The sequence below is a fragment of the Haliotis rufescens genome, unplaced genomic scaffold (genome assembly GCF_023055435.1).
Source record: "Haliotis rufescens isolate VD_foot unplaced genomic scaffold, xgHalRufe1.0.p SCAF_9, whole genome shotgun sequence".
NCBI classification, from domain to species: Eukaryota; Metazoa; Mollusca; class Gastropoda; order Lepetellida; family Haliotidae; genus Haliotis; species Haliotis rufescens.
The window spans coordinates 20825361-20963017 of record NW_025964383.1 but is presented as its reverse complement, the minus strand read 5'-3'; the positions used below and the strand labels follow the sequence as shown (position 1 = coordinate 20963017).

Below are 137657 nucleotides of genomic sequence, written 5' to 3'. Positions count from 1 at the left end.
TAAAGAAGTTGTTATCCATAAAATTGTGTCTACCTTGTCATCCGTCAACTTCTAAATAATGAATATCAAACAGGGCATGAATTATACATATATATGTTGATGCTCGTGAAACAGGGATTTTTTAGTGGTATACGACTTTTACAAGATTTTAGCGTGATTACGATAAGCAATCATGGTTTATCTTAGCATAAGCAGTTTTTATGAACATTTTACGTTGATCTTTTACGACAAAATGTGACGTTTTAGTGCAGGCTAACACATCATCTTATGCAGCAAAACGTCACCGATTTTATCTTACGAAAACGGCTACTGAATGTCAAGCGAAAACGGCACCTTATGTTTATTTTAGGTTTATTGCGATTCATGTAGAGGTATTTATGCTTTATTAATGAGTAACATTAATTCTGCTTTTATGACCATTCTAGCTTGCACATAACACTATAAATACCATAATCATCTGGTACCGTATTCGACGTGATAAGCGCTAAGGGCGCTCTCAAAATTAGAAATGAGAGGCTCTTATTAGAATATTATTTTGGTGGAAAAAACTGAGTTGAAAGATAAATTTCGTGGTTTATACTGACGGCCTAAACTGTTTATATACGACAGATATATTTTCCAGAATTTAATTGCCCATACTTAAGGGTGCACATAACACACGAGTGTGTATTATACATGAATAAATGTCTTGCGTACATTGATCAATCGGAAGGGGTGCTCATTGGAATTGTTCACTGGCCAATATATTAGCAAATATCGTCGTGGGCGCTTATTAGAGCGGGGCGCTTATTACGTCGAATACGGTAATTCCCTTTTCTCCCTTTATGAATTCCTTCATCCCTAATTCTACAAAATTATGGAATACTCTATCTATTAAATCAATTGGCTCATATTCACAATTTAGAAATGTATCCTCATGCAATTACAATAACAAAAACTTCTTCTGCACAAACTTTAATTTGCAACCTGATTCTGTCAAATTACCCACCGCCGCCCCAGGCCCGGATGTAATGACCTAATCGGATTAAATTCGACAGATTTATAACTAACAGCCTAAGTTGTCCCTTTGGTCACTAATATAAAAACCCGAAACACTACTTCTTTGTTTGTTGCAATTATGATCAAATTAGAAGCAATTTATTATATTACATAAAGGAATATGATATTAATACTGTACTCTGCGGATGTGAAGGCCTATCATCTAAATTAATCAAGACATTCTTTTATCTGTCCATACTTTAAACCCACATTTTGGTAGATTTTAGCTTAACTAATACTCTAAACACTCACATATATACAATACACGTATCTTGTGCATATGGTGTAAAAACTAATATAACGTATGATCCAATCATTCTATCAAAATCGGTGACCACCAAGGGATTATCTTGCGTAATTATAATGTACACGTCTTACTCCGATTTGTACAATGGCAGAGGTTTTGAAATAAACGATGTCTTTTTTACCGATCACAATTTTCAGTCAAAATATAAAAATGTGTTCATTTTTTAAATATATTTTTGTCACTCTGTTTCCACCATATTTCAACACATCGTCCAGCATTCGTCACATAATACGGCATGTTATTTTTTGCTGAGGTGCCGTTTTAGCTATAAGTTTTTTTTAAGTTGTTGTCCGCCAAACAGTATACACCCCATCAGGACCATCAGTGAGTGAGTGAGTTGGGTTTAACGCAGCTTTGAGCATCATTCGAGTTCTATCACGGCGAGTTAGCTTCATGTGGGAGGAAAGCCCGAAGTGATGCAGGTCTCAGACGTTTACCACTTCGTTGAAACCCACAAGCACGGGTATGGTGCTGACAAACCTAGTAACATAGTCGGGGCGAGACAGGATTCGAACCCACAATCACAGGTTTCTGGCGTGCCAAAAGGACGCAACTCTGCACAGCGAATCGCGCGGCCTTAGACGACTGGGCCACCAGTGCCCCCTCAGGACCCTTAGATTCGAATGCCCCACTTTAAGTTTCAGTGGAAGTGGGAGTATATGAAATAGGTGAGACCCAAGAGCGATAACAACATAAAATGGAGAATGCACACTAGACTACGAAACATAATATTGTGAAGGCAGTTCACGCCATGCAGTCCTCGGTCTAAATAATCTCATTAAAATCAGACCTCAGTTCTCGCTAACGCTAAACAAAGATCTGAGGACATCCCTAAAGGGTTACGTCAGAACGACCTTTCATCCGACCAAACAGAGCATCGCTTACCAGATTGTGAAAGTGACAGTCGGAATGTGATGTCTAATCATGCAACCTCGAAAACTTTAACTCCGAACGATAGTTACGGGTTTAACGACTGAATCCATACAATCTAGACCATCTATTAGCCTTCCCAGAATGTTCTTTTGTTCAGGTTTCAAATTTGTGAACACACAATAAATATTTCAAAATTAAACGTATTTTTAACAGGCTATTTTCAGTCATGTCCTTATATGGCTGAAATAATGCCGATGCGGAGATAAATTTTAATTCGCTCACTATTTTCAGTAATAGAAAACTCAGTTCTCGACGGGCGAAACCCGCGAATCTTTTTACCAATCAGAAAAACGTTGTCGATGTCGATTCGCTATTGTATGGAATCGTATTAAAGCCACCGAAAATAAACCAGCGTCAAGTATATTGCTATGTCTTGTTCGGCGAAACAAGCTGCATCTGCTCTGTACTCTTTTGAGGGTCCGTAGACTAATTACGATTCCATTAAGATTTACTAGGCACATCAAAATTTCTAAATTTGACAATCCAAGTCTAAATAAAATCGAACTGCATCTTTATATGACTTTTTGTTGAAGAATTGGTTGTCAAGGAGATTTGAGAGACTTTAAACAGTACTTCAATCTCATTAAAATCAGACCTTATATTAGTTCTCGCTACCGCTGAACAAAGATCTGAAGACATCCCATAAGGGGTCGCGTCAGAACGACCTTTCATCCGACCAATCAGAGCGTCGCTTACCAGATTATGAAAGTGACAGTCGGAATGTGATTTCTACCTCGAAATGCATAACACGGGGTATTCCGAACGATAGTTACTGGTTTAACGACTGAATCCATACAATCTAGAGCCATTCCAGAATGTTCTTTTGTTCAGTTTTCATATTTGTAATTGAGAATTTGTCAAAATATGTTTCGAAGCATAGTCGCCAATTTGAAATTAGTGCCATAAAGCACAAGAAAGCTGCCTTCTGATTGGTCAATCCATTGGTCGGTCAAAGTTCGCGTAAGGTCGGTCTGACGTGACCCGTAAAGGGATGTCCTCAGATCTTTGTTTAGCGGTAGAGAGAACTAAGACCTGATTTTAATGAGATTGAACAGTACTTTATCTTCAACGTAGCTGATAGCATCATCTACATAGATTTTTTTATATAGAATGTGGCACTAATACGCTTCCATACATTTGCGAAGTTGAACTTCCTGTAAAATGTCACGTCCCTCAAATCGTTTCGGAAACGAAGCAAAGCGATTTGCATTGTGCAGAAGTTCGAAATGTTGGGATTAATCGTTTGGAGAAGGAAACGTGTCATTTGTTTCCAAACACAAACGCGTGTTATCTAAAGAGCGCACTTTCCCGTCACGAACTGTGTTAATTCGATACAAATGATTCCATGGCCACTCTACCCGACTGATGAGCGACACGAACAGGAACTTGGTGACATATGACGGAGGAGATAACAGTGTTATTTTATGGTGCCGATCTCGCTCTTGATTAACTGGCTCCAGAAATACACCCAATTCATCTTTAATTGGTGATGTGATTTTTTCTTCAAAACGTTGACTCAAAATAGCGGCATTATCGAGAGAGAAAAAAGACAAATAACACTATTTAATTATTCAAAGACTTTGGAGTATCATTAGGCAATGTTCAAAATCATGGCGTCACTTAACAAGCGGATGTTTTTACCAAGGTACCGTCGGAGTGAGGGAAAGGGAATTTTTATCGATGAGTGTTGATGTGTACTCTCCCTTAAAGTAACGAATAGGTGCATTGTTGCATCTTTAATCAACTGTGATCAAAGTAGGATAACCAATTTAATACAATGTGACGTGCAGCCAAATTACACAATAAGAAACTCGGAATGTTAGTTATCATAAAAAAAAAGTCAATAAAAATTGAATTGGTGATGACGTCAGTTCACAGGTGGGCGTTGTTCTTCGTACCTAATGTGTCCACGTGTGCCTCCAAAACGCTTCTGCATCTTCTCGGCGTGAACTGAAGAAGTCTTTGGACCAGAGCTTTTGGCTCTGAAAGTGCTGGAAATTGATCAGTTGAAAGAAGAAGTAAACAGCCAAGATGAAGACTCAAACTATGTGAGCTCTGGGTTTGATGAATTGAGAGACTATGAAGCTCAAACGGAGAAAGTCATCAAGTCATTTAAAGATTCAGTCTCACGCCCACCTTATTAACAAACTGTAGCAAGAAAATCCACATCCCAAGGAAGATTTTGAAGCAAATCATTCTAAATATAAGTGAGTGAGTTGGGTTTAACGCCGATTTTAACAGTATTCCAGTTAGATCACGGCGTGTCAGCTTAATGTGGGAGGAAAGCCTGAAGTGGTGCAGGTCTCAGACGTTTACCAGTTCGGTGAAACCCACGAGCACGGGTATGGTGCTGACAAACCTAGAAACATAATCGGGGCGAACCGGGATTCGAACCCACAATCATAGGTTTCTGGCGTGCCCAAGGGACGGGTAAGATCAGTAGCAAATGGCTATGAACCGTTTTGGAATACACTACCACAAGCTTCAGAATAAAAGTGACAAAACCCTTTCCATATTTATAAGAAACGTCTGCCGAGATTGTCGATTTCCAATTCCGACTAAATCCGCCTTTATGAATCACTATCAAATAGTGATGATACCAGGTGTTTGAGAAAAGGGGATCGTATCCTGTCCCACCGGTGGTACCTGACAAACACACGCAAAGGCAAGTCAATTGTTCACCTGAAAGAAACACGGGAACATATGGTTCAAGTCAAAATGGTGAATTGCATCGGACATTATGTTTGTCACTGATGCGTCAAATTTGGAAATGTCCTCCACATGTCTACCATAAAACATTTTAAAAGATTTACTGAGGCCATGAATGTTGTGACTTTGATGAAACAACCTTTGAGCAAGAGTCGTATGGCGCTCTTTGAAGTCATGCAAAGAGTTTCTGAGATGCAGTTGAAGTCTGAGATGGTTGCAAGGTGTAAATGGTATAGTCGATTTGTTGTTGTTTTGTTGTTGTTTTTTTAACGCCGCACTCAGCAATATTCCAGCTATATGACGGTGCTCTGTAAATTCAGACCAGACAATCCAGTGATTGATATCATGAGCATCGATCCACGCAATTAGGATACGATTTGTACACCACTTTGCAATGGCGACTGTGATCGCATTTAATTGTCACTAGCCAACCAAAATATTAGTTGAGCACAGCATATTTCAATAATTACAAATGTTAACTGTTCGATTGGCATTCTAGAAGTTGGCAAATAAGTAAAAAAACGAACAACTTTATTGATAACAACACCTGTTTTATTGCATAACACCCAAGGTTGCGGTGTAAGAATCTACATCGAAACGTTGCCAAATGCAATAAACAAGGGGTGAACCTGGGATTTTATTCGAAGACTAGATATTGTTTTTAGCTGGATCTGCAAAACCAGTTTTTTTTAAATGAAAACTATCAGCCTGAATGTGTTTTACAAAAAACACTTTGAAACAATGTACTTTTTTGTGGAAGACAATCCATTTTTTCGGCAATCTGTAGCATAATTATTGTTTTTCATACGAAAGCCTAATAGTGCCACTTTGGTAGTATATTTATATTTTCAGTCGAAATTCTCGTTATTTCGATTATATTTTCGTAATTTCAATTATTTTCTCTTTACTTCTATTATTTTCTCGTTGTTTCGATAATTTTGTCGTTATTTTAAGTTTATTTATCGTTACTTCTAATAACGTAAAAAACTCGTTATTTCGAGAAAGTAATTGAAATGACGGGGAAATAATCTAAGTAACGAGAAAAAACTCGAAGTAACGAGTAAAAGTTCTTATAAATCAATTTGTTCAATAGTGGCGGGAAAATATTTTATCAAGTTAAAAAGGTTTCTATTAACAACACTTTAAAGAATTGCCAACATTTGAAAATGTTCCATTAATTTCCCAAAATCTCAGATTTATTCTACATTTTAATATATTATTGCGCACAAGTGTCTAAATCACTTAAGTAAGTTGCCATCTTGATCTGTTATGAATAAATATTGTATGGTGTATATACATTTTCGGAGAAATAAACTATACTGTCAGAGAGATAAGTGATGACATCTGCTTGTGAGTCATGGTAACCGATGACGTCACATGGTCTACAAGCATTGTGATGTAATTTCATTAAAGATGTATCCCAAAGGAGCTCACTAAAGCGATATCTCCTGCGGGCGCTAGTTTTGTAACCAAAATTGCTCTTTCCTCCTGCTATCAAACTGCTGACGAAGCAGATTCACATAAACATAGGCTAATCGCATATTCTCATAAATATTTACTATACGGGGCACGGGTGGCCCAGTCGTTGCGATTCGCTGTGCAGAGTTGCGTCCCTTGAGCATGCCAGAAACCTATGATTGTGTGTTCGATTCCCGGTTCTCCCCGATTATGTTTCTAGGTTTGTCAGCACCATACCCGTGCACATGGGTTTCGAAGTGGTAAACGTCTGAGACCTGCATCACTTCGGGCTTTCCTCCCACATTAAGCTGACACGCCGTGATATAACTGGAATAATGTTAAAAGCGGCGTTAAACCCAACTCACTCACCCGTATTTATGAGATGTCAACATTATTTATAGCCTTTGAAGGATGTTAATAAGATTTACAAGTTTTAAAAGAATTTACCCGTATTTAAATAACGATGATTCTCTGAGTACAGCCCGTTCTCGGCAATGTCGGACAAGTCCAGTTTATGAACAGGGGGTCAAGTTTAGTATTTCCTGAATAGTTCTCACAAGCATCAAAACAATTGACTGTCATCATCTGTATCTTTGTACCCATTACAGATTGCCTTATCTTTCCCATTTTTGGATGTGGTCGTTTGGTCATTGTGTTTTTTTGCGTTGTCCCGATACATCTAAGGGAGAAAACACTACCCTTTCAAAAATAGTGACCTCCAATTTATGGTGTCATCAGGTTGCGAATCTGAAGAAATGATGTCACGATAGAACAATGATTAAACCACGCCTCGTTCTTCATTTTTCTTTGCTACCTTATAAATTGGTTAATGACACATTTTCAGAATTACAGACATGTTTCATAAGATCGATGGAAAATCAATAGCCCAACCAGCAAAGATGCAAAAACGTGTTGAATACAATATTGTTATTGTAAGAAATGATTTCTACAAAGTAGATGAAATTCGTCGTGAACAGAGTGTTAATCTTTAATTTAGGAAGCTGGCGTTCAAAGCCGGGACTTGGAAAACCACTGGGAGGTAAATGAGAAGTTGAGCGCTCCCCTCAAACCCAGCCATCGAACTGTATAGCTGGCCACTCAAGCGTGAAAGTCAGGTCGATTTAACTCATCATTCCGCTGTGCGCTCATGCATACCAGATACAATTTTTACTACTTCTTTTTCTTTTCTTTTGTTTTGCAACGCTTGTCACAACACAGATCGCGCGCCATGACCCAATGGAACACGGGGGCGCATTGTTCAGGTTTTTTATGGAAACGCCAAACATGGTTCTAACAATAATCTGGTTTTATGTCTTTGTATTGATGGGGGGTTATTGAACATTATTTTGGTTCCATTGTTGTATGTGGAAGCAGGGTTATGTTGTTATTCGGTAATCAGCCAAGTGGGGGAAGCCACAGAACAGTAATAGGACAGAGAAAATGTAGGCTGGGATTCCGCATTTTGAAGAATTTTCCATTCTGAAGGTGTCCTTTTTGATGTTACTAGTCACGACAACCGCAATTGCTTTCGATACTATTAAAAACAATGAAGAAGTGATATCTACTCGTTTATATCATTGCTTTCATTAAGTAGAATTGTGAATAAAGGTTGGAATAAAAGCAAAATATATATTCGACCCTGAATATCGATCGTTTTATTCTGGGGTGTAGTCGAGGTGTCATTATTGGGATGTAGTCGAGGTGTCATTTATTGGGGGTTAGTCGAGGCGTCCTTCTGGGGTGTATATCTTGTCGTATCTTGGTGTGTTGTCGAGGTGTCTATCGTGCCGTGTAGTCGAGGTGTCTGTTGTGTGGTGTAGTCGAGGTGTCATATTGTGTGGTGTAGTCGAGGTGTCATATCGTGGGGTATTGTCGAGATGTCATATCTTGGCCTGAAGTCCATGTGTCACATCGTGGCGTGTAGTCATGGTGTCATATGGTGGGGTGTAGTCGAGGTGTCATATGGTGGGGTGTAGTCGAGGTGTCATATCTTGGCGTGAAGCCGAGGTGTCATATCGTGGGGTGTAATCGAGGTGTCATATTGGGGTTGTAGTCGAGGTGTCATATTGGGGGTGTCGTCGAGGTGTCATATTGTGGGGTGTAGTCGAGGTGTCTAACTTGACGTATAGTCGAGGTGTCATATATGGTGGGGTGTAGTCGAGGTGTCATATTGTGGGATGTAATCGAGGTGTCATATTGGGGTTGTAGTCGAGGTGTCATATTGGGGGTGTCGTCGAGGTGTCATATTGTGGGGTGTAGTCGAGGTGTCTAACTTGACGTATAGTCGAGATGTCATATATGGTGGGGTGTAGTCGAGGTGTCATATCGTGGGATGTAATCGAGGTGTCATATTGGGGTTGTAGTCGAGGTGTCATATTGGGGGTGTCGTCGAGGTGTCATATTGTGGGGTGTAGTCGAGGTGTCATATTGTGGGGTGTAGTCGAAGTGTCTATATTGGCGTGAAGTCGCGGTGTTATGTGTTAGCATGATTTTGTATTTGTTTTTCCTTCAGTTTTTCCTTCAGCTCTAAACTGTATAATGGTTTATCTTGCAGCTCAACTATTTTGTGCCTTAAGCATGTTAAGTGTATATTTTGAAACGATTGTATTTCAGTTATTTTTTCTTTTTCTAAAAAATATAAGTAAATAAACTCGAAGCCCAGTGGTGAATTTATGCTGACAATTCGCTGTGCAGAGTTACACCCCTTAGCTATGCCAAGATTCGCTCCAGTGAAGAGTCGTGTTCTGTCGGCTCATTGGTTACGTCCTGCGTCACTTCAGGCTTTCTTCCATCACGAAGACCTGGTTAGAATTGTTTTCAGCAACAAACCATGTTTGACATAAGAATTTGTTTGTTTGTTGTTTAACGCCGCACTCAAGAATATTCCAGCTATATGACGGCGGTCTGAAAATAATCGAGTCTGGACCAGACAATCCATTATTGGCATGAGCATCGATCCACCCAATTGGGATACGATGATATGCATCAACCAAATTTACATTGTATCCAAATTTCGTAGATCGATGCTCATGATGTCAATCACAAGATGGCCAAGATTCGATTATTTACAGACCGCGGTCAAAGTTGGAATATTGCAGAGTCTGGCACAAAGCAACATACATCAGGCTTTTCTTCTTTCCTTTAAGTACAAGTCTCATGGATATATATATAACTGTGCAGAATTGGATAGCTCCTAACATCGATAATGCAAAAATCGTTTTCAAAACATCGAAAGCGGCGCGTAAATAAGGTTTATTTGCACGTTTGTCGTGTCAACCGATTTAATAGGCTTAAACGATAATACAGCGGAGGCGGAGCCTTTATACATAGATGCTCCATATATGGTCTTGTCGAAGGAGATGTCCTCCACATTTATAAGCTTGATTGCACAAGTCCTCATCTCCGTTCACATCCTTGCAAGCAAACTTCCGTTCACAGACATGTCCGGTTGTATACATTTTCGGAAAAGCAAGCCTTTTCGTCACTTTTTTTAACCACTAGATATTTCCCTATCCACAATTGAATACGACCATATATACACTGCACTCGCTTTCCTTCGTATGACTGGGTTAAAGGAATAAACTATACTCATCTTACTTTCAACAGTGGAAATGTGACAACGGCCATTTATATCACAAATTGTGTTCACTCTTCGGTGAGAAAACACTGCGCGAAACATGCTATTTCTTCAATTGTGTCTATTCACGTTTCGGTACTTTCATTTATTTTGTTGTGATCGTACTTTCTTCGTTCCTGTTTGTGGTCCAACTTTGACACTGACATCATGGACCCGTGAAGATCCGGGGTAGAATAGGTCTTCAGCAACCCATGCTTGCCGTAAAAGGCGACTATGCTTGTCGTAGGAGGCGACTAACGGGATCGGGTGGTCAGGCTCGCTGACTTGGTTTATGCATGTCATCGTATCCCAATTGCGTGGATCGATGCTCTGATATCAATCACTGGATTGTCTGGTCCCGACTCGATTATTAACAGACCGCCGTCATATAGCTGGAATATTGCTCAGTGTGGCGGTAAACAACAAACAAACAAACAAAACTGACATCATGCTATCATGGAAAGTGACGGTTTCTCATGAGATGAATTGGTGATTTCTGAGAAAGAATTCCAATTGATACCCGACGCCGTGATATTGCTGGAATATTGCTAAAAGCGTCGTAAAACCTCACTGACTGACCCTGTGACCGACAATAGTGGCGAAAATATTCAGGATGGTCCCCATTGAAAAAGGAAACATTTTACGATGTGAAAATTAAATAATTGATTTTAAATCAAGATTACTTGACACGCTCCACTAGCAATACTTGTCAAACATTGAATCCATACCGGTTACATCTATACAACACACAAGTAATGAAATCGCGCACCTTCTCTGCCCGGCTGGTCGTAGCCTGCAACCTCGGGGTATCGCGGTACTTGTCATGTACGCTAAACGGAACAAAATGCACTCACTAACCTTTATGTTTATTCGTGTTCTCTGTATCAGATATCATTAATGTTATTTAACAATGCATATTTTACTGATAAAAGTTCATTATTTACATTAGTAGCTCCGAGTAAAAGCCGGGCCTCGCGCTCTGTTTGACAAGGGAGAGAACTCCATCGTATCGCGGTACAGAGAAAAGTTGTGTATGGAGGTCCGAATTGGACAAAAAGAGGACATAATTCTACCAACCACTTGGTATGATCATGCCAGACATCAGTGATTTGTCCAGACAAGTGCAAAGACAGCACAAGTAAAATTCTAAATGTGTTATCAGTAATAGGTATTCAATGCATATTTACCGAAAAGTAAGAGAAACATATTTTTATAAGTCAACATCAAAATATCAGAAATGATATTTTAAGATTGTTTAAAAAAAATTGGATGACAATAATTTGTCACAAAATGTTAAAATGTTAAAAGTCAACAATAAATATATAAAAAGCACTCCTAGTATGCCCAAAGTATGTATTTATCTTTTGGTTACTAGTGAAGAAAGTATTTCTAAGTTTGGCATTATGGCCCTTATGATCTCCCAATAGTTTCTGGGCACAGAGCGGGAAAAATTGTGCGGACTACGTAACTTCCGTTACCTCATTAGTCGCCATGAATATGCAGATGATCTAGTTCAGGTCGATAGAGAAAGTTTACTTGGGGAACTGCGGGTTATATCGTTGGCCATTGATAGATAGGGGTAAGGCAATATTACAACAGATGCCAGAAATATGTATCAACGGATTAATAACTCCTTACTTACAGCAGACGGAACATTCCGAGGAAATTGAAATTGTTTACGAAGTCAGCAGTTCCTGGTTACTGATTTGCATTAATAGACAGCTGCTAAGAGGCGTGTCCCGCGTGAACTACCGGAAATCACAAATGCCGCGATACGATGAATGCCGCGGTACCATGGGGTCCGAGTATAATACCCAATCAGTTTGCAGGCCTAGAATAAACCCACACCTCCTCCTTAGCGCCTTCATGATTCGTGTAGGTTGTAACAAATACAGACCTCAAAATACTTTTGATTACTTTCAGTTACGAGCAACAGCGCACAGTTCACATTTTCACGCTGTTATGAAGTACATTATACTGGCTGCATAATGATGTAAGAAAACTATATTAATATTGTTCATGATAAATGCACTTTAAGCTGTTTTTGCGATAGAGTTCATTTTGGCGTGAAGGCTTCGCATACTCTGTCAGCCTAAACGCCTAAAAGCAACACTCGTTAGTATAAGTAACACCGTGTTCTGTCTTTGTACGACTCTACGTCAGCGTTATGGTATGACTATATATGGCACTTGAACAACAGTCGTGTTCTGTCGTCATGACCGCAATCGTTCTTCGGTCATTAGACACCAACGTGACCCCTCTCCGATGTTTTCAAAACAACATCGTCATCTACCTCTGTTGATCTCAAACAACATCGTCATCTCACTCCGAGGTTCTCAAACAACATCGTGACCTCACTCCGAGGTTCTCAAACAACATCGTCATCTACCTATGTTGATCTCAACCAACATCGTCATTTCACTATGTTGATCTTAACCAACATCGTCATCCAACTATGTTGATCTCAACCAACATCGTCATCTAACTATGTTGATCTCAACCAACATCGTCATTTCACTATGTTGATCTTAACCAACATCGTCATCCAACTATGTTGATCTCAACCAACATCGTCATCCAACTATGTTGATCTCAAACAACATCGTCATCTCACTATGTTGATCTCAACCAACATCGTCATCTCACTATGTTGATCTCAACCAACATCGTCATCTCACTATAGCTAAGTTGATCTCAAACAACATCGTCATCTACCTATGTTGATCTCAACCAACATCGTCATTTCACTATGTTGATCTCAACCAACATCGTCATCTCACTATAGCTAAGTTGATCTCAAACAACATCGTCATCTCACTATAGCTATGTTGATCTAAAAAAACATCGTCATCTCACTATGTTGATCTCAACCAACATCGTCATCTCACTATGTTGATCTAAAGCAACATCGTCATCTCACTATGTTGATCTCAAACAACATCGTCATCTCACTATGTTGATCTCAACCAACATCGTCATCTCACTATGTTGATCTCAAACAACATCGTCATCTCACTATGTTGATCTCAAACAACATCGTCATCCAACTATGTTGATCTCAAATAACATCGTTATGTCACTATGTTGATCTCAAACAACATCGTCATCCAACTATGTTGATCTCAAACAACATCGTCATCTCACTATGTTGATCTAAAAAAACATCGTCATCTCACTATGTTGATCTCAAACAACATCGTCATCTCACTATGTTGATCTCAAACAACATCGTCATCTCACTATATTGATCTCAAACAACATCGTCATCTCACTATGTTGATCTCAAACAACATCGTCATCTCACTATGTTGATCTCAACCAACATCGTCATCTCACTATAGCTATGTTGATCTCAAACAACATCGTCGTCTCACTATGTTGATCTCAAACAAAGTAGCACAGCTACCTGTATATCACCCTCGAACATCATTGTCATCAAAACCCAATGCTCTGAAACAAGAACACAGAATACACTACCTCACTATATGGATCTGAAACAAGGTTGCAATATAACTTCATCTGGATCTATAGCATTACAGTACGTCGTGGATAGAAGGGAAATTAATATGGTTTAGGGACTAGGAGACAGACCCTGTGGAACCCAACATGCGTGGAGTAGACAGAATGATTGCATTGACCCGGAAAGTCTTGCACAAGAAATAAATGTTATTTTCTCTTCCACACAGCTGAACGATAGAGAATAAAATATTAGATAAGTGATGAGGATCGTTTGGCGACTGTGGCGTTGTTTATTCTTAATGAGTTGGATCTGCCACGGAACTATATAACCTACAACCCCCCGCCCCCATTTCGATTCGATGCAGTCAATTGCCCACTCGTAAATGACACAAGTGACAACAGATGTGAGTGCAAGAATGAAATCAATGCCAGTCCATTTGGGTTTCGTACAATGTAAACTATTGTCTCTCGTGTTAATTAGGACTGGGTGTACATAACCTAGTTTATTGAATTCTTTGAAAGTAGTTTGAATACTTAATGCGTGCAAACTCGCTCTGCAACGGCGGCGCTGTCAGAAAGGAGTTTTAACTTTACCCTTGTATGACGCGGGATGTTCGCCCACATTTCGTTTGATGAACTTTTAAATTCACATCGCATGCGACACACTTATTAATGATTTTATCAACTTTGTGACTGCGGTTTTGTGGAATTGCGAAGTATGAAATAGTTATACATGTACGTATACCAATATGTATCGTTGACTTTCTCAACTGAACCGATGTTTATCCGAATACGTTGGTTAAATTTTCTGGTCTGGTGGACTCGACTTCGAAACGTCGCTATATGCAATAAACAAGAAGTTGTTATGTATAAAGTTGTGCGTTGTATTATTTACTCACCATCATCTAGAATGACAATTAAACAGAAATTATTATTGTTGACGTATTTATTTAAAAGAAATGACTTAACGTAACAACGGATATCAATGTGCACTCTTTGCTACGCGGATGTATAGAGTGTGCGGATTTATACAGTGTGCACACCGGTTTTACGTTTACAACTCCATTAACGAAAATAAATATTGAATTTTTAACAAATACCATGACCACTCTTACCGTTGAAGACGTCACAGACGTTTTATGTACGTCAGAGGATATCATTCTTGACTAGGCCGTATATAATGGCTGAAATATAACCCACGCAAAACACAAATGCGGTGACGTTGCAGTTCCCAAAATTATACGTGGTATGAAACAGGAACTTTTTTTTGTCTTCACAGTGTAAGCAAACTTGCAAAATTTATTTTTTATTCATTGTCCTCCAACAGTAATCGAAATCCAACACGTCCACAAAGGACATACTCTACACTTGGTGAAAGTACTGGTATTCGAAGTCAGCTATATTTGTCTACCCTAATGTAAGCGCCCTTGTTTGAAATCTACATGTTTTATAATTCATATTACTGGAAAGACATATGACATCTATGCCAAAGTATACATTGATTGATAATTGTGCTTGAGTTTAACTCAGTCAAACAGTATTTTATACAGAATGTCATTCTGCAGAGTGGGTGTGCCGTCTCCAGCGCATTGCTATAGCGCAATGACAAACAGTTGATAAGAATTTGTAATGCTTGCCAAACCTCTATTCTCTTATTCTGAGAGTTTAGGGTTCGAATCCCGGTTGATACTCCACCCCCTGACACACAGCTTGATAGAAGTAGACCACCTGACAAAGACTGATAGGACTGGACCACCCGAAACACAACTTCATAGAACTTGAGCGCTCGACAGAGGACTTGGTATGACTGGACCACCTGACACACAGCTTGACAGAACTTGAGCGCTCGACAGAGGACTTGGTATGACTGGACCACCTGACACACAGCTTGACAGAACTGGAGTGATCGACAGATGGCTTGATATGACTTGACCACACGACACATGGCTTAATGACTGGGCCACCAGGCACACAGCTTGATGGGACTGGACCACCTGACACACTGCTTAATGGGACAGGACCACCTGACACACAACTTGATATTAGTGGTCCACCCGATATACAGAATGATAGGACTGGACCACCAGACAGATTCTTTGATGGGGGCAGGTTTACCCGACACATAGGTTTATGGGACGGGCACATGGCTTGATTAGGCTGGTCCAGCCGACATATAACTTAATACGCTGGTCCAGCCGACATATAGCTTAATGGGGCTGGTCCAGCCGACATATAACTTAATGGGGCTGGTCCAGCCGACATATAACTTAACGGGGCTGATCCAGCCGACATATAGCTTAACGGGGCTGATCCAGCCGACATATAACTTAACGGGGCTGGTCCAGCCGACATATAACTTAACGGGGCTGGTCAAGCCGACATATAACTTAACGGGGCTGGTCCAGCCGACATATAACTTAACGGGGCTGGTCCAGCCGACATATAGCTTAACGGGGCTGGTCCAGCCGACATATAACTTAACGGGGCTGGTCCAGCCGACATATAACTTAATGGGGCTGGTCCAGCCGACATATAACTTAATGGGGCTGGTCCAGCCGACATATAACTTAACGGGGCTGGTCCAGCCGACATATAACTTAACGGGGCTGATCCAGCCGACATATAACTTAATGGGGCTGATCCAGCCGACATATAACTTAATGGGGCTGGTCTAGCCGACATATAACTTAATGGGGCTGGTCTAGCCGACATATAACTTAATGGGGCTGGTCCAGCCGACATATAACTTAATGGGGCTGGTCCAGCCGACATATAACTTAATGGGGCTGGTCCAGCCGACATATAACTTAATGGGGCTGGTCCAGCCGACATATAACTTAATGGGGCTGGTCCAGCCGACATTAGCTTGACGTGGGTTGGTCCAGCCGACATTAGCTTGACGTGGGTTGGTCCAGCCGACATTAGCTTGACGTGGGTTGGTCCACCCGACATTAGCTTGACAGGGGTTGGTCCACATAGTTTGATAGGACGGACACGTTGGCACACGGTTTGATGGGTCTGGCCCACCCAAATCATGACTAGAATTCACTGGACCGAGTTTGTCTATTAGTATTACAATATAAAATCATTTTTGATCCTTTATTCATAACTGTTACTATAACACACAGTTGCATGTGTGCTGTTTGAAAGACGATTAGCCCTGGCTTTGGGTAATACATTCATGGTCGACGCTCAAGCCTGGCCTGGCCGGCGTCATGTCACAACACACGCCTTTAAAACCCATATCAACCTCACCACTAGATGGAGGCCAGGGAGAACTTCTGTTGTAGACATTGATTGACCTTCAAAAGCTTCGATTTATCCTTGCTTGTGGACACGGTGAGACGTGGACGCCTAACATCAACACACCGGTACTCGCATTGGTAAAGGATCTACCGTCAATTAAACGTCACGAAAGAAAAAATCATTATGAATATTCAACAGCTAACCGTACGCTGTAGCTTGCTAATCGATATGACCATTAAATCAGGTCACGAGCGTATGTATATCAGACCACCAAACATTGTGCATATTAAGTAATTGCGAGGTTTGAGGCGACTGTTCATTAAGACACAACACGTGGTGGTAAGACAGACAAATCATACCCGTCTTGGTGACCACGAGACGGTGGAACGTCAAGCTGATCTCCGGAATAAGCAGCTGAAGGGGGTGGGGTGGGGTGGGGTGGGGTGGGGTCACTTCATGTGCATGGCAACATGTTCGTGGATGAGGGACTTGTCATCTATTATAGGGGAGAGAGGCGATGGGATTGGTTTAGAACTGTATCATATTATGCCGCTCCACCACATACTGTAACATTTTTTCATACTCCCTACCACAGGACATGAATCATTGTTTCATGACACCTCCAATCCCCATTTGACAGACCAGTCCCTTTTTAATGTACACATTTAGAAAACAGTGCGAAAAAATAGAACTTAAACTTTCTTTTATGGTCCCCACCCCGACCCCCACCCCCACCCCCACGCCACCCAATCCATATATTGAGATAAATTTTAGCGATTCCCCTCTTTTACTGTCATTTGAGTATGGTTTTACGCCGCTTTTAGCAATATTCCAGCAATATCACGGCGGGGGATACCAAAAATGGGCTTCACACATTGTACCCATGTCGGGAATCGAACCGGGTCTTCGGCGTGATGTAACCACTAGGCTACCCCACCGCCCCTCATTTGTTCACGACTGACACCCCTAAATCTCACCTCCATATATATATATATATATATATATATATATATATATATATATATATATATATATATATATATATATATATATAAATTGCCAGATGCAAACTACAATTGAGATGACATAATAGAATAATTTATTTTTAACAACTTCAGTCTTTATTTGACTGTAAAGACGAATTCTCGGTATAGATCCTTATACCGTTGTCAAGCGGTTCCATTGTCCCCTTTCCTTGACAACGCTATCAGGATCTAAACCGAAAAGTCGATGTACAGTGAAATAAAGGAGCTGTTATCCATAAACTGTGTCTACTTTGTCATCCGTCAACTTCTAAGCAATGCCTATCGAACAATACAATGAACATGGATTGCTCCAAAACAAAACATAATAGAAACATGGTAATAGAAACATGATAGAACAAATCTCTATTTTCAACATTGCCTAAGATGCCTCAGATATTCAAGCATACAATGTCATGCAATATGGATCAAGCTATATATCGAGCATCTTCCCGAGGCAAGTGAGTTAACTGACTATAAAAGTCCAGTTTCCACCCTTGCCGAACTAGGCTGGTATTATGGAATTACATTTTGGCTGGACTAACGAGTCTATGCATAGTCCAATCAAAATCGCGCAACGAAATCGAAATCCGGTTCGTAAACTGTAATGCAGATTTCGGTCGATTGCAGGATTTGCAAAACATGTGCACAGCCAACTCGTTGTCAACAGATATTTCCAAATCGTTTCATGTTTGTAATCAAAGTGCTCACGTGATTTGATGCACTTCGCGATGTAAGACCCGTTTGGCATAATATAGATCTTGATTATCGATCAGATCGTCTTGACTGGGCGCCGCCATTCTGTTTGAAGCAAATGCAAGTGATACGAGAAGTGGAATCTGATTGGTCCATAGGAGAGGCTTAGAAGGGACGTAACTCGTAATAGCCGCTGGTGGCGCTATGATCGAGCCAAGGAATTGTAGCCTAGTTCGGCAAGGGTGGAAACTGGAATTATAAAGTAAGTTAACTCTCTTGCTTCGGGAAGATGAATGTATGGCGGACCCATTGAGATATCTGTCGGGTGGGCCAACCCTACCAAGCCGTGTGCCAATATAGACCGTATGCATCGATGGTTCGATGCCCGTTCGCGTCATGCCAAAATGACTTATTGTTAACCTGCCTGCCATTAACGGGATTAAGCAAGGATCGTTATAGTATGCCGTCTCTAGGTGGAGTATCCATGTTAAATTGCGGCATGGTATCTCCGTGGGCTAGCAGTAGAAACCCAGCATTAGTCCCGACCAGAACAAGCAGCCACACAACACACACACACGTGCATCAGACATTAAACACCATTTCTCCTCCTACGATATGGCACTCGTGAAGAGCCGGGGTAGAATAGGTCTTCAGCAACCCATGCTTGCCGTAAAAGGCGACCATGCTTGTTGTGAGAGGCGGCTACCGGGATCGGGTGGTCAGGCTCGCTGACTTGGTTGATGCATGTCATCGATCCCAATTGCGTGGATCGATGCTCATGATGTCAATCACTGGATGGTCTGGTCCAGACTCGATTATTTACCGACCGCCGTCATATAGCTTGAATATTGCTGAGTGCGGCGTTAACAAACAACAAACAATAACAACAAACAAACAAACCTACAAAATGTTTTATTTATTCATACGTCACCTGCCAAAGAAAAACACATCACACGCGTCATAACATGTGACATCTTCTGGCATCGCTCGCGTCGCTTCGCATCGCGTGGCATCGCGTGGCCACAAATCACAAATACCACAAGACCACACGTGCGCTGAAGAACGAAACCCAGCATATCATATTACTCCCACACTGTGTCATACCGAGTTGATACGTTCCCATATAAACTTATTATGTAAACATACACCCGTGCAATGTGCAGTACTGGCCACACGGTCGATATTTCAGGGAAACAGACACAGTTCGACATCAATTGTAAACTATTGACTTTGTTTTGACATCCGTGTGCATTATTCACAACACTTAAGTGACGATGACATCCTGTTAATTGGGTACTTTTCATGAAATGATTTGAACTGGTAAATCAATGTTTTGACTGTTATACACAGTTCACCGAGTTTATGTGATTACTGAGTTACGCATGAATTAGCAACATCAGCTGGTAGGTACAGGGATATGCCATTAGATCGAGAGGCGGTTTGTCGGGCATATTGGCCGGGCGTCCACAGTGTGCTGCCGGTCTTTGATTGCCTTTGTACCTACTGGATGTTGTAGCATCACATATGCTCTATCTATCTTTCACAAACGCCAAGCCACACGCCATACAGCGCCACGTGAAATGCCACGCCACACGCCATACAACGCCACGCCGCACGCTATTCAGGGCCACGCCACGCCACGCCACGCCACGCCACGCCACGCCACGCCACGCCACACACCATACAACGCCACGTGAAACGCAACGCCACACGCCATACAGCGCCACGTGAAACGCCACGCCACGCCACGCCACGCCACGCCACGCCACGCCGCACACCGCTCCTCCTCCTACTACTACTGCTACTACTCCACGCCACGCCACGCCACGCCACGCCACGCCACGCCACGCCACGTCACGCCACGCCACGCCACACACCATACAGCTCCACGTGAAACGCCACGCCACACGCCATACAGGGCTACGTGAAATGCCACGCCACACACCATACAGCGCCACGTGAAACGCCACGCCACACGCCATACAGCGCCACGTGAAATGCCACGCCACGTGAAATGCAACGCCACGCCAAGCCACGCCACGCCACGCCACGCCGCTCCTCCTACTACGAATACTGCTACTACTCATACTACTACTACTACTGCTACTACTACTATTCCTCCTCCCCCTTCTCCTCCTCCTCCTCCTACTACTACTTCTACTACAGCCACTACTACTACTACTACTACTACTACTACTACTACTACTACTACTACTACTACGCCACGCCACGCCACACACCATACAGCGCCACGTGAAACGCCACGCCACGCCATACAGGGCTACGTGAAACGCCACGCTACGCTACGCCACGCCACGCCACGTCACGCCACGCCACGCCACACATCATACAGCGCCACGTGAAACGCCACCCCACACGCCATACAGCGCCACGTGAAACGCCACGCTACGCTACGCCACGCCACGTCACGCCACGCCACGCCACACACCATACAGCGCAACGTGAAACGCCACGCCACACGCCATACAGCGCCACGTGAAACGCCACGCCACGCCACGCCACGCCACACACCGCTCCTCCTACTACTACTACTACTGCTACTACTCCTACTACTACTACTACTTCCACTACTGCCACTACCCCTAATACTACTACTACTACTACTACTACTACTACTACTACTACTATTCCTCCTCCTCCTTCCCCTCCTACTACTACTTCTACTGCCACTACGCCTACTACTACTACTCCTACTACTACTTCTACTACTGCCACTACCCCGGCTGCTACTACTTTTCCTCCTCCTCCTTCTCCTCCTCCTCATCCTCCTACTACTACTAATAATATTCCTCCTCCTCCTCCTCCTCCGCCTACTACTACTACTACTACGACCACTAGCCCTACTACTACTACTCCCTCTACCCCTACTACTACTACTACTATTCCTCATCCTACTACTACCACTACTACTACTATTGCAACTACTACTACTACTACTACTACTACTACTACTACTACTACTACTACAGTGAAACGCATTCAACAAAATCACTAAGCCCGGTCACCGTTATATTCAGCTGCCTCCTTGAACGAGGAACAGAATGCTAGAGACTGTTGGCCTCTTATATAAACATTGATCACTTCAATGAAACCCACTAGCACGGGTATGGTGCTGACAAATTAAATCTAGTAAAATAATCGGGGCGGGCCGGGATTCGAACCCACAGTCATGGGTTTCTGGCGGACACAAGGGGCGTAATATTTCACCGGGTGATGCGGCGCCTTAGACCACTTGGCCACCTGTGCCTTCGTTGTACTAATGTTAATCTTCGATTTACTAGGTATTTTTAAATATATTTTCTCAGATCAAATGACTATTGGTGGTAGCATAATGTTGTGTTAAAGGCTGCACCGTATTTACAATAACATTCACACTGTGTACTTTCGTACGTCAATTCGTACATGGAGTGTTTAACCATGACCAATAGAAGCATCGTCAGAATTCTTTTGTGAAAATATTTACATTCAAAGACATCTATCCTCGGCAAAATCTTCCCGTGCTCTTACCCATGTTCTGAATATTGGAGAAATATGTACTGATCACAATCTCCCGCATCTGTACATGTATTTCTTCCGTTTTGGGCCCAATACAGTGATCTGTGTAAACACACCGTAGTCTAATGCAGTCGGTCATCATCGTCAAGGTGAGACAATGGGAAGGTCTTCGACAAACAAAGCAGAACGTATGGAATCAATGGTTGTTCAGAGCACAATGAGCTCTTCGACAAACGTCGGCTGTTTTCTATCTCGTCCCTCGTCTGCCTATGGCACCGAACACACATGGAGACAATGGATTTGTGACAATCAACATCATCGCGATGTTTCTAGGGTCACGGTGTATCGATCCGGAATAGTATATTTCTTTCTTGCTTATTCAACATTGGAAACCAAACAAATAAGACATACACCAACCAGATGGAGTTGTGGGGTGGGGAGGAGAGTGGGTTGGGGGTTGGGGTGGGGGTGGAGGGGCATCATTGTCGGACTGTCTTCTCCGATCCATACTTCGACTTGAAGACATATACAGTAACTCTTCTTGAAAGCCTAACCTTTCAAATGTAACCACTCACGTACATTTGTAGTTAGCTATTATAATACCTCTGTCCGGCATCCTTTTTATATGACGATGTATTGGTTTGTAGTGCGTCAGTTATATATGTTAATCAGCCGTGTTTGCTGATATCCATTGACTTTATTTGGTGTGGAATGGATGTTCACACAGAACAGTACATGATCTGACCTTATTTTAATCTATCTATTGTGGCCGCGTACAAAAGCCCGTCCACATCACTCTATAATGATATGCACGTTAACATCAGTCAATACACTCTAACCACTCATCTACCCTTTAACGTCAGTCAATGCATTCAAACCACCCATTCACCCTTTAACATCAGTCAATGCATTCAAACCACCCATTCACCCCTTTACATCAGTCAATGTATTCTATACACCCATCCATCCCTCAACATCAGTCAATACATTCTAACCTACCATCCACCCTTTAACATCAGTCAATACATTTTAACCACCCATCCACCCTTTAACATCAATCAATACATTTTAAACACCCATCCAGCCTTTAACATCAGTCAATTCATTCTAACCATCCATCCACCCGTCAACATCAGTCAATACATTCTCACCACCCATCCACCCTTTAACATCAGTCAATACATTCTCACCACCCATCCACCCTTTAACATCAGTCAATACATTCTCACCACCCATCCACTCTTTAACATCAGTCAATACATTCTCACCACCCATCCACCCTTTAACATCAGTCAATACATTCTAACCACCCATCCATCCCTTAACACCAGTCAATATATTCTATACATCATCCACCCCTTAACATCAGTAAATACATTCTAACCACCCATCCACCCTTTAACACCCGTCAATATATGCTATACACCCATCCACCCCTTATCATCAGTCAATATATTCTATATACCCATCCAACCCTTAACACCAGTCAATATATTCAATACACCAATCCACCCCTTAACATCAGTCAATGTATTCTATATACCCATCCAACCCTTAACACCAGTCAATATATTCAATACACCAATCCACCCCTTAACATCAGTCAATGTATTCTATATACCCATGCTCCCCTTAACACCAGTCAATATATTCTAGACACCCATCCACACGTTAACATAAGCCTATATATTGCAGACACCCAACCACACGTTGACATCAGACAATATACTCCATACACCCATCCAACCCTTAACACCAGTCAATAACATCTATGCACCCATCCACCCCTTAAAATCAGTCAATATATTCTATACACACATCCACCCCTTAACATTAGTCAATATATTCTATACACCCTTACACCCCTTAACATCAGTCAATATATTGTAGACATCCATCCACACGTTGACATCAGACAATATATTCTATACACCCATCCAACCCTTAACACCAGTCAATATATCCAAAACACCCATCAACACGTTGACATCAGTAAATATATTGTAGACACCCATCCACACGTTAACATCAGTCAATATATTGTAGACATCCATCCACACGTTGACATCAGTAAATATATTCTAGACACCCATCCACACGTTGACATCAGTAAATATATTGTAGACATCCATCCACACGTTGACATCAGTAAATATATTCTAGACACCCATCCACACGTTGACATCAGTAAATATATTGTAGACACCCATCCACACGTTGACATCAGTAAAAATATTCTATACGCCCATCTACCCCTTAACGCTAGTCAATATATCCAAAACACCCATCCACACGTTGACATCAGTAAATATATTGTAGACATCCATCCACCCCTTAACATCAGTCAATTACATTCTAACCACCCATCCACCCGTTAACATCAATCAATATATTGTATCCACCCGTCCACCCATCCACCCTTTAACATCAGTCAATACATTCTAACCACCCATCCACCCGTTAACATCAATCAATATATTGTATCCACCCATCCACCCTTTAACATTAGTCAATACATTCTAACCACCCATCCACCCGTTAACATCAATCAATATATTGTAGCCACCTGTTGACATCAGTCTCTGTAGTCTGGTTATCCCACGTCTTACACTGTTCTATGTTTTCAAAACTGTCCGGAGCACAATGGACAGAGAGAAGACGGACACAGTGTGGCCAATCTCATTAGGTTCTTGCTGCCGCTAATCAAAGATCTGAGGACATCCCATTACGGGTCACGTCAGAACGACCTTTCATCCGACCAATCAAAGCATCGCTTACCAGATCATGAAAGTGACAGTCGGAATGTGTTTTCTAATCATGCCCGTACGACTGGTTCCGTCAAAATAATCGATAATTTCAAAATTATCGTCGATCTCTCGCTTCCGCGGGATAAACATTTGAACGGAGGAGGCGTTGCACAGTCCGTGGGAAGCACTGCTACACAGTCCCAATCATATATTAGGTTTCCGGAAAGTTCGTTTGTTCAGTATTTCAAATTTTAATCGAGAACTGTCAACGTATTTTTCAAGCGTAGTCAAAAATGGAAGGCGCCAGGTTGAAACGAGTGTCGTAAAGCTCGAGAAAGCTGCTTTCTAATTGGCTGATGTCGACTTCTTGTTAGTCATTTCAGTGGTCGGTCAAAGTTCGACGTGTCCGTAATGGGATGTCCTCAGATCTTTGTTAAGCGGCAGCGAGAACTAAGTTCTGATTTTAATGAGATTGCAGTGTGGCCAGCCAACACTTCTTTACTCAACGAACTGTTACCGGAAACGTCAGTGCGCATGTCCCCTGGCACATCCTATTAGTCCTACAACTAGTTACAAGTACTGCACCCATCCACCCGGTAACATCGGCTCATCTAATCTATATACCATTTATATTCTTTCTATATATCCATCCATCGACCATTTCTAATTCCATCTATCATAGGACCCGTGAAGATCCGGGGAAGAATAGGTTTTCAGCAACCAATGCTTGTCGTAAGAGGCGACTAACGGGATCGGGTGGTCAGGCTCGCTGACTTGGTTGATGCATGTCATCGATCCAAATTGCTTTCATCGATGCTCATGATTGTAATCACTGGCTGGTCTGGTCCAGACTCGATTATTTACAGACCGCCGTCATATAGCTGGAATATTGCTGAGTGCGGCGTTAAACAACAAACCAAACCAAACCATCTATCATGGTATCAGCTAGCCATGCAGGGGTCTTTTGTGCCATCGTGTCCATAATCCATGCTTATAATCAGCTACCCATCCATCATTACTTCGGAATAGTAAAATACATAATATGTTAAGTGAAACATTAATTTAGTAAGGGTATAAAAGGAATGACGTCAATTCCATCCATCCATAGATAGACTCCTTCCATTCCTGACATTGATGCACACTTTAATTCCACCCACACTTTAACATATAGGTCAATATATTCTAGACACATATCCACACGTTAAAATCAGTCAATATCTTCCACCCACCCACTCACACGTTAACATCAGTTAATATAATCTAACCACCCATTCACCCGTTAATCCCAGTCTATACATATAGACCCCCCCCCCCCCCCCCCCTCACTCCTCACCCCCATCTAGCTGACACGCCATGACATAACTATAATACTGTTGAAACCGGCGTTAAAACCCAACTCACTCACCCCCTGATCAGAAACGTCTTAAAGTTCACCAGATTTTCACATCTTTCCCGAGATCACGATTGAACAGGAATCTGATATGGAAGATCAAAGGACATAATGTATTCCCAAGTTTGTGCCCTACGGCTGAATAATTTACCATAATGTACACATAGTGAAATCACCCTGCATAACGCAAGTTGTAATCGATTTCGGTGTTTTTAAGTACAAATCGATCCCGGCTGTATGGACGTTTGAACAATGCACTACTATTTTTTTAAAATGTTTATACACTATAAATATCATTGGTCAATTGTTTTTATAAGTCGCTCGTAGATATTTATATACTATACATGTGCACTTCACAGCAAGCCTTGAACAAATAACTACGTTCTTACTATGGACACGTTGTTGTCAACACAGACAATCGAAACACCATGTTTTTATTTTGTACAGATCTTGTATGTCGTTGGCTTGTTACTGGGGATTATATTTTCATTGTAAGTCAGTTGTAACGCCGATTGAACAGTATTTCAGTTAAACCGCAACGTGTCATCTTAATGTGGGAGAAAAAAAACGGGGTCCATTCGCACAAAGCGATATTAGCGGAAGAACAATCGTAGCTCCCATACTCTAACATAGGCTTAGTTGTTGCGCTAAGATCGCTTTGTTCAAGTGGGACTTTGGGCATAATGGCAAAATTATCGTGAGTATGGGAACAACGATAATCATGGTATTGAGATCGCTTTGTGCAAGAGGTCCAAGAAGGAAATATCAAAACAAGCAGGAATTTACAAAATAAACAAAAGCGCGACTTCGCGACCTATTTGCCCAATTATGTTTTTTAACCAAAGACCGTCTAAGTGTGTCACAAAAAAATAATGATATATATGATGGCAATCACTGGATTGTCTGGTCCAGACTCGATTATTTACAGACCGCCATCATATAGCTGGAATATTGCTGAGTGCGGCGATAAGGAACAAACAAACAAGTAAACAAACAAATACTACACAGTGCGTAAAATGCACATGCTATGTTGATATGCACGTGCATGCTCTTGTAACCCATGGAAACTGACACATCGTAGGTTGAATGAGCGAAACTAGAGTGAGTGAGAATGCTTTTACGCCACTTTTTGCAATATTCCAGCAATATCACGGCGGGAGACACCAGAAATGTGCTTCACACATTGTAAGCATGTGGGGAATCGAACCCGGTCTTCGGTGTGACGAGCGAACGCTTTAGCCACTAGGCTACCCCACCGCCCCTAGAGGTAAAGAGCTTCCACACTTAAATATCCCTCCCGCGTCAGAAAATATCGATCGTCAGAACCCTATGTGTATTGTAAGGTCACACAATGGGGATCGGTGGTCAAGACCAGTGACTGGTTGCGTTGCATCGTTCCCAAATGGTATACATTTAATGACTTCGGACAGGGGCGAGAAACTCGTGAGTCTCAAGCATTAAGCAAGAGAGTTTGCAGGCTTATAAGTACATCGACCGCCGTATCTGATAAATGGATCACGCCTGCATGTAAGTTTGTACGCCTGTTAAACTTCTAATGCATATTTTGTTGAGCGGTGAAGAAATGTGGTCGATGGGAACAAATCTACACACACGTTGCCTGACAATAGAAGGTTATTCCGTAATCGATCAAATCAGTTAGCCATAGAAATCAAGAAACGAATCTTAAGTATTATTGTATGATATCAACTCGATGAGGCCATCAATGTCATGCACTGAACGCATGACGAATATAACCGCTTTACAGAAAATTGTTATTCAGTACGCATCGCAGATTTCTCAGTGAGTTAGTTCAGTTTATCGCCTCCTTAAACAGTATGTCATTCCATCACGGCTAATCTAATAAATGTGGGAGAAAAGCAAGAGAAATATGCTTGCTGTAAGACGACGAGTCATAATTAGGTCGAATCTGAGATTGGTATCGATGATCAGGGCACTGATATAGGTTAGCGACGCAACTTGACCACATGTGTCCTCTTCCAAAAACTCAAACCCAACCTCATGTCTCATCCTCCATCCTCATCCATATCCCTTATCCTATAACCCAAATCCCTCATCCTTCAACTAAAATTCCTCATCCTCCGAGGATGTGGGTTTTGGATTGGAGGATGATGGATTTGGGTTGGAGGATGGGGGATTTGGGTTGCAGTATATGGGAATAGAGTTGCAGGATGAGGGATTTGGGTTGCAGGATATGGGATTTGGGTTTGAGGATGAGGGATTTGGATTTGAGGATGAGGGATTAAGATTGGAGGATGAGGGATTTTGGTTGGAGGATGAGGGATTTGGGTTGGAGGATGGGGGATTTGGGTTGGAGGATGAGGGATTTGGTTTGGGTTGCATGATGAGGGATTTGGGTTACAGGATAAGGGATTTGGATTGGAAGATGAGGGATTTGTCATCATCCTGTAACCCAAATCCCACATCCTCCAATCCAAATCCCATATCCTGCAACCCAAATCCCTCATCCTGCAACCCAAATCCCACATCCTCCAACCCCCATCCCTCATCCTCCAACCCAAATCCATCATCCTGCAAGCCCTTCATCCTGCAATCCAAATCCCACATCCTCCTACCAAAATCCCCATCCTCCAACCAAAATCCCTCCTCCCACATCTATCATCCTTTAACCGAAATCCATCATCCTTCAACTGAAATCCCAAGTCCTCCAACCCAAATCCCACATCCCTTAACCGATATCCCCCATCCTCCAACCCATTCCTGCCCATCACCCACCAAACCACCACTCCCTCTACCCGGACCCCTCATCCCTACTCCAATCCATCACCCCCATCCCCTCCCACCCCCACCCAAATATCACCCTCTACGCTCGTCAACCACCCCACTTCATCCAACCCTGCCCTTATCCACCGCCTTCTTCCCAACCCAACCCAAACATATTCAACAACTGCCACCCCCCCCACCCCCCCCCCCCCCCCCCCCCACACACACACACCACAATCCCACCCCGACCACACCACTCACGCGATCTGAAGCACCCTCCAGTCTGACTGGTGCCTGCTGTTATCTATATGTATATCGCTCGGTGTTGTGGGTTCATGCCTCACACAATGAACACCACTCACTAAGCAAGCCACTCGTGCATACCTGATCATGTCTGTAACATATTAAGTGACACTTGTCAACCACATGATCTCCTTCTCATCAACCAGTGAGGATAATATCCTGTCATTGGCACCACGACATATTTAGCCTATTGTTTAGCGACGTCCGCAATTACCTTTTAACAACTTTCTGGTCCTCGACACAAGGCAAGTGGTTTGCTGACTCTGTCGGTGGATATTGACCCATCATAGACTGTTGCCCATTGTTTAGGTTGCCATGATACATGAGACTCAACACAAAAAACCAAGACCGTGGATCATTACCGTCTTTTTTGGAGAATGAGGATTGAAAGGAATATTTCTACCCAGATGTTAAGACGCAACGTTATCCCTTTTCAGGATGGCCAAGACTTTCAAAGAGTATTGCAGCACTTTGTGTATTTAATAAAATAATCACACGTACGAAATTACCAGCATAATATATGTGAGCTATCGGGTCAATGCACTTAAAGCGAATGTTTACAATAAGGCCCGATTAATATCAATAATCTAAACCTTGGGGTATTTGTTTGTTTTATTGAATAAAACAACACTGCCTTGTGTATCCGAGTAACGAATGATTGCATTTGTCACGTCATCAGGAGGTTCGCAATCCTCTTATGTCAATTATCCGGTCTTAGAAGAGTTAGTTGAAATGAATATAATTCAAATTATAAATCTAGATTGACCGATTGTGATTGACTGATTGCTAACTTTGACAAAGAAGGTGTAATACATCCACATCTGTTGAAATGAAATGAAAATATGATTTACAATGAAACCCTGTATTTACGGACCCTGTTTATCCGAACGCCCTGCCTGCAGTTGAGAAACTATGAAGTACATTACACCAGATTCGTTAATCCAGACATTTATAAATCCGGACGATTTACATTGGAACGCTATTGTTTGGATTAACGGGGCTTCACTTATTAACATATTGCCAAAAGATTAAAATGTACACTTAAAGCGAAAATTATCGTAGGAATGTCACGAACCATGTCAGATGTCAAATGCGGGAACATGTTGACGAGGAAAACGGCGTTATGAAGTCACAGTGGTTCTAAATGATCTAATCTCGAATCATGGCGCCTGTCGATGATATTTGCCTGTCGATGATATTTGTTCGTGTGATGTTTTGAAAGAACTGCAGTTTCAGCCCGACTTTGATGCCTCTTGTGTTGCCGTGAACTGAATAAACAGAATATCAAGTAATGGAATCGATTTGATCTCATAAATTATGCCCTGATCAATCCAGCTGTGCCAATGGCGTTATTGCACCCATGAGATTCCTGGATTCCAGAAGCAATACCTGGCAGCTGTCTCAAATGTCGTCTTTGTCAAAACATTAATGGTGATATCCTGGATGGTCCAGTGTATACTACGTCCATTTTTTGTGAGCTCCAGTACCTTGGACCCGTTTGCCATCTTAGCGTCGTACCGGAAGTGACGTCACTGCCTCATTTGTTCCTAAACCGCCGGGCAAAAGACTATACACCCATGTTTCATGGTGGCTAAAAATGAAACCAGCAAAAAAGGGCTATTCGATCGAGACGTATGTGAGTGGCACAGTCCTGATACTTGTGGTTTGTGGTTTCCTTAGGTTAGCAGTGTTTCGGCGACTCGTCTCGAAACCGTTTTGATAACGTTTGAAAGTTTTTGGAGAAATCCAATTACCAAGGAATACCTCCTCTACCCCGGTAGTTTATGTCTAAGTTTCTCTCGTTAACTGGAGTTAAATGCTATTCGTATATAGCTTCGTTCCATTCAAATCGGGATCAAAACAAAGCCATGGGCATTTATCGTAATAGAAATGAGATATTATATTCTTGAAAACAGATGATGATATTGTAACAGGGATATTGTAAGATGGTCCGGCGCAAAGTGTACATGCCAAGGGACCTGAACTCTGGTCTTCGGCGTGACTTGTGAAATTACTGAGTACTCAGCTGCACTGATGACGCATGGATTGAAATCAAATTATCAGATATCAGATTGTTTTATAAATACCGTACTGATAAAGCTGTTGTACGTCTGTGTTGAAGTATTGATATACGTATTTGTAGAGCTAGGACAACTTTGATGAACGAGGCCCTCACTACGATCACCCTGCCTTCATATTTACATCAGTGAGTGAGTTAAGGGTAACGCCTCTTTGAGCAGTTTTATCATGGCGTCAGCTTAATGTGGGAGGAAAGCCCGAGGTGATGTAGATCTCAGATGTTTACCACTTTGGTGAAACCCGCGGATCTAGAATCATAATCGGGGCGAACCGGGTTTCGAACCCATAATAATTTGCCAGTAGGGAATTGCGGCGCCATAGATGGACCCGGACCACCCATGCCTCCTATTGTGTACGAAATTTGATTATGTTCTGAATCCTTACCCAAAGACGTTAAAATGATACATTTCTCAACATAACCCCTTTCTACATTGGTACACTAGTCAACGATGTTTGTGGGATTTTATCCCAGGTTTGTTGAAGGCCTTCCTTTGTCCGTCCAAAAGTTCTCCATAGCTGTCATGACGTCATCGCACAAGTTGAAATGGGTTCCGGATAGACCTTCATCATGTTTAGGAACAGATGGAACTCTGACGGAGCCAGTTCAGGAGAATAACGTTGCTGAAGAAGTTCAAAGCCACACTCGTGCATTAATGTAGCAATGGCAATGACTCATTTGTGCACTGGCGCATTGTCTTGACAGACGAGCACACCTTTTCGCAGCTTGCGAAATGTAGTAATTAGTCCCAGTCTTAATTTCATCTTGTAATTGCCCTAAAAGTGCAGCATAATAAGCATTTTTATGAGATGAGTTCATCATGATGACAACCTCAGCATCAACAGTCTTACTGTTGTCAAATGTCAAATGCATCCACTGATTTGGTTATTGTTTGGACCTAGGTTTCATCCGTAGTCACAAATCGTTGCAAGAACCTTTCTGGATCAGCTTCAAACAGAACTAGATTATCACGAGGCATGTGGTGCTTGGTGTATTTTTAATCAGATGTCAGAAGCCTTGGAACCCAAGAAGAGGGTATTTTCTGCATTGCCAAAGCTGTAATAATGGATTGTACTCTCTCCTGGGAAATGTCGAATAAACTAGCAATCACCCTATAGTGTATTCTCTGGATCATTTTGTGTGCTGCTCACGATACAGACATTCAAGGACTGGGGTTGTCTTCAAGCTTCTCCCTGCCATGCTTAAATTCTGCTGCCGACCCCTTTACGGCGACATATGAAGGGACATCCTTCCCTAGTGTTGTTCTCCTACCTTTATGGGAGGCTTTTTGGTGTCAATGCCTTTTTCGGCCGGTACTTGATCACTGCACATTCCTCAAGTTTGTCTATTTTCAAAGGTCAAGGGTCTTTTGCGTATTTTACTGATTTGTCACAGTGAAACAATTTGCTCAGTTGCCTCACGTTCGTGTAGATATATGACATCATGTAATGTCCACAGAAAAAGAATTCACCCTTGGGAAAACTTGGCAGTGGTACTTTTCAGGGATGACAAAGCTCACGAAAATGCAGTACGAACGTATCTCATGATAAAATTGTAATTATCAAGGGATATAGTAGCACCTAAGTTAAGTTCCACAACGATGCTGCTATTAATGTCAAACAAGGGCGCTAGACCCCCCCCAAGTGTATACAGTGTTTCACAGATAGACCTGCACGAAGAGGAACTGTATGAAGTGTGTCAAAGATATACATGCACGAAGAGGAATATATAAAGTGTGTTTAAGATAGAACAACAAGAAGAGGGACCATTTAAAGTATGTCGAAGATAGACGGACAAGAAGGTGAACTGTATACAGTGTGCCGAAGATAGACCCACAAGGAGACGAACTATACAAAGTGTGTCAAGATAGACCTGCACGTAGAGGAACTATATAAAGTGTGTCAAGATGGACCTCCAGGAAGAGGAACTATACAAAGTGTGTCACGATAGACCTGCAGAAAGAGGAACTATATAAAGTGTGTCAAGATAGACCTGCAGGAAGAGGAACTATATAAAATGTGTCAAGATAGACCTGCAGGAAGAGGAACTATACAAAGTGTGTCAAGATAGACCTGGAGAAAGGGGAACTATACAAAGTGTGTCAAGATAGACCTGCAGGGAGAGGAACTATACAAAGTGTGACAAAGATGGATCCACAAGAAGAGGAACTGCATAAAGTGTTACGCGTCGATTCCCAACTTGAAACAATAACCCAGAAATCTGTACTTAAAATAACCTTGTTGGAAACCAACAAACAACCAACAAATGGTATACAATTATTTAATTATTACAAAAATTCACTAGGTTTACAAACTAATACAAATTACTATATATAATATAAAACGTGATGGCAGTGGTCAGTATGAAATACCAAAAATACAGTGGTGATAGCAAAAGTATACTCACCCAGCGGCGACAATGGTCAAGCTTCCGAGAAGGGTTAGGAAGGGAATCAGGTATGATGAGCAGTTCTTGCATGAAAGCTGGTTCCGAGGCGATGAAAAGCGTGAGAAACTAAATGCATGAGAGATCCCTAAACACGCTTTTCTCCTACTATATATACAGCCTAAGAAGCTACTGAAAATGTCTATACCGTGCCCTCACCACATAGAACATGACAGAAATGTCGGTAACATACTGTCATCGTCCGCGGTACACCGAAAGTGTTTACAAGATGAGCAAAGAAGAAGGGGATCCATATTCAGTGCGTCAAAGATAGACCCACAAAAAGAGGAACTTTATTTAAAAAGGAACTGTATTAAGTGCGTCACAGATAGACCCACAAAAACAGGAACTGTATAAAGTGTGTTAAAGATGGACCCACAAGAGGACGAATTGTATAAAGTGTGTCAAGGATAAAACCACAAAAACAGGAACTGTATAAAGTGTGTCAAAGATGGACCCACAAGAGGACGAATTGTATAACGTGTGTCAAGGATGGACCCACAAGAGGACGAATTGTATAAAGTGTATCAAAGATGGACCCACAAGAGGACGAATTGCATAAAGTGTGTCAAGGATAAAACCACAAAAACAGGAATTGTATAAGGTGTGTCACAGATGGACCTACAAAAAGAGGAACTATATAAAGTGAGTCAAAAACGGACCCACAAGAAAGAGACCTGTATAAAGTGTGTCAAAGATGGACCCACAAGAAGGGGAGCTGTATAACGTGTGAAAGATAGATCTGCAAGAAGGGGAACTGTATAAAGTGTTACGCGTCGAGTCCCAAAATGAAACAATATGTTAAAGTAGAAATCTGTACGTAAATTAACCTTGTGTGAAACCAACAAACAACAAATACAAATAGTATACAATTAATAAATGTATTACAGAAATTCACTAGGTTTACAAACCAATACAAATCACTGCACAGTAATTACAATGACAGTACACAACAGAATGGTAGTGCAATATTCAATGGCAATTAAAACGTGATTGCAGTGGTCAGCATGAAATACCAAAAACCCATTGGTGATAGCAAAAGTCAGTGATAATAGTATACTCACCCAGCGGTGACAGTGGACAAGCTTCCGAGATGGGTAAGGCAGGGACTCAGGGATGATGAGCGATCCTCGCAAGAAAACTGGTTCCGAAGCGATGAAAAGCGTGAGACGAAATGTTTGAGAGATCAACAAGCCTAACAAGCTACTGGAACTGTCTATACCGTGCCCTCACGACAGAGAACGTTACAGAAATTTTGGTAACACACTATCATGGTCCGCGGTACACCGTACCGGACGTTTACACACCACACTAGCATCTAAATATAGTAACTTCAGACGACTGTCCGGGGGGCACGGGTGGCCCAGTCGTCTAAGGCGCCGCAAATCGCTGTGCAGAGTTGCGTCCCTTGGGCACGCCAGAAACCTATGATTGATTCAGCCCAATTATGTTTCTTGGTTTGTCAGCACCATACCCGTGCCGAAGTGGTAAACGTCTGTGACCTGCATCACTTCGGGCTTTACTCCCACATTAAGCTGACACGCCGTGATATAACTGGAATACTGTTCAAAGCGGCGTTAAACCCAACTCACTCACCCACTTACGACTGTCAAAACACAATGCAATGAGCATTTACCGAATTTCAAGAGAAACAATGTAACACAGTTACAATCATTGTAAAACGAAAGTGTGTCAAAGATACTCCTCCAAGAAGTGGATCTGTATTAAACGTGTCAAGATAGACACACAAGAAAGGGAACCGAACAAAGTGTGTCAGAGATGGACCCATAAGAAAGAGACCTGTACAAAGTGAGTCAGAGATTGACCAACAAGAAAGAGACCTGTACAAAGTGTGTCAGAGATGGACCCACAAGAAAGAGACCGGTACAAAGTGTGTCAGAGATGGACCAACAAGAAAGAGACCGGTACAAAGTGTGTCAGAGATGGACCAACAAGAAAGAGACCTGTACACAGTGAGTCAGAGATAGACCAGCAAGAAAGAGACCTGTACAAAGTGTGTCAGAGATGGACCCAAAAGAAAGAGACCTGTACAAAGTGAGTCAAAGATGGACCAACAAGAAAGAGACCTGTACAAAGTGTGTCAGAGATGGACCCACAAGAAAGATACCTGTACAAAGTGTGTCAAAGATGGACCAGCAAGAAAGAGACCTGTACAAAGTGTGTCAGAGATGGACCCACAAGAAAGATACCTGTACAAAGTGTGTCAGAGATGGACCCACAAGAAAGAGACCTGTACAAAGTGAGTCTGAGATGGACCCACAAGAAAGAGACCTGTACAAAGTGAGTCAGAGATGGACCAACAAGAAAGAGACCTGTACAAAGTGAGTCAGAGATGGACCAGCAAGAAAGAGACCTGTACAAAGTGAGTCAGAGATGGACCAGCAAGAAAGGGACCGGAACAAAGTGTGTCAGAGTTGGACCAACAAGAAAGAGACCTGTACAAAGTGAGTCAGAGATGGACCAACACGAAAGAGACCTGTACAAAGTGAGACAGAGATGGACCAGCAAGAAAGAGACCTGTACAAAGTGAGTCAGAGATGGACCAACAAGAAAGAGACCTGTACAAAGTGTGTCAGAGATGGACCAACACGACAGAGACCGGTACAAAGTGAGTCAGAGATGGACCAGCAAGAAAGAGACCTGTAAAAAGTGAGTCAGAGATGGACCCACAAGAAAGAGACCGGTACAAAGTGAGTCAGAGATGGACCCACAAGAAAGAGACCGGTACAAAGTGAGTCAGAGATGGACCAGCAAGAAAGAGACCTGTACAAAGTGTGTCAGAGATGGACGAACGAGAAAGAGACCTGTACAAAGTGAGTCAGAGATGGACCCACAAGAAAGAGACCTGTACAAAGTGTGTCAGAGATGGACCAACAAGAAGGAGACCGGTACAAAGTGAGTCAGAGATCCACAAGAAACCCTGGAACGGCGGTAACACCTTTCAACAATTACCATTGTTCCCTTTTATTCAGCCAAGTCAAAGAGTCTGACTACCAGACCCCCCATCTATGGATAGAGCGTCTTCCCGAAAAGCGGACGGTCGGTGGTTCAATCCCCTGGCTGCGCCATAGCAAGAGACGTTAAACGGTGGTACTTTTTGTTATCCTGGTTGGTTCTCGGCATTAAGGGGCTTAAACAGGGAATGGTCGGCTTTGAGTCAGTATACTGTGTACGGGTAGGGTATCAATGTTGACCTGCGGCAATGTAACTCAATGAGGTACTACTATTAAAACAGCATAAGTCTGGAGTAGTTGGACCGCCTCCGTGGTCTAATGGTAGAGCGTCCGCCCGGAGAGCGGAAGGTCCGGGGTTCGATCCCCGGCCGCATCATACCAAAAGACGTTAAAAGATGGTACTTGTTGTTACCCTGTCTGGCGCTCGGCATTAAGGGACTAAAACAGATAATTATATCGATTGCCGATTAAAACCAGATAAGTGCCTATTTTAAATAGTTTTACTGAGGTAACGAGTAGTCTGTCAATACATTTACAAAATGTCATCTATTTCGACACTTATCAATCACAAGACCAGATGATCTGAATCCAATGAGTGGGCGCTCTGTTGTGTTTGGCATATACCATATATTTAGTTTCCAGTGCAACCACTTTCTGCACTTAGACAACACTGAACACATCCTTGAATGACATTACTGAAGTTTTTATCAACGGTGCCCAGCAACGATTGACAATACCACTATCCAGCATCGACTATCTAGGTTCCATTCCAAATAGACAGTGGCCACCCGTGCTTTACCCTAACAGTCAACAATCTGGATCAAATGTAGGCAAATACACTTCTGCTAGAATATTTGCGAATAGTTCCCCTTTCTTCGTCAATATTCAGTGACTATAGCCAGACACCTGACTGCTACCACTGTTTACCGCTGTCATTGCGGGTCGATGTCTTGGAATCGGGTACTAGACACTGAAATCGTTAGACCACTTACCCACATTACACAGCGCTTACCTCCCCTTGTTTACATTCTGTAAACCGTGTTAGACCCATTTACGGGTGGTTCGCGCTTATGTTACTGAGGCTTCAAAACTGTCCCAACATGTTTCGAATGAATCGATATACCGTGTGCGTTAGAATTGACTAGCGCAGTGTCACCATCCGCCGAGCCTGGACTCGAAGATCTCGCGGAGGACGGAGCAGACGACAGATAAACGGGCAGACGACAACTGAACGACAGGCCACAAGCAGGCTGAGTGATCCGTTTCGAGGAGACAGTGTACAGACAATTGCGTTGGGCATACATCCTATTTGTTGGTGACTTTTGGTGGCAATTCACCAAGAAATTCAAGGGATATATATAGAGCCAGTTTACTGAACATACAGTCATGTGTGCTATGTTCTTCAGGTTGAAGAAGCCTGGGAAAGACGAGAAGATCGTCACAAGGTGAGACTTTTTGTCACCTGTCACTATAATTTGTTGTCGTGGTTTTCATATCCTAATATGTTATCATACGGTATGTTTTCATTGAAAGTTTATGTTCGAATCATGTGTGTGTGGGCTGGTAACGACAGCCGAACAACTTGCCTGTAGTCAAAGGGTCTCTATTCGTAATTACAACGAAGCTATTTTGTATTTATGATTCAACTGTTTTTTTAAGCAGGACGTGCCGTATGAATTAGCATGTAGAGCGTGTAATTGGTTTGCTAACGTTACTGCAGCAATGTTTGGTGGTATACAAGAAAATGAAAGGTATTATCGTGTTGCCATGGTATGAGTTTGGTACAAAGATACTGCTCCGCCCCTTTTTTCTCACAACAAACACAAGACACACGCGCATCATTGATGTGTACGTAGGGCAGGTATGGGATTAAAGATCATGAACAACTTTGAAATGAGGCAGTTTTTTCGACGAGAGTTTTCAGTTGTCAGACTGCTGATCTCAAGGCATGGTTGACGTTTGAATAAATGATTAAATACGAGTATCGATATCTTTAACCAAAGTCAAGTTATCACTTAACTGAAGTGTATATACAATTAGACTGATAAAAAAGAGTAGTGAGGTAGTGAGTGAGTGTGGTTTTACGCCGCTTTTAGCAACATTCCAGCAATATCACGGCGGGGGACACCAGAAATGGGCTTCACACATTGTACCCATGTCGGAATACCCTTGAATGTGAGTTGTCAACAGTCATCATACAGTGTTTTGTTTTGTTTGTTTTGTTTGTTGTTTAACGCCGCACTCGAACTATACGACGGCAGTCTGTAAATAATCAATCCTGGACCAGACAATCCAGTGATTAACATCATAAGCATCGATCCACGCAATTTGGATACTATGACATGCTTCAACCAAGTCAGCGAGCCTGACCACCCTATCCCATTCGTCTCCTCCTCCGACAAGCCATGTCGCCTCTTACGGCAAGCATGGGTTGCGGGAGACTTATTCTAACCCGGATCTTCAAGGTTACCGTGCCACGGTGGCACGGCATCATGTGATGCAGGTCGTTGACCATCACCACGGGTTCGGTGCTTGGTATGGAGCAGAAAGACCACGTTATAATCGGCCCAACTTGGGATTCGAACCGCTCACAGCGCATCCTACTCCACAAACGTTCAGGGGATTACCTGTGCCCTTTACGATAAATGAGCACATCTGTATAAAAAGAAGGGGGGAAAGAACAAATGCCATCGATGCTATTTAGCTCTTTATACTGGTTTGGACATGAAGGGGCATGTTGTCCTGTTAAACCAGTTCAGTTATTGTTGGTAGGAATGCATGTTTTGTGAAAGGAAACACGATCGGGAACCACGAGGTGGTTTCTGAAGAGACGGGTCCTCAGCTGTGCCAGGATCCGCTCCTCGTTGGTTCGAACCCAGATTCGATCGATTGTGATCATTGGTCTGGGACCATGTCCCTGCACGGGTGTTTCATCAAAGTAATAGTCTTCAACTTGCGTCACTTCGGAGTTTCCTCCCACATAAAGCTGACCTGATGTTACAACTGATATAGTGTCGGATCGGATTTGAAACCAATGAAACGCGATGAAAAGGGAATTAATTCATACCATCAATATATTTTCTCTACATATTCAAAATCTGTACTTACAACTTTTTCTCAGCGTTATTTTCTGTTTTATTTTTCTCAGTCTTACGGGGATACACGTGCATAATGACAGATGTGTGTGCTGTGACGAGTATGTTCGATTAAGGGTGTAGAGCGTGCAGTTTATTCTTAGTGTCTCACCGTGATAATACCAAGACGGACGTAGAACAACTCACTCACTCCAAGTTGTTAGTTCACGTATGCCATTCATGTCTGCAACGGGGGGCACGGGGGGCACGGGGGGCCCAGTCGTCTAAGGCGCCGCGATTCGCTGTGCAGAGTTGCGTCCCCTTGACACGCCAGAAACCTATGATTGTGGGTTCGAATCCCGGTTCGCCCCGATTATGTTTCTAGGTTTGTCAGCACCATACCCGTGCACGTGGGTTTCACCGAAGTGGTAAACGCCTGAGACCTGCATCACTTCGGGCTTTCCTCCCACATTAAGCTGACACGCCGCGATATAACTGGAATATTGCTAAAAGCGGCGTTAAACCCAACTCACTCACTCATGTCTGCAACCACTACAGTGTGCTCGTGGATACAGCGCTTGGACGGAGAACGATGGTTCGATACCAAAAGACGACACACTCGAAACACACCCACGAAACAAGAATACGTACATACACCCGAATCACAAGTGTCAAAACGTGTGGTTGCACACTGGGCAAGCGACTTAGTTCAAATGTGCCTCTGTTCACCCAGCAGGGAATGGGTACCCGATATGTGAGGTGGGTGTAAAAAAACATCTAGCGCCCGTAGACAGCTTGGGTTGTATACTCCCTAGGAAGTTGAGAATGATAACTGGACTGCAAACGGAACCACTGGCCGGGGGATGAAATAAAACTGCATTTGAGCAGATACTAGTACCTTGATACCTGTGATATTTAAATGTATAATATAACAATAAACACACACACACACACACACACACACACACACACACACACACACACACACACACACACACACACACACACACACACACACACACACACACACACACACAATAAACACACACACAAACACACACACACAAAATAAACACACACACACACACACACACACACACACACACACAATAAAAAAAACCACACACACACAATACACACACACACACACACACACACACACACACACACACACACACACACACACACACACACACACAGGACCCGTTAATCCGGATCCCAATTAACAGACGATTCATGTTAGAACGTCTAATTACATTGAAATGACTTTGCTTCGTAAATGAATTGATCCAGTGATCCGGAAATTGGTTGATCCGTGTGGTTTCACTAGGATCCGGACCGTCCACTCTAACTGGATTTCACTGTACACAGTACATTCCTTGTGGCAGGTTAACACTGTCGTACCCACTCAGGCGTGAAGAGATCATCATGACATATCATATGCAACCAATTGATTTCAAATCTAATTGAGTCACGTCAATGTGTTGGCGCGAGACGTGAAACTCGCTGAACACTTACTTTTAATAACACTCGTCGCCTAACGATATTGCTTTTCTCACGTCAATAGCAACATCTATCGATCTACAGAATGTATGTACCTGTACATGTTAATATAATTCGTACAGTGACAGGTAGCATTATCGTGGTTTGTTGAATTCTAATATTCAAAAAACGCAGTTGCAATTGCGTTTGGTTGCGTGTGACATACTAACCTTTGCGCTCGGTTGTACTGACTGTGCAAGGGCGGAATTTCCAGCCGACAACCTTGGTCGTTGCGTGAACTGTAACTTCACTGTAAAGTGGATGAAAGAATATGGTTTTATGCTGCTTTCAGCAATATTCCAGCAAAATCACGGCCCGGGGACACCAGAAGTGGTCGGCGCGAAGAGCGACGCTTTAACCACAAGCCGTGTTCGGTTACACTAGGGGTTACACTGGTGTTAGTGTGCACAGGAGCTGAATGGCTTTACTGTACACAGGAGCTGACTGGCCTTAGTGTACACAGGAGCTGACTGGTGTTAGTGTGCACAGGAGCTGAATGGTGTTAGTGTACACGGGAGCTGACTGGCTTTACTGTACACGGGAGCTGACTGGCCTTAGTGTACACAGGAGCTGACTGGCTTTACTGTACACGGGAGCTGACTGGTGTTAGTGTACACGGGAGCTGAATGGCCTTCGTGTACACAGGAGCTGACTGGTGTTAGTGTGCACAGGAGCTGAATGGTGTTAGTGTACACGGGAGCTGACTGGCTTTACTGTACACGGGAGCTGACTGGCCTTAGTGTACACAGGAGCTGACTGGCTTTACTGTACACGGGAGCTGACTGGTGTTAGTGTACACGGGACCTGAATGGCCTTAGTGTACACAGGAGCTGACTGGTGTTAGTGTGCACAGGAGCTGAATGGCTTTACTGTACACAGGAGCTGACTGGCCTTAGTGTACACAGGAGCTGACTGGTGTTAGTGTACACAGGAGCTGACTGGTGTTAGTGTGCACAGGAGCTGAATGGCTTTACTGTACACAGGAGCTGAATGGCTTTAGTGTACACAGGAGCTGACTGGTGTTAGTGTGCACAGGAGCTGAATGGCTTTACTGTGCACAGGAGCTGACTGGTGTTAGTGTACACAGGAGCTGACTGGTGTTAGTGTACACAGGAGCTGACTGGCCTTAGTGTACACAGGAGCTGACTGGCCTTACTGTACACATGAGCTGACAGGCCTTAGTGTACACAGGAGCTGACTGGCCTTAGTGTACACAGGAGCTGAATGGCCTTACTGTACACAAGAGCTGACTGGCCTTAGTGTACACAGAAGCTGACTGGTGTTAGTGTACACAGGAGCTGACTGGTGTTAGTGTACACAGGAGCTGACTGGTGTTAGTGTGCACAGGAGCTGAATGGCCTTAGTGTACACAGGAGCTGACTGGTGTTAGTGTACACAGGAGCTGACTGGTGTTAGTGTACACAGAAGCTGACTGGTGTTAGTGTACACAGGAGCTGACTGGTGTTAGTGTGCACAGGAGCTGAATGGCTTTACTGTACACAGGAGCTGACTGGTGTTAGTGTACACGGGAGCTGACTGGTGTTAGTGTGCACAGGAGCTGAATGGCTTTACTGTACACGGGAGCTGACTGGTGTTAGTGTGCACAGGAGCTGAATGGCTTTACTGTACACAGGAGCTGACTGGTGTTAGTGTACACGGGAGCTGACTGGTGTTAGTGTGCACAGGAGCTGAATGGCTTTACTGTACACGGGAGCTGACTGGTGTTAGTGTGCACAGGAGCTGAATGGCTTTACTGTACACAGGAGCTGACTGGTGTTAGTGTACACGGGAGCTGACTGGTGTTAGTGTGCACAGGAGCTGAATGGCTTTACTGTACACGGGAGCTGACTGGTGTTAGTGTACACAGGAGCTGACTGGTGTTAGTGTGCACAGGAGCTGAATGGCTTTACTGTACACGGGAGCTGACTGGTGGTAGTGTGCACAGGAGCTGAATGGCTTTACTGTACACAGGAGCTGACTGGTGTTAGTGTACACGGGAGCTGACTGGTGTTAGTGTACACAGGAGCTGACTGGTGTTAGTGTACACGGGAGCTGACTGGTGTTAGTGAACACAGGAGCTGACTGGTGTTAGTGTACACGGGAGCTGACTGGTGTTAGTGTACACAGGAGCTGACTGGTGTTAGTGTACACGGGAGCTGACTGGTGTTAGTGTACACGGGAGCTGTCTGGTGTTAGTGTACACGGGAGCTGACTGGTGTTAGTGTACACGGGAGCTGACTGGTGTTAGTGTACACAGGAGCTGACTGGTGTTAGTGTACACGGGAGCTGACTGGTGTTAGTGTACACAGAAGCTGACTGGTGTTAGTGTACACAGGAGCTGACTGGTGTTAGTGTGCACAGGAGCTGAATGGCTTTACTGTACACAGGAGCTGACTGGTGTTAGTGTACACAGGAGCTGACTGGTGTTAGTGTGCACAGGAGCTGAATGGCTTTACTGTACACGGGAGCTGTCTGGTGTTAGTGTACACGGGAGCTGACTGGTGTTAGTGTACACGGGAGCTGACTGGTGTTAGTGTACACAGGAGCTGACTGGTGTTAGTGTACACGGGAGCTGACTGGTGTTAGTGTACACAGAAGCTGACTGGTGTTAGTGTACACAGGAGCTGACTGGTGTTAGTGTGCACAGGAGCTGAATGGCTTTACTGTACACAGGAGCTGACTGGTGTTAGTGTACACAGGAGCTGACTGGCCTTACTGTACACATGAGCTGACAAGCCTTAGTGTACACAGGAGCTGACTGGCCTTAGTGTACACAGGAGCTGAATGGCCTTACTGTACACAGGAGCTGACTGGCCTTAGTGTACACAGAAGCTGACTGGTGTTAGTGTACATAGGAGCTCACTGGTGTTAGTGTACACAGGAGCTGACTGGTGTTAGTGTGCACAGGAGCTGAATGGCTTTACTGTACACAGGAGCTGAATGGTGTTAGTGTGCACAGGAGCTGAATGGCTTTACTGTACACAGGAGCTGACTGGTGTTAGTGTACACGGGAGCTGACTGGTGTTAGTGTACACAGGAGCTGACTGGTGTTAGTGTGCACAGGAGCTGAATGGCTTTACTGTACACAGGAGCTGACTGGCTTTACTGTACACAGGAGCTGACTGGTGTTAGTGTACACGGGAGCTGACTGGTGTTAGTGTACACAGAAGCTGACTGGTGTTAGTGTACACAGGAGCTGACTGGTGTTAGTGTGCACAGGAGCTGAATGGCTTTACTGTACACAGGAGCTGACTGGTGTTAGTGTGCACAGGAGCTGACTGGCCTTACTGTACACAGGAGCTGACTGGTGTTAGTGTACACGGGAGCTGACTGGTGTTAGTGTACACAGGAGCTGACTGGTGTTAGTGTACACAGGAGCTGAATGGCTTTACTGTACACAGGAGATGACTGGCTTTACTGCACACGGGAGCTGACTGGTGTTAGTGTACACGGGAGCTGACTGGTGTTAGTGTACATGGGAGCTGACTGGTGTTAGTGTACACAGGAGCTGACTGGTGTTAGTGTGCACAGGAGCTGACTGGTGTTAGTGTGCACAGGAGCTGACTGGTGTTAGTGTACACGGGAGCTGACTGGTGTTAGTGTGCACAGGAGCTGACTGGTGTTAGTGTACACGGGAGCTGACTGGTGTTAGTGTACACAGGAGCTGACTGGTGTTAGTGTACACGGGAGCTGACTGGCCTTACTGTACACGGGAGCTGACTGGTGTTAGTGTACACAGGAGCTGACTGGCCTTACTATACACAGGAGCTGAATGGCCTTACTGTACACGGGAGCTGAATGGTGTTAGTGTACACAGAAGCGTGAAGAATATTGTTAGTGTCACGCTCCGTGGTAAAACCAAAATGAACGCAGAACAACTCACTCACTCACTCACTCCAGCAGTTAGTTTGTTTTTCATGTCTGCAACCACCTCCCACTGTAAAGAACACACTGGGCCTTGGTGGAGCTTTCAAAGTGTTTCATGGCGCATCGGTGGCAGAAAGTGTTTTGGCTTGTGTTGCGTGTTCACGTGTTTTATCGGGCATCATTTTATGGACACCACGAGAGAGAGAGAGTCAGCTCGTGTGTACATTAACACCAGTCAGCTCGTGCGTACACTAACACCAGTCAGCTCCTGTGTACAGTAAGGCCATTCAGCTCCTGTGTACACTAACACCAGTCAGCTCCTGTGTACAGTAAGGCCATTCAGCTCCTGTGTACACTAACACCAGTCAGCTCCTGTGTACAGTAAGGCCATTCAGCTCCTGTGTACACTAACATCAGTCAGCTCCCGTGTACAGTAAGGCCTGTCAGCTCCTGTGCACACTAAGGCCAGTCAGCTACTGTGTATACTAAGGCCAGTCAGCTCCTGTGCACACTAAGGCCATTCAGCTCCCGTGTACAGTAAGGCCAGTCAGCTCCTGTGCACACTGAGGCCTGTCAGCTCCTGTGCACACTAAGGCCATTCAGCTCCTGTGTATACTAAGGCCAGTCAGCTCCTGTGCACACTAAGGCCAGTCAGCTCCCGTGTACAGTAAGGCCAGTCAGCTCCCGTGTACAGTAAGGCCAGTCAGCTCCTGTGTACACTAAGGCCAGTAAGCTCCTGTGTACAGTAAGGCCAGTAAGCTCCTATGTACACTAAGGCCAGTAAGCTCCTGTGTACAGTAAGGCCAGTAAGCTCCTGTGTACACTAAGGCCAGTAAGCTCCTGTGTACACTAACACCAGTCAGCTCCTGTGTACACTAACACCAGTCAGCTCCTGTGTACACTAAGGCCAGTCAGCTCCTGTGTACAGTAAGGCCAGTAAGCTCCTGTGTACACTAAGGCCAGTCAGCTCCTGTGTACACTAACACCAGTGAGCTCCTGTGTACACTAACACCAGTCAGCTCCTGTGTACACTAAGGCCAGTAAGCTCCTGTGTACACTAAGGCCAGTCAGCTCCTGGGTACAGTAAAGCCATTCAGCTCCTGTGTACACTAAGGCCAGTCAGCTCCTGTACCGGAGCCATATGCCATAGTCTACATGTGTCATGTACAGTATACCCTAGAAATCAATATATTGATTTCGTGTATCACGCTCGGGACTGAAACATGCATTCCGCTATGTTCATACCTGTGGTTGTCTCATTGTGCATGTAATGTTGATATGGGAATGGTTTAGATACAACAATACAGGTAACTACATAGTTATCTCCCCTTCTTGTCCCGATAAATAAACAATGCATTCTCACACAGAAACTACTTAGTGACAAGAGTCAAATGCATATTCTAGAGGAACTTTAGTTTCCAAGGGTGTATTTGCAAATATCAAGTGTCATTAAAGTTCAGGAACAATGTAAATACGTCACCGCCATGCTGTAACTGACATAACAGCTGACTGAATGGCTAAAGAGCTTTAATAGTGCTCATCCTTTCTCTGCTTCACTCGTCATGGAATGACGCTCTCGCACACATGAGGAGAAAAGCAAGGGGAAGGCAAGCGGGAAGCACATCTCAGTCATGCTATTGTTTCCATTCGTTTATTTGTTTATTTAACGCCGCATCCAGCAATATGAAGGCGGTCTGTACATAATCGAGTCTGGATCAGACAATCAAGTGATTGACATCATGAGCATCGATCTACGCAATAGGGATACGATTACATGCATCAACCAAGTCAGCGAGCCTGACAACACGATCCCATTATTAGTCGCGTCTTACGACAAGCATAGTCTCTCTTACAGCAAGCATGGGTTTCTGAGGAACCATTCTACCCCGGATTGTCACGGGTACTGCATCCATGTGACAGTTCAAACATTCCATGTCGAAAAGAAATCTGTCGTAATTCCACAACTTTGGTAACGGTAAAAACAGGAAACGGTCCCTGGTTCCAATATGAATTAAAAAAAACTGCAATAAAACAATGGTATTGGTTTCAAACATTATCCTACAAAATGTACAAGTATCTTTGGAACAATGTATACATTGTATAATTATATAATGGAGACTTGCCAGTTTAGAGGGGCTGTTTAAAAGGGGGTCATTTCATCCTTCCAACGAAATCAACGTTTAAGGAAATTTTAAGCTCATTCAGTAAATAACAACCTCAAGTCGTCATATGTGGACGCTGAAATGAAACGCATGTCCATGAAAGGTATGAAACGAGTCGAGTGTAATGTTATAAACCAGTTAAGTTGACATACCCGAACCCACCGCCGCATCACCAGCTGATGAATCGTTGCGATTTGCTTGACAAAAGACTTATTATTTTGTGATGTGAATATATTTCACAACAAAGGTTTTTGAGGGGTAGCTCTCAAATCTTGGGGAACAATATGTACAACATAAGAATAACTACCACGACGACAATTAGTTCTAGTACAACAAAAACTACTGCTTCTACTGTAATTGCCCTCCTCCTCCTCCTACTACTACAGCAACGACTACACTACTACTACTACTTCTACACTATTTCACTACTACTACTACTACTACTAATTTGATTGCTCCTTCTCCTAATACTACAGCAACTACTACACTGCTACTACTACTACTACTGTAGTTGCTCCTCCTCCTACGATTACTACAACAACTACTTCTACTACTACTTCTTCTACTTCTACTACTATTACTATTATTACTACTACTGTTTCTACTACAACGACTACTTCTACTTCTGCTATTACTACTACTTCTTCTACGACGACTACACTTACTACTTCTTACTACTACTACTACTACTACTACTACTACTACTACTACTACCACTACTACTACCACTACTACTACCACTACCACAACCACTACTACTATCACTACTACTACCACTACCACTACTACACCAACAATAAAAACTATTACTTCAACTACTACCACCACGGAACAACTACTGAACAACAATACTTTGTTTTCTTCATCAACCAAACACACACACCGTTATGTTACACCCTCCGAACGTTGACAGATTAAATACATTAATCAAGGGATCAAAACGTGAAAAACGCGACTGACACTATTCGTGCATGGACATCTAACACGCTAAATACTTTCAAAGTCGACTAGCGCACGAAACTTCCGTAACCTGATCATGTCGCAAACTGAAGCCTCGTCAATCGATAGTTCGGCTCAAACAAACGAAAAGACAAATTGCTGATTAGATTCTACCCCGTGAAGGCGCTCCCGTGAAATAACCTCCATGAAGATCCGGTTTAGAGATGGTCTTTAGCAACCCATGCTCAACAAGACGCGACATACGGGATCGGGTTGTAGGGCTCGATGACTAGGTTGATGCATGTCGTCGTATCCCAAATACATAGAACGATGTTCATGATGTCAATCACTGGATTGTCTGGTCCAGACTCGATTATATACAGACCGCCTTCGTGTATCTGGAATGCTGAGTGCGGCGTTAAACAACAATCAAACTGTTCAGATTCTTTACGGGTAACATAGCTTCTGTTATGTCATCCATGACATTTTCTGATCTGCTTTAACTAATCTTTCGGTTAAATGAATGTATTTGTCAGCAGGGCTAGCATGGCGTGTAGATATTAAAACAAACAAGATAACGAATAATACAAACTAGATAACGAATAATACACACTGGATAATGAATAAGACAAACTAGATAACGAGTAAAACATACAGATAATGAATAAAACAACTATGTAATGAATAAAACAAACTAGATAACGAGTAAAACATCTAGATAACAAATAAAATAAACTAGATAACGAATAAAACAAAATAACTAGATAAGGAATAAAACAAACTAAATAACGAGTAAAACATCCAGATAACGAATAAAACAACTATGGAATGAATAAAACAAACTAGATAACGAGTAAAACCATCTAGATAAGGAAAAAAATAAACTAGATAACGAATAAAACAAATTAAGTAGATAAGGAATAAAACAAACTAGATAACGAGCAAAACACCCAGATAACAAATAAAACAACTAGATAAAGAATAAAACAAACTAGATAACGAGAAAAACAATCTAGATAACGAATAAAACAAACTAGAATGAATTAAAAAAATAGATAACGATTAAACAAACTAGATAACGAATACAACAAATAAGATAACAATTTAAGCCAGCTAGATAACAAGTAAAACGAACTCACAACAACGAGGTACGGGTAGCCCAGTGGTTAAAGGCCCCGCCAGTCGACGTGCAGAGTTCTATATAGGACCATCTGGTTGTCTATCAAGTCCACCAAGTCTAACAAGTCCGTATTCGTTCTCTTTGGGTCACCAAAGTGGTACAACATCTGAGATCTGTATCACTTGGGTCTTTCCACCAACAATAAGTTGACACGCCGTCATAAAAGTAGAATACTGTTAAAAGCGGCGTCAATCTCACTCACTCACTCACTCGCTCAGTTGGGACCACTACAGCGGTAAACATCTACGTGACTTTGGGGTTTCCTCCAGCATTGATACGACACATCGGAACATAACCAAAACAAACTATATTGAGGGGCAAAAGAAACTATACCTCTCGGTTGATTTTATCATGAGTTTGATTTTCAATTGAAAATATCTTAAGTTTCAACTACATGGCAGAGGTCGTGTGATTGCATATCCAATCCTTACCCCAGTTTTCATTAAACCAATTTATATTTACATAAACTTACCTAGTCATAGATTGCATTGTACAAACTGTTGCAGGAATGACCAAAGGTTAAATCGACATAATCAAATTTAACAAGAGCGCTTTCATTTTCTAATTACACAAAAAACGCCTTCGGTATAATACATGCCTCAGTCCCAATCTCCGCGTCGCAATGCTCGAAAAATATTTTGTTTGACAGATGAGTTATATCATTCTGGTCACTTCCTTGTACGGTTGTGGCGCTGGGCAGCCTAGTGGGTGACGCCTTGCTTCGTCACGTCGAAGGTCTAGGTTCGACTCCCAATGTGGGTACAATGTGCGCAGGCTATTTTGGTATTTGACATGGACCTGAATAATTAATCACACGAAATGTTCTATTAAGTTCTGACATGTCCCCAAGATAATTATTCACACAAATTGTTTTCTTTTGATTTTGACATGTCTCCTAGATAATTATTCACACAAACTGTTCTATTATGACTTTTACATGAACCTGGATGATTATCACACAAATTGTTCTATTATATTTTGACATGTCCCCTAGATAATTATACACACAAATTGTTCTCTTTAGTTTTGACATGTCCCCTTAATAATTATTCACGCAAACTGTTCTATTATGATTTTTACATGAACCTGGATAATTATTCACATAAATTGTTCTATTTTATTTTGACATGACCCCAAGATAATTATTCACACAAATTGTTTTATTTTGATTTTGACACCAGATTATTCTTCTTCAGTTGGTGGTGTTTGGTTTGTAAATAATACCCATATTTTTCATTTAGCGCATGTGGTTAGAAATGTCAATGTGAAACATCATATTGTACGGCATGAACAACTGAGCTGGACAGCGATTTATACATGAATCACACTAACACGTCTCATCAATAACAGCATGTTGATATAAGAATTCAACCTCTTAACATTGGGGTGATGTGAATAGACTTCGGCACAAAAACCCATTAGTACAAGTTAGTAAATGGGCACTTTAAGGTTACAAAGTGACCTGGTTGATCCAGCATCCTCAATGTTGTCATATTGTGTTACCATGGATACTTTATACACTGCTGATGCTGTATGTAGCCATTTTAGTAATGCCATCAATTTTATTGAAATCAGATCTTAGTTCTCGCTACCGCTAAACAAAGATCTAAGGACATCCCGTTACGGGTGACGTGAGATCTGCCTTTCATCCAACCAATCAGAGTGTCGCTTACCAGATCGGAAAAGTGACAGTCGAAATGGTTTCGTAATCATGCAACCTCGAATTGGCTAACGCGGGCTATTCCGAACGACAAATACAGGCTGTACGACTGATTCCGTTCAACTCGTCGTCTATGTGTTGATTCCGTTGGATAAACATTAAAAACGGAAGATTCTTTCCACAGCCCGTTGAAATAGTGTCATATTATTTCGGTCATGTATTGGATGATTCGGTCATCTATTCCAGATCTTTTGTTTGTTCTGAATTCAAATGTTGAATCGATGTCTTTCAAGGTTAGCCTGGAATGGAAGTCGCCAGTTTGAAACTAGTGCCGTTCCACTCGAGAAAGTTGCTTTCTGATGTTTGCTAATGTCGACTTCTTGTTAATCACTTCATTTGTCGGTCCACGTTTGTGAAAGGTCGTTATGACGTGACCTGGAATTGGATGTCCTCAGTGACAATAGCGAGAACAAAGATCTAAGTTTTATGAGATTGGGGATGCCATATTAATTATGCAAATTACCCACTAGACACCTAACTGATGTGACATTTGTTGAACACGACATTCCCACGTAACACTTGCCTGTTTCTATATTGATTTTAAAAACATAACCGCCCCTGTTCCATCCCTCTCACGTTCCTGTAAACTGCCTGTCCTAATAACCTCCCTGTCACGTTCCTGTAACCTATATCCAAGTAACCTCCCTGTCACGTTCCTGCAACCTGTCTGTCCCAGTAACCTCCCTGTCACGTTCCTGTTACTCCTTTGTCCCAGTAACCTCCCTGTCACGTTCCTGCAACCTGCCTGTCCCAGTAACCTCCCTGTGACCTCTGTCCCAGTAACCCCCCTGTCACGTTCCTGTAACCTCCCTGTCCCAGTAACCTCCCTGTCACGTTCCTGCAACCTGCCTGTCCCAGTAACCTCACTGTCACGTTCCTGTAACCTCCATGTCCCAGTAACCTCCTTGTCACGTTCCTGTTACTCCTTTGTCCAAGTAACCTCCCTGTCACGTTCCTGCAACATGTCTGTCCCAGTAACCTCCCTGTCACGTTCCTGTTACTCCTTTGTCCCAGTAACCTCCCTGTCACGTTCCTGCAACCTGCCTGTCCCAGTAACCTCCCTGTGACCTCTGTCCCAGTAACCCCCCTGCCACGTTCCTGTAACCTCCCTGTCCCAGTAACCTCCCTGTCACGTTCCTGTGACATCTGTCCCATTAACCCCCCTGTCACGTTCCTGCAACCTGCCTGTCCCAGTAAACTCACTGTCACATTCCTGTAACCTCTCTGTCACGTTCCTGTTACTCCTTTGTCCCAGTAACCCCCCTGTCACGTTCCTGCAACCTGCCTGTCCCAGTAACCTCCCTGTCACGTTCCTGTGACCTCTGTCCCAGTAACCCCCCTGTCACGTTCCTGCAACCTGCCTGTCCCAGTAACCCCCCTGTCACGTTACTGCAACCTGCCTGTCCCAGTAACCTCCCTGTCACGTTCCTGTGACCTCTGTCCCAGTAACCCCCCTGTCACGTTCCTGTAACCTCCCTGTCACGTTCCTGCAACCTGTCTGTCCAAGTAACCCCCCTGTCACGTTCCTGTAACCTATGTCCCAGTAACCTCCCTGTCACGTTCCTGTAACCTCCCTGTCCCAGTAACCACCATAATGTTCCTGTAGCCTGTGTCCAAGTAACCTCCCTTTCACGTTCCTGTTACGTGTGTCACAGTAACGTCGCTGTGCCTTTCTGTCTATGTCCTCCCATGTCACGTCCCTGTGCATATGACCCCTCCAGATCCGTCCCCGTGATCACCCTGTCCCTCTGACTTCTCTATCTCTGTCACACAGACCTCCCTGTCACAATCGATGTAGTTACAGGTTTCCATGTGGTGAGCACAGTGTGATTTACAAACATAACCTGTTCCTGGTGGAGGGTCTAATAAGGCAATACAGCAGCGGGGGCTCTAGCTCAATAGGGCACAATAAACCTTAAAATATCCATCATTCGCTCTATATCTAGTCACCGACCTTTCAAAACCGTTTAAGAGTTAGTGTAGGTATGTGCGTAGTAGTCCCGACTAATGCCGATTCTATAGTGCCAGCCTATCGCAGATTAAAATGGATACCACACTCAGACACAGTATACACTCGGTCCTTCTTTTATACCCTTAATGCAGAGCGCCAGGCAGGGTAACAGCAAGCACCATTTTGTGGTATGAGGAGGCCAGGGGATCGATTAAAATTATACAGTATAAAGTTATTGACACAATTATCCACAATTGCCATCCCAAGCCTCCCTCTGAAAGATATTTGGATCTCAGGTAGATATTTTGAAAGTGAAATGTTTTTGTTTTTTTAATTTTGTAAAATCAAAAGCAAACCTGAGGCAAAATAAGTCCCATCTACTGTCCCAGAATATCAAACGCTCGGTCCTCAAATTTTGTTGAACGCGGTGGTACATCCAACTCATTCATTAGTAACTTCAAAAAATTGATTCAGAAGGAATGAAACACCTGAGGATAAGCGGCCTACACTAGATAACGCCATCCTTATGGTAGGCCTCATCGATATTGGGATGTTTTATTATGGTGATAAAAAAGTACCCTTTGTAGAAAAAATATTATCTAACTTGATTTTCCCAAGAAGACCTTTATTTGGAAAAGGAGATACTTTTTTTGTCATATCTTCTTAATATTTCTCCCTATTACGGAATAACGAGCGTTCCTTTATGTTAAATGTGCCTTTGGTTGAATCAAACAACATACAGTAAACTACGGTTATAACGAACACGCTTATAACGAACTAACGGATATAACGAACTAACTTTTTAGTCCCGACTATATGCTGTAGTTATGCTGTATATATGCTTATAACGAATTACGGTTATAACGAACTAAAATTACTAGTCCCTTTGAGTTCGTTATAACCGTAGTTTACTGTAATGTCAATGATACTTTCTCAGAAACTCAACTACGTATTGATCATAGCGTTATCGATACGTAACGAGATCTCGGAAGGAACACATGGTGTTTGTATTAATATAATAATTTATGTATGAAACAGCATAAAGGCATAAAAATGATATCATGCTTACATTGCACCACGGGAGGCTTTGCGTTGGCATTCCATTATTGTTATCTGACTGACATACCTCGTCTACAACCGGATGTCTCCTCGGTATGAGATTGTCTCAGCAAAACAAATCTAGACACGCCAGTGATGACACGCCATCAACCTAGTCACCGAGCCAGACCACCTGATCGATGTGGCCACCACCGAGTGAGTGAGTGAGTGGGTGAGTGGGTGGGTGGGTGAGTGAGTGAGTGAGTGAGTGAGTGAGTTTGGTTTAACGCCACTTTTAACAGTACTACAGTTATATCACGACGTGTCAACTTGATGTAGGAGGAAAGCCTGAAGTCATGCAGGTCTTAGACGTTTACCTCTTCGGTGAAACCACGAGCACGGGTATGGTGCTGACAAACCTAGAAACATAATCGGGGCGAACCGGAATTCGAACCCATGATCAGAGGTTCCTGGTGTGCCAAAGGGACGCAACTCTGCACAACGCATTTCGGCGCCTAAAAAGACTGGGCAAACCGTGCCCCGACATACGCATTGGGTTTTACTGCAAAAAGAATCTGTCAGTTTGTCACATAAAGCGTCCTCGTGGGGATTCCGGGTTAGAACTGGTACCCAGGGACATAACCGAGTGAGTGAGTGAGTGAGTGAGTGAGTGAGTTTTACGCCGCTTTTTACCAGCGAGTAAAGCGACAAAGTGTCTGAATGTGGACATTGACAATAACATATACAAGTGGGTAAAGTGACAGGGTGTCTTAATGTAGACACTGACAGTAACATATACAAGAGGGTAAAGTGACAAGTGTCTGAATGTAGACATTGACAGTAACATATACAAGCGAGTAAAGCGACAAAGTGTCTGAATGTAGATATTGACAGTAGAAATATACACGCGAGTAAAGTGACAAGTGTCTGAATGTAGACATTGACAGTAACATATACACGCGAGTAAAGTGACAAGTGTCTGAATGTAGATATTGACCGTAACATATACACGCGAGTAAAGTGACAAGTGTCTGAATGTAGACATTGACAGTAACATAGACAAGCTGGTAGAGTGACAAAGTGTCTGAATGTAGACACTGACAGTAACATATACAAGAGGGTAAAGTGACAAGTGTCTGAATGTAGACATTGACAGTAACATAGACAAGCGGGTAAAGTGACAAAGTGTCTGAATGTAGACATTGACAGTAACATATACAAGCGAGTAAAGCGACGAAGTGTCTGAATGTAGATATTGACCGTAACATATACACGCGAGTAAAGTGACAAGTGTCTGAATGTAGACATTGACAGTAACATAGACAAGCTGGTAGAGTGACAAAGTGTCTGAATGTAGACATTGACAGTAACATAGACAAGCGGGTAAAGTGACAAAGTGTCTGAATGTAGACACTGACAGTAACATATACACGCGAGTAAAGTGACAAGTTCTGAATGTAGACACTGACAGTAACATAGACAAGTCTGACGGACGGGTGTTTTATCTGACCAGCACGCGCATTTTTTTAATGGGTCATTGTCAATTTTATCAGTGTTCCAAATATAGGCGGCGGTCGTGTAGCCAGACTCGATTCCCGCCATGGGTACGATGTGTGAAGCCCATTTCTGGTGTTCCCCGCCGTGATATGTTTGGAATAGTGCTAAAGGCAGTGTAAAACCTCACTCACTCACGCAAATATTGCCCATTGCAAGAAAACATTTAGTTTACTGAAGACCCTAGCTTCTCTTTTATAAATGACTGGCACCTTTAAAGTGTATCCCTTGGTCCCTTGCACCAATACATAACTAACAATTGTACTGAATAATTTTTATAAAAATTATATCATTTTCACCATGATACGGATCACTATTTGCAAAAATAATGTCAATGCGACGTTAAATTTTAAGTCACTCACTGTGATACGTAATAATACAACGAAATGCAGCCGTGTTTCTTCAGGTAAGTTGTTCGTTGTTCTTGACCCTGGACATAAATCTAGTACACTCAGGTACGTTCCCAAGCTTATGGTCGTGTCAACAAACACAGCGGCCTTGGAGACATCAAGTCAAAGGCGAACTGATGGGGTACTGGTATTGGATTTTGTAATGAACCATTCCTTAACAAACAACGTTTCAACGGAAATCGATGTCATCGACTTTACAACACTATTAAGTGGATACCTGCTTTAAATTGTACATGAGGGATGTGGGGCGTTTGGCTTCAGCTGTTGGTGAAACAGATTATGGAGGTAAATATTTAATCTATGAACAGAAGTCGATACATCTGTGCTTTAGGCAGAATCGAGGAGATCCAGCTTGGAGACTGTCCTCTAGACACGCACCGCTAAACAAGTGCGTTGCGCGAACATCCGTCTTCCATTGCCTTCCATTGTAACGTCTAACATAACCAGGCTTATGAATAGCTACCCATTGATGTCCGAACACGTTAAGGTAGCGAATGTCAGAGGGATTGTATGTACACGTGTTGTTCCAAGGTTGTCGCATGCTGGACGCGCACATCCCTTGGGAGAGACTACTTTTTCATTGGCATTAAAGTAATCTTGAAATTGCCTCTATTATTTAGTGTATATCAATCGTTATAATCGGTTTTCCTCATTGAATTTGTCCACCTGATGTCAGCGTGATGTTAACCCGTGTCGATCCGGGTTAGAACTGGTATTCAGCAACCAATGCTTGTCTTGACCCGTAAAGATTTTGGTTGGAATTGGTCTTCAGCAACTCATGCTTGTCTCGACCCGTGAAGATTCGGGTTGGAATTGGTCTTCAGCAACCCATGGTTGTCTCGACCCGTGAAGATTCGGGTGAGAATTGGTCTTCAGCAACCCATGCTTGTCTCGACCCGTGAAGATTCGGGTGCGAATTGGTCTTCAGCAACTCATGCTTGTCTCCACTCGTGGCGAGCCGGGTTAAAATAACACGAGTTGGTCACGAATGGACAACGGAGTACGACGACCGCCGGACTTTGCCGAATGGTGACTGAAGCCAGACAATTGAGGGAGCGGGAAGCGGCATGGTCACCAGGCCGTGGCTGGTCTGGTTTTACGACCCGGTGACAGCGTAGATCGATGTTCATTCACTGGATTTTCTGACTCGGTTATTTACATGTACTTACCCCCGTCAAGTAGAGGATATTTTTCTGAGTGTACTAGCGTTAAAGAAAATACACTATATAACCCTGTTACATGGAGATCGTAGCAAGCATCGTGACTGCAAAATTTGAAAATTAATTTCATTGAAGCAAATCGAACGTGAGGCGGGACTCCATTATCCCCATAAACACTGATGCGGTAGGGGAGTCTCAGTCACTCTTTAGAATCATATGTTATATAATTAAGTGTTTTGTCCGCCTCTAAGTCAGTGATCTGTATCATCAGCATGACATCACGCCATAACAGTTAAAGAAGCACAAGAGCACACCCAGTGGCTGTAAATGTGCAATGTTCAGTGACAAAAGGTCACACAGAAAACTGCGTGATCAGATTGATATCGCGGTAATCAACACTGAATAGCCACGTTTTTCAATATTGAGGTGTTGATCGTGTCTGATTTATGACACATTTGTGGAATATTATCCAGAATTAATGCTGCCCCAAGAGCTAAGCATGAATGCCGAGATTGTATTCGATGTCATCAGCCAGATGAACGTCATGATCATTGCGGTATTACACTACTGAAGATCAGTTGCATCGGTTGACTGTTTAAATTGGATGCGTTTAAATGTGGTTGGTTTTCCATCCTTTCAGTAATCGAAAGGTTAATCGTAAAGAAATCCCCGTGGGTATTCCGGGTCAGAGAAGGTCCACAGCAGCCGATGGTGGTCGTAAGGTGAGACTAAATGGATCGAGTGGTCACGCTCGGTGACTTTGTTGATAGCCAGTCCAATTAAAATCAGATCTAAGTTCTCGCTGCCGCTAAACAAAGACCTGAGGACATCCCATTACGGGTCAAGTCAGAACGACCTTTCACGAACGTTGACTAACAAGAAGTCGACATCAACGAATTTTCAAGCAGCTTTCTCGAGCTACACGACACTCGTTTCAACCTGGCAACTTCCATTTCAGACTACGCTTGAAAATATGTTGACACACTTCTCGATTAAAAGTTTGAAAACTGAACAAACGAACATTCCGCAATGTCTAATATATGGTTGCGATTGTATGGCAGTGCTTCCAAAGTACTGTGCAAAGGTTCCTCCGTTCAAATGTTTATCCCACGGAAGTGATAGATAGACGATAATTAGTCGTAGGGGCCTAACTGTCGTTCGGAAAAACCCGTGTTAACGTTTTCGGGGTTGCATGGCACATTCCGAATGTCACTTTCATGATCTGGTAAGCAACGCTTTGATTGGTCGGATGAAAGGTCGTTCCGTAATAGGATGTCCTCAGATCTTTGTTTAGCGCTATCGAGAACAAAGATCTGATTTTAATGAGATTGCACCAAACGGCATAGGTTGCTGAGGATGAATTCTAGCAAGGAATCCCTACGATCTCAACCACCTTGTGTTTTTTGTGAAGGATTATCACAGATCTGTGTTAACAGTATCTTCATAACTTATCACACTCACAGAAACATTCCGAGGCTTCAGGTGTTTTGTATAACATTACCGCACTGGATAGATGTGCTGGTAAGTTGTACTGCCTTTCTAACCGCACTGTAATAAAAGCGAGAAAACCCTTTCATTAATTATGTTTGTTTGTTGTTGAACGCCGCACCCTGCATTATTCCAACTATATGACGGCGGTCTATAAATAATCGAGTCTGGACCAGACAATTCAGTGATTGATATCATGAGCATCGATATACGCAATTGGGAAACGATGACATCATCAACCAAGTCAGCGACCCTGACCACCGATCCCGTTATTCGCCTCTTACGACAAGCATAGTCGCCTTTTACGGCAAGCATGGGTTGCTGAAGACCTATTCTACCCCGGATCTTCACGGGTACCATATTTGTTATATAAAGTCTATGCTTAAAGCAGAATCGATTGTACGATGTCAAGTATATGTACGTCGTCACTTGACATAATCACTCCCGCGACGTTGAAGCCCATACAATGTACCACAATGACATTCCTGCACATATGTGTGAGATCGAATACAATGATCTATGGGAGGGACGGTCGGGTAGCCTAGTGGTTAAAGCGTTCGCTCGTCACGCCGAAGACCTGGGTTCGATTCCCGACACGGGTACAATGCGTGAAGCTCATTTCTGGTGTCCCCCGTCGTGATATTGCTGGAATATTGTTAAAAGCGGCGTAAAACCATACTCACTCACTCAATGATCTATGGCGATGACCTGAGGTCATTTTATGACGGACTACCTTCCTGGTTGTCAAATGTATCTACAGCTGCGCCTAGATGTTTTTCTTTATGTTATCTAGTTTTAATTATCATCAGCGTCTTGTTACTCCACACAAAACAGTTTGTGGAGGGTCACACTAGGGTCACACTAGGGTCACACCAGGTATGAGTGGTATGAGTTGTAGTGAGTGTGAGTGAGTGAGTATGGTTGTACGCCGCTATTAGCAATATTCAAGCAATATCATGGCGGGGGACACCAGAAATGGGCTTCACACATTGTACCCATGTTGGGAATAGAACCCGGGTCTTCGGCGTGACGAGCGAACGCGTTAACCACTGACTACCCGACCGCCCCGGTATGAGTAGTAAGCAGTAAGTTGGATGACGTCACTCATGACCGTTCAGTTATGTCTTAAAGCGCAACTACGATCATGAGAATAGATAAAATATGCATCGATTCAATGCTATAATGGTGCATTTTTTAAGGGGTTATAAGTATAACTATTTCTATGAATTAGAATTTATTCATCAACAAATAAATGTTTGCGACTTAAAGTGAAACTAAAACACATGCAAGTTCAACTTCCAATATGAATATAAGTATATTTAAACCCTTATACAGTATTGGACCGCCTCCGTGGTCTAGTGGTAGAGCGTCCGCCCGGAGAGCGGAAGGTCCGTCATACCAAAAGACGTTAAAAGATGGCATTAAGGGGCTAAAACAAGGACTGGTCGCCTCGGAGTTAGTATACTGTGTCTGAGTGGGGTATTCATGTTAAACTGTGACATGGTATCTCAGTGAGCTAGCACTATAAATCGGCATCAGTCCGGTCTAGTACAAGCAGCTACACAACACACGTGCATGCACGTCGCTATGTAAGTGCAATAATCTTCGACGCGACGTTAAACCCCATTTTACCTCACCTAATACAGTATTGATGTGCACTGAGAGTCTTGGAGAAGCATTTTCTCTGTCATGTAAGGTTTGCTACTGAAGACAATATTGGTGTAAGATAATGTATTTGTAAAAAGAATGCTGTAATTATTTCGCCTGTTTTAACTGTTCCTTATTATTAAATCAACCGTTATCCTAATTGCCGATAACACTCCACTGATGGTGTCGGTATAACGTTGAGCACAATCGCGCGTCCATATTTCTGTAGGACGTCACGTCTTGCTCAAATATGTGGGCAGTCGGGTTAATGACGTCAAGTTTCAGGATATAGATTTTCTGCTCAATGTACAGCTCAAATTAGACCTGAATAATTGCGAGAAAGCTCACTCTTGCACTGATAAATGCTTACGGTATATGGAGCCTTATCAGGTTAAAAAGGAACAGGCTTATTTCGTCACATTATGAGTGCAATGAACGTACTATTTTCAGAGAAATAAATATGGTTTTTATTTTGACTTCCATTGCGTGTTAAGCGTTCATAATCTTTTACCTGTCTTTATTAAAATTGTGTTCGTGGCACGTTGTCCCAAACAATACCACGGTCACAAATCGGGGCACTTAATAGCGGCGACGGAGAGTAGTTGTATGGGTAACTGTTCTCGGTTCGCTTGACTAGTGAGAGTTTCTTGGGTTTCGGTCCAGCCTCAAACGAAACAAGGTTACGTCACTATATTTTTAATGTTATTGTTATTGTAATAAGTTGGTTCTTATACACAGCGTGTAAACCATTATGTCAAACCTGTTTTTATATACATTCGTCTCTGTTTCATGAAAATAACCAGCGTTCAGACAAATGGAAGCGATATGTTCTAGACCCCAAAATCATTATACACTTTCATCTATGACAAGGAGGGTGAGTGAGTTTGGTTTTACGCCGCTTTTAGCAATATTCCACTAATATCACGGCGGGGGACACCAGAAATGGGCTTCACACATTTTGCTTATGTGGGGAATCGAACCCGGGTCTTCGGCGTGACGAGCGAACGCTTTAACCACACGGTTATCCCACCGCCCTATGGCAAGGGTAACGTGTTCTGCATTACTTACATCATCCGTCGTGACTGAATGTTGAAGTCACTATACAATTGACCCTTGAAACACAAAGTCAACTATCCAAAATTCGAAACTATCAACTATCTAAACTGTTCAATCAATCAAGTTTTTTCATATTTACTTGCACCATTATTTTTTTTAAATGCTGAATCTGCGTACTGATTACTATTTTTTTTTTTGCGTCCCACGTACATCACCGCTGAGTGCCGAATATCCTCTAAAAAAGACCCTGAATCCCCGTACCGAAAGGTACTCGTTATATGTGTGTAATTCGGTCGGACGATAATCCGGGGTCGCGGTGCCACTGTAAAGCTGATTCCGGACACAAGAACTTACTATTCACGACCTGAAATGCCTTTTTGTAATTGCTATTAAATGCTGTACGTAATCAGCTTAACCGTCCTGCTTTTATGTAGAGTTGTTCGCAAATGCGATTGATGGTTTTCATGTGGTCTTGAAATCGATGACACTGGACACGTGTTTGTCATAAAACGCATGACCCGGATGTAACCGTGACTGGTTTGAATGAAAGGAGCGCAATCAATAGCTGCGCTGGAGTAATTATACTAAAAGTTTTTGTATTGTTCCTTGCTAGAACATCAGGATAGAAAAATATAATCTTGAGAGACCAGGATTCATTTCTGTGTCACAGGAGTCTTAATGGCGTGAAGCACGAATGCGCTCCAAAGGTCAAGGGCACTAAACGCTCGTATGTTGCTGAAGCTGGATTGACAATGATGAAGATCTCTGTGCTTATACTTAGCATCATCTTGCCACTTGGGCTCGTTGAAGTGTCATGTGTAATAGTCACAACAGAAAAGAACTTTATTTATATGTTGGCCGTGAACCACGGTATATGAGGGTTACAATACATGGAAACTGTGTGTATATACGAGTAGACAATGCTGTGGACGGAGTAGACATGGAGTACAGTAGTTAGACAACTACAGTTGACTTGGGTGAGTGAGTGAGTGAGTGAGTTGAGTTTAACGCCGCTTTTAACAGTATTCCAGTTATATCACAGCGTGTCAGCTTAATGTGGGAGGACAGCCCGAAGTGATGCAGGTCTCAGACGTTTACCACTTCGGTGAAACCCACGAGCACGGGTATGGTGCTGACAAACCTAGAAACATAATCGGGGCGACACGGGATTCGAACCCACCATCATAGGTTTCTGGCGTGCCCAAGGGACGCAACTCTGCACAGCGAATCGCGGCGCCTTAGGCAGTTGACTTGAACTTATATGGAGGACTTCAATTGTTTTAAGATACAATTGCCATATGTATTAAGTTTTTTTTAAAGTACTATCAACGTTTTGGCTACGGAAGAGAGAACGGAATTTCAGTACATTTGGATAAAGTTGGCTGGCAGATATACTGCGTTCGTTACTGAGAACGCACAAGAATTTAATGACATACATCTCAAATGTCCCTTTGATCACAGAGTAGATAGCTTCTTTCATACAATTGTACTCTTTTTAATCTGCAAGTTTCAGTTTCAAAATCAATATGTGTACAAATTTCAGAGAACCACCTACTCGCTGCTTGTCGAAAGAGCCCACTAACGGGATCGGATGGTCAGAATCGCTGACTTGGTTGATGCATGTCATCGTATCCCAACTTTATAGGTCGATGCTTATGATGTCAGTCACTGGATTGTCTGGTCTAGACTCGATTATTTACAGACCACAGTCATATAGCTGGAATATTGCTGGCGTCAAACAACAAGCAATAGCACCTACTTGCAACTCGGAATTACGGATTACATGTCCCAAGTGAATTAATCCACTAAATTCCGGGCGTTGGCAAATTTCAGTGTTGGTTATTCTTTATATTACCTTTGGTATTTTTATTTTGAGTAAATGTGAAAAAATGTCAGTTAAGCCGATTTCAAGCTCAGTTATCCTATTTTTAGAACGACGTCACTTTGGATATTGTGTGACTTCATTTACAAAGGATGGCGTGATTTTCAATTATATAAACTATTGGAAAGTATTGTACAGTATCAAATATATTAAGAAAATTAGGAAAGATAACGACACGTTTCCCTTTCATGATTCTTTGTTATCCCCAGGAGGAGATACGATGATCGTGACGTCATATCACCAAGTGTCCTGCTTTCTATAAATAGAGTTAATATTCATGGCAGTCTAAGTTCTTTGTATATAATTACAGTACTGGAGAACTTGTCGAACCAATGCTTATATTCTGGGCTAATCTGAACTTCCAATCCAAGATCATAGTATCATGGCACGCCGAAGGGGCGCAACTCTTTACAGTAAATGGCGGCGCATAAGCAAACATAATTCCATGATGCCCTGAAAAAATGATTTCGTCTTCTCCTTGCAGAGAAATATTGTGTTATGAAGCAGTCACTGAAAAAAATGTTTTGTGTCCTTTAAATGATCCGGTGCACGTTTAACACAGTGATCTCAGCGTTAAAATATGTTAAAATATAATGGGAGTTACGAACGTATTCGTTCTGGGTTCGCTTTATGGAACGAGGCCATATATACATATAATAATTTCAAGACCTCCTTTTCTCCCTCACAGCATTGATCGTCTCTTCCTCTGTGTATGTTCGTTAACGTTGTTCACATTCCGTCAAAACACACACACACACAATAAGCTTTAACCAGAACACTTTGTACTCTGCATTTATTTTCCGAGGTAGCGTTCAGTCTACAAAACATCGCCGCAAGGCACATTCACAAGGACCTATTTTCAACATCTCTCTAAACAAATTTACCTGATCTCAATTGATGTGTTTGTGGGGCCTTTGAAACTGCCGGCTAGGTACTATAACTTCAAACATTAATTATTCATCAACAAAAAGAACGAATCTGCATATCCATGCTTGTGAAAATGTCCCAAGAGAGAGAACTTTTGGTCATGGTTTTTCCCTCAGATTCCGTGGTAACCAAAGTGACCCCTTTGTAGAATGAAATAGGTAAAAACAACCATTGTTCATTAACTGGTTATTAAGTTGATAGGGACTGATGTTTAGGTATGTACAATGTCCTCCCAGGTGCTGGATATAGGCCGCGACGTGTCACCGTCCCATGTGTTAATTCCGCAATCAATATATGGTGGCAACAAAGCAGGATGTGTGTCGTATCCAAGTAAGAAGACAATTAAACGCTTCATCACAAAGGGCTGCAAGTTATTGAGACAAAGCAACTGGGGCAGGCCGGTATTGCTGGCATCACTGTGTCATATAGCTGTGATACCACTAGTGTGTTGGGGCACTATGTGTTATAGCTGGGATACCACGAGTAGGGGAGGGCACTATGTGATATAGCTGTGATACCACTAGTGTGTTGGGGCACTATGTGTTATAGCTGGGATACCACGAATAGGGGAGGGCACTATGTGATATAGCTGTGATACCACTAGTGTGTTGGGGCACTATGTGTTATAGCTGGGATACCACGAGTAGGGGAGGGCACTATGTGATATAGCTGTGATACAACTAGTGTGTTGGGGCACTATGTGTTATAGCTGGGATACCACGAATAGGGGAGGGCACTATGTGATATAACTGGGATACCACGAGTAGGGGAGGGCACTATGTGATATAGCTGGGATACCACTAGTGTGTTGGGGCACTATGTGATATAGCTGGGATACCACTAGTGTGTTGGGGCACTATGTGATATAGCTTGGATACCACGAGTAGGGGAGAGCACTATGTGATATAGCTGTGACACCACGAGTAGGGGAGGGCACTATGTGATATAGCTGTGACACCATGAGTAGGGGAGGGCACTATGTGATATAGCTGTGACACCACGAGTAGGGGAGGGCACTATGTGATATAGCTGGGATACCACTAGTGTGTTGGGGCACAATGTGATATAGCTGTGATACCACGAGTAGGGGAGGGCACTATGTAATATAGCTGTGATACCACTAGTGTGTTGGGGCACAATGTGATATAGCTGTGATACCACCAGTGTGTTGGGGCACTAAGTAATATAACTGGGATACCACCAGTGTGTTGGGGCACTATGTAATATAACCCTCATACCACTAGTGTGTTGGGGCACTATGTAATATAACCCTCATACCACCCGTGTGTTGGAGCACTATGTAATATAACTGGGATACCACCAGTGTGTTGGGGCACTATGTAATATAACCCTCATACCACCAGTGTGTTGGGGCACTATGTGATATAACTGGGATACCACCAGTGTGTTGGGGCACTATGCAATATAACTGTGATACCACTTGTGTGTTGGGGCACTATGTAATATAACCCTCATACCACCAGTGCGTTGGGGCACTATGTAATATAACTGGGATACCACCAGTGTGTTGGGGCACTATGTAATATAACCCTCATACCACCAGTGTGTTGGGGCACTATGTAATATAGCTCTGATACCACCGGTGTGTTGGGGCACTATGTGATATAACTGGGATACCACCAGTGTGTTGGGGCACTATGTAATATAACCCTCATACCACTAGTGTGTTGGGGCACTATGTAATATAACCCTCATACCACCCGTGTGTTGGAGCACTATGTAATATAACTGGGATACCACCAGTGTGTTGGGGCACTATGTAATATAACCCTCATACCACCAGTGTGTTGGGGCACTATGTGATATAACTGGGATACCACCAGTGTGTTGGGGCACTATGCAATATAACTGTGATACCACTTGTGTGTTGGGGCACTATGTAATATAACCCTCATACCACCAGTGCGTTGGGGCACTATGTAATATAACTGGGATACCACCAGTGTGTTGGGGCACTATGTAATATAACCCTCATACCACCAGTGTGTTGGGGCACTATGTAATATAGCTCTGATACCACCGGTGTGTTGGGGCACTATGTGATATAACTGGGATACCACCAGTGTGTTGGGGCACTATGCAATATAACTGTGATACCACCAGTGTGTTGGGGCACTATGTAATATAACTGGGATACCACTATTGTGTTGGGGCACTAAGTAATATAACTGGGATACCACCAGTATGTTGGGGCACTATGTATTATAACTGTGATATCACTAGTGTGTTGGGGCACTTTGTAATATAACTGGGATACCACTAGTGTGTTGGGGCACTATGTAATATAACTGTGATACCACGAGTAGGGGAGGGCACTTTGTAATATAACTGTGATACCACCAGTGTGTTGGGGCACTATGTGATATAACTCTGATACCACAAGTGTGTTAGGGCACTATGTGATATAACTGTGATACCACCAGTGTGTTGAGGCACTATGTCATGTAGCTCTGATACCACCAGTGTGTTGGGGCACTATGTTATATAACTGTGATACCACCAGTGTCTTGGGGCACTATGTTATATAGCTGTGATACCACTAGTGTGTTGGGGCACTATGTAATATAACTGATACCACCAGTGTGTTGGGGCACTATGTAATATAGCTGTGATACCACTAGTGTGTTGGGGCACTATGTAATATAACTGTGATACCATTTGTGTGTTGGGGCACTATGTAATATAACTGGGATACCACGAGTAGGGGAGGGCACTATGTAATATAACTGTGATACCACCAGTGTGTTGGGGCACTATGTAATATAGCTGTGATACCACTAGTGTGTTGGGGCACTATGTAATATAACTGGGATACCACGGGTAGGGGAGGGCACTATGTAATATAGCTGTGATACCACTAGTGTGTTGGGGCACTATGTAATATAACTGGGATACCACTTGTGTGTTGGGGCACTATGTGATATAACTGTGATACCACCAGTGTGTTGGGGCACTATGTAATATAACTGTGATACCACCAGTGTGTTGGGGCACTAAGTAATATAGCTCTGATACCACCAGTGTGTGTGGGCACTATGTAATAAAACTGTGATACCACCAGTGAGTTGGGGCACTATGTAATATAGCTGTGATACCACTAGAGTGTTGGAGCACTATGTAATATAGCTCTGATACCACCAGTGTGTTGGGGCACTATGTGATATAACTGTGATACCACTAGTGTGTTGGGGCACTATGTAATATAACTGTGATACCACTTGTGTGTTGGGGCACTATGTAATATAACTGTGATACCACCAGTGTGTTTGGGCACTATGTAATATAACTGGGATACCACTTGTGTGTTGGGGCACTATGTAATATAACTGGGATACCACCAGTGTTGGGGCACTATGTAATATAACTGTGATACCACCAGTGTGTTGGGGCACTATGTAATATAACTGGGATACCACTTGTGTGTTGGGGCACTATGTAATATAACTGGGATACCACTTGTGTGTTGGGGCACTAAGTAATATAACTGGGATACCACCAGTGTGTTGGGGCACTATGTAATATAACTGGGATACCACTAGTGTGTTGGGGCACTATGTAATATAACTGTGATACCACCAGTGTGTTGGGGCACTATGTAATATAACTGGGATACCACCAGTGTGTTGGAGCACTAAGTAATATAACTGGGATACCACTAGTGGAGGAAGTTACTATGTAATATAACTATTATATCCTTAATGTGTTTGGACACTATGCAATATTCCGGAAATACTTTTAGTGTGATATGACACTATGTAATATTGCAGAAATACCACCAGTGTGATATGACACTATGTAAAATTGCAGAAATACCACCAGTGTGATATGACACTATGTAATATTGCAGAAATACCACCAGTGTGATATGACACTATGTAATATTGCAGAAATACCACCAGTGTGATGTCACGTTATGCATTATTGCAGTGATACTATTAGTGTGATATGACACAATGTAATATTGCAGAAATACCACTGGTGTGATATGACACAAGGTAATATTGCAGAAATACCACTAGTGTGATGTGACATTATGTAATATTGCAGTGATACTATCAGTGTTTGTTTGTTTGTTTCTTGTTTAACGCCACACTCAGCAATATTCCAGCTACATGACGGCGGTCTGTAAATAAACGAGACTGGACCAGACATTCCAGTGATTGACATCATGAACATCGATCAACGCATTTGGGATACGATGACATGCATCAACCAAGTCAGCGAGCCTGACCACCCGATCCCGTTGGTCGCCTCTTTTTACGGCAAGCATGGGTTGCTGAAGACCTCTTCTACCTCGGATCTTCACGGGTCACTATCAGTGTGATATGACACTATGTAATATAGCAGTGATGCTATCAGTGGGATATGACACTATGTAATATAGCAGTGATATTATTAGTGTGATATGTCACTATGTAATATAGCAGTGATACTATTAGTGTGATATGTCACTATGTAATATAGCAGTGATACTATCAGTGTGATATGTCACTATGTAATATAGCAGTAATACTATTAGTGTGATATGTCACTTTGTGGTATAGCAGTGATACTATTAGTGTGATATGTCACTATGTAACATAGCAGTGATACTATTAGTGTGATATTTCACTAAAAAAAGTACGTAATATAGCAGTGTATCTCCATTCACCTCAATACACGTATTCCATTTGTCCTTCAAGCTTTTCATACCACTTTTATAGAAATCCGCAGATTGGCCCTCTAACCACGCCTCTGTGGCAGCCTTTATGTCCTCGTCATCCTGGAAGCGTCTTCCACGTAGGGCAGATTTCATTTGCCGGAACAGGAAATAGTCACTGGGGGCTAAGTGTGGGCTGTAGGGTGGGTGATTTAACTGTTCTAATCCACATTCACATGTGGCGGTCTGTGCAATTCTCGACTTGTGAACCGGAGTTTTGTCTTGTAAAAGTAGATGGTTGAGTGCGAAACTTCCTCTGAGGCGGAGACTTGGGTTACTTCCATTGCATGGATTCCTATTAAGTTTCTGGTTCCCAGTGGTGGATCCATGTTTCATCACCTGTCACTAGACGAGATAGAAATCCGGCTTCATCAGCAGTATAGAGATCCAGGAGGCCTCGACAACTTTCAGTTCTCTGATGGCGATCTTGAGCTCTGAGGTTTTTAGGTACCCATCTTGCAGATACCTTGGACATACCAAGATGCTCATGAATAATGGTTCCAACAGTTCCAACTGATATTTGGAATTCCCTAGAAAGTTCAGATACTTTCAGTCTTTCAAAATTCTTCTTTCTATTGCAGCAATGGTTTCCGGTTGGGTGGTATCTGAAGGCCTGCCTGACCTTAGGTCATCCTCTATGGACTCCCTACCCCTTTTAAACTGTAGAGACCAACGGCAAACTGTGGAATAGTCAGGAGCATCCTTACCAATCACTTTACCCATGCGATCATAAATTTCTTTTGCTTTGCATCCCTCCTTGGTAAAGAACTTTATTACAGAGCGTTGTTCATGTTTAAGAGAATCTGTGATTGTGACCACCCATAGGTTAATGAAACCATCACATTTAACTTATTGTTGTGTCTGGAACTTGTTATGACACGTGTCAACCCCTCGTTATGACTAGTGTCACATCTGCCACAAGTTGACATTGTTTGTGTAAACACAAATGCCCAAGTTGCAATAGTTATTGAACGCCCCTCGTACACCAGGAATAACATTATTATCATAGACCGGAAATAATTTCTCCTTGGGGAAATTCGTTACGGAAACGATTCTCGAGGTGCATATAGTGGTTTTGCCTATGATATTACTGAATATCTGACATTTTTTCGTTAGATGTCTTTGATGTTTGAAAGATAATAATTTTGAAAGTATAGTTGGCAGGGAACGATGTTTTCCACGGTAAACCGTCTTACGATCTTTATTATATTGCAATTATTTCATGACAATCGTCGATGTATTTTCATCGTTATCAAATATGATGCATAATAGTTCATCGTATATGCATGTTAGTTCATAGTTATCAAATATGATGCATGATGTAACTTCGTTATCAACTATTATGTCATATTTCATCGTTGTCAAATACGACGTATATTTTTCTTCTTTGTCAAAAACGACGTTTATTTCATCATTTTCAGATACGACGTATATTCATAGTTATCAAACATGATGCATATTTCAACGTTGTCTAATACGGCGTATTTTTCACCATTGTCAAATACGTCGTTGTCGGATGAGTCAAAACATGTATTCATTTAACGTTACAAAACTTATTTTTACTCTCTAATAGGAACCAGTAATCCCGTTCTGCAAGCACACACACACATTCCTCTTCAATGATATGAATACGTGTATATACATCACAACTAGGAAGTTGTATTGCTTTCTTGACATTTTAGGACGTATCTTCTATGTTGGGTCGAGACGTTCCTGACCTGAAATAATAACATAAAAACGCTTGTTTCAATATGTATGAGGACTTCTATTTACAGCATTTTACATGCGTCAATTGAAATAAATACACCTCAGTGTATTCTGATACGCATATACAACGCCTTCTGAATGAGCGGATTTGTAGCTGCACAAAATATACATGTAAAACCTTTTAATCAGCATCTGTATACATTGGATGAGTAGTCGGGTGTCTGTTGGGGTGGGGTGTATAGGGTTGGGATGGGGGTGGGGGGTAGGGTGTATAGGGTTGGGATGGGGGTGGGGGGGTAGGGTGTATAGGGTTGGGATGGGGGTGGGGGGTAGGGTGTATAGGGTTGGGTTGGGGTGGGGTGGGGTGTAAATGGTTGGGGTAGGGTGTATAGGGTGGGATGGGGGTGGGGGGTAGGGTGTATAGGGTTGGGATGGGGATGGGGGTAGGGTGTATAGGGTTGGGTTGGGTTGGGGGTAGGGTGTATAGGGTTGGGATGGGGGTGGGGTGTATAGGGTTGGGATGGGGTAGGGGGGTAGGGTGTATAGGGTTGGGTTGGGGTGGGGGTCTGAGTAACTAATAGAGATATCTCTAACAGTCAGGATCATGTCAATCGGCTAACAAAACGTATTTGCCTGGAAACATAACTTCGATGGTATTAACTCTGCATATCTCTATCACCTTTCCAAAGGACTTAAACTATTATCTTTATTTCGATTCAATTCTATAAATCGTTATGTAGTGTTGGCCATCGACCCATGGTCACAATCATGGTTATACATGAGGATAAGACGTTTAAGACTTGAATAATACATGATGTACATCGACAAGTTTTGTATAACATTACCATTCGTAGATGACATTCACATATCCAATTTCTGTCTTGACGGTAATTTGTAGCAATTATCGTAAAATATTTATTTTGAATACATGATAATGTTAACATACAAGTAAAAGATTGGAATTCATTTTTGTTTGTCACAAAATACACAATCCGCCGTTCTGTTGGCTCTTTACAATAACGCTCCGTTTCAAGTCTAAGATTGTGTGACCCACATATATTATTTATATCTCCCTGATGTATGGGGATCAGATGGCCAGGTCTGGTGGCTGGACTGACTGCTTATCGTCGTACCCCGAAGGCGAGGACTGTTGATGAAGCCTAAGTAACTGGGTTGCCTGGTATAACTGTAATACTGTTAAATACGGCGTTAAAACCAACTGACTCACCCACCCACACACTCACTGACCCAACCAATACCCACTCACTCACTCACTCACTCACTCTCTCTCTCACTCACTCACTCACTCACTCACTCACTCACTCACTCACGCACTCACTCACTCACTCACTCACTCACTCACTCACCCACCCACCCACTCACTCACTCACTCACTCACTCACTCACTCACTCACTCACTCACAGCTTTAATCTGCTGGGAGGAATATTACCCACAAACCTTACTGGCATGGCCATTTTATCTCTCACCGCTGTGTCATCACTCCGTTCTTGAGATACGCGTCTTTCTTTAGCTGCTCCTCGCACACTTAATGGAGGCAATATCTGCTAAGCGAACTGCGGTGCCTTTGACCGCGGGGCTACATATGTGCCCCAAGCGACTTTTATTTAAATGCCGATATTTTATGTCGTGTATTTAGAGAACGTTTGCTTCAATATCCCGTGTCAAAGCATGTCCTAGTAAACGCTTCATTTAAAAAAGCATTTATTTGATTCATAACTATCGCTCTTTTGTGCATAATAAAAACATTATATATCATTCCCGTTTAGTAAATGAGCACCAGTCGACAATATTACAATGAAAATATAAAAAATCTCGAAAACGCCTAGAGTTTTCTTTATCAAAACATAAAGTTACACAATTTGTTTCATGTTAAAAAATACAGGATTACCTCCATTCGCACGAGCGTCTAATCGATGCATTTCAAATAGTTATTTGTTTGATTACATTTTTGGAGCCCCCCAAGCAATATGGCTGCCAACTCGACCGGATTTATGACGTCCATTACACGGTTTCCCACTCCCGTTCGGGTCGCATTGCCTACCAATCATCTCCAGCTATTGGTGCTTGATTTATTAGCGTCTTCCTTGGGTAGTAGTTATAGTTAATTCATTACATTTAACGCGTCCTTATCACTGCCACAAACCGCCTGTCCTCATCCGTCATTTTGCATGCAATCTGTCTAACACTACCCTAACTCAGAGCTGAACCATTGTCCGCCGTTTATAAAGATCGAAAGAATAGAGCTGCGCCAATCAGCTAAATAACCTGTCTATAACTATGTTCAGTCTACACTGAATGTGTATCGATTATCATTCAATCACGATACACGGCATAGTGTAGAAATAAACTTAGTGATTATTAAGATTATGAGATTCCACCACGACCACAACTGCATTTACATACGGGTATTGATGGGGTTGTCATCATTGCTGCATTAACTTGTGTTGCCTATAACGACGGGGTTGCTCCGAGGCAGTGAGGTTGAACTAAGCGTAGTCCACACAGTCAGTGAATATTGTCAAGCTCTTGTGGTCTCTGCTCTGGGAATTGGGTCACGTGCTTTCAATCTCGTCTTCGTGAATTATGTAATCAAGAATTATTTCCTGTGGTGGATCTCTGGATTGCTACCAATGGAAAACATGTCAGATACTTTGAACTGCACTGACAATTAATACCCCGGCTCTTCTGTCACGTGTGTTTTCACCATCCGCAAGCCAGCGTCCCACCGTCACGGTGTTTCAAAGGGTGTGTGTGAGAGAGAGAGGGAGAGAGAGAGAGAGAGAGAGAGAGAGGGAAGAGAGTGAAAGATTGAGAGAGAGACAGAGAGAGTGTTGGGGGGGGGGGGGGGGGGGGGGGGGGGTCTGTGTGTTTGGTGTCCTTAGGTTCTTTACAAAACGCAGATATGTCATTCGGTACACCCATTATATTAATCAATGAGCCTTATTCAATGTTTTTATTGACGCAAATGTTGCTCACAACATACCTAGCAGCTCTCAGTAATCAGAATATATGAATAAAATATGACATTTTTTTGTGTTCTTAATGTTTTAATTATAATATTTTGACATTTGACCATGAACTCAATTTACCATTTCCAAGATGGCGTAAAGGTAAATGTTCTCTAAGGAATATTTACATATAATTTTCATATTACAGACGCCCATATCTTACTTGTGCTTGAAGAGAAGGCCGGTGGGGCTGATGGTGGTGCTACTGTTTGTTTGTTTGTTGTTTAACGCCGCACTCAGCAATATTCAAGCTATATGAGGGCGATCTGTAAATAAATCGAGTCTGGACCAGACAATCCAGTGATTGACATCATGAGCATCGATCCAGGCATTTGGGATACGATGACATGACATGATCCCGTTAGTCGCCTCTTACGACAAGCATAGTCGCGTTGTGCGGCAAGCATGGGTTGCTGAAGACCTGCTTGTAGTGCTTGTTGTGCCTGTGGGTCCGTGGAAAGGCTTTGGGATGGGGGATGATTGTGTTTGTGTTGGATACGCTAAGGCTTATCTGATGCCAAGCTGTGCTGGACATGGGTTCTTAAATACCAGAATTATTTCATCTCACAATATTGACACATTGTGTTTCTCCGCCCAATCTCACACAACTTGAGATATGGAATATGCGTTATCTATATCCGAAAACTTCGATTTGGTATAAATAATGAAAAGGAAAACTATTTGTTTACGTTTGCGTGTTGCGTATGCGTGTTTACGAATGCGTATACGATTGGGGTGGGGTGTATAGGGTTGGGATGGGGTTGGGGGGTAGGGTGTATAGGGTTGGGTTGGGGTGGGGTGGGGATGGGGTGGGGGTCTGAGTAACTAATAGAGATATCTCTAACAGTCAGGATCATGTCAATCGGCTAACAAAACGTATTTGCCTGGAAACATAACTTCGATGGTATTAACTCTGCATATCTCTATCACCTTTCCAAAGGACTTAAACTATTATCTTTATTTCGATTCAATTCTATAAATCGTTATGTAGTGTTGGCCATCGACCCATGGTCACAATCATGGTTATACATGAGGATAAGATGTTTTTGACTTGAATAATACATGATGTACATCGACAAGTTTTGTATAACATTACCATTCGTAGATGACATTCACATATCCAATTTCTGTCTTGACGGTAATTTGTAGCAATTATCGTAAAATATTTATTTTGAATACATGATAATGTTAACATACAAGTAAAAGATTTGTTTACGTTTGCGTGTTGCGTATGCGTGTTTACGAATGCGTATACGATTGAATTTGCACCGATAGCCAATTTTGACTCATACGCGTACGTATACGCGATCGCAAATCATTAACAGGCGTCAATTTTGCATGGTTTACGTGGAATGTTAACGTATACGTTATCGTAAGCATAGGTATGCTCGTATATAATGTGTTTGAGGTTTTTGCATACGCAAAACCCATACGGACATACGCATCTGTATACGCAAACAAGTGTGGTTTCTGCCAGAGTGACGTGGGAGACACTAGTGACATGAGACTTGTTTGTTTCAGGCCAGTCGGAGTGCGGGATAAGAGCGGCAAAGCCTACATCACGTGTTGTTGGGAGGTCGAATTCGGCCAACAGAAAGTGGCAATAACATTCTGTAAGTATCAGCTGCTTTCTGAACTCTCTTTAGTTGTAAATGAGTGAGTTGGGTTTAACGCCGCTTTTAACGGTATTCCAGTTATATCGCGCCGTGTCAGCTTAATGTGGCAGGAAAGCCCGAAGTGATGCAGGTCTCAAACGTTTACCACTTCGGTGAAACCCACGAGCACGGGTATGGTGCTGACAAACCTAGAAACATAATCGGGGCGAACCGGGATTCCGACCCACAATCATAGGTTTCTGGTGTGTCCAAGGGACGCAACTCTGCACAGCGAATCGCGGCGCCTTAGACGACTGGGCCACCCGTGCCCCCCAGTTGAAATTAAATTGACAAGTATGGAAACTACTTCCGAAGTATCCACACAGTAGGTTTATTGACCTAGGTTTTCATGTTATTGACCTTTTATTCAAGTACCTGTTCACTTTGACTTCATATTACATCGCTTACTATATCCCATGTGCTCATAGTACGGACATGGGGGCACGGGTGGCTCAAGGCGTGCCACAAACAGATGAACGTGGGTTCGAGTCCTGATTCGCCATGATTATGTTCCTAAGTCTAAGACCGCCTCCGTGGTCTAGTGGTAGGGCGTCTGTTCGGGGAGCGGAAGGTCGGAGGTTCGATCCCCGGCCGCGTCTTACTAAAAGACATTAAAAGATGTTACTTGTTGTTACCCTGCCTGGAGGTCGGTATTTAAGGGCTAAAACAAGGACTGGTCAGTGTACTGTGTCTGAGTGGGGAGTTCATTTTAAACTGCGGCATGGTAACTCAGTGGGCTAGTCCTATGAAATTGGCATTAGTCCGTACTAGTACAACAGCCAAGCATCCCCCCCCCCCCACACACACACACACACACACGCACGCACGCACGCACGCACGCACGCACGCAATCACGCACACACGCACGCACACACACACGTCGCTATTCAACCCCATTTCACCACACCCCACCTTCTAGGATTACAGGGGCGTTTAAGTAGCCTGGTGGTTGAAGCGTTCGCTCGTCACGCCGACGACCCGGCTTCAATTCCAAACATGGGTGCAATGTATGAAGCTCATTTGTGGTGTTCCCACTGATATATTGTTAAAAGCGGCGTAAAACCATACTATTACACTCGCTCTAAGTTTACCATACGCATACTCATGTGTTCCGCTGAGGTGGTAAACGCACAAGACCTGGATCACTCCAGAGACGAGGTGATTTGAAAGACGTATTTGTTCAAAACGGCTTTTGGTTGTTTTCGGTTTACCTTGTTCAATATTGAAATACCCTTTCTCCACTGAAACCTTGAAACAAACATGTCTGTGGCACTAGTCCCACTGTACCTGAACGTTACCAGTCGTCGTAAAGATTGGGGATAACGGTAGTTTGAGAACGTGACCTAGTTGCTTGTATCATTGTGTCCCGATGAATTTGGATCGACACTTTTTCAACATTGGTTTTCTGATCCAGACTCGATTACTTACAGATATTTCTGATATAGCAAAATATGGCTGACTGTGGCGCAATACAACATTCACTTTCATATTATCACATTGGTGGACTCACAAATAGGCTCCCAATGACCTCCAAATTAAAAAGACAAGGTTGGTGTAGTGAGTGGACGCAATGACAGCTCAGAATAGATCGTACTTCTGAAAATGCTGGTACTTCAACCCTTGTACTTATGTACCGTCATATCCTGCCGAGGGGGGTGGGTGTTCAAGCCATCTTGTCATGGTTTACCTCGTCCAAACATAGATTTTGAAATATGGTGTAAATGCACGGGCAAAAGACAATACACTTGAAAAGTGGATTTGACCCAGATTACAATAGTACTGGGCTAAGAGCAGTCGCCGAAGCGCTTGGAATGTTAGGCCCATATAGCTGTAGTATTGCTCGGTGCGGTGTTAAACAATAAACAAACAAAACAATATAGAGTTAGGTTACAGGTAGATTTAACCGCCCTTAAAGGAAATTGTGGGGATTTGCAGTGATTTGAAACCTCTCACTGACCAATCAGTATCGAGTCATTTCCAAATGCATGGTAGAATGTGAATTTATTCACGTTTTGTTTGATATATAACGCCATGTTCATGAACAGTTCGAGATGTGCATTGAACAAAAACTCATACCCGCATACATCCTTGAACGTTACACCATATGGCAGTCATGTTTAGGCCAATGTCAGGCTTTCGTGTATAGTCCCTGTCTTTCACAGAGTCCTCAAAGTATCAGGAATATCTGTTCACGTGACTCATCCTTTAATAGATATGTTGAGTGAACCAAAAAGAGAACATAATAGTATAAGTAAAGTTAACATAGATGCGTCATATCAACACCTCGCAAAATAATTGTTGTAGACTGAAAAGGCAATATATATATCCCAAATAAAAAACGGTGGTTTCAAAAACCCAACCGATAAACTGGTGCAATCAAGTTCACCCATAGGCTGCGTCATGTGACTAGGCAAGCGGGGTGATGTTTGACATCACCGGGTCATATAACATCCGCCGACCCCAGCGCCGGTCTGAGAATCAAGTGCATTCATATGAAGTGTCTCCCTCTCATTGTGACAAGATGTGAATCTGGAATTTAAGACGTCTTTAAAGAGCACTTGGTGTCTTTCAAACGCACTTAGAATAATTGACAATGCATTTCCCCATGGACTTTTTACGATCTGTAATTAATACAAATACGGCACGACAATAGAGAAGAAAGTATACATTGGCTGTTTATCACGAACGAAACAAGAGACGTACCATTTCTTTGTCCCAGCTTGTCTGTCATTTACTGTGCGTATATGTGATCTAACGGCACACAAAAGTTCATCTGAGTGGTTACCGTTCCGTGAAGATTCCGGGTCAGAATTGGTCTTCAGCAACCCATGCTTGTCGTAAGAAGCGGCTAACAGGATCGGGTGCTAAGGCTCGCTGACCTGGTTGATGCATGTCATCGTATCCCAGTTACGTAGATTGATGCTCATGATGTCAATCACTGGAATGTCTGGTTCATATTCGATAATGTAGAGACTGCCGCCAAATAGCTGCAATTTTGCTGATTGCGGCGTTAAACAACAAACAAACAAACAAACAAACAAACAAACAAATGTATGTATACCAGGTCTTGCAATTGTGACCTTCACCTTGAATGGAATACAGAGGGTACGGGTGACCAGAGGTCCCCGTCTCCATCACCCACTCAGCAGAGCTGGGGTAGATTCCATTCCTAGTTTCGACACCTGCTCATTGAACTGTTAACGCTAGACACTTAGGTATCACAAAACAATTTACGCCCAACTCAACATTAGTGGGGCAAACATGGCGTGATATAGTTAAATACTGTCCCGGTGATAACTGAGGGCCCCCCAAACCCTCACCTCCCCTGAATCCTGAATATCACCTAATTCATTGATCACCGGAATACTACTTAGGAACCGATCATTTGATATTCGGGGGATGTTTTTTTTTCTGTCTTGATATTTTTTTCAGCTACAGCTGCCAGACCAGATTAATTAAAACTACAATCCAAAATATTTCATTCATAAAAATCATCTTGCAACAATGTTGTTTTTATTGACAATGTTATTGGGTTTTTTCAACAATCTGAACCATAATTAGTTTTTTCAAGAATTTTATTTTTTTATATACACACAGATACACAAACGCGCACGCCCGCAAGCACACACACACACACACACACACACACACACACACACACACACACACTCACAGATCATGGAATATTTCTTATTATCAACCTACACATTTAAGAATCTCAGTCTTCACAACAAAAACATACACACAATAAATTCATAATCCCTAACGTTTTTGTTGAGTATAATAGACTGCAACTGATGATATGGTGTGGTTGTTTCAGCTCGAGACAGTATGTGTGTGTACCTTGATGACGACCCAATCCAGACAGAAGTAAGTAGCCACAGCGAATGGAATGAAACCTATAGTTGGAGTCAGGCGTTTTAGAAATAACCTGGTACAAGGTTCAGCCGACTCGAAATTTCACCGATACGAAATATGTTTTTGTCTCTTCTCATCTAGTCTGATTTAATATTCTGTAACGAACTTAAAGTCAAAGTGAGGTAACGTTTTCTGTCTTTCCATTGACCGACACTTCCATTGCAGCATCACATAAAAAATGAAATTTATGTTTTGTAAAACATACATAAAGCAATTTGTGAAAACGAGATGCCCCAGGTGTAATATCAAGCCGCCGATATCATGATAAAGTATATAATTTCGCTTAATAACGGTTGTAGTGGTATTGGTTCACATGCAAACGTATCTGATACAGTAGTGTTGTTACACACACATTATGCTAGATTCTGCTCAATGATTTCCCAATTTTGCCACAAGTCCATGCGTTTTAAATAGCTCCGAGAGCTATGAACAGAGACAAATGCTTCAGCAAAATCAAATACGCCATGCCCCACCCTTTGTTGTTAGATATTTTTGTATAACTGACTGCAAAATAAAAACGTTATCAACTGTGCCATATCCCTATCTACATTCAAATTGTGCCTCGTTGACTTTTTCCAAATGTGTCTGCCCAAAGCACCAAACGTGTATTAATGATATAAGTGAACACTTTACTGAATATGTTACTGTGAGTTAATATAAATGTCCCCAGACCTAGATGGGATAATGTGAGGCTACTATTCTAATGAGAAGATATATTCGGGTAACTTGAACAGACACATAAAACGTCTACGACTCTAAAATATCATTTTCCATAATATGTATGTGGTATATGTTGTGTATACGGTGTATATTGTGTATACGGTATATGTTCTGTGCATTATGTATTAGTCATGTATATAGTGTATGTTGTGTATATTGTACAGTGTCTATTATGTACATGATATATACATCATGAATATGTTTATATTGTGTATATTATGTATATGATATATAAATATTGTATATTCTGTATATGCTGTAGATTGTCGATACGGTGTATACTATGTATATTATATATATTTTATGTATATTTCGTATATTTTTTATACAGTGTATATAATGTATATGGTGTATATATTACGTGTATTATGTGTAAGGTTTATGTTTGTATATGGTGAGTATTGTGTTTACGGTGTATGTTATGGTTGTGATTAACATGCATGTATAACCTTGAATTGTGCGTATGGTGTATATCGTGTATAATGTGTATATGGTGTATAATGTGTGTATAATGTATAATGTGACAATGGTGTATAATATGTATATGTTGTATAATGTGTATGTGTATATGGTGTATAATGTGTATATGTTGTATAATGTGTATGTGTATATGGTGTATAATGTGTATAATGTGTATATGGTGTATAATGTGTGTATGATGTATATTGTGATCTGAATATGATGTATAATGTGTATATGGTGTATAATGTGTGTATGATGTATAATGTGTATATGATGTATAATGTGTATATGGTGTATAATGTGTATATCGTGTATAATGTGTGTATGATGTATGTGTATATGATGTATAATGTGTATATGGTGTATAATGTGTATATGGTGTATAATGTGTGTATGATGTATAATGTGTGTATGATGTATATGGTGTCTAATGTGTATATGGTGTATAATGTCCATTCAGTGTATGTTATGTATTTGATGTGTATAATGTATATTGTGTTTATTATGTGTATTTGTGTATGGTGTGTGTTGTGTATGGTGTGTGTTGTGTATAAGTGTGTATAGTGTATATGGAGTATATTGTGTATATGATTATAGTGTGTATATGGAGTATATTGTCGGTGTATATGGTGTAGTTTGTGTATATGGAGAATATTGTGTATACGGCGTATGTTGTGTATATGGAGTATATTGTGTATACGGTGCATATTATGTATATGAAGTATATTGTGTATACGGTGTGTATACGATGTATATCGTGTATTTGGAGTATATTGGGTATACGGATATAACTATGTTACAGATGCTGATTAAGGACAAAGGATACGACGTACACATCTGGTGGGAGAACCATCTAGGAAATTTCTATATCTTCAGTGATGTGGACGTGGACAAGTCTGACAAGCCAATGGTCAATTACCTGTACATCAACGACAAGCTGGTGTCCAAGAAGAACTACAAGGAACACAAGAAGCGGCAACTGGTGCCAGAGATACCTAAAAAACCCATCGATATATACCTGGCGGAGTGCCAGATGGAGCAGCAGGAACAAGGTAGCAAGTAACTGAACTAAATCTGAACAAGGGAGGAAGTACACTCACCAACCATCTTGGAGGAGGACACAGCATGAAGCATGTTCCACGGGGACTTAGGCTCTTATCAGTGGACCCTAGATTGTCCTTCACTTACAATCATTTTGTGAATACTAGAGGTGAACTTGTTTTCCGCAAGTTTTTCAGCATGTCGAGAAAGCTGCAAAACGAAATCTTGGGCAGTTTTCAAACTGTAGAATGAACATGCACGATTTGACTATACATATTGTACATTTGGCGACGAGAAGTCACTAGATCCGATGTCACGTCCTATAGCTTACAGGCCAGATGTTATACCTATCTCACCTAGCGAACCACCTCTGTATTATATATTTCATTTGTATAACCTTCACCTGTGTTTCTACATTTATACCTGCACGGGATAAGTAAGTAAATAAGTAATACGTATGTATTTACGTCCCTTGGCCACGTAGGTCCTGCGCACAACACTTGAACTGCAGGGATAAATAAGCAACGTAACTTAGAACCATCTGAGTTTTGAAACTGTGTTAACATTTTCGTTTGGTGTTATCAATGTCATACGTGATAGACATCCAGGAAATTGGGCTTTTAGATCAAACGGGATTCGTATTTAACCTTAAGAGCACTGGTATGTTTGATTATTCATTTTCGTTCATTTGAAATGAAAAAAAAAATTCTAGTCTAGAAGAACCACTAAGACAAACTGTTTTATCGGGAATAAATACATAAGCAATTTAACCTGGTTAACTCGAACTTCTATAACTCGATTACGACGTTATGACTAGTCCCGGCAATATTCCTAATGGCGTTGGAGGTACATTCGGAATACCGCTTATGTCGATCTACGGATAACCCGATATGTTTCAGGTGTTCCCTAGGACTTCGAGTTAAGGAGGTTTGAGTCTGTGGTGCAGACATTATCCACTGACGTGTTCCCATAACGCTGTCCATAGTAGGTTTAGCTGTGACGTCACATCCCAAGATGGCGCCCATTGTGGGGCGCAACAACGTTATACACCCGCAATGTGACGTCAATAATAATAATAATACACCCCGTGACGTAATACACACCGTCAACGTAAGATTATACCGCAATGTGACATCTCTCCAAATATCAACAGGTCACACTGTTCGAGTGTATGAGGGCAACACACAGTTGTAATGTCTTATAGTTTGTATCTATGTATACAAGGAATAAACGATTTATTTAATGTTGGCTCTGTTTATTATTATTATTATTATTATTATTATTGTTGTTGTTGTTGTTGTTGTTGTTGTTGTTCATTTGAAAGCCTAAAACAGTGTTGTAAAAGGAATATATTTCTTGAACTTTTTTTCTGCACTAGTAAGCAGCAGAATTTCTGCATATGTATACAGCTGACAAAATTAACATATCGATTTTAGTGTCAACAAAATCAGTAAATGCACCTTTTTGTCACTGGACTTTCTGATACATAGGTCACTTGATTTTATGGTTATTTCACAGACCGCCCTCGAATGGCAGGAGTACTGCTAAGCAGGGTCAGGCATCAAAGAAACACTTGCTTTTTATACAAATTGTGTGAGGGGCGGATGCTTCCAGTAGAGCAGGCCATACAAACCCTTCCCGGAAACATCTGGCGTCATCACTGACTAACGGGACCCGGTCTAACGGTGTTTCGCTACATCTTCTAAACATGTCACGCAAAGCGTCACTGTCACGTAGCAACAAGGCGTACAGCCAATCGGACATGGAGGTTCACATTCAAATACTGAATATACTGCATGGGTGATGAGAACACCGGGTTGTGGTGAAATAGGTGCGTATTTGCTGCTCTGACAATGTTGTGTAAGCGATGTTTTTTGCGATGTGGTTATTTTGTCTCAGAAGATGTAGGATCTCCGAGTGTAATGTGTCATAGAAGGTATAGGATCCCCGTGAGCAGTCTGTCTCAGAAGATGTAGGATCTCCGAGGGTAATGTGTCATAGAAGGTGTAGGATCTCCCTGGGTATTCTGTCTCAGAAGATGTAGGATCTCCCTTGGTATTCTGTCTAAGAAGATAGAGGATCTCTGTGGGTATTCTGTGTTGGAAGGTGTAGGATCTCCCTGTGTATTCTGTCTCAGAAGAGGTAGGACCTCTGTGGGTATTCTGTCTAAGAAGATATAGGATCTCCGTGGGTATTCTGTGTTAGAAGGTGAAGGATCTCTATGGGTAATCTGAGAGGATGTGGGATCCCCGTGGGTATTCTGTCTTAGACGATGTAAGGTCTCCGTGCGTATTCTATCTCAGACGATGTAAGATCTCCGTGGATATTCTATCTCAGACGATGTAGGATCTCCGTCCGTATTCGGTCTTAGAAGGTGTAGGATCTCCCTGGGTATTCTGTCTTAGAAGGTGTCGGATCTTCGTGGGTAATCTTTCTGAGACGATGTAGGATCTCCCCGGGTATTCTGTCTTAGAAGGTGTAGGATCTCCCTGGGTAATCTGTCTGAGAAGATGTAGGATCTCCGTGGGTATTCTGTCTAAGCAGGTCATCATCATCTCATCATCATCATTATCACATCATTACCTTCATCTTGTGAAATGTCGACTCGGTGTACATGATCGTCAATAACGTGATGTGTGGACAGTCATGTTGCTGACATTATATTCACGCCCCTCAGCTCTATCAATCATAAAACATAGAAATATTTTTTTTTTCCAGTGTATAGATCCTGTGATTTGTTGTAGACGACCACAGTGGGGAGAAAATCGATGTTGAAACACATCTCCAGCTTCATATGGATTTGTGATAGTTGTTCACTGATTATATTCCACGCACCATGGTCCATTTGTAGATCGAGTTCAACACTCACACGATGCATCTGCATTTACAACACAACTCCATCCACGGTGATGTGGCGACCATCTCGCTCGCCAGTGGGAATGCGTGACAACATATCTCATTATGATGAAGATATATCGATTTGACGGGATACAAGGCATTGTCCCTTGCGTTATGTAATGTTATAGATTGTCGGAGTAAACTAACGCCATTGAGGCGCAGATGTAATGGGCGTATTTGACATTATTAAAATATGTCATGGTTCCCCTGCCGCAGTCCATGGAGTCAAGCGATGAAACACCACCACGCTTGTCATACTCAGCATCATAGTCACACTTTTATGACGTACATCAATAGAGAAGTTTTTGATAGGCAAGTGAATGTCCGAACTATGCCTATGCTCACCCCGCGATGAATGGGTACCCGGTAGGATAAGATGTAGGTTGTATTCTCCGTAAGAGGTGTAAGAGGTGTGGATGACCAGTGCCGTAGCCAGCCGGGGGGCAGGGGTGTGTGTGTGTGGGGGGGGGGGGGGGGGGGGGGGGGTTGCCAGTTGACCCCCTAGATTTTTTTTTTTATAGAAAACAGTTTTATTTGAATCGAGTTGGGGACAAGTGATACTTGTACTAATATTTTGCCCCCTCCCCCCGTAAAATAAACTTAACTACGGCCTTGGTGACATAACAATCGAGTGTACACTGACATTGCTAATACTGAAGCGCTTTCACCATGCTTTAGGATGTAATTGTGGCGCATTTATACTATGCACATTATTATAAATAGAGTAAAGACAATGTCGAAGTTTTACAAAAGGGAGAGACCGCCTCCGTGGTCTAGTGGAAAGAGCGTCAGTCCTGAGAGCAGAAGGTCTGTGGTTCCATCCCCGGTCGCGTCATACCAAAAGACTTTAAAAGATGGCATTTGTTTTTACCATGCCTGGCGCTCGGCATTTACAAGGACTTGTCGGCTCGGAGTCAGTATACTGTGTCTTCGTGGGATATTGATATTAATCTGCGGCATTGTATATCGGTGGATCGGGTGGTCAGGCTCGCTGACTTGGTTGATGCATGTCATCGTATCCCAATTGCGTAGATCGATGTTCATGATGTCAATCAGGATTGTTTGGTCCAGAGTCGATTATTTACAGACCGCCGTCATATAGCTGGAATATTTCTGAGTGCGGCGTTAAGCAAAAAACAAACACACCCGCACGCACGCACACACAGATAAACACATATATACAGATAGACACACACACACATACACAGACAAACAGACGTGAGATTCAAACACACGCTTAGCGGATCCTAGCGGAGCCATTATATGCAACTATGTTGTGCCCTAGACCACATGGTTATTGGCGCCTCCAATTTCACTGAGAATGGTATAATCGGTTCGGATAGTTAATGTATATAAAATTATAGACATGAACTTTAGGGGGCACTTACTTCGGAAGTAGTTTCCATACTTGTCAATTTCATTCACAACTTGGGGTACTGGTGGCCCAGTCGTCTAAGGCGCCGCGTTTCGCTGTGCAGAGTTGCGTCCCTTGGGCACGCCAGAAACCTATGATTGTGGGTTCGAATCCCGGTTCGCCCCGATTATGTTTCTAGGTGTGTCAGCACCATACCCGTGCTCGTGGGTTTCAACGAAGTGGTAAACGTCTGAGACCCGCATCACTTCGGGCTTTCCTCCCACATTAAGCTGACACGCTGCGATAAAACTGGAATGCTGTTAAAAGCGGCGTTTAACCAAACTCAATCGTGAACTTTAAATTCACAAAAACTGTGGTTGGCAAGGAAACTCTAAAGTTTGGAAGTCGTTTCCAACTTCGGTTTATTATAAATCAAAGAACAACTACTTTAGTCAATGTCAGTTTCTTCCAACTTCAGGTCACAGTTTCGTGGATGAGCAAGATGACAAAGAATCAGTTTGTTTCTCAGGATTGTGTACATTAGAGTCCGTGTCGGGCGTTTTGTTCGCTTTAGAGTTGTCTCCCTTTACAACCATTGTGTCCCCTAGAGGGCGCCCTGTTGTTTCTTCCAGGAGCATGGCCAGCCCTGCGCACACCGCCATCGTCGACCCGACAACCATGAACGGAACAAAGACATCGCCCTTTTTCTGTAATGATGATTTGTTTCAACTTAATAGCAGTAATTTATTATCATGTATTATTCTGAAAAAAAGTATCCTAGGTAGGAAGGTTGGTCATCAAATCATTTTATATATTATTTCATATTAACAAGGTGCAGTTGACAAAGTGGCGTCGCGAACAAAATGGACATGCAGCAAACACAACCAGGTTTGTTTGTTTGTTGTTTAACGCCGCACTCAGTAATATTACAGCTATATGACGGCGGTCTGTAAATAATCGAGTCTGGCCCGGCCAAGACAATCCAGTGATTGACATCATGAACATCGATCTACGCAATTGGGATACGATGACATGCATCAACCAAGTCAGCGAGCATGACCACCCGATCCCGTTAGTCGCCTCTTACGACACGCATAGTCGCCTTTTACGGCGAGCGCCAGGCAGGTAAGACCTATTCTACCCCGGATCTTCACGGGTCTCACAGGAAAGAGCAGAGTTTACGCATACTCGCTGTAAGTTACGTCAGTTTAGTGTGCTATCTTTCCGGAATCCCAATCAAAAGTTGGGCATTATATTGAACTATATATATCTTCTTTCCTGTCTAAGGGTTGTGTGAAAATGAAGAAAACCTAATAAAACAGCAACGTTACCCCCGAAAATATATATGGTGAAATTATCCCTCCTATTCGAGATGTTGTATTGGCGGCACCGAAACCTAGATTTCTGAAATAGAAAGTATAAGTTAGACCGGCATGAGGTGAAATGGGGTTTAACGTCGCGTTTAAGTTTATTGCACTTATATAGCGACGTGCATGCACGATTGTGAGTGAGTGAGTATGGTTTTACACCGCTTTTAGCAATATTCCAGCAATATCACGGCGGGGGACACCAGAAAATGGTCTTCACACATTGTACTCATGTCGGGAATCGAACCCGGGTCTTCGGCATTACGAGCGAACGCTTTAACCACTAGGCTGCCCGACCGTCCCCATGCACGAGTGTGTTTGTATGTGTGTGTGCGCGCATGTTTGTGTTTGTGTGTGTGGCTGCTTGTACTAGTCCGGACTGATGTCGATTTATAGTGCTAGCCCACTGAGATACCATGCCGCAGTTTAACATGAATACCCCACTCTGACAAAGTATACTGACTCTGAGTCCTTGTTTTTACCCCGTAATGCCAAGCGCCAGGCAGGGTAACAACAAGTGCCATCTTTTAACGCCTTTTGGTATGACCCTCGACCTTCCGCTCTACCACTAGACTACAGAGGCGGTATAGGCCTGCATGTACAGAGGGGTTGAATCAATCATAGAAATCCAACCTCCAGTGCACTCTGCACCCCCTACCTTCCCGGCGGTCACATCTTCACAGACTATTCAACAAATTACAAAATCACATTATAACAGAACAAAACCGACAAATCCCTTTCTACAATAATAAGAAAGCTCAAAAGAAACTAGAAAAGCTAAAATTATGACATGAAATTCTTAACCTTTATCAACATAATTATTTAAAACGCGAATTTTCCATTTCGCATCAATGTTTGTTGACAATCACGACCACAATGATGTGCAAATATATATTGTCATGCTCTGCACTGTCGCTGTCGTTATACTTGTTCAAATCAAACTGCAAATCGTACTGAAAGACTCCAATTAGCACCTGATCTCTGACTTCAGTGATAGCGCGTTTGTTTACAAACAAGAGAAAATTCCGGTGACTCGAACTGCCAATTAGCCTGTGGCTGTGGCGTAATGCTAAATAATCACTGCGTTGGAGTGTGCTGATATTTGTTCTGGGACCAAGGGCACTCTGACCTTGTACTTTTCAAACTGCAGTATATGAATTCTTCATAATGTGTGATATTTTCAAGGGGAAAACCACTAAAGCTTTGATATGTTCATTCAGCGTATATATCCGCCATATCCGCCATGTTCATGCAGTATATGGCCTCAGACCACAATTAATTTCCTTCTTTGTTATCTACAGTGACATGACAGCCCACCATATTTATTATCAGTCGTAGGCTGTTCTCCTGTTGCATGCTGACCAACCTGCCAATACACAAAGTTTCAGCGTGCATTGACCAGCTCCCTTTCGCAGTAACCACTGTCAACAGTGCTCACCGGAAGTTTCGAGCCGAAACACACAGAGCGGCCTTCAACTTGGGGGCCAAGTCATGGGAGGCTGGAATCAATACCTTCACAGCATGTGACTAACAAAAAATTGGCAACATACTGCAATGTCTAACCTTTCATTTAAGCTATCACAAGTCACTCCAAAACAATTGGCACAGGCTGAACAGCCCATTTAAACAGGGTACTATATTCTCCTATTTTCCTTCCGGTTCATGGTAAAACTTAGGGGAGATAACTGTGGTCTGAGGCCATATGTGTCCGCCATATTCATGCAGTAAATATTTATATGTATGTCCGCCATGTTCATGCAGTATATATGTATGTCCGCCATGTTCATGCAGTATATATGTATGTCCGCCATGTTCATGCAATATATATATTCGCCATGCTCATGCAGTATATATGTCCGCCATGTTCATGCAATATATATGTTCGCCATGTTCACTCAGTATATATGTTCGCCATGTTCATGCAGTATATATGTCCGCCATGTTCATGCAATATATATATTCGCCATGTTCACTCAGTATATATGTCCGCCATGTTCATGCAGTATATATGTCCGCCATGTTCATGCAGTATATATGCCCGCCATGTTCATGCAGTATATATGTCCGCCATGTTCATGCAGTATAAATGTCCGCATACAAACCTGATGACAGTTGGGTAGGTTTCACTGGAGAGGATCTGTACGGCTCCCCACCCCACTCCAATTCCCAGTTTGCAGACCAGAGCGAGGCCGGTTATGATCGACCCCTGTTTGTCTGCATCGACTGAAACACGGACATACAAATCACACTTTCCATTTTCAGTATGTTTAAAAAGGGGCAGTAGGAAGGGGTGGGGGAAGAGGGGTCGCATTCTGCACCTTACCCGCCCCCTCGTGTTCGGCGTTGTATGGACATCGACACCAAACTAAGTCTTAATAACTGGATATGCTTCCGATACTATTCCTAATGTCCTTGGGTCCGTTCCACAAAGCGATCTTAGCGCTAAGATGATCGTAACTCCCATACTTTAACAAAGGCTTACGACAATCCTAGCACTAAGATCGTTTTGTGCAACAGGCCCCTGATTTTGAGGACCACATGCAGTAGCCGTACATCCTTTCAGTGACTGTGTTATGCGCATTCTAAGATGCTTCGTTAAAAGATCAAAGGCGGCGACTGTACTTTATCTGAGAAATAAAGTTTGGACATCAGTGGAAGAAACAGAGTTGTAACATATACGGCATGATAAACCTCCGCTCACAATAAGCAGCGATATTTTTACATGTGCCCCCAATGCACTTGTAGAATGTTTAAGTCTCGTGATGTTTGTTTGTTGGTTATTTAACGCCGCACTCACCAATTTTCCAGCTATATGACGGCGGTCTGTAAATAATCGAGTCTGGACCAGACAATCCAGTGATTGATATCATGAGCATCGATCCATGCAATTGGGATACGATGACATGCATCAACCAAGTCAGCGAGCCTGACCACCCGATCCCCCTAGTCGCCTCTTACGGCAAGCATGGGTTGCTGAAGACCTAATCTATTCTGCATCTTCACGCATATAAACAACTTAATGATGCATGGGACTATCGATAACCACCCACCGAACGGATCATGAAATTTAAGCCAGTTCCAATAAAACACAAGGCTAGTCTTAAATTCCTCACCTTAAAAAGTAATAAAGTTTGCTCTACCCCCATGAGTAGTGCAATAAAGTTTAATTTTGCCCCGAATGAGTATAATGCAGAACGACGTAGTGTAACGTTCTATAATGATTGCGCTCTAAAGCTGATATAGTTCAGGCCAAAACAATACCTTATTACACTACACATGGGGGTAGAGCAAACATTATTTCTTCAATAACATCGTCAAGTCGGATACATGTATACTATTTATATATTTCCAAAAGAAAAACATGAGTTTTGAGCAAAGAAAAATATTCTCGCATTTTCTTTTATTTTTTCTTCCTTAGTATGTGCCCATCAAAACAGCATGTTGAATTTTGGAAATACCTTTGAGCCAGATTGTCCACAGCATGGAGAGTTTCTGGACAAATTGGTTCCCAAGATTAAAATGGTTGGTTGGTTGGTTTGTTGTTTAACGCCGCACTCAGCAATATTCCAGCCATATGACGGCGGTCTGTAAATAATCGAGTCTGGACTGGACAATCCAGTGATTAATATCATGAGCATCGATCCACGCAATTGGGGCCGATGACATGCATCAACCAAGTCAGCAAGTCTGACCACCCGATCCCGTTAGTCGCCTTTTACGACAAGCATAGTCGCCTTTCCAAGATTAAAATGGGGCGTGTTATATGGATCTGGCAGAGAACCAGGCGCCTCCCTAATGAGCCGTTGTCTTGTCTAGGTCTCGACGGTCCAGAAATGCCGCGAGTGCAATGAGGGTAATTATTCATCTTTGAATGACTGAAATCGATTCGAACAGTCAAAGTGGTTTTGCATGACATTAACTTGAAATTAACGTATCGACACCTGTCAATCAAACCTCACGATTGACCAATCAGAGAGTTGATGAGATATACTGTCAACATCCGCCGTTTTTCCGACTTCAAAGCAGTCGAGCTTTTGTCACAGAAGTTATTCCATTCTACGTAATACTATGCTTTAAATGGTTGGTCTTAACGTTCATTGATATTCGGCAACGTGAGTCAAGGACATCTTCCAAACACATTACCATATATATATAAAACCGGAGTGAGTGAGTGAGGTGGGTTTAGCGCCGCCTTTATCAGTATTCCAATTATATCACGGCGTGTCAACTTAATGTGGGAGGAAAGCCCGAAGTGATGCAGGTCTCGTTTACCACTTCGGTGAAACCCACGAGCACGGGTATGGTGCTGACAAACCTAGAAACAAATTTCGGGGCGAACCGGGATTCGAACCCACAATCACAGGTTTCTGGCGTGCCCAAGGGACGCAACTCTGCACAGCGAATCGCGGCGCCTTAGATGACTGGGCCACCCGTGCTACCCGGGGTAGAGAAAGTACCATACCAAATATGTCTTAAAATGCCAAGCCTCCGTGCCCCCATATATACCCGGAAGAATTGATTTCAGCAACTTCATTTATGATCCAGCAGTACTGGTATCACTCTATGTATTAATGCCTTTTTTGGGTATTATTTTCAATTATTTATGACAAACGCAATAACAGGCGAAATGCATTTACACGCTCACTCATGCCAGTCAATGGGTAGGGAAAATCTATACTGACGGCATAAGAGAGTTTAAATTTGAAAATTGAATTTAACTAAAAACAGTCGCGGAAACACTGCAAACTCAAGGTCCAAAACACAGGTTGAACTATGATATGACATCACCGTACAAATAATCATTTCTTTCTTGTTTCGGGGCGGTCGGGTAGCCCAGTGGTTAAAGCGATCGCTCGTCACGCCGAAGACCCGGGTTCGATTCCCGACATGGGTACAATGTGTGAAGTCCATTTCTGGTGTCCCCCGCCGTGATATTGCGGGAATATTGCTAAAAGCGGCGTAAAACCACACACGCACTTTTGTTTCATTTTAGCCACTTTCAACCATGGGTATCTACTTAACCTGCAGTATATGCCTCCTGAAATGTAACGTGTCTTGTGAAAAGCGGTATTCATGTATGTGGATGACAAATAATTCTTACAACATCAACCTTCAATTTCAATTATATATTCGTGTTATTCTCTTCTTTCTTTCAACGAACTGCTAAAGCTGACTTCGCTTGGCTGATCATATATCCAGTTGTTCAAATTACCTCCGATGATTTTCTGTTTGAAACTAGCTGTATGTTTCCGCAGCTATGGAAGCCTTTTAGGGCCATTTGTTTTTTGTTTTTTTCGATACTATCTTGAAATTTTAAGATACTAAGTTGAAATTTCAAGAAACTAAGTTGAAATTTCAAGATGCAGAAGTTGAAATTTATAGATACCATCTTGGAATACAAGATACTATCTTGAAATTTCAACTTAGTATCCTGAAATTTCAACTTAGTTTCTTGAAATTTTAAGTTAGTTTCTTGAAATTTCAAGATAGTATCGAAATGTTTTATAAAAAACAAATGGCCCTAAAAGGCTTCCGTACGCAGCTGTGATGCACTGCATAATCTTTTGACACAATCATGAATATTAATAACGACGGTAAGTTTGATCACATGACACGTCATCGTATCCCAATTGCGTGGATCGATGCTCATGATGTCAGTCACTGGATTATCTGGTCCAGATTTGATTATTTACAGACCGACGTCATATAGCTGGAATATTTCTGAGTACGGCGTTAAACAACAAACAAACAAGCGTAATTACAATTTCAAGTACATTTTTCAGTCCTGTTGATAAAAGTATTCAATCTCGTTATGTCACAACATTTTTCAAACAAACAACTGCAGTTTCTCATAAACACAGCGTAAGGCCAGGTTCACACAGTGCCGATTATGGCTCCCGTTTGAGATCAGACAGCGCTGCGACACGAAAAGTGAAAAAGTCGGATTACTATCCTCAATGATCTGGAATGTTCTTTCATTGTCTGAACGCAGTCGTATGCGTTCGTACAAAGTCCTACGGATCGGGAAAGGTCGAGAGAGGTCGGCCAAGCACTCCAGACAGTATGGTGCGTCCCGTAACATTCGGGAAACTCGGCCGATTGTTTTCTAGTCGGATTACAATCGTGACTATGTCATGACAGATTCTGCTGTATCGGATCAAAATCGTAACAATGTCCTGTGTTGTCTGGACGGTGTCCTGTGGATCGGGACGCTGTCGTGATGAACGGGCATGAATTGTTCATTGACGTTTCTTGTCGATTGAGTTCAGATTGTTTCCAGATCTTGCCGAATGCGAACCGTCCTTGTCGGGTCACTGTCCGGTCACTGTCTGATCGCATTCGGGAGAATCGGGACGCTGTCGGGACAGATTCGGTCGTTTTTTACCATGCGGAAGATACAAATCGGATCCGATTCGGATTGAGAACGGGAGAATCGGGACGAATTCGGCTAAATCGGGACGCTTCCTGAACAATATCAATGTTTGTGAGTTTTTCGCCACGAATCACAGGATCGTGATCAGATTTTGACAAATTTAAACGGGAATGGTCCTATCAAGGACGGCAGTAAAAATCCTGAATGTGTGACTGAGCCCTAAAGACTGCGACAGTTGATAAAGCTACTAAGGTTTACATTTTGTAAATTGAAAGAAATTGCCAGATGAGCATAGGTGCCATGAAGTGATCCAGTTGTATTGTCTGAAGTTTGATCTGGGCATGCTAGGATTACAAATATGTAAAAACAATTTCAGACACAATCGATTGTGGTGATGTGAACTGTGACTGGATAATGTCGAGTTCAGGATTATTGCACGTGTACACGCGTGTGTGTGTGTGTGTGTGTGTGCGTATGTGTGTGGTGTGTGTCTGTCTGTGCGTGAGTGTGAGCGCTCGCGTGCTTGTGTGTGAACATGTGTGCGCTCGCGCGCGTCTCTGTGTGTGTGTGTGAGCGCGCGTGTGTGGGTCCGTGCATGAGATCTACATGCATATTCCCCATTTCCGCCACATCATAGCGAACCATTTTATGACTAAAGGCAAGGTCGTTGTAACACATGTTGTCCCGTACTTTATATCGAGGAACTACAGGTGTCTGACGTTAACGCATAAAGAAGAGTCACCGGTAATTTGCCTATCGTCTTGCATAAAGATTCCAGTCATTTTTAGAATGAAGTTTTAGAGTAACCTCCCCTTTTTGGGCGTGGTTAGCTCAGCCATAGCAGTTGGTTATTTGGGCTCAAGCCCTTCTTTAACCTAAGTGTTCTTTATGACTTTATCTAGCGTATCGAGCTTGACAGAGTTGTGGTATACATTATATCTCACCATATATCGACACCACGGGTATAGCAAAAGCAGAAATCGACGCGGCCCCAAAATAAACAAAGCTCGTCCACCTTCTTCCAATTCTGTAAACAGAAAGAGTACATCTTTGAACTGAAGGTACCCCTGGATATAAAGTTTCTCATGTCCAAACATTTCGAATTACCAAAGAAGGAAAACTTTCTGAATGTTTGTTGTTAATTTAAAGCTGAACTTCGTTAATCCGGGCGGTGTCCTCCCTCGTGATCTTTGTCGGGAGTGATGTCATACGTCAACATTGTTGTTCATATTTCTTTTAGGTGAAGGTCCTTGAATGAGAGTGCACACGATCATTGTATCATGCTGTTTACAGTTTAAGTTATGATGTAGATTTTGCATATCTTCTATACATAATTTTTTACACAATTAATTTCATTTTGGATATTTGCCAATGTTCAAAATGATATCATACGTAAATATAGGCCATAACATGTATATGAACCGTTGATAATCTCCTGTTTGTTTGAACACTGTTTACATAAGAATTGATAGGTTTATAGTGTCGAATACAATATTTCTTTTCTTTTGACAAGTGTTACAAGATGAAGACTTAGTGTAAATGTAACTGCAGCATGTACGTATTTCTTGTGATGTGTAATAGTCAATACAAGTTCATATAACCATGAATAGCATTTTGTTTTACAAATAAAACTGAATATATACATATGTTTATCATTTTAACAAATGGATAATATTTTTCGTTAAAATATATGCACACATTTCTGAAAGAATTGTCTTGGTCTTAAAATTATTTTTTTAAAGTCGTTTGACGCACAGAACAGTGATATCTAACGATTCGCCAGGTGCGCGTTAGTCACAAAAAATTTACGACTTATTCCTCTCGTTTTGCATCAGTTAATCAATGTGATTATTCTTTTTTCAATATTGTGATCACAGAATGTAAAACTGTGTACCTTATTTTCCAGGAATTGTAAAAAGTATCAAAATAAAACCCATGCCATGTATACCCCGTTATCCTGTTAATTCTATACCAACAGAGCTTTCTTCGCATCTTTTATTGTGTAATTCTGAGACGAGATGAAGAGATAAAATGACATAATAATGAATAAATATATGTCCAATATTGAATATAATTTTGGTTGTTTTGAAATATTCTTTTGGGTATTTCATTACGTAAATTGATGTCAAACAGGTGCGTGTCTTGTCCAATTAAGATACACGATAAACTATCAAATTGTTTACATATTCAAAATATTTTTTACTTGGTGAAAGCAGTCATTTCATGTTGTGTCGAAAAAGCGTCAAATTCCGTTTTACACATCGAGATTTTCCATACCATGAACGAAAATTGGGGGACATATATATTTCATCAAAATACCAGTGTCGTCTTTCTCCGACGTTATCAAAGACATAAAACAAGCCATGACGTCAAAAAGCTGGAATGGAGGGTTTTTTTTGTATTTCATTACATTTGATGATAAGGCTAGTGCTACATTAATAATGGTGCAACATTAGTCAAATTACACTTACACATTCAGGAGAATGTTGGAATCTAAGGACTAAGTTATAGGTTAGATAGGGTCATCCATTTCTCTATTACCTTTTTTTTTATGAAGTACGATTTCATCATTTCCTATGGTTTTTTTTATAACTAAAGGTATACAGTTTCAATATAGATATTTGTGTTGGAATAGTTTGGTTCCTCTAAACAAAACACCACGACAATATATTGTCCTTACCCACAGCTAATTCTCACAGCTAATTCTCACCAAGTTAGACCCAAGTTAATAATAAACTAGTGCTAAGCATAGCGGAGTTATGCCCCCTTTCCTTTGTACGTGTGTAACCTCTCTGTCGCCTTTTGACGTCATAAAGAAAATCAGCTTTCGTCTTTACCACATGCTATTTTTGGCATTGAATATATGTCGTTATACATACGCATATAACTCCATTTAATATATATCTATGTCGTTCGGATATTAGGCAGTATTTTGTTCGCTCACAGTTTCCGTAAAACCTATAAATAAAAAAATCGTCGCACAGTACTTTTATCCGTGTACGATAAAAAGCGGAGAAATTTACCGTTTTTCAACGCAGAATAAATTCTCTGACAACACTAAGGAGTGTCTTTTTTTAAAACCGGTTTAATATTTGCAGTTAAATTTACACCATCAAATAGGAAATTTAATATTCTCCACCTCTGCGTATTTGTATAGCCAGAGGTAGATCCAGTGCCGCGTGAGCGCAATTCTCGCACAACCTTCACTTTTCAGATCTTAGGAAAATGTGCGCCAGAAAACAACAACTCGGCATCCAGAGGGTTAATGATAATTCTATCCATTTTAGCTATAATGTTTAATAGTGACGACATCTGGTTTTTTCTATGACGTTTCCATATTTCTAAAAGTGGCTCAGTGACATTTCTGTGTGTTGATTGCAGTAAATGTTTCAAAACCGATATTGTTGTTTATTTTTATTTGATAACACATTCTAGGGCTGGGACGAGTCCAAATTTACTACTCGGGTACATCCCCCCCCCGGCCCTACCCGGGTACCCGCTGTAGGTCTCAGGAGATGTCCCAAAATGTCCGATTTGGGAACATTTTTAGAATAGCCCTGGCAAAATGTATTCTATACACGTATTAAACAATCTGGTCATTCATACACTGAAGTTGAATTACGTTTATATATATAACTTATATCTTTATTCAATCATATGAAAAATCAGAAGGAATGGGTGCATAGTCAGAAAGAAAGTGACTTCTATTTCTAGATAATATTTGTCATTAAACAATATATACCCACGGGTCCGGGTAGTCATGTGGGTACCCGGGTCCTACTCAGTACCCACGCGACCCGGGTACTTGATTTACCCGTCCCAGCCCTAACACATTCTATCCATTTTAGCTATAATATCGGAAACGCTATTTTTCAGGGCATTATCATTTTCAGAAGCCCTCGCTCGTTTCAACTGCCCTCCTTCGTCGGGAAGTTCATTGAAGACCTCAGGCTTCTGCAAATGATAATGCCCTGAAATAAAGCGTTTCCGTTATATCATATACAGTGAGAATACATTTATGCAACGGGAAGTTCGTTTACTATTTCTAAAACAGGGTGATATCTGTTGAGACGGAAGTGTGGTCTAGTTATGTCAGGTAATCGTGGTGGAGAGTTGCGTCCCATGTAGACTGACGCTTAGTCTCGAAATATATCTTATTTCAATAGAAACAAATAACGCCATTTAAATTGAAAAGGAGGCCCAGTAAGAGGGGAGATTCACAATCTGAACCTGAGGAACATGAAAATCTAGACTTGCTTCATTTAGACACTTTGCATTACAGAAAGGGCTGAGCGGAAGGGAAAATAGTATGGTTCAGGGGCTGTGAGGCGGACCAAGTTCCATGAAAAAACATGTGCTGTTCATGGGTTCGAATCCAAAGTTTGGCACGATTATTATTTTTGGTCTGTTAGGACCGGTACACGTATCTATCATCAGCGTGGCATTTGTCTGGAACCTGCATTTCTTTTAACTTTTCCTCAAGGTAACGCGGTGTTACATAACTGAAATATTATTTATAGCGGTGTTTACTCATTCACTCACCCACCTCCGCTGTAAGACGGACCTACTTGTTAGCTACGAGGAACAGCAGACAGGTGCCAGGGAGCTCCACGATGCCCATGAGGAAGATGTTGAGGTAAAGGTTTCCTGATAGAGTTCCTACCCCGAAGGACAGACCGTAGTAGACAAGAGACATGCATGCCCTGCAATAGTGATCATGTCACCATGTCATCATATCGAACACGTGTAAAAGCTTCTTATCAACGCTATCTATACCAATGTTACCTCGTACTTTTAATCACAGACTAATCCCTGACCATAAATGCTACCATGTTGTATATTTGCAATTGTATATAAACCACCAGGAAACCCACCAAACCACTAAAACACAATGCTACCACACCAAAACTACTACCGAGCCGCGCCGCACCGCACCGCACCGCACCGCACCGCACCGCACCGCACTCATCACTACACTACCATACCACTACATCACACGGTTCCTACGCACCGTATCACGCCACGCCACGCCACGCCACGCCACTACAAAACCACTAAATCACACCGTTCCACCGCACCGCATCACGCCACCCCACGCCACGCCACGCCACACCACACCACGCCACGCCACGCCACGCCACGCCACACGCCCATTACTTCACTACCAAACCACTACATCACACCGCTACGCCGCGCTACGCCATGCCACACGCCCATTACTACACTACCAAACCCCTACATCACACCGTTACACCACGCCACGTCACGCCAGGCCAAACGCATATCACTACACTACCAAATCACATCACACCGTTCCACCACACCACGCCACGCCACGCCACGCCCGCTTTACTGAGCAGACAATATGTATGACGGGAGACTTCGAACGACCCAGCCCTTGTACAGATCGCGTCCCGTGTCCTTCCCTGGTAACAGGTAACACCAGTGGCGATCACACTTCCTGATAAAGTTCCCGTGACGTTCTTACAACAGATCCTCCTCTCTCCTTCCCCACACTCACCAGAGGAACTGGATGACGACCGACTTCCGAAACATGCTCCAGCCCTTGTACAGGTCGAGGTATGTGTACTTGGTGCCCGACGCCCTCAATATCTTTTCCTCCTCTGCAACCTGTTTCAGCAGCTGTGCGGTGTTGGGAGATTTCTGTCTCCGGTTGTACCGACCCATCTGATCAACCACCTCCTCCGCCTCCCCAAGTCGCCCCTGCACAGTCAGCCAGCGTAGGCTTTCCGGGACGAAGCTGAACATGAATGAGTGAGTGAGTTAGCTTTGAACGCCGCTTTAAACAGTATTCCAGTTATATCACCGCATGTTAGATTAAAGTGGGAGGAAAGCCCGAAGTGATGCAGGTCTCAGGCCTTTACCACTTTGGTATAAGGGGCGGTCGGGTAGCCTAGTGGTTAAAGCGTTCGCTCGTCACGCCAAAGACCCGGGTTCGATTCCCGACATGGGTACAATGTGTGAAGCCCATTTCTGATGTCCCCCGCCGTGATATTGCTTGAATATTGCTAAAAGCGGCGTAAAACCATACTCACTCACTCACTCACTCACTCACTCACTCACTCACTCACTTTGGTATAACCAAGGAGCATGAGTGCTGACTAACCTACAAACATAATCGGGGCGAACCGCGAATCGAGCCGACCATAGGTTTCTGTTGTTCCCCGCGTCCCCCGCTGAACAAGAGGAAATATATTCAAACCCAAAAGAAACTGTGATTCATGTAAACGAATTGAAAACCTAGTACTGATATTTGTGGTTATCTTGACTTTATGAATTTAAATAGCAATCTAGATTCACACCAAAGGAAACGCACGGCCCACTCCATTTGATCGTGAGTCATCCTGGTGTACCATTCGTGACCAACTCGTGTTATTCCGGGACAAGCCGAATAGCGACTCGTGCCCCTCTCATTGCCATTTTTGCGACCGGGTTCCGTCTTAGCGCAAACGGGCATACTCAAAACAATTGTCAACTCGTTGCGTAATGGTTCACATATTATTTCCCCATGTATTATATATATTTCAGATGCAATTTAAAGCACATTGGGACGTGCGGAGTTATACAGTATGATTGAACACATTTAACTGTGTCTTGGGTATATTTTAGATGCAAGACATATGTAAAATCAAAAATTATTTCTGAGGGATTCTTTGACGAAGAACTTAAAATCAAACGCGCATTCTGATTGGTTTGTCGTATTTTCGCACATAACATTCATCGATAGGGGAACGAGTCTTCTTGCAGGTTGCGGAAAGGGGCGAGTGGTGACGAATGCCTGGTGTACATCGGAATAAGCCGAGTAAGCCCGCATGGAGCCGATCGTGATATTCCAAGGGAAGTCACTCCCGATTACACGCGAGGAGCAAATAACGATCGGGAACACAACCATCCCACTCAGGGATAGACACCATTGGTAATATCCAACTAGTACGGATGATATTTCGCACTAGTGGTTTATGCAAAAGATATAGATTTTGTAGGAAACTAGTCCCTCTGGATTTCCAATAGTCTCGGGCTATCGGACCAGTGGCGTGTCTAACCCTGTCCACCCGTGCCCCTTTCCCTTGGGAGATGAAACGATATATGCCTATTGAAACTAGATATGCCATGTACGTTTGTTGCACTTACAACCATCCCAGGAAGAATGGGATGTGCAGAGCTGCATTGATGATGTGTTGGTAGTACCAGTCTGGCTGCAACCAGGTCGCCAGTGCCATACATCCGACCCCAGTCGTCCAGATAGGCAACGAGGAACACACAGACCTCCATTTGGTGCCCACGAACTCCATCGCATACGGATACGACGTTGAAAGGTATATGCCTATCCCACAGCCTATAAAGAATCTGAGAGTAGCGAACATTTGCCAAGACACCGAGAAAGCTGCTACTAGGTTCGACACGCCGTGCAGAAGCATGGATAGATAGTAGGTCTTCTTTCTTCCAATAACATCAGCTGACTGACCTCCGACAAATGCTCCTACCATCACGCCTATCATCTGAATGGACGTCAGCGTTGCCCCAACGGTGTCCTTGTCACAGACAAGGTTCCACTAGAAAACATAAAACAAAATCGTTCGCTAACTGTTTATTTGCTTGTTTGTTTGTTTGCTTGTCAACTCCGTACTCAGCCATATTCCAGCTATATGCGGTCTGTAAATAATCGAGTCTGGACCAGACAATCTGGTGACTGACATCACGAGCATCGATCCACGCAATTGTGATCGATGACCAAGTCAGCGAGCCTAACCACACGATCCCGTAGTCGCCTCTTACGACATGCATAGTCGCCTTTTACGGCAGGTATGGGTTGCTGAAGACCTATTCTACCCCGGATAGTCCAGTGATCGACATTGTGAGCAACGATCCACGCCTTCGGGGTAGGAAGACACGCTATCAACCAAGTCGCCGAGTCAGACCACCCAATCCTCTTAGTCGCTGGGAACCTATTCTGACACGGAGTGAGTGAGTATGGTTTCACGCCACTTTTAGCAAAACTCAGGCAAACTTACGGCGGGGAACACCAGAAAAGGGCTTCACACATTGTACTCATGTCGGGAATTGAACCCGGGTCTTCGGCGTGACGAACGAACGCTTTAACCACTAGGCTACCCGACCGGACCCGGAATCACAACAGGGTCGCTTACAGTGCCTCGACATACAGCGAAAATGTGAATCATAGCATTATAACAACCGTCCGCGGGGCACGTTTTACACAAACTGGGTGGACCAATCATTGCGTGTCATGTTACTGTGTGAGAAACGGCCGAAAGGAATGAAGTTGTGTACGTTTACCACACAGGTGCAAGGGTGCTGATGTATAAACTAGGATTCGAACCTACAATCATCGGAACCTTAGATGCACCATCGTACAGCGAATTGAAATGCATTCAACCACTTCCCGAAGCATACATTTTAGAACATGTGTGAACAAGCACGAAAACATGCGACTGACGGGATGCGGACAAAGGGACTGACGGGATGTGGACAGACAGGGACTGACGGGATGTGGGCTGACAGGGACTGATGGGATGTGGACAAAGGGACTGACGGGATGTGGACAGACAGGGTCTGACGGGATGTGGACAGACAGGGGCTGACGGGATGTAGACAAAGGGACTGACGGGATGTAGACAGACAGGGTCTGACGGGATGTGGACAAAGGGACTGACGGGATGTGGACAGACACAGACTGACGGGATGTGGACAGACAGGGACTGACGGGATGTGGACAGACAGGGAGTGACGGGATGTGGACAAAGGGACTGACGGGATGTGGACAGACAGGGACTGACGGGATGTGGACAAAGGGACTGACGGGATGTGGACAGACACAGACTGACGGGATGTGGACAGACAGGGACTGACGGGATGTGGACAGACAGGGAGTGACGGGATGTGGACAAAGGGACTGACGGGATGTGGACAGACAGGGACTGACGGGATGCGGACAAAGGGACTGACGGGATGTGGACAGACAGGGACTGACGGGATGTGGACAGACAGGGACTTACAGGATGTGGACAAAGGGACTGACGGGATGTGGACAGACAGGGACTGACGGGATGTGGACAGACAGGGACTGACGGGATGTGGACAGACAGGGACTGACGGGATGTGGACAGACAGGGACTGACGGGATGTGGACAAAGGGACTGACGGGATGTGGACAAAGGGCATGACGCGATGTGGACAAAGGGCATGACGCGATGTGGACAAAGGGACTGACGGGATGTGGACAAAGGGACTGACGGGTTGTGGACAGACAGGGACTGACGGGATGTGGACAGACAGGGAGTGACGGGATGTGGACAAAGGGACTGACGGGATGTGGACAGACAGGGTCTGACGGGATGTGGACAGACAGGGACTGACGGGATGTAGACAAAGGGCATGACGCGATGTGGACAAAGGGACTGATGGGATGTGGACAGACAGGGTCTGACGGGATGTGGACAAAGGGACTGACGGGATGTGGACAAAGGGCATGACGCGATGTGGACAGACAAGGACTGACGCGATGCGGACAAAGGGACTGACGGGATGTGGACAGACAGGGACTGACGGGATGTGGACAGACAGGGACTGACGGGATGCGGACAAAGGGACTGACGGGATGTGGACAGACAGGGTCTGACGGGATGTGGACAGACAGGGTCTGACGGGATGCGGACAAAGGGACTGGCGGGATATGAATAGAGGGACTGACGGGATGCGGACAGACAGCGACTGACGGGATGTGGACAGACAGAGACTGACGGGATGTGGACAAAGGGCATGACGCGATGTGGACAGACAAGGACTGACGCGATGCGGACAAAGGGACTGACGGGATGTGGACAGACAGGGACTGACGGGATGTGGACAAAGGGACTGACGGGATGTGGACAGAGGGACTGACGGGATGTGGACAGACAGGGACTGACGGGATGTGGACAGACAGGGACTGACGGGATGTGGACAAAGGGACTGACGGGATGTGGACTGACAGGGACTGACGGGATGTGGACAGACAGGGACTGACGGGATGTGGACAGACAGGGACTGACGGGATGCGGACAAAGGGACTGACAGGATGTGGACAGACAGGGACTGACGGGATGTGGACAAAGGGACTGACGGGATGTGGACAAAGGGACTGACGGGATGTGGACAAAGGGACTGACGGGATGTGGACAGACAAGGACTGACGGGATGTGGACAAAGGGACTGACGGGATGTGGACAAAGGGACTGACGGGATGTGGACAGACAAGGACTGACGGGATGTGGACAGAGGGACTGACGGGATGTGGACAGACAGGGACTGACGGGATGTGGACAGACAGGGACTGACGGGATGTGGACAAAGGGACTGACGGGATGTGGACAGACAGGGACTGACGGGATGCGGACAAAGGGACTGACGGGATGTGGACAGACAGGGACTGACGGGATGTGGACAGACAGGGACTGACGGGATGTGGACAAAGGGACTGACGGGATGCGGACAAAGGGACTGACGGGATGTGGACAGACAGGGAGTGACGGGATGCGGACAAAGGGACTGACGGGATGTGGACAAACAGGGTCTGACGGGATGTGGACAGACAGGGAGTGACAGGATGTGGACAGACAGGGACTGACGGGATGTGGACAAAGGGACTGACGGGATGTAGACAAACAGGGTCTGACGGGATGTGGACAGACAGGGAGTGACAGGATGTGGACAGACAGGGACTGACGGGATGTGGACAAAGGGACTGACGGGATGTGGACAGACAGGGACTGACGGGATGTGGACAGACAGGGAGTGACGGGAAGTGGACAAAGGGACTGGCGGGATGTAGACAAACAGGGTCTGACGGGATGTGGACAGACAGGGACTGACGGGATACGGACAAAGGGACTGGCGGGATGTGGACAGACAGGGTCTGACGGGATGCGGACAAAGGGACTGACGGGATGTGGACAGACAGGGAGTGACGGGATGTGGACAAAGGGACTGACGGGATGTGGACAAAGGGACTGACGGGATGTGGACAAAGGGACTGACGGGATGTGGACAAAGGGACTGACGGGATGTGGACAGACAGGGAGTGACGGGATACGGACAAAGGGACTGACGGGATGTGGACAAAGGGACTGACGGGATGTGGACAGACAGGGACTGACGGGATGTAGACAAACAGGGTCTGACGGGATGTGGACAGACAGGGACTGACGGGATACGGACAAAGGGACTGACGGGATGTGGACAAAGGGACTGACGGGATGTGGACAAAGGGACTGACGGGATGTGGACAGACAGGGACTGACGGGATGTAGACAGACAGGGAGTGACGGGATGTGGACAGACAGGGACTGACGGGATACGGACAAAGGGACTGGCGGGATGTGGACAGACAGGGTCTGACGGGATGCGGACAAAGGGACTGACGGGATGTGGACAGACAGGGAGTGACGGGAAGTGGACAAAGGGACTGGCGGGATGTAGACAAACAGGGTCTGACGGGATGTGGACAGACAGGGACTGACGGGATACGGACAGACAGGGACTGGCGGGATGTAGACAAACAGGGTCTGACGGGATGTGGACAGACAGGGACTGACGGGATGTGGACAGACAGGGACTGGCGGGATGTAGACAAACAGGGTCTGACGGGATGTGGACAGACAGGGACTGACGGGATACGGACAAAGGGACTGGCGGGATGTGGACAGACAGGGTCTGACGGGATGCGGACAAAGGGACTGACGGGATGTGGACAGACAGGGAGTGACGGGAAGTGGACAAAGGGACTGGCGGGATGTAGACAAACAGGGTCTGACGGGATGTGGACAGACAGGGACTGACGGGATACGGACAAAGGGACTGACGGGATGTGGACAGACAGGGAGTGACGGGAAGTGGACAAAGGGACTGACGGGATGTAGACAAACAGGGTCTGACGGGATGTGGACAGACAGGGACTGACGGGATACGGACAAAGGGACTGACGGGATGTGGACAGACAGGGACTAAGGTGTCCGTGATTTGGACAGGGGCTCATGAGATGCTGTCAAACGGCTATCCAACTCCTGATGTTGACCCCTTTAAACATTCCAACCTTCACTTTCGGTGTTGGGATTACTCAACGCGTGTGATATCTAACATGGCTAACCCTGTACACATATTTCTCTAGGTTGTTCAACTTTCAAATATTAGCCATGATCATGTATGTACTTTGACCTAAGCAAAATAGCCTTGTGGTCGTAATACAAATAAGTGCAATAACTTGAATGCGGCATTAAACCCATTTCACCTCACGTTACCATCGAATAAGTGTACATGCTAGAGTTGCTATTTGTGGTGGTGGGGTCTTGGGGGTTGTTGGTGGTTGTTGTCTTTTGAAAATCTGATATTGAATATTGCTGACGGTGGCGAATATTATTCACTCACTCGCCCACTCGTCCAATCCCACTCGCCCAATCCTCTGACATTACAAATATTATGTTTCTTTGTTTGTCAGCACCATGAATAGAGTCATTTACCAATCGCCCAATCCTCTGACATTACCAATATTATGTTTCTTTGTTTGTGAGCACCATACCACTCTCACAAAAAGTGGTAAATGACTGACGCCTGTATTGCTTGGGTTTTTCGTTCCTCGTTAAGGTGACAGGTTGCAATACCGTTCAAGGCGGCGTTAAACACAACTCACCCACTCGCTCTAACATAAAGCTAAAGTGTAGTGAAATACTTTTCAAAGTGGCGTTAACACTAACACAATCCCTGTACATGATCAAATCGGAGCCAGACAAACCAGTGGCTGATACTATGAGCAATGCCTGACGCATTTGTTTGATTGTTTGTTGCACTAAGCATTATTCCAACAATATGACGGCGGTCTGTAAATAATTGAGTCTGGACCAAACAATCCAGTGATTGACATCATGAGCATCGATCCACGCAATTGGGATACGATCAACCAAGTCAGCGAGCCAGACCACCCGATCCCGTTAGTCGCCTTTTACGACAAGCATAGTCGCCTTTTACGGCAAGCATGGGTTGCTGAAGACCTATTCTACCCCGGATCTTCACGGGTCGTCTGGGTGCTAAGACGCGCAATTCTGAACCAGATAACACCCCGTACATCAATCATGATACAACTATTGCCCAGAATCCTCAGGGGTCGATTTAGATGAGTTCAAAACACACTCACTTGATTAATGACGGTGTTCATCTCATCGGAGTATGCATAGGAACATGAGCTGTTGTCCACGCCGTGACACTGCTGGAACGTCGTGTTGTCCCTGTAGCTGACGTTGTAGGGATCAACGCCGTGAGGTGTGCACCACCAATCAGGGGCCACGCCAGCGAAAGACATCATGATCATGCTCCAAGCAATGACCATCTTCACCCCGAATATCATTCCCAGCATGGCTATTTGGAATCGCCCAAAACCTCCAACACTCTCGATGATTTCGTCTGTATACATGTCGGACGATGAACCAGTGTGACGTCTATAAAAAAAGAGGGAAATATGTCCGCTGGAAATATAAACTGCCGGGCAGTAGACAGTAAACACTTGAAAACTCTCTCTTTCACACACACACTCCCTCCCTCTCTCTCACACACACACCCTCCCTCTCTCTCTCACACACACACGCTACCTTCCTCCCTCTCTCACATACTCTCCCTCTATTTCACACGCACATGCACACTCTCTCTTGCTCTCTCACGCACACACTCTCCTTCCCTCTCTCCCTCACATACTCTCTCTCTCTCACACACACACACTCTCCTTCCCTCTCTCTCTCACACACACACACGCACGCTCCCTCCCTCTCTCACACACACTCCTCCCTCTCACTCACACACACTCTCTCGCTCTCTCTCTCTCACACACACGCACGCTCCCTCCCTCTCTCACACACACTCTCCCTCTCTCTCTCACACACTCTCCCTCTCTCTCTCACACACACACGCACGCTCCCTCCCTCTCTCACACACACTCTCCCTCTCTCTCTCACACACTCTCTCCCTCTCTCACTCTCACACACACGCACGCTCCCTCCCTCTCTCACACACACTCTCCCTCTCTCTCTCACACACACTCTCCCTCTCTCTCTCACACACACACGCACGCTCCCTCCCTCTCTCATACACACTCTCCCTCTCTCTCTCACACACACGCACGCTCCCTCCCTCTCTCACATACACTCTCCCTCTCTCTCTCACACACTCTCTCCCTCTCTCTCTCACACACACTCTCCCTCTCTCTCTCACACACACACGCACGCTCCCTCCCTCTCTCACACGCACGCTCCCTCCCTCTCTCACACACACGCTCCCTCCCTCTCTCACATACACTCTCCCTCTCTCTCTCACACACTCTCTCGCTCTCTCTCTCTCTCTCACACACACGCACTCTCTCTCTCACACACACACACAGAAACTACGCTCACTACCCCTACATTCAAAGCAGTTGCTAAATTACATCAAATATTCTTGTGCAGGACTGCATCAGGAAACGAATACTAAGCCCAGCATATATTTAATACTTACCTGTCTAACCACCAGGGATGATTTGAAAACCTCTCACCAAGTGTTTACACCATGATAACAACCATCTGGCTTGGTCACGAAGGGTCATCTCCAGATTAAGGGTTCATCAAACGTGCAAATTCCTGTAGCGTACACCAGAATAACAGCTCAGCTGCCTGGCAATGATTCTCCGGCGCTGAAATAAGATTTACCCATTAATTTGTTTGGTACTGTAATCTTGAATTTTTATTATTATATGAATAAACAAGAAAATCATAATGCTGTGCGTTCATCACAAGGCATATATTGTATACCATTACAAGTTTATATTGGTTGACATACCTGACCTATATTGTAGACAGCGTGGATCATTAACTAGGACTATCCTTGGAATCTCCAGTGTTTGTTGTTTAACACCGCACTCAGCAATATTCCAGCTACATGACGGCGGTCTGTAAATAATTGACCAGACAATCCAGTGATCAATAGCATGAGCATCGATCCACACAATACGATCACATGGATCAACCAAGTCAGCGAGCCTGACCACCCGATACCGTCAGTCGCCTCTTACGACAAGCATGGGTTTTTAAAGACCTATTCTAACCCGAATCTTCACGGGTCCGTTACAGAATTGAACGAAAAGGGTCGAATAGGTGACGGACACTTACGAAGGTCACAGGTGGGCATGGTGACTCGTGACTTAAGTCAACTGATGCTTGTAAGTGATCCCGATGGTGCACTGGTCCCATTCTGTTTGATTATACCTACATGATACAGAGTGGTGAGGAAAGAGCCGATATGGCGTAAACTGATAACAGTTCCAGGCGTCAGGCGTCGAACTCGCAGATACGCATGAATGACATGGTATTTAATTATTTGTCGGGTGATCATTAACTAGGGCTGTCCTGCCAAGCTCCCGTGTTTGTTGTTTTAACGCCGCACTCAGCACTATTCCAGCTATATGACGGTGGTCTGTAATTTATCAAGTCTGAACAAAACAATCCAGCGATTGACATCAAGAGCATCGATCTAGGCAACTGGGATACGGTGACATCCATTAACCAAGTCACTGAGCCTGACCACCCGATCCCGTTAGCCGCCTCTTAAGACACTCAAACATGGGTTGCTGAAGACACATTGTGCCCCAAATCTTCACGGGGGCAATCCCCAGTGATGATATTCATAAGGTACTCATAACACCTTACTACGTTAAGAATGATCACGACCCCTTTGGCCCTGGGTCAGTAGGTCAAGCTTTTTAGGGCGCCGCAATTCTGCGTTCAGTCCCTTAGTGAAGCAAGGATCCGCTGATCGTGCGTTCGAAATCATGATTTGCCCTGAATTGGATCATCGGTTTGTCAACACCATACATTCCTCGTTTTTTTGTTTTTTTTGTTTTTAAAAAAAGAAAATGTTCACGGCTTTGTATTAGTCCCTGAGTGTGCATCCATGTTAGGCTGGCACGCCGTGGTATAACGGAGACACTGTTCAAAGCGGCGTGAACACCAACTCACGCACCTACTCTGTAAAATTGGAATCGCCAGCTAGCGGTACTTTAGATTTTATGGCGCTTGCAGTACAATTCGGATATCAATTAACTCAAAAACTGTAATCCCATGTTGGTTGGTTGGTTTGTTGTTTAACGCCGCACTCAGCAATATTCAAGCTATATGACGGCGGTCTGAAAATAATCGAGTCTGGACTGGACAATCCAGTGATTAATATCATGAGCATCGATCCACGCAATTAGGATCGATGACATGCATCAACCAAGTCAGCAAGCCTGACCACCCGACCCGTTAGGCGCCTCTTGCGACAAGCATAGTCACCTTTTACGGCAAGCATGGTAATCCCACGTACCGCTATCATAGAAATTTAATGCTTATATTTCAAAACTATTTTTGCACTGAAAGGCCTCGTATGTTGTGTTTGAGGTGAAGCATCCGAAATGTGGCTTAATACATGGTCAATGAGGCCCTAGTAGTGATCCTTGATTCCAAAAACATAGAAATAGAGCATCTCATCAACGTTTCTTCAGTGTCATGTATAACATTTCCCGGATGAGGAGAGGAATATCTGGAACACGCTAAAACCATTCACAGACAAAATGGATGTTTTACACAAAAGAGAAATTCATCAGTTACCATGACGTCACAATCAAATGACATCACTAATGGCTCTGCTACTGAAGCTGTTACAAGTACTTTTTACACTAAGACACTGCTTATTACTGTCTACAAACTGAAAAAGTTGGAAGAATGATGTTGGATGATAAATAAAATCTCACCATTGTGTCTTTTGATATCAAATATATCAACGCTCGTTGATAAAAGTGGAAAACATTTGTGAGCCTCGGAGTTTTTCCACTTTTATCAACGAGCGTTGACTTACTTGATATCAAAAGGTACTCGGGTGAGATTCTCTATTTATATGGTCTTTGTATGACGGTCGCGTTTAACTTTAGGTAATTACACCGCAACATGCTTAATATTATTTTCCGTTAGGGAGAAGGTCGCACGTTAATAGGTTTCCACACATTGTTAAGATTTAAACCGAGAATAATTATGGGGCCTTTGCACAGGATGGCGACCTTTGTGCCTCTCGTGTGCGACCATACAATTTGCCAGGTCGTCGTTGGAGGCTCAAAGGAGGCACGGGAGGTTCAGACATCGCCATGGACGTCATGGTCGCCGTGAATTTTTGAACATGTTCAAAACAGTCGCACAAAGGTCGCCGAGGAGGCTGGTTGCTAAAAGGTGTCTCAAAGGAGGCAGAAGGGAGGCACAAGCATCGTCGTTGTTGCAGAATGAAGGCACAGTGGTCGTCGAATGGTCGCCAGGTAACAGATGCGTTCTGCTGAAAATTTTTCCTGTCAATCTGGGCGATGCTTCTGCCTCCCTTGTGCCTTCTTTGGGCGATCAACAGCGTGCATTGAATGATGACTGTGGCGACCGCTGTGTCTCCATTCGGCGACCACAGCAACCCTTGAGACACCATGGCAATGCTTCTGCCTCTTTTCTGCCTCCTTTGACTACCTGTAGTGCCTCCTCAGCCTGCCTATAAATAGAGGGCTTGTAGCTGCAGTGTTTCATTGTGGTTGCAGACGCTGAACAACTCGAGCAGTCGCTACTGGACAACTGCTGGAGCATGATTTTCTGGGTTCAGGCGACCATTGAGCGTCCTGGCCAGTTTTTGATCGCTCAAAGGTGGCACAAAGGTCGCAGCCCTGTGTAAAGGGGGCTTTACATTCAGATGAAGCGTCGAGGGAGTGGTAATATTGAAAGAAGGAGTCGTAAAATCTCTCCTTGACGTCTCCCATGAATGATGTGTTGGGAAAGACACATAAATCCAAAACTGTATTTAAATAAAATATTTCTTGTATGAGTGCCCAGGGATTTGAACCATTATCATCAATATTTGTTATCAGTTTGTATACTTTGTGGGGAAGTTGCTGTTTGCTTGTTTGTTGACTGTTGTTAAAAACACCGCACTCAGCAATGTTCAAGCTATATGACGGCGGTCTGTAATAATCGAGTCTGGACCCGACAATCCAGTGATTGATATCATGAGCATCGATCCACGCAATTGGGATCGATGACATGTTTCAACCAAGTCAGCGAGCCTGACCACCCGATCCCGTTACTCGCCTCTTGCGACAAGCATAGTCGCCTTTTACGGCAAGCATGGGTTGCTGAAGACCTATTCTACCCCAGATCTTCATTGGTCCGGACTGGCAATGAACGATATACGGGGACAAGAAAATCGTAATTCCCAACACTTTTCCAATTTGCAAATTCGTTATATCCATAGCATTCATCTCTTATAACGCACGTAGGATGTATTAATGGTGGGTACTCAACACAACCCGTGTTAAATGATGGTCTTATCGTAGATCTTTGAAATACAACGCTGTGGAGGGTTAATTAATGGCAAATGTGTTATACAGAGAAGCCTCATTAATCCGGACAGTACAATTCCAAGTGATATGGATTAACGAGTCTGTTCACATGTGTATAAACTTACACGCAGTAATAAAAAACAAGTCTTGAATTATTATTGATGGTTCAAAATCCTAAAATGGAGCTTTTTATATAGTGAAGCACTTCTCTTGTACCAGGTCATCATGTATGTAAGTTTGTGGATGTCAACTTGTTTATTAGGGAACACAACGTTTCGGAGTATATACTTACTCCTTCATCGGGTGAATAAATGCTATGAAGCAGAGAACACATACATGTACATGGGGAGAAAGAGATGAAGGTCTCAGACGCAGCAAACCGGGATGGGAACCCAGTGATGGGGTATTGTCCCGTAGTGGTGTCTCACTCACTCACTCACTCACTCAACTACTCACCCAACTACTCACCCAAAGTCACTCACTCACTCACTCACTCACTCAAAGTCACTAAATCACTGAATCACTCAACCACCCATCCACACTCACTCACTCACTCACTCAACTACTTACGCAGTCACTCACTCACTCACTCACTCACTCAAAGTCACTCAATCACTGAATCACTCAACCACCCACCCATCCACACTCACTCACTCACTCACTCACTCACTCACTCAGGAGATGCTCATGAACTATCTGACATGGAAACTGTACACAAGCCTGCTTGGGTCGGCGTCGTGTACGGTGAGGAATGTGTGTTCAACTCCACGGGACAACTTCATCATACTAGCGTTATGCTGTCCGGTTCCTCAATGTCCTGTCCCTATGTATGCAAGCCGGTCTGATGTACACGCGTTTCTGTGGATAATGTAGACTGTAGAGCGAGAAACTACTCCATCAACGGAGTACATTACACGCATGGTGGCTTGTTGAGAATAGAGACATTGCAATGGCCATGGGGGAGTCAGTGGACAATACATTTAATAATTCACATTATGGCTTATTGAGAACGGATTACAACATGATCCTACATTACCTCAAAATGCTAGCTTCTGATTGGTTAAGGAGCGGCCAATTATTTTCCACGTAGCCCACTCAAAGCGAGACACAAAGTTCATATAGCCCGCTAAGAAATCAATCGGAACATATCTTAGGTAACTTGCTTAGCTTGTTGAGTTTCTTAAATGAACCGATGTTTATCCGAATGCACTGGGAAGGTAGAGAGGTAACTCGGTTCGTTTGCGTCGTCAGCAACGTACTTTGATAAGCCATTCACAGGTGCTACACACATTATATTCTCTTCAACAAGAAATGTTCATTGTATATGTGTCTTCACATGTGTCACTGATAAGGCAGTCCGTATTTATCTGTGTGTTTCCATTCTTCCGCCCGCCTTGAATTTTCAACCCGAGGTGAAATAATAAAAAGTGTTAATATCGTAATATTCCCGCCACTGTGGAAATTTATGGCCCGATGTCATAAAAACATACCCCTGCAGTTGCACATTGAAAAAACCCAAGGCCAGCTTGATCTTTCCTCAGCTATATTTATAAAAAAACGTTATTTCCAAAACAAGGCGACTCGATCTACGTCGTAAATTAATTTTAGAGCTGTACCAAGTGTTCTCTTTCATAAAATAAGTTACACAATCAGTGAAAAACATTTTTTTGAAATTGTTTCCTTTTTTAAAATTTCACCCGCTCCCTCTCTTGCTGGTTGAGTGAGTGAGTGAGTTGGGTTTAACGCCGCTTTTAACAGTATTCCAGTTATATCGCGGCGTGTCAGCTTAATGTGGGAGGAAAGCCTGAAGTGATGCAGGTCTCAGACGTTTACCACTTCGGTGAAACCCAAGATCTTGCTGGTTGAGGTTGGAGATGAGAAACTAATGATCCTGTCAAGCTCTCTGACGTTTCTCAATGTATGCTAAAACGTTTCTCAATGTATGCTAAAAAGCTGAGTTCTGGATTAAAGGGTCTAAATGATCAGAAACAATGCTTCTGTATGAAGGGAATTCCCAGGTGTTCCCCCAGGAATATATAAGCAGTCCGTCAGTGTTTACGTCATTTCAAGAACACAGTCTCGTAATGTCTCATGTGTCCGACCTCTCGTCCCAAGGAAAGCCATATATGCATATTGAGTGAGTATGGTTTTACGCCGCTTTTAGCAATATTCCAGCAAAATCACGGCGGGGGACACCAGAAATGGGCTTCACACATTGTACCCATGTCGGGAATCGAACCCGGGTCTTCTGCGTGACGAACGAACGCTTTAACCACTAGGCCACCCGACCGCCCCATATGCTGCAGGAAGGTAAATCACGGGGCAAGTTTCTTTTTTGTAATACTGCGTTTATGTAAGGGATTACGGTCGAGGTTCACACCTGCCTCAGCAGTGTTGGTGTCCAAAACCTGATCCACACACATTTAGAACCGATTACTGAACTTCATTTACATTACGGGGCGGTCGGGTCGCCTAGTGGTTAAAGCGTTCGCTCGTCAAGCTGAAGACCCGGGTTCGATTCCCGACATGGGTACAATGTGTAAAGCCCATTTCTGGTGTCCCCCCGCCGTGATATTGCAGGAATATTGCTAAAAGCGGCGTAAAACCATACTCACTCACTCACTCATTCACATTACCGTAATCTGTGTAATGAAACCATTTACGTATATTAGATATACCATTTGCTGATGTTACACGAAACACATTCACTGTTTCTTCCCACGCCACATGCTTTCAGTTATTAGTGTGACGGTGGTGTCGTGTATACAATCGGCAAGATAATGGAAGGGAGGTCTATTGTCCTGGAGATGCACTACGGCTCATTGAAAACGAACCGTGAGAACTCTGCGCGACAATATGACGCATGACATGCATGTCGATATTTATCATATTTATAATGAATATACAAATTACAGACAGGTTGCGCTCACTTAGCAAATATATTTGAAAAATATCTATTCAATCTTCTAGTATTTAAGGAATATAAATGTGCTTGTTGATCTACAATCTGGATTTAGGCAGTGTTACTCCACTTCAAATCAGTTGACACATTCACCTGGCTTTATTGCAAGGCTTTAGCTGAAGGTGAGGATGATAGAGCTATATTTTGTTATATGTAAGTAAACCTTGATAAAATTGCGCACAAAGGAATAATTCATAAACTACAGCATAATGATATCTCTGCCAAGTGTTTGAGATGGTTTGATAGTTACTTAGAAAATCGATATCAAAAGGTAGTTGTAACTGGCCAGGGCACAGGTCTATAAGCAGTCTTTGCAGGTGTACCACAGGGCTTGGTCTTGGGACCATTATTGTTTCTTATTTTAATCAATGACATTGTTGAAGGAATAAATGGTAATATATGACTTTTTGCTGATGACACATCTGTGTATGTGAACATAGAAGATCCCGATATAGCCGCTAGTAATCCATCTTCCCGAGGCAGGGGAGTTAACTGACTGTGAAAGTCCAGTTTCCAAATTGCCGAATCATGGCTGGAATTTCTGGGCTCGATCGTAGCGCCACCTGAGGTTATTACGAGTTATGTCCCATCTGTGCCTCTATTATTGACAAATCTTTTCATGCGCACTTCCTGTATGTGGAGAGTAACTTCTTCGGTAACTAGCCTCTATCCCAGTGGTGGGATGATTATTCTCTATCCCGAAAGAACACATCCATCATGAAAACTCATTTCATTTCTTCTCTTGTAAAAGGGTTGCATCTCAGGGGTTGACTCTGATGGCCAACCGTGGAGCAGACTATGGAAGACTATGGTTGATTCTTCTAATGTCATTGCTTGTTACTGGAGAATCATTGAGACTTCCCATCAGTGTGCAAACGTCAGCTGGACTTGGTGTATTTTATAACTGAGTTGGTTGGTACTGGGAGCCTGATTAAAAAGTCTGCGGACCTTGTTTTGATCCAGGGTGGTATGTCAGCTTATAACCATAGACAGAAAGGGTGACAGCCAACCGGTGAACTCTAGGGGATGCTATTTGTGGAGTGTGTTTGGGGTTTGTGATCAGTTGCCCTTGTCACGTGTCTACCAAACGGGTACTGATGGAAGCGTTTCACTCCAAACACGACCACCAAACCCTCTCTATCAAGCTGCGAGTAATTTCCCCAAGCGCAGGACAGTGTCGAAGATGGGATGGGGTGGGGGGTGGGGGGTGGGGGTTGGTGGGAGGGCAAAACAATATGGCGTTCACTGCTGTCTGCAAATCTGCGTGAAGTACTGCCCCTACTCCTTGAGAGAGATCACATGAGAGTACAAAAGGCATCGAGTCGTAATGCACCAGAGGAAAGGTTGAAGACGGAAGTTCTTTGGTGGCATTAAATGTTCTGATTTCGGTCGACCCCAACCGCCATTCAATGTCTTTCCTCAGTAGCCTGTTCAAGGGCGCTAACTTGGTAGACAGGTTAGAAAGGAACCTTGAGTAGAAGTTGACCCTACCCAAGAAGCAGGTCAGACACGCTCCTGGTATGTGGAGTCTGGCATACAGCAGCTATCATATTATCTAGTGCGTGAACTCACTGTGCCTCAATTCTGTATCCAAACTAATAATAAAAATAGCGATAAAACCCTTTCCATATTCATAAGTAGTCTCTCCCAAGAACAAAGTCGATGGTAGGTTTCCGACTATATCATGATGTGTGACTATCAAATAGTGATCAAATAGTGATGATACCAGGTGTTCGCGAAAAGATGGGCGTCTCCTGCCCATCGGTGTTACCCGGCACAAACACATGCAAAGGCAAGTCAATTCTTCACCTGAAAAATACACGGGAACATAATTTTACAAGTCAAAATAGGCAATTGCATCGGACATCATTCTTGTCACTGATGCGTCAAATTTGGAAATGTCCTCCACATGTTCACCATAAAACGTTTTGAAAGCTTTACTGAAACCTTGAATGTTGTAACCTTGATCAAACAACTTTTATAACGCTCTTTGAAATCTTGGTGCTCGATTGTACCTCAAAAATTGTGAAATGTAGATACCCAAGCCTGGATCTGCTGGCGTATTGATCGGCATGAAAGGAAAGTTGTCTATTGGAAGTCATCACTCAGAACGTTTTGTCATTCTGAATCTTTATGCATCGATCTAAGTTGGAAACAGATGAGGCCGCCTCACTGGCCTCCTTTGGTGATTCTGTGGGCATGAATTGGCTGTTTGATGGTTATTGAACGACATCAGATCATCGATATACCTGAAGCTCAAGATAATCTTCTAAAGCAGAAATTTTGTCCAGCATTGTTTTCTCAGCAAACTTAAAATGGCATTTGCTTTCGTATTTGACAAATTGACCTTTAACCCCTGAAGATTTGAATATAACTGTATCTGTTGTCACCACATTTTGATGTCGAACAAGGAATGAAGGTTTTCCTTACGTTGCTCGTGTGGGATAGTGGTGTACAAAGTTGAAAAATCAAATGTTTTGACAGCATTGAACTTGGGTCTTTTCTGAGATTGTAAAAAGTCAAGAAAATCCTTTGAGCTTTAGAGAATCCAAATGGTATTAATTCCACTTGTGACAAATACTTTCCTTTCTGTGAATATAAAGAAAATTCTTCCTTTATTACTTAAAGGATTATGGTAAATCTCAGAAACTAGGATTTGGTGGTACATTTGCAGGACCCGGCAATATATCGCTCTTTGGAACGATTTTATGGAGCTACGGGATCCAGTTCAAAAGGTGAATGGACATGTCATAAGGTTTTATAGTCAAGCCAAGGGTTGATAGTATTAATGCATGGTTTTGACAAATATCTTCCTCACTTAAAGGGCAAGGTAAGTCAACATAGCAGATTTTAATACATAAGGGCGCACTCAATCACATATGCTTGACTAAAATTAAATTTTAAAAACAGAAATAGCGTAAAAGAGACGAAAAGAAACGACGGGCAAAAACCGTTCCCCCATCGAAAAAATCCGTCACTTGGGAGATTGCCTTTAGTAGTTGGGTTTAAATCTTAAACGGGGGCGGTCGGGTAGCCTAGTGGTTAAAGCGTTCGCTCGTCACGCAGAAGACCCGGGTTCGATTCCCGACATGGGTACAATGTGTGAAGTCCATTTCTGGTGTCCCCCGCCGTGATATTGCTGGAATATTGCTATAAAAGCGGCGTTAAACAATACTCACTCATACTCACTTAAACCTTAAACGGGTTCCCAGTGTTTGACGCGCTGCGTAATTTCAACCATCATGACGATTGGGTCGACGCCAAATCTGCCTGCTTCTGCCTTGGGTTTTCCAATACATGACAGAACCGTGAAGATTCCAGGGTAGAATAGGCCTTCAGCAACCCATACTTGCCGTAAAAGGCGACTATGTTTGTCGTAAAAGGCGACTAACGGGATCGGGTTGTCAGGCTCGCTGACTTGGTTGATACATGCCATCGATCCCAATTGCGTGGGTCGATGCTCATGATGTCAATCACTGGATTGTCTGGTCCAGGCTCGATTATTTTACAGACCACCGTCATATAGCTGGAATATTGCTGAGTGCGGCGTTAAACAACAAAAAAACACACAAACCCAATACATGACATCTTTTTTATGTCTTCTGATCCGTTTGACTACCGTGTCCACAATTTATGTTACCTTAGTAACAACACTAAGATGCCTTCAGTTGCTTACTCATGGGATTAATCCCTGACAGGCATGTAATTTGTTGAATAGGGTCGAGGACAGCTGGTGGTGTATTACCCAAAAGGATGTTAGTAATATAATACTTGTGTTAATGGTAGTTATAAGTATTAACAATGTCATGATCAAAGGTGGTTTCACACATTCAACAGCGTATGCTGTGTTGTTATTTTCAAGGTCAGGTGAGGTGAAATTGGATTTAACGTCGCTTCCAAGATTATTGCACTTATAATCATTGGTGTCTTCATCAAGGACGTATAGTTATAGGGTTTATTCTCACGTCGCCTACACGCCAATTCACCTTCGAAGGAGACGTAAACAGGATACCCTTGACCCAATGTTTTTCCACTCTTTTGAATACAAAATGGTCCAGTCCATTCTCCACATAGGGTAAATTTGGATTTCTATACGACCACTAGACCATAACCTGTTTTTAAGACTGTGGGCAAAGTTGAGTGTGGGCGACATGATACCAATTCGTTGTGAGCATGCGATAAATTAGGTTTGGAAAACGTTTACCCGCCTGACATTTTGGCGAAAAGATCAATTTCTTTCTAAAAATAACACCGGGTAACTGCAGAGATTAACGGCATAGATTAATTTATTCCCTTGAATAGATATTTATTATTTATATTATTAAATATAGATATTATTATTTTAATGTTGTCTGCAAAACCAAGGACACGAGACATTAAAATATGTAATTGATCATGATAAATTCATTACAAGTTTTTTTCCTTCAATTAATTTAGACCTTTTTTCTAAAGACGCATGTCGCTATACGGCTGAAATAATGCCGATGTGACGTTTCATTTTAACTCACTCACTAAATGACGCAAAGTACGACGGGTAGACTATCTTGACTGGTTCTACTGCTTGGCATACCCAGCTCTCTATAAGCTTTTACTGGATAGGACTTAGTTCAAGATAAGTTAGCTGAGGTCGTGATCTTGAAACCCAGCCGTCTTACAATAACGTTAGGGTTGTGGATCTTGAATAAGACATGTGCATGGTGATTGTAATGTTGATTGTAAACGCAACTGAAGTCTCTCTGTTAAACTTCCCATTTAACAACACTTTTCAACCAATCAGAATGCCGCACACTCCAATTCGTTTTGGAATTTGGACAAGGGTGGACAACCAACCAACGACAGCCTGTGATAGTGGCATGGTGAGTGAGTATGGTTTTACGCCGCTTTTAGCAATATTCCAGCAATATCACGGCGGGGGACTCCAGAAATGGGTTTCACACATTGTACCCATGTCGGGAATCGAACCCGGGTCTTCGGCGTGACGAGCGAACGCTTTAACCACTCGGCTACTCGACCGCTCCTGATAGTGGCAGAAGTGTGGTGAAATACGACACACTGTACCACAACCCGGACTTGGCCTCTTTGTAGTGTTACAAGCTGTGTTTGATTATTATATTCTGAGTGACCTGACCGCCTCCGTGGTCTAGTGGTAGAGCGTCCCCCAGGAGAGCGGAAGGTCCGGGGTTCGATCCCTGGCCGCGTCATACCAAAAGACGTTAAAAGATGGTACTTGTTGTTACCCTGTCTGGCGCTCGGCATTAAGGGGCTATAACAAGGACTGGTCGGCCCGGAGTCAGTATACTGTGTATGAGTCGGGTATTTATGTTAAACTGTGGCATGGTATCTCAGTGAGCTAGCACTTTAAATCGGCATCAGTCCGGACTAGTACAAACAGCCACACACACACGTGCATGCACGTTGCTGTTTATGCAATAATCTTGGACGCGACGTTAAACCCCCTTTCACCTCACCTCACCCTTGAGTGACCTGAGACAGATGACGTTGCCACGTTTCTGGCAACCAGTTTTTTTTTAACTAGGTTCTGTGACTCAAGGATAACTTAGGGAATTAACCGAAACAAAAAACACGCATGAAATGCAACATTAGACACAATACAAAATGGCGGCCAGGAGACGGAGAAACACAACAGCCATGCGTGTTGCTATAACACACAACTAGGACAGGTAAACAAGTGTTTCATTGCTTGACATAACTACCATTAATATCTTAACATAACGTTATCTGGACCATTGAAAGTGGGGGTCCATGGAACCCACAACAATTACCCTTTAGGGCCCTTACAGGCAATACGAGGGGCCTGTTAAGTAATGTCTTGGTGTAGTGTACTGTACATTTAGGTAATTACTTTAGAGCCTGGAATGAATCAATGATCAAGAAACAGTGGTCATGTTTGATGGATGAAATGACAGACACCCACAACTGCTCTTGTATAATGTATATTATTGTGCGTCCCTTGAGACGCAGCATATTTTTCATCTGCGTCCATTCTCTACATTTTTTTTTTTTTTTTCTAAATCCCTATACTAAAGAAGCGCACATAAAATATTAAACAAGAAAGAGTTATGTCCCTTGAGCTGCATCGCGGAGATTTAAAGACGGGATGTGTGTGATGATGCTGACAAAATGAGAAACATACATAATCAAAGATTAAACTGAATAAAGCCCACCAGGTGATCCTTGGGGTCGTTCCAAATTCCGCTCTCAGATGGGCGGCCTTGGATTCTGCTGTACGTTATAGTTACGTAGAGTAAAACAATATTATTTTGAGGTATCTCGGAAACATACATATATGTAGGCTACAACTGATGTAATCCCCAGATGCTTGTCTATCCACCCGGTCTTCACGCTATCAGGCCGCCAGATTATCAGAAAATTCATTTAGTTTCAAATTGTTGTTTTTTATCTAAGGTAGAACTCTTCCTAGCAAATCTTCCCATAGAGAATCCACGGCCAAAATGTCTCAAGGTAAAGGTGTTACCTGTCTTAGTGTGTTACCTGTGTAAGTGTGTGCTATCTGTCTGAGTGTGTGTTACCTGTCTGAGTGTGTGTTACCTGTCTGAGTGTGTGTTACCTGTCTGGCAGTGTGGTTTTTTTTGTCTGAGTGTGCGTTACCTGTCCGAGAGTGTGTTACCTGTCTGAGTGTGTTATCTGTCATAGTGTGTTACCTGTTAGAGTGTGTGTTACCTTGATTACTGTGCGTTACCCGGATTACTGTTTGTTACCTGTTTGAGTGTTTGTTACTTGTCTGAGTGTGTTACCTGTCTGGATGTGTGACATGTTTGAATGTGTGGTACCTGTCTGAGTGTGTGTTTTTCGTCTGACTGTATGTTACCTGTCTGAGTGTGTGTATGGGCGGTCGGGTAGCCTAGTGGTTAAAGCGTTCGCTCGTCACGCCGAAGACCCGGGTTCGATTCCCGACATGGGTACAATGTGTGAAGCCCATTTCTGGTTTCCCCCGCCGTGATATGGCTGGAATATTGCTTAAAGCGGCGTAAAACCATACTCACTCACTCATTCACTGAGTGTGTGTTACCTACATGACTGAGTTACAGGTCTGCTTGTGTGTCACCTGTGTGAGTGTATGTTACCTATTTAAGTGTGTGTCACCTGTCTGAGTGTGTTACTTGTCTCACTGTGTGTTACCCGTCTTACTGTGTGTTACATGTCTCACTGTGTTACCTGTCTGAATGTGAGTTACCTGTCTGAATGTGTGTTACACGTCTCACTGTGTGTTACTTGTCTGACTGTGAGTTACCTGTCTGACTGTGAGTTACCTGTCTGACTGTGTGTTACCTGTCTGACTGTGTGTTACCTGTCTGACTGTGTGTTACCTGTCTGAATGTGAGTTACCTGTCTGAATGTGTGTTACACGTCTCACTGTGTGTTACTTGTCTGACTGTGAGTTACCTGTCTGACTGTGAGTTACCTGTCGGACTGTGTGTTACCTGTCTGACTGTGTGTTGTCTGTTTAATTGTGTGTTACCTGGCTGTGTGTATGTTACGTTGCTGATGCGCGTTGTCGTACACCGCCGGCGTTGCTCATTATATCAACCACTGGTTTTCCTGACCAGACTTGATTATGTACGCCGCAGTGGCATAGCTGGATATGGCTGGTTGCGACCCAAACAACATGCAATAAGTTACTGACATTATTAAAGTCAAAATTAACCCCAAAAGATATTTCAAAATGTAAATTCTCACACAAGAAGTCAAAACATAATGCATGTTCTTCTATGCGCGGGTCGGAAGCCGCAGTTGAAGCATACACACACATGATCTTCTCACAGACAGGTTTCAGCGAAGTGAGACAGGAAGAGTTGCCTCCCTTGTACTGGTTGCTGCGAATATGGTGCCGCGTTGGATCAGTTGTAAACGTGGGTTCTTTTCCTGAATCTGTCAATTTAAATGTGTAACAAAACAGGAAATAGTTTCAAAAACAAAACTCACGTATGTACACAATCATGATTATTTTTATTCATCATTTAACAAATTTCAAAATGAATTTAAAAATGTCCCGACATGGTTATACTATAACCGAAATATAAGCTTAATATATACAAATAATTGAATAAAATATGTACTACAGCTACTATGCTACACATACTACGTGGAAACTAAGTTCAGGTAATAAACATAAAGCTGTCAATAATGTTGCGGGACATGGAATGTAATCTTATATCGTGTATTTACTGATGATGTATCGTATTGGTTTGACAAAATCGATATCTTACTCGAGTGAGACAACACTCCGTACGTTAACCACTTTCAAACTGACTCTGTGACACCGGGGTTTTCAGGTAAAGAGCGTGAAGATCCTTAAGATTTTCAGGTCAAATTACATGTTTGTCTCATCAAAAGGGTTGTAGAAGCTGACATTTTTACTCGTAACACGCCACTCTGAAATTACCTTCTTCATCAGTTCACTCGATGAGATGAACCTACTAAGTAAATTACGGTTATAACGAACACGCTTATAACGAACTGACGGATATAACGAACTTACTTTTTTGGTCCCGACTATTTGCTGTAGTTATGCTGTATATGTCCTTATAACGAACTACGGTTATAACGAACTAAAATTAGAAGTCCCTTTGAGTTCGCTATAACCGTAGTTTACTGTGTTTAAAAAGAAAATACAAATATCGTCCACGTCAGCATTGTTATCGGGCTGTGTCTGTTTACATTGATTGACATGACGTGCGAGGTGCTAACTGACTTCCACTTTTGTAAGGTGTCCTTTCACAATACTATTCAAATATTGAACCTGATTATTACATGTGGCATAAAGATGTTTAGGAAAGGTAGAATTGATGGAAGTATTATATCCTGAGACTAAGTACTACTTAACAATTTTTTTTCGATTGATCAAAAATACATCGTATACACTCACGGTTTGTGCCGTTGCCAGTGTCAACGAATCCCGTCAACAGAGGCGTCACGCGTGTACGAGTACAACAACACTTCAACACCCATTTCCAGTTGCAGGTATACATGTATATCCAGATGGCAGTGCAGCTGTTTATACATTGATGAAGTCCCGTACATATGCACGGTGCAGTTTCCTGTGAAACCGTCCTACTTAACAAGTTCCGGAATAAAGACGAGTAAATTATATTTTTATTATTATTACAGTAAACTACGGTTATAACGAACACGCTTATAACGAACTGACGGATATAACGAACTTACGTTTTTGGTCCCGACTACTTGTTGTAGTTATGCTTTATATGTGCTTATAACGAACTACGGTTATAACGAACTAAAATTAGTAGTCCTTTTGAGTTCAATATAACCGTAGTTTACTGTAACTGCCGGGAAGACGAAAGAAGACACCCATGTTTGATGGTGTCTAAAAATGAAACAAACAAGAAATGATTATTATTATTTGATGCGGGTTTCATAGTTGTGTTTTGGACCTTAAGTTTGCAGTGTTTCGGCGTTGTTTCCAGCCTGGTATAGTTTTCATAATGTTTGTAATTGTTTGGTCAAATTCAACTTTCAAGCGAATGCTCCTTTGCCCGGCAGTTTACATTGAAACGCTATACGTATGGGCGGTACATCTTCCTGTGAAATTGTTATGATTGACAAGTCCTGGATTAAAGACGAGTTAATGATGTCCCTTTCATCATTATACACCATCATCCCCAACATCTTCCACCAGGAGTTTTGTTTGTTTGTTTGTTGTTTAACGCTGCACTCTGCACACAAGCTAAGTCGGGGCTTGTCCATTAATCAGGGTTCCGGTTTTAAGGGTTTTTACTGTCCATCCAACTCTGTAACACTAATTATTTTAGACTTTGATCAAGGATTTATGTAGATATTTGTGATAAGACAGACCACACTGGTCCTGCTTCTACAGAATTCATTCGTTTTTCTGGTTGTCTGGTGATAATCCTGATTCAAATTTCCTGAATTTGACATTGTGTAATGTTACATACGCGTGAACTATATATACGCAGGGTTCTATATCAGAGGAGTCAGTTGGATACAAATGCATATCTTCTACCTAATTGACAGTTTGATCTGAGACAAGTTACCGTTACACTGTCATATTCATAGTGTACACGCGACGTCAGATTTGTATTAATATATGACACGAGTGTGATATTTATGTCTAAATACACAGAAACTACTTAGTTGAAAAAAATTCTTACGGATATCAATCTATCACCTGGTCAGGCAACCAGGATACCTTACCGCCGACAAGAGAAACCTCCCCTGGCTGAGTGATTCACGGATGGTTACAGCATCGCTTGGGTTTAAGTAGTGCATTGCTGACAAATGGCACGCCACCAGCATAAAACACGCCGTTTCTATTTTATTTAATTCATTTTTGAGCGGGGTACTACCTGATGATAGCACGAGACACTCTGCATTGTGGATTACCCGTGTTGCTGTATAATACAAGTGGTTGTTAATAACTGTAAAACGAAACTAAATACGTGTTGCAAATTGGGATGTACAAATTTAATGCTTTTTCTCATTGCTGTGTACAGGTCTACAATCTCCAATGGCACCCGAAAATGTGAGACTATATACCAAGTATCTCCATTAGTTGACGTGTATATTCGCCCAGAAGCTGTGCAGTTTGCTAGGGGTAGTGAGCAGACTTTAGTGAAAATAGCACAGTGGTAGGAAGCGTTCGCTCGTCACGTTCGAGCCCTGGGTTTGACTCCTGACACGCGAAAGATATTGTCGGTGTCCCCATTGTGAAATAGCTGGACTATCTGATATTTTGCCGACCCCTCCCCGACCATTTTTTGTAATATTTTTTCATTCCCCTCAAATACATGTCACATTTTTTGGTACATAATTCGTTTTTGAAATGGGAATAAACGGTTGCAAACATTCACAAAAATCATCACTTATGTACAATTTGTTATGCTCATAGAAGTAACATTCCTTCTGAAAACCTGTTATATACTTTATACATTGCGACATATATTTCTAGATGCTACAAAGCTTTGGAATTCACATCGAAATAACACTGACATTTCGAGTTGTTGTGGAATTGGTTGGATGTACTCGTTTCTTCATAAGTCCATACTCGGATATTGGTTCCTGAAATGTCTCTGTTTTAGGTAAAACATTCTCACATCGTTTAAAGGTTCGAGCAAATATTTTGCGATAAATCTGTTTTCGATACTCTAAAAAACAAGCTGAAAATGATGGATCCCTCTCCTGCAATTTTTTTGTATTATGGGGAGGTGTATAGGTACGCAAAATCAAGTAACTACAGATAAAAAATAGCATAAGGTTAAAGTTAAAATTCACCCAGTCGTGTTTTCATACATTCCAGATGAAGAACTCGAAAAGTGATTCTCATATTGCTCTGCACGTGCCACGTTACCGGTCGTTAAGAAGTGTTGCCTGTGTCGTGTTGCCGTTGATGCGTGCATAACGTATACAACCTGATCTCCCGGCACGATGTCTGTCTTCTCTACAGCTATTACATTCATAACAGTTATTTTCTCATTCTGAAATAAACCCGGAAAATTAGATCACAATGCCTCTCATTGATTTGGCGTCAAATGTTCCACCGTCAACGACTACAACGCTAAATACTATTGGCAAACATTTCATGCTCAATAACACAATGGACACTTATCAACGAATGGGCGTTTTTTGTTTTTGTTTTATCATCCCTACGTCTTGAAAATGAAACAATATTACCCCATAACTTCAGATTTGCAAGAACATACTGTAATACATGTAATGTTTAATACCTTCAAACAGTTTTACGAAACAATTTGTGAAAAAAGATTAAATGTATCCCCTTTTTAGAAATGTCTTTGACGTCAATCGATTATTCCTTTAATAGCATCAGTTTGGATCCTTATGAACAATTGTTGTGGCTGTCATATCGTTTAGAACAATGCATCTCTTAGACGTGACAAAAGTTGCACCCAATCACTCAGAGCACATGACACCATGGTGATATTTTATCTACCCGAATATATAACATACATAAAGTTTAAAATGAAGTGTATGTTTTACAGATCTAGGGGAGGTTCGGGTAGCCTAATGGTTAAAGCGTTCGCGCGTCATGCCAAAGACCCGGGTTCGATTCCCGACATGGGTACAATGTGTGAAGCCCATTTCTGGTGTCCCCTGTCGTGATATTGCTGGAATATTGCTAAAAGCGGCGTAAAACCATATTCACTCACTCACTCACCCACTCACTCACTACAGATCTATGGCAGGTTTTTACATATGATACAGATATTGACGAATACTCAGATCTATAGCAGATTAGCATGTACTGTTAATAATTGGCAATTTCTATTGAGTTAAACGTCGTATAGATTTATATAAAGCGGCAGACTTTCGATGACCAATGTTGTGATTTCTCTGGATTATTATTAATTGTCCCTTTGGAACAGCATCGCCGTTGTCGGGATTGCATGTCGGTACTTTTCTAAAAACCGAAGTTTCATCGAAGATATAATTTTGTAAGACCTTCCGCACCATCCTCTCATTTGTCGGATTTGATAAAATCCTGAATATTTTCACGCTTCCCCACTTCGGATTCAGAGCCTTTAACAAGGAACCTCCTGAATTTTTTGAAAAATCATTTAAAACTGATTCGGCATTAAGGTCTTTTGATTGGTTTCTTCCTCTCTCTGCCGGCATGAATGCCCAAAAAAGAAACCTTCATTTTCTATGGTGTCCGGCTCCATCGTTTTCGACTTATCGCCATCGCAGACAAGAAGTCGTGACGTCATCCAAAGAATAACGGCATATAACAATTGAACTGTGTGTACGTTCACGGCGGATAAGACGACATACAGCAATGAGAGGCCCTTCATAGATAGATAGATAGATAGATTAGATAGATAGATAGATAGATAGATTAGATAGATAGATAGATAGATAGATGGATGGATGGATGGATGGATGGATGGATGGATGGATGGAAAGATAGATAGATAGATAGATCTCGGGTTACAATATTCTTTTGACGCTAGATAAACTGACTTTTGCACCGGATTGTACAACGCTGGATTACATTGAACAGAACAGCGTGGTATAAACAGAATAATCTATACTAGAACCATCGACTATTTGGTTTTCAAGACAAAATCTCCAAGTAATCCCGTTTTCACTGCCTGTCAAATCCTTATATGGGTGATCGGGGGTTTTGCTGGAAATGAGCCAGTGACTACATTCAAAGCGTAGTGAAATCAATAAATCTATAATGTAGGCAATAACACAATGGATATAAATATGTATATGCACCATATGTTGTTTATTAGATGATGATGGTCCAAACTGTTGCTACGTAACACTGAACAATACAAAATCTCTACTTCAGCCCCGTGACAAAACCAAACCAAGCGCAACGTTAACCCTTATCAATTAACAATGCTGATGACAGATGACAGATGATGCTGTGACATATTTTATTGCTTAACAGAAGAGGAATAAATACTAACGTCATTAAAAAATATAACGTCATTATTTCATAATTATTATAAAGAACGTAAGTCATCAAGGTACAATGTTTCACGCAAAGAACGTGGAGCCAACAGTCGACATTATACAGCTACGTCGTGAAATAACGTGCGGGGCAAAAGAAAGTATACACTTGAAATTTGGATTTGTCCAAACAATTACACATGTTATCAAAACGTTATTCGGCTAAAAAACAGTCGCGGATACACTTCAAATCTAAGGTCCAAAACATAACTAAGGTACCGGCATCAAATACATCAGCATCGAATGACCATGTCTTTGTTCTTTGAATTTTAGCCACCATCAAACACGGATGAATACATTTTGGCCTATCAGTTGAGCTGGCACATGTGGTTTATATTCAATAATTATTCAAGTTTCGACAAACTGACAAGATAATATTTTAAAACTAAATGAGTTACGCTACCATGATATTTATTGGATACGTATTGGATACTTGGTTAATGCACGTCATCGAATCCAAATTGCGTGGATCTATGATATCAATCACTGGATTTTCTGGTCCAGACTCGATTATTTACAGACCGCCGTCATATAGCTGGAATATTGCTAAACAATAAACAATAAACAACAAACAAACAAAACATATTGGATAACTGACCACTGACTGTATTGCTGACAGCGACGATTGACACTATTCACGCACAATAATTGCTATGGACAATGTGGCGACCATTAGTGTTTCTGATACCACAATTTCCAAACAAGTAAAAATCCATATTTGTAATATGTTAATAATGATCATATACACCCATTGTTATTTATCATAATATCATATGCAATTTCAAATAGTGCCGTCAACCACATGTACATAATGTTTCTTCACATGCACTACTTGGTAAAATTTCTTGTGCATGTACATGTATGTTGAATGGGCCAATGGCCTTAAACTGAATAAATCTAACCTCATCTAATACCCATATAATGCATATAATTGTCAACTATATAAACGGTCACCTTCATCGATACGAACGACCTACAAATTTCCACCAGCGTTCCTTTATAAGCAGAAGCATGTCTCAAGGAACATCAAACTGACATATCTTTGCCATCAAGCCTTTGCCACATGCTTCATTGTCTTGTTAAAGTACCCAAATACCACTAATTGTCCGCAGAATGTATGGTGCCCGCTGAGTGTCCGAGCACGCCGGGGAACATCATGACAATGGCACCAAAGGGAACATATGATTACAGAGCCTCAGCTGTCATTCGGCGAGGCAATCAGCACACAATGCTCAGAAACACTGGTACCTCGGACACGAACAAAGGTAGACATTAATAACAAGTTCAGCTTATTTCTGATCAAGAGGACAACTATGTGCCAGGCTGTTTTCATTCTTTGTGGACAAATCAGAACACTTAAAGACCAAAGCCGCCTTCTTAAAATGAAGATTATACCTCATTTTACAATATTATTATAATCATAAATGCGAAATTAATTTCAGAATTAATACTGAGCTTGTTGTACACATGGTTGGGTATTTTGAGTGTAATTATCTTCAATATAGGGTTCAACATGACGATTTATTCTGCACCGTCGTTTGAGGTATTGATTTGTCCAGAAGCGAGGATAACTTGAGCCAGGGCTACCATGTCAACAGAGTCTTAAGTATTATTAACTATAAGCTTTTGGCCTCCTGGTCAGAATATACAGTATAACCGATTACTGTTTATTTTGGAATTAACGTTAACATTTAAACCCTCAGACAAAATGTGTTTTTCTCAAAAGGAAAACATGATTTTGTTTATCAATTGTTTATATTTCTGAAACATGTAAAAAGGAAATATGTAAATACAAGTTATCATTCAGTCGTAAACCATTCGAATAATACACAGAAATAATACATCAGAAGATATTTCATAAATAGATTTATGAAGACTCCAATAACCATAAGATTTGCTCTCATAAAGCTGCTAAGCCTGTAATATCCTCAAGATTGCTGATGCGGCCTTAAACAACATTCATTCATGTACAGCTTCGTATTTATATGTATTAATAACACATTATAAAATAAAGTACTACAATCTGATAATACACAATTTTCGCAATCTTGATTTTACTATAGAAAACTGGGGCTGTTTTCAATTGAGATATTCAAATTTTACTCATGCGCTACAAAACAAGAGGTGGTTAGTTTTCTAATATATCAATTCTTTAATGTTAGACCGATATGCTAGTAACAGGTTATCAGATAAGCCATAAATCTATATGTACAGTACAATTATCAGAAATACCCATATAACTGTAAACAATAATACAAATACTAATTATTACAATAAATAGCATAACTTTCTTATTTGAAATACAATTTAAACGCTTTCTTTGATAATAGTTTCTTTTTCAATTTCATAACGGTTTTGATAATAATGGTTATGATTGCGGTAATGGTGCTTAGTGCTGAGGAGGGTTTGGATGGGATGGTTGTGATGGCAACAGAGGGGACGCTGTGACGGGGAGGTAACGGCGGGGTCGGTTTGAGTCGGGGGTTAATAAGGATGCTAATAGTAGGTTTCATCGTTATAATAATTTGGTCCCGTTAGTCGCCTTTTACGACAAGCATAATCGCCTTACGGCAAGCATGGGTTGCTGAAGACCTATTCTAAGGATATTACGTATTGTAATAATGAAAAACGATATATAGGCTGCTTTGGACCGAGCCAACAAATGTAGACCCGATAACATATCACGTACACCCCAACTGATTGTTCCGGCTCACTACGACAGGAACACCGGGTGTCTTTGTTTAATATCACATAATTAAAGTGACGATGTCTGATAGTTTTAATGGACATGTTTATAAAAGAAAATCAAGGGACGCGAAAGGCGTTCGAATTTTCTGTGAATAGTTGCGTCCCTTAGGAGTGCGGGAAGTATAACATTGTGGTTTGAGTCCCAGATTTGCAATGACTATGCTGATGGGGTTATCAGCACCATACCCGTCTCGTGTGAACTGTGGGTGCTAGCGGTAGAGCAGGACACGCTTTCTTTTTCACTAACACCTGGTGCCATCACCGACTTTCAGAGATACGTTCATATAATTTTCACGGTTTTTCTGCCTTTTAAGCCGAATGGAATGTTTCGGCGGATAATCGAGACTGGTTATTCTCTGGCGTTGACGTTTTATATATATATGCGTTATACATTACATTTGAAGATTCCGGGGTAGAATAGGTCTTTAGCAACCAATACTTGCCGTAAATGGCGACTATGCTTGTCGTAAAAGGCGACTAACAGGATCGGGTGGTCAGGCTCGCTGACTTGGTTGATACATGTCATCGATCCCAATTGCAAGGATCGATGCTCATGGTGTCAATCATTGGATTGTCTGGTCCAGACTCGATTATTTACAGACCGCCGTCATAAAGCTGGAATATTGAGAGTGCGGCGTTAAAAAACAAACAAACAAACAAACATTTAAACCTTAGAGCTAATAATACATGATGACTCAACGCTCTTCAACTTGTACTGTAAAAGTTAGTTCTTAACTAATCACACTTGTTGTAGCCAAGGAGACACTGAAAATACGCTGTAACCCCGATGACGTGTCACCAAATGATGACTCAGCGTTTTTGAACATTCACGTGTATTCACTGCATTCAAATCATATCGCATTAACACGAAGCTATAACTTCACATAAAATCATATTATCATATAGGAACTACACGTATGACACTGTCCAAACAAAGTATCAAAAGAAACATAATGATTTGTACATTCCTTCCTTCCATAACACCATTTCGTCTTTTTGATAACAACGAAGACGATAATGATTACTATCATGGCTATGATGATACGTCTGGATATTTTCAAACACTAAATTGACCCACCGAAAGGAGCCACGGCATCTTGTCACGACACTCTCCTCTTTTGTCAGCGAGCCTGGTAATTTATGCTACTCACTTCCGTGACTTTACGATTCCGACTTTTCATATAAACCAATATGAATATCACCAAGTCTCCAACTTCAATGTACATACTTTCCTAAAATTACAGCCATTCACACATCTTTAGAAAGGATTCATTAAATCAATACAGCACACGAGACCATCAGCCCAGCTGTTTTCAAAGTTGGCGCTTTTCAGAGAAAAATCAAAGTTGTTGAGCGAGTTCGGGGTAAAGTTCAGGAATGTAGTGCCTCTCCTTCCAATAAACTCCCCTGGATCAAAAGTCGGCCTGACTGTCGGAACAGATGAAAGTTTAATTCACTTCTCTTGCTTAAAGGGGCATCTCCTATCCTTCGGAATAAGTCGCTTAATTGGCACCATGCCTGCCTTCTTTGAGTCTTGGGCGCATCCTATTGAATCGAAAGATTCCCACAAAACCTTAATGATTTTCTGACACTTTCGACTCGGCCCCTCTTACCACTGGGCATATTCTTGCTGATCTGGTGATCCTGGGGTTGATTAAATGCATACAAAAAATCTCAAAGCCCGAGAGAACAGCAACTACCCATCACCCGGTATCAATAGGAGCCAAATAGGACGTTTGGTGGCCATCTTCAATCATGTACTATCCTTCCCAGTCAACTGTGCTCTTTGACCCCTCTTAATTCCTAGCTTTTGATACAGCGGGCCCGCTCTCCCTCACATTGTCTGCCTCGAGAGCACGGCTTCAGATAGAGAAAAGCTGCTTCATTACGAGAATGTCTGCATTATAATAATTGAGCCATACATTGATGAGTTTAAAAGCAGTCTCCTTTGTTGGCAATCCACAGAAAGTGCCTTAATAATGACCAGAGCGAGGACCAACCGTAGCCCCTATTCTCTCGTATTGTTCAACTGTTCTTCCATTTCTATTCAATTCTTGTTTTCTTTATGCTTTTGCTGATATTTCATCAAATTCTTACAAAGGCGTAATGAAGCCTTATCTGTGAGTCTGAGAGAGTTGCGCTGGGTGTGATGCATTCTGAATAGAGCATCGACGGTGGCAGTCTTTCATACAGGTTTTAACTCAAATCCTTCTTTGAGATATGCCAAGACTGCAGACGAAATGGAATGAAATCATCCGAATACATTCAAGCAAATTACTTTAGGGAGCAGATTTGCTGCTATTATGGTTGCGCTACTGTTTCATCTTTTATCATCTCTCTTCTTCCCCCTTTCTCAGGTTGTATTCTTATAAGTTAGGAAGATGGTTCGTTCCATTGAAGAAGTTCTCGTTTTGTCAAATGGAATTCGTAATCTAAATGAATTACCAAGTCGTTTAGGGGATCTTAAGATTTGGTTGTAAAACGACCAGAGGAAGACGAAGAAACATCCTCTGATAAAATCAAGCATAGCAGTAATACCTTTGAAACGTTTTTTTCCCTTAAATCAGCAATCATTTACAATATTCTAATTAAACAGGGTACATCTGTAAGCATCAAACATCCGACTAACATTCTTTCCATTTAGATGGAGTTAAGCTTCTTGACATTGGTAAGTCAAGTGAAATGTAGAAACATGATATCCTTTGATAAAAAACCTAATTGAAATCAATTAGTGATTTGATACGGAGACATTTCTGAAGATACCACTTAAACAAATTACATATTGTTGGTATTTTTACATTATATGTCGCCGTCCTATTTGAAAACTGAACTCTCTAGTTTTATTTCCTATACGATAATTATGACATTTGGAATCGCGAAGAAGCAATTTGAAGCTTTGAGATTTCTTCTCTTTTCATGTTGTAGGGTTGTGGAAGATGCTTTCTCAAAGTCAGTCCAAATAGGCATTGTCGTAAATGTACAATGTACTTTCAGCCTTAATGGAATGATAGCATTCCTATTCTTCTTTTTGTTTGTTGTTTGTTATTTTAAGTTGAATCAGTGTTACAATGATATGCACGTAGAGAATAAATATCATGTTATTCGGTTTGACAGTATGATTATATAAAATCATCGATATGTCATGTGATATGAAGTCTCCATGTAGATCCGTGTTAGAATTTGTCTTCAAGCAACCCATGCTTGTCGTAAGAAGTGACAAATGAGATAACTTGGTTGATGCATGTCGTAGATTAGTGTCAATCACAGGTTTGTCTGGTCCAGACACGATTATTTACAGACCTCCGAGTGCGGCGTTAAACAACAAACAAACAAATACATAAACATAACATCATATTTTCCCCATGTGGGGATGTAAGCATAATATCTTGTTTCCGTGTTATATGACGAAAAACTTATTTCTTTAAATACGAGTATTATGTATAATGGAAAATAATATTGGGATAGACATGTTTCACCATGTAAGTAATTGCCCCATGTAAAGTACCCCAAGGTAGAAATTTTGATTCCTTGACTGGTATCACGGAAACTAAATATACACATGTACTCCATGTTTAAATTCCTAAACAAGAATACATTTGACACTATATTTAGGGAAAGAAAATAGGAAAAGTAAACGTGCATTCCTGTGCCTGCAAGTGACATGAAATTCCAAATAAGAAAAATATATTTGAAGAATGGATCGGTTTTGGTATTTCGTTCTCAGAATACATTTTGGAGAAATCTACAGAGGATTACCAGCTGGCATCACGGTATCAATCTAAGCGAGACTACATGAAGTCATCACACATCGCACATAAAGAGAGGAGCGAGGAGCTTATCGGAGATGAGAGAAATAATCTGTGCATATGGGTTTAATATTTCTTTCGTGTGATGGTAGCTTTACCGAAATCATCGCCCACCTTTTGATATAGTTAATACGCATTTCCTCATGAATATCCCATTTGATTGCACTGTGTTGACGAGTATTATAACTAGTTGTGATTTCGTAATCCAGCAATATTTTTTTCTTATGAATTACAACCATCTGCATTATACATAATATTTCCCTAACACACATCGTCCAGTTAGCAAATGAACAAGTTCTAAAAATAGAGCTTTCATTTGCACAGTATCAGAATATTTATATTTAGTTATCTGAAAACATTTATTCTTTAATCTGAACTATTTACTATCCTGCGGAGGCTACACCAGCTTAATGTTGCTGTACATTTAGATTCATTTTCACAACGCATTCTTCCTTATGCAAAAATTCATTAGAAATACTCAATAAAGAAAGTTCATCCGTGGCGTGAGTTCAGAGTAAAATTACATTTTTTTTGTAAATTCAACCGGGAACCTTCATTACATCTTTGAACACCTTTGAACCACTCGGACTATTGAATATAAAAAGTTTCTACAAAGAGTATTTGCAGGGGTAGACAGCGTCAGTGGTCGTCCCGGGGTCGGCGCATAGAGCGAGGAAGCAGCCAGGCTGTTTATGACGTCCTAATCACCGCACCTCAATCCCACTCGTTGCAGTCAAAATGTCAGCGGGAGCAGCGTGTCGCGGTATTACTGAAGCCATTGGACGTCAGAACACCATAACACATCGGAGATTCCTCATATTCTCCCTAATCTTTGATTCAGCGGCAATATGTCTTTCAGTGGGGAAGACAAGTTGAAAGGCAATATTCCCCAAGTTATCAAGGCGAGTCGTTTTTGGATTGTAATCATCCATCGGCATTCAATGGGTGAAGCAAGTGATCGGCGGCACTGTTTACCAACATCTCCTTAGAAAACCTCAATCCGCTGCCGTTTCTCCCGCCCTGTTCCTATTAGATACACATCCATCTTGTGTGTGGACATATTTGCTATCGGAAAGCAAAGGTGTAAGGGCTATTATCCTATGATTTGTGCTGGATAAAGCCGTAAAGGACAAGGCAAGAATCGAAACGCTTGTTCATTATCGGTCGCGACGAGTTGATTTCATGGTTTCTCCTCAACTAGACAAACGATACATTGCCAATGTAATTTTTCCTGTAGCGAGCTGGGGCGAGGGGTGTTGTTGACTTGGCCAATTACAGTACCGCCCTCCCTCCCAACACTGACCCTGCCGGCCATTAATACGGTATCTTTTTGCGGGTGCCTGTCTCGCGATCGAGTTGAATATCACCGACTCGCGGTGATTACTATTTGCCAGGGAAATATGATTAAACGTTCATAACTGAAGATTAAATGGAATGCCCTTTCTGTGCGGGACACTTGGCCACAAATTCCCGTGAATTGTGGAAACAAACTCCAAAGGCGAACAAGTTGCAAAATCAATGTTCGATCAATCATCCATTTGTAAAGAAGAAAGGGCCCACGGTTCCCGTTTGGGAACCAGTGCGGCGGCCCCGAGTGACACCCGCAGTCCGATACGTTCCACAGGAATTTGCCTTACACGAATAACGAAGTCTGCAGACTGGGTGACCGCTGTATCATAGAGATGTTGTATAGTTGGAAGAAAGTTGTGATGATTATTCCCACTTCTGCCCAACAGCCACTCGCTCCATTACTCATAGGTTGATGTCCCATTGATCAGCTGTATCCAGTCAAGACAGATTGTTATGGACCACCCAGATACACGGGGCACGACAGTACCCTATCTATTGTGGCCAAATACTCCTATGTATTATTATTTTCTTAAAAATAGCAAAATAGCACAACAGTATAACGTATACTCGGTTCACTGTTGTTCGTCCGTTTAGATAATGCGTTTTTACTAGTTGTCTGGTGCTAATGCTGTCGCCACAACGTCTACTTTTTTGTTACTACTTCTAATTCTACTATTATTATTACTACTACTACTACTACTGTGCGTAATACTAATAGTAATTTTCTTTCTATTACTACTACTACAGCTACTAATTTTACTACTACTACTGCCACTACCACAGCTACAGTGCGTGCCGCTACTGTGGGTACTACTACTACTACTGCCACTACTACAGCTACTATGCGTACTGCTACGGCGGGTACTGCTACTACTACTTTTAGTAGTACTGCCACTACTACAACTACTGTGCGTACTGCTACTACTACTGCCACTACTACAGCTACTATGCGTACTGCTACTGCGGGTACTGCTACTACTACTTTTAGTAGTACTGCCACTACTACTGCCACTACTACAGCTACTATGCGTACTGCTACTGCGGGTACTGCTACTACTACTTTTAGTAGTACTGCCACTACTACAACTACTGTGCGTACTGCTACTGCGGGTGCTGCTACTACTACTTTTAGTAGTACTGCCACTACTACTAGTTCTACTACTACAAGTGTACATACTACTGTATTTCTATGCAAACTGCGTCTACTACTACTACTAGTTCTACTACTACTACTACTACTACTACTACTACTACTACTACCACTACTCTTCATACTACTTTATTTTCTATGCAATCTGCGTCAACTACTACTAAAACTACTAATGCCACCATTACAAATACTA

General features: G+C 42.6%; 2 protein-coding genes across 2 annotated transcripts; one reads left to right on the top strand and one right to left on the bottom strand.

Annotated features, from left to right (window-relative positions):
• The first annotated feature begins 37778 nt into the window (after window positions 1-37778).
• LOC124144703 lies at window positions 37779-82772 on the top strand. Its single transcript, XM_046514239.2, has 4 exons — window positions 37779-38124; window positions 75255-75346; window positions 79209-79258; window positions 81291-82772. The coding sequence occupies exons 1-4, from the start codon at window positions 38066-38068 to the stop codon at window positions 81549-81551; spliced, it is 462 nt and encodes a 153-aa protein (XP_046370195.1). The 5' UTR covers window positions 37779-38065; the 3' UTR covers window positions 81552-82772.
• Window positions 82773-86192: 3420 nt separating this feature from the next.
• Window positions 86193-108133, bottom strand: LOC124144702 (organic cation transporter protein-like). The gene is made up of 9 exons (XM_046514238.2): window positions 108072-108133; window positions 106726-107026; window positions 100674-101095; window positions 99043-99282; window positions 98090-98224; window positions 94466-94548; window positions 89251-89371; window positions 87113-87185; window positions 86193-86488 (listed from the first exon to the last, which is right to left on the bottom strand). Exons 2-9 carry the CDS (start codon window positions 106999-107001, stop codon window positions 86261-86263), a joined length of 1578 nt encoding a protein of 525 aa, XP_046370194.2. The 5' UTR covers window positions 107002-107026; window positions 108072-108133; the 3' UTR covers window positions 86193-86260.
• Between the last annotated feature and the right edge of the window lie 29524 nt (window positions 108134-137657).

Bases quoted from the DNA above. Each gene is read 5' to 3' on its own strand.
- LOC124144702 (XM_046514238.2), bottom strand. From the start codon at position 107,001: ATGTATACAGACGAAATCATCGAGAGTGTTGGAGGTTTTGGGCGATTC. The intron at 99,283-100,673 runs GTAAGTGCAACA...ATTCATGTTCAG, and splicing joins CCATTCTTCCTGGGATGGTT to CTTCGTCCCGGAAAGCCTAC. The intron at 86,489-87,112 runs GTAACGTTGCTG...TCATCATTACAG, and splicing joins CACCATATATATTTTCGGGG to AAAAAGGGCGATGTCTTTGT.
- LOC124144703 (XM_046514239.2), top strand. From the start codon at position 38,066: ATGTGTGCTATGTTCTTCAGGTTGAAGAAGCCTGGGAAAGACGAGAAG. The intron at 38,125-75,254 runs GTGAGACTTTTT...TGTTTGTTTCAG, and splicing joins GACGAGAAGATCGTCACAAG to GCCAGTCGGAGTGCGGGATA. The intron at 75,347-79,208 runs GTAAGTATCAGC...TGGTTGTTTCAG, and splicing joins GAAAGTGGCAATAACATTCT to CTCGAGACAGTATGTGTGTG.